This window comes from Lygodium microphyllum, chromosome 19, assembly GCF_053477565.2.
Source record: "Lygodium microphyllum isolate KBCC chromosome 19, Lygodium_microphyllum_v1.1.10, whole genome shotgun sequence".
NCBI lineage: Eukaryota > Viridiplantae > Streptophyta > Polypodiopsida > Schizaeales > Lygodiaceae > Lygodium > Lygodium microphyllum.
Window position 1 is genome coordinate 125,847,659 of NC_141153.1, and position 144,179 is coordinate 125,991,837.

General features: G+C 40.1%; 1 protein-coding gene across 1 annotated transcript; it reads right to left on the reverse strand.

Moving 5' to 3' along the window:
- Nucleotides 1-35,866: 35,866 nt before the first annotated feature.
- Nucleotides 35,867-38,564, reverse strand: LOC148020351 (polyphenol oxidase, chloroplastic-like). Its single transcript, XM_087700948.1, has 3 exons — nucleotides 37,374-38,564; nucleotides 36,926-37,114; nucleotides 35,867-36,830 (listed from the first exon to the last, which is right to left on the reverse strand). The coding sequence occupies exons 1-3, from the start codon at nucleotides 38,210-38,212 to the stop codon at nucleotides 36,140-36,142; spliced, it is 1,719 nt and encodes a 572-aa protein (XP_087557074.1). The 5' UTR covers nucleotides 38,213-38,564; the 3' UTR covers nucleotides 35,867-36,139.
- Between the last annotated feature and the right edge of the window lie 105,615 nt (nucleotides 38,565-144,179).

Below are 144,179 nucleotides of genomic sequence, written 5' to 3' on the forward strand. Positions count from 1 at the left end.
ATAAATGCAAAATGGTAGACACGCAAATAGACGGGCAGATAGATGCGCCCGTAAGAATTTCTCTATATTCAAAAATCGCATCTAAATGTGCGTCTATGAGGCCTTTTGTTGTAATGAGAGAGAGAGAGAGAGAGAGAGAGAGAGAGAGAGAGAGAGAGAGAGAGAGATGAGCTCTTGTGTCTCCTACAAAAAACAACCTTTGCAACAAAACAATAATAATAGTAAGAAATGATATCAACCCTACTAAAAAAAATAACAAATAAGAGAAAACACAAATAGAGATGGCACCTATGTTTTTCCCAAATTCAATAGCTGCAAGGAGAAGAAAGTGAAGAGGTTAGTAGAATGCTCAAAAGCCTAATTACTCTCACTAGAGAGCTCCAATAGAGATTAAAACTTACCAGAATGGAGAAGAAAGGGGAAATTAGTCTGATGCAAAACTTTTGGGTCAAGCTGATATCATGAGAGGAATTTTTTTTTTTGAAAATTTGTCAAAAAAGGGAGAGAAATATAATGCATGACAAAGGAAAATCAACATTCTACGATCTCAAGAATTTCATTGATGATGCAGTAAACACGTATCATGGGAATAAAACAAGAATTAGGGATCACATATGTGGAGATGGAAAATTTGCTCATACATTTTAGAAGGATAACTTGATGAAAATGAAGGGAATTATTGTGTCCCAATGTGCAATAAACATACTAAGCTCTTTGCTTCAAAATTTTAACTATCAAGTACATTATAACTCCGAATGTGGCTTTTCTAATACTTTTAAAATCTACGATCCATATAGGCTCCTCAACTACTAGAATATCCTGGTTCTCTCAACTTCAAAGAAGAGGCTCGTTCTTCAATTGTATGCAAGCATTTTTTAAAGATCCCCTCCAATCTCCCCTTAGTGTTTGAGATGGCTTCTTCTTTTTTCACCACCTTCTATAATGTCCTTGAGGTGAGAGAAACTCAAATTTTGTGTACTATTCATTCACCTCTTTTTTTAAAATCCCCCACTATTCCTTTTTTAATAAAAAACCCCAAGATTTAAAGAGAGAAGATTCACCTGCCATGCATGTTAACATCTAGCCTTCCTATTGGCCAATCTAAAAGGTCCACATGTTAAACTATATTATTTTTAAGGGCCCCATTTTAGGTCTAAATTTTTCCTAGTGTAAGTGGTGTATCACTTCTAATATGGTAGCATATCACTTCTAAGATGGTGCATATCACTTCAAGGTGGTGCATATCACTTCTACTACTTCAAGGTGGTGCATATCACTTCTAAGATGGTAGCATACCACAAACAAAAGACTTGTCACTAGTAACTAATAGTAAGCCACTTGTAAATATTTACTACCTAAACTCCTATGGTTTTAGGACACCTATTTATGCTCACCACTTGTTTGTGGAGGCATATCCTTTGTGGATATCACTTTCACTTTTTGTGCAATTATGAAGAACAAACAAGCAAAATGGGTAACTTGCAAGTTAAAAGTAGTCAATCAACACTATTAAATGATGATCACCAAGTCCTAGTCTTTGCAAACCATTCTCTAATTGTTGCTTTTTAATTCTAAGTCATAGATAACTCTCAAAAATTTGTTTCTTGTCACTTACTAGTGGTGGGATAAGTCACAATACTTACTAATAATTCATCTCTCCGTAGCAATTGGTTGCTCACCAATTCGAAGTACAACCACTTGAAAGATTTTTCTATTTCACTAGGGAGTGGGTTGCCACCACTTGTATATGCTCGATCATATTATTTTCCTTATTTGTTACATCTTTCCATTGATTGGTGAGCACTTTCTTATGACTAAATCACAAATTCAAAACAAAAATGTGCTTGCTTTATTGGTAATACTCGATATTTGAACACCATTGTAAAGTGATCATTATGCACTTTTACTTATTGGTAAGTATTGAAATGTAATATTTGACACTCAAATGTGCTTGCTCTTAAGTGCCCCACCAATCTCAAGTATCATAGATTGCTATTTTTTAACAATACACCCTATCATTTCCCAACCTTTTGGAAGTGTTGCCTACCTCTTTATGTTGTCAACATCATTTTCAAGTACCATGACACTACTTTTAATGTTACCTCATGAATCTCTTCTAGTACCAAACCACTCAATACTGGTATTGGAATGTTTTTTAGCAGTGCTTCTATACTTTTTATGTTATTTTAGTTTAATTCATTAGAGATGCTGATTACTTTGTGTTGGTAATGCAAAACTAAATATTACTAATGTTATTACTAAACAATACTATGCTTATATAGTGAAGTTGAACTCTATATTAGATTCTAAGAAAAGTGTAAAAATATCTAGATTTCTCAATATTGTTTTGAGTTCATGAAATTGTTCTTTGTGTGTAAATTGATGGGTCACTAGATGTGTTGTATTGCGCATGTATAGATGATTTTGCTTAAAGAATTTGTAAGTCATATGTGAACTCAAAGTTTCAATTGTCATGATTCTTGTTGTACATGCAACTACTCTTTAGGAGTTGTCGTGATGGGGTTATCAACAAGGGATGTCTTACATCCAAGAGGAAAAGTAATAATATCACTTCTTGTTGGGAGTGTATCCTCTATCCTATCCCATTTTATCAAAGTTTACATCATCACAAATGCTTAATAGGAATGTGTATGTAACAACTCCGAAATAAAAATACCCATTCCGCATATGAATTCCCTCTTGGGAAGGGGTCATAGGGATAATATTTTTTGAATTGGATAAATGACAAAAAAATTTGTTGTTATTCCCCTTACTCCCCCCCAGCCGACTGTCGAGCTGGAGGGGGAGGGGAATAGAAGGAGTGATTAAGCTCCTCGATGGAGCTTGCAGGAGAGAAGTGGGCATGCATGATGCCACACAGGAGAGGGAGGATCCCCTCCCCTTACCTATATTAATTGGGGGGTGCAGGCAAAGAGGAGGGACACCCCCCGTATGCCGTCCCAAGACGCCGATTCCATCATCCTCCTAGCCGCCGTCAATGTCCACGTGGCTCTGCAACTTTTCAGAAGCCTTGGAAGCTTCTTAGAAACTTCTAAGGATTGGGCCTCCTAAGCTCCCTTTTCTGTGGCTTAAGACTATCTCCCCCCCACGAATTCCCTCCTAAGGCCTCCATAAGCCCTTTTTCTCCCCCCCCCCCCCCCAAAATTTTCCTTGAAGGGCCTTTAAGTGGTCTTTAAGCCCCTTTTTTTTCCCCCCCTCATATGGACTATTAAAGCTTTTTTTACCCCCCCCCCCCCCCCCCCGCCCCAAACACACAATCCCCTATATCCAAAGCCCTTAAATCCTTTTGTGTGGTTCTCTCCCAAAGCCCCTACATCGTTCTTATACCCCTGCCCTTCGGAACTTTTCCACCCAATTTTGTGTGAATTCCACCTAATACCCTTGCCGAGACGGACAAGATCATAACTCTGTGCCCAAGGAGAGAAAGCTGAATCCGCAATGGCTCCTAAGAAAGCCCGAGGCGCAACCGTAGGAGGATCGTCTCCTAGCATCCATGTGGACATCTCACAACAAGTCCAGGTTTTCCTTCCTAATTTTTATTTTTCGTCGTTATAACTCAATTGGGCATAGCTGATTTTTTTTAATGCTTTAGTTAATTTAGAAAAATTAGCTCACGACGGAGGAATTCGGTCATTAGTATTTTCAATAAAACGAACAAAATAAAGTGAGCAGAAAATTGATATGCATTTCTAGCAAGTATTTTTATGCATTGCAATGAACTGAACTTAGATTAATGTCCACATTTACAAAACGGAATTAAGATAGTGCACTCCATTTAGATATGGAAGTATAGATTGCATGCCGCATTATTAGGACATATCTTCTTCACAATAAGTCATTATGGAAAGTGCTAAGAATCCATAGGAAAGTGCAAGTCATGAAATGATTCTTATGTTGAATAACTTTAGTAAATTGGTATAAATATCATTTTTCAACTGCATAATTATTAGAAAAGGTTGCATGTTTTAGCACGAATCTTGTTCGTGAGTTATAGGATGATTAATTGGAATCAGGCTATAACCTAACCTATGCTTGATCTTAAACCGGAAAGTTAGGATCTGAAAATCAACTTACTCATAGAAAATAAGTCATGTGGTTATAGAAATAATAGAGTAATTATCTTCAATAGTAGATAGGTTAAATTGGCATAAACCTAAACACCTAAACCCGCGGCGTACTTGTTTTAGAAAGAGTTAATTCAATTCCAAAGACCTAACTAGGATTTAATACATGACCTAATCGCACGTATTGCTAAAATTGAACTCCTATACCCTAAATACTTGCCCACATTCATGGAATGTAGGGACAGTAGAACATTCTTGCGAGAAGTGATTTAGGGTTTGTCCCTAAGAATCTTTCGCTAAAAAGATGGAACTTGGAGCCCTAGGACTGACAATGTCAACCTAAAGTAATCAGGAACAGATTGGTTCGTGACTCCATTCGAAGGGTAAATAGTCCCATAGCTTGATGCGACACTTGTGCAACAAGTAGTAGAGTCGCACGATCTTGTGAATTGATCGCAAGGAAATGGCCAAATTCCTCGGAGTGAGGTTGGCAGATTCTTACACAAGTTATCTTGCAAGAGGATGAATAATCATCCTAACATAGTATCTTTCTTGGGTAAAGATAATTGCTTGAAAGCAAAAGATCGACCAATAAATTGGGATAACATATGAACTTAAGGTATTGACCAAGTCGGGTTAATAGGGTATGGCCCTAATCTGAGGATATAGGGGACCTTGCCAAGTCGCAAGTAATCCCGAATCGAGTGCTGGATGCATTTGGAAGGAAGGGTTCACTCCTTAGCAGTTGGCCAACAATAACGACCAATGGAAATGATTGTGCTTGTTACAGATTTATGAGCATTGTTTTGCTTTGTTTGATCAAAGAATTAAAAGATAAATGGATATCTAATGCTTTAGGTTAAAGGCCTAAAGGGAGAGGCAGCTTCAGTTATCCCCAACTGCCTGCTTGACCCTAACCAAGGGGGTTGTTAACCGCCCCGGGAAGGTGGACTGAACCCGCCACTAGAGGGCTCTCCATTGAGTGCTACTTGGATCAGGAGGATGCTTGGGTGCCAGGGGGCTCTGGCCGTAAATCCCTTGCCTTTCGGGCCCTGCACAAGAGGTTAACGTGACTCAGGATTGGATCTCGAGGCCCGCATACTAGTCTATGGGCGAAAACTTGGATTAGTGATCCCTATGGATTGCTAGATAGCCTTCGGGCGGATTGTGGATAAGCTTACAGGCTGGACTTTATGTATTTTAAAGATAAATATGATAACCTGTTAACAAGGAACTTATTTGACATTTCTTTTCTATGTCAAGTGATATGATTACGTGAAGAAACCAGTGCCTAACAGGTTAATTAAGGAAGATGATTGATACATGTCCAACTAAATGTGTTAGGTAATTAAATAACTAAAACAACATGAGGAAAGTGCGGTGGATGTGACCATAGGTCCGTCCTACAGATGGGTGGTTGCGGTTGGCCTGGAACTTTTCTCAAATCACGATGGACAGAGCCAAAAGATCATCAACGAACACGAACAACAAGATCATTGACCTAGAGCTATAACTGATGCCGATTTACGTTGTTTTAGGGGAACGGAATGGGACTATGCCTTATGCCAGAGAGGTTGAGCTTCGCATCCCTCTCGTTTCCCATTCTCTTGAACCAAGTGCAGTGTGAATCCGCTTCGAACCTAGCGTTTCTGCGTAAAGTAATTCGCTTGGGTTCGACGCTAGTTGCTGTTAAGAAATGACCAATAGGGAAAACCCTAATTCAGATCGGTCCTAAGTGGGAACGGCCGGAATACTTTCGCTACGTGGCAGACACGGAAAGTCCTAGATCGCAAACCCCGCAACATTCCATGGGAGTGTCGGGCGGAGCTTTCTAGACATCCTTTCCGATGGACTGCTAAGATGTATCCTGAAGATAACAAGTGGACACGTTACAGTTGGTATCAGAGCGAACCAACGAAGGATTTGTTGTTATGAATTCTTAATAAGATAAAGTAAAGCAAATGCTGTTGTCCAAACATTTCCTTACTTTCAAGGATGTCTTGCAGAATTACGAAGCGTGGAACAAGTTCTTAGTGTTCCGAGTCATATTTATGACTGCGATGCATTCCCTTGATTATCGACAAAGGGTTGAGATGATGAACATCCTAGAGTGAATCTATAATCCATCGCCTTTGTACATGGAACGAAGATGGAGGGGTGCCTCAGGAATCTACTATATAGCTGCCCACCGGTTTGCTTACCTACAAACCAACCTAAAGAGGATCAAGTGGTTGGAAGACCTGAAAGTTGTGAAGCTGTTCATTTTTGTGGAAGCTCACGTAAACTCAACTTTACATATTCAAGGTCGAAGGGTTGAGATGAACTCATATGTATATGAGGAAGTAACCCGTGTAATCCCCGCCGACAGGATTAAAGTGTTGGGACGCCATGAGAAGAATGGGTTCCAAAGGAAAGGATACCCTGAACTTCTAATGACTTACCGATTCCTAAAGATCCATGACCCGAAACCATACAATTATACAGTTCCTGTAGATAAATGTAATACAACATTATTCTCCCCAAACTAAATGTAAACAGTTGGCTTATCATCCCAAGACACATTGTATTCCGAAAGGGCTATGCCCATATAAATACAATAGGAATTCCTTTTATCAATGTTTGTTTGTGTATGAGAATTGATGAAAGTTAAGTAGTTAGATTTCTTGATTGATAGCGCAAATAGAAATGAAATATAAATGGTAACGATTATCGATTAATATCTAGGCACAACCCCAGGTACAGAATCCTAGTTCGCCTCCTACATCAAGTACTGCTGTAACCTAGGAGAAGAAGGTTCTTCTCAAGTAGATTAAGCGACCTGAATTTGACGGGAGAGGCAAATCCGTCCAAGAAAATGCTGAAATTTGGATTGAATCCATGGAGGATTACTTTGAAGCAGCCAGTACTGCAACTGCCAATCAGGCTATGCTCGCCAAGCTGAAGCTCACCGGCAAAGCCAGGCTTTGGTGGAAGCAATGGTGCAGGGATCAAGGGATCGCGGAAGGATCCGTTACCCGGGAGAAGCTGAAGAAAGCCGTGCATGGAAGATACTTACCACCTGTGTATCACACATAGAAAATGAATGAGTTCTACGAGCTAAAATAGCTAGGACTCACTCTTGACACTTATTACTCCAAATTTTTCTCACTTCTTAAGTATGCGCCACAAATGGACATGACACAGCAGGTGTCAAAATTTTGTGCTGGTTTAAATCCACCAGTAAATACCCGTCTCGAATTTATACATCCATCAAATCTTCAGGACGCACTCATTCAAGCTGCCCCTATAATTTAAGAGGTGCAGGCTAGACCAAGTGGTAATAAAACTTGGTCTTACAATGACCCGAACAGAGGAGCATTGAGGCCTCAAATGAAGAGAGTTCAAGGTCATAATCAAGGACAAAGAAAGAAGGCAAGGATTGATAATGTCAACAACTTTGTTCCTACTCAAAGTAATGACCGAAACCTCCGTTGTTTCCACTGCAACAAGCCCGATCACTTCAAGAGGCAATGTCCCAAACTTGGAGGAGGACATCGCCAAGAGCCTTTCCAAGAAACGGGCCGTGGTCAAGGAGCTGCTACCCAAGGTAGAGGAAGAACCGCATGTGTTGCCAGTAGACAAATGTGCGAAGAAGAAGAAGACCCGACCATGGAAGCAGAGCCGCTCTTCACAAGAAAGGGCCGAATCGCTAGTTCTCGGTGATTCAGACACCGTCGGACTATCAAGGTAAAAGTTTCAAGACCTTGATTGATTGTGGTAGTATACATTCCTTTATCTCACCAGCTTGTGCAAAAAGACTAGGAATAGCCATAGTAGAAGCACCTATCTTGTTTGTGGAATTGGCAAATGGTCGAGAGGTTACTTGTACTAGGCAAACTGCTAAGGTGAAATTCTTTCTAGGAGGAAAGGAGACTTCGGTCAAATTCAGAGTCATGAATTTAGGTATCCATGAGTGTCTACTCGGAATGGATTTGCTGAAGCCTAACGACACCCACATTCATTATGGGAAGGGCCAAGTTTCCTTTCAAAACTCTGAAAGGAAATTAGTCACAACTCAAGGTGAGGTTGGAAATCCAAAAATTCAATTGGCCAAGACATCTCGGATCATAAAAGGAGTCAGAAAAGGACTACCTGTCTACTTGATTAAGCTCAATAAGTTAGATCAGAAGCAGGAATCTAGTGAAGGACCTTCTTGGCTAAAGGAATATGCGGACGTATTTCCTAAAGAGTTGATAGAACTCCTGCCTCAAAGAGAAGTGGATCATGAGATCAAGCTAGTACCAGGAGCTGTGCCAATTGCAAAGAGACCTTATAGAATGTCTATACCGGAAGCAATTGAGCTGAAGGAACAACTCAAGCAACTGCTAGATCAGGGCTACATCCTAGCAATTCACCATGGGGAGCTCTAGTACTATTCCAGAAAAAGAAAGATGGAAAGCTTCGACTATGTATTGATTACAGAGGGCTGAATCAATCAACTGTCAAGAACAAGTACTCTATTCCTAGAATAGATAAGCTTCTTGATCGTCTTCAGGGTGCAAAGATATTCTCCAAGATTTATTTTAGGTTAGGTTACTATCAGATAAGGATCAAGGAAGAAGATATCCCAAAGACGGCCTTCAACACAAGATATGGGCACTTTGAGTTCCTAGTTATGTCCTTCGGGCTTACGAATGCACCAACCACCTTCAACAGGTTAATGCAGGATATTTTTAGGCCATATCTTGATGACTTCGTGCTCGTCTTTTTCGATGACACTTTAGTCTATTCCAAACAAGAGGAAGATCATGAATCCCAACTTTTGATTGTCCTTGAGACAATGAGGTCATATAATCTATATACTAAGATGAAGAAGTGTGCATTTTTCAAACGTCAGATTGAATATCTGGGATTCATAGTATTAGAGGAAGGAATCTCAGTGGACCTAGCCAAGGTCAGAGATGTGCTAGAATGGCCAATACCAACATCTGTCAAAGAAATACACAACTTTTTGGGATTGATAGGATGGTATAGGGTCTTCATCAAAAACTATGCTTTGATTGCAGCACCTCTGACGAACTTACTGAAGAAGCAAACTTCCATTGCATGGTCAACTCCCGAACAAACTAGCTTCGATAGGTTGAAGCAAAGTTTGGTATCAGTGCCTATCCTAAATCTTCCAGACCTCAATAAGGAGTTTGAGGTAGTAACTGATGCTAGCGCACTTGCCTTAGGATGTGTACTCATGCAGGAAGGTCACCCTGTAGCATACTCTTCAAGGAAATTGAAGAGTCATGAGGAGAATTATGCTACGCATGATCTGGAATTGCTAGCTATCATCCACGCTCTAAAGCTTTGGAGACACTACCTATTGGGTAACAAGTTTACACTAGTAACTGACCATAAGAGTCTCAAGTGGATCTTTACCTAGAATCAGCTCAACATGAGGCAACGCCGATGGATTGAAGTGCTAGAAGAGTACGACTTTGAAATCAAGTACCAACCAGGGAAAGAGAATGTAGTTTTCGATTCGCTCAGTCGCAAGGCATTCCTTAATTTCCTAATCTTGCAGAATCCATCAACAGCTAGATCTCTAGCTACAAAAGTATCTATGCCAAACAATCCAATACTTGAGTTAGCTAGAGAGGAAGCATGCCATGATCCAGCCTACCAAACGATGCTAAGGGAAATCTCTATCAAGGATCAGGATCAAAAGCTGTAGGCTAAGTATCATGAATTCTCTATCAACAATGGACTTATCTACTATAGAATGAGGCTATGTATACCAACAAGCCAGTCACTTAAGCAGAAGATATTGTGGGAAGCTCATGATTCCCCTTTCTCAAGACATCTTGGCTATGCCAAGACTCTCAATGCAATTAGAAAGAGCTACCATTGGGAGAGGCTTAAAGGTGACGTTCTCAAATATGTCACCGAGTGTTTGTCTTGTCAACATATCAAAGCCGAACATGTCAAGATGCCAGGGAAGCTGCAACCGCTTGACATTTCCCAAATGAAATGGGAATTCATCAGTATGGACTTTGTTGTTGGCCTACCCCAAGTTCAGGGAGGATACAACTCCATCATGGTTGTGGTTGACATGCTAACTAAGGTTGCACACCTTATTCCAGTAAAGACAAACTATAAAGCCTCAGACATTGCAAGATTGTTTATCAAGGAGATATTCAAGCTACATGGGCTACCAAGAAGAATCATTAGTGATCGTGATTCTCTCTTCACCTCACACTTTTGGAGAGCTATCTTCGAAGCCATTGGGACTCAACTCTATTTTAGCACAGCTTACCATCCCCAAACAGATGGCCAAACAAAGCGAGTAAATCAAGTCATCAAGGATATGCTTAGGGCATACTGCTATCATGAGCCGAAAAGGTGGATTCAATACTTGCCTTTGGTTGAATTTGCCTACAATACTTCTTACCAACAAAGCATTCAAATGACCCCTTTCCAAGTATTGTACGGTCATGATTGTCAAAGCCCCCTAAACTTCTCAGATCCAACCTTGAGGGTTGAAGCTTCAAGGCAGATGTTGGAAGAGATGGATGACCAAATAAAGTCAATAAGACAGGACATCCAAGCTGCCAAGGATAGACAGAAGGCATACATGGATTTGAAGCATCAAGATAGAGTCTTTGAAGAAGGAGACATGGTCTTCATTCGTGTATGCCATAAGAAGAGTTCCCTATCCTTAGGAGATTGCAAGAAGCTAAGTCCAAGGTATTGTGGACAGTACAAGATCCTCAAGTACCTAGGATCTAATGCTTATAAACTGCAACTCCCTGAGAACCTAAAGGTTCATAATGTATTCCATATCAACCTATTGAAGAAGTATGTACCTAATATTAACCATGTACTTGATGACCAACAAGTTGTAATGCCTAGTCAAGGAGTCCTTGAACTAAGGCCTGATAGGATCTTAGATGTTAGGGAGAGACAACTGAGATCCAGAACCTTGAGAGAATGCCTCGTCTAGTGGAAAGATTATCCCGAAGAGGATGCCACTTGGATAGATGAAGGCACTCTCAACCATCAATATCCCCAGCTTATCTCGAGATGAGGACATCTCGATTCCACCAAGGGGGAGAGAATGTAACAACTCCGAAATAAAAATACCCATTCCGCATATGAAATCCCTCTTGGGGAGGGGTCATAGGGATAATATTTTTTGAATTGGATAAATGACAAAAAAAATTTGTTGTTATTCCCCTTACCCCCCCCAGCCGACTGTTGAGCTGGAGGGGGAGGGGAATAGAACAAGTGATTAAGCTCCTCAATGGAGCTTGCACGAGAGAATTGGGCATGCGTGATGCCATGCAGGGGAGGGAGGATCCCCCTCCCCTTACCTATATAAATTGGGGGATGCAAGTAGAGAGGAGGACAAAGGCGCTGCCACGAAAGCCTAAAGGGGTGCCGCTACTCTATTGCCGCCGAGCTGAGAGGGAGAGGGTGGTTGTGAGAGGGAGAAGATTGCTACACTAGGCCTGAGGGACAGAAGTCGTGATGGAGAGAATGACGTCCTACTGGCCGTCAGAGGGAGGGGACGAGGAGTTGGGCTGCTGTGCAGCCAGAGGAAGTCGTCGCGAGACTACGAGAGGGAGAGGAGGAGATTTCTGCGCTGTTGCCTGAAGCTTGTACGCCATCCCAAGACGCCGATTCCATCATCCTCCTGGCCGCTGTCAATGTCCACGTGGCTCTGCAACTTTTCAGAAGCCTTGGAAGCTTCTTAGAAGCTTCCAAGGATTGGGCCTCCTAAGGCCCCTTTCCTGTGGCTTAAGACTACCCCCCTACGAATTCCCTCCTAAGGCCTCCATAAGGCCTTTTTCTCCCCCCCTCCCAAATTTTTCCTTGAAGGGCCTTTAAGTGGTCTTTAAGCCCCTTTTTTTCCCCCCCCTCATATGGACTATTAAAACCTTTCCCCCCCCACACCAAAGTCCTCCCAAGGGCTTATAGCCCCTTTTTTCCCCATACCATAAATCCTCCTAAGGGCTCTTTTAGCCTCTTTTCCCCCCACACACAATCCCCTATATCCAAAGCCCTTAAATCCTTTCATGTGGTTCTCTCCCAAAGCCCCTATCATCGTTCTTATACCCCTGCCCTTCGAAACTTTCCACCCAATTTCGTGCGAATTCCACCTAATACCCTTGCCGAGATGGACAAGATCGTAACTCTGTGCCCAAGAAGAGAAAGCTGAATCCGCAATGGCTCCTAAGAAAGCCCAAGGCGCAACCGCAGGAGGATCGTCTCCTAGCATCCACGTGGACATCTCACCAAAGTCCAGGTTTTCCTTCCTAATTTTTATTGTTCGTCGTTATAACTCAATTGGGCATAGATGATTTTTTTTAATGCTTTAGTTAATTTAGAAAAATTAGCTCACGACGGAGGAATTCAATCATTAGTATTTTCATTAAAATGAACAAAATAAAGTGAGCAGAAAATTGATATGCATTTCTAGCAAGTAGTTTTATGCATTGCAATGAACTGAACTTAGATTAATGTCCACATTTACAAAACGGAATTAAGATAGTACACTCCATTTAGGTATGGAAGTATAGATTGCATGCCGCATTATTAGGACATATCTTCTTTGCAATAAGTCATTATGGAAAGTGCTAAGAATCCATAGGAAAGTGCAAGGCATGAAATGATTCTTATGTTGAATAACTCTAGTCAATTGGTATAAATATCATTTTTCAACTGCATAATTATTAGAAAAGGCTACATGTTTTAGCATGAATCTTGTTCGTGAGTTATAGGATGATTAATTGGAATCAGGCTATAACCTAACCTATGCTTGATCTTAAACCGGAAAGTTAGGATTTGAAAATCAACTTACTCATAGAAAATAATTCATGTGGTTATGGAAATGATAGCGTAATTATCTTCAAAAGTAGATAGGTTAAATTGGCATAAACCTAAACACCTAAACCCGTGGCGTACTCGTTTTAGAAAGAGTTAATTCAATTCCAAAGAACTAACTAGGATTTAATACATGACATAGTCGCACGTATTGCTAAAACTGAACTCCTATACCCTAAATACTTGCCCACATTCACGGAATGTAGGGACAATAGGACATTCTTGCGAGAAGTGATCTAGGGTTTTTCCCTAAGAATCTTTCGCTAAAAATATAGAACTTGGAGCTCTAGGACTGACAATGTCAACCTAAAGTAATCAGGAACAGATTGGTTCATGACTCCATTCGAAGGGTAAATAGTCCCATAGCTTGATGCGACACTTGTGCAACAAGTAGTAGAGTCGCACGATCTTGTGAATTGATCGCAAGGAAATGGCCAAATTCCTGAGACTGAGGTTGGCAGATTCTTATGCAAGTTATCTTGCAAGAGGATGAATAATCATCCTAACATAGTATCTTTCTTGGGTAAAGATAATTGCTTGAAAGCAAAAGACTGACCAATAAATTGGGATAACATATGAACTTAAGGTTGTTAGAAGTCAAGCTCTCCCCTCTGTCCGTCTTTATGTATGACCGACATCTGTGACAACTAGTGTGTAGCTGTCTGCATGTGACTACATTGAATAAATCGGTTTAGCTAGTCGGTGACCTGACTAGAGTTAGTCAATAAGTTAGTCAATCTAGTTACACTTACACGAGGTTACTCTTTGTAGTGTGGGTATTACTCTAGTGTTGAATAATGAAAGAGAAGAAGAAGAAGCTGATGGTTCTCTGTTAGCTCCATCCTTGTCTCTCTCTCCCCTCTTTCAAACATGGTATCAGAGCGGGACTTGGTGGACTCCGTGAAGTTGGAGGAAGTGAAGAGGACCTGACTTAGGTTTTTCCCTGCATTAAACAAGCTGCCATTGTGGGCTGCAGGTGAGGATTTGTTCATTGCATACTCCAGGGTGAAGATCAGTGCTTGTGCCTTGTTGGGAGCCTTGAGGAGGCCAAGAAGACCACATCAGAGTGTGTATCACTCACTACCATCATCATAATCTTCAAAAGCGTGCTGAAATCCAGGTTTGTAGGCAGCGTGAACTGCGCCTGTTTGCTGTCATCATTTGTTGGGCTACACTTCATCAAATGCTAGTGTCTTTGGTCATCAAATGCTTGGTTATGTCATGTATGAAGTGATTTGAGATTGCAAGAAGCAAATGCTTGACCTTGAGCTTTGACATGAGCTGAGATCAGAGTGGGCAAATTTGAAAAAAAAGGCATGCACTGCTATATACACAGCATACATGGTATATGCAACACATTCAAGAGCTTTGGAAGCTCTTTGACAAGCCCAGAAGCACTCTTGGAGCATAGGTATGTGCTGGAGGTCATATGTACCTGTTGTGATCCACTACAAGCTGATTTTGGTAACTAAAATACTCAGATGTGGAGCATTTCAGACAGTCTGAAAATTGTCATTTAACATGGACAGCAAGCATTTGTTCTTTACTGAAGCATAGTGTGACATTTGGTGACATCTATGAGATGTATGTACTGACATATGTATGTCAGAATGTTCATGGGTTGAGAAAAGCATTAAGTGCTACTGAATGCTGAAATTTTTGGAGCTGAAGCAAATGCAATCTTGTTTTTTTTTTGTTGAATACAAATTGCAGAAGTAATGTATGACTTCGCTCATTAGAGACAGACAATCTATGGTCACTACATAGTCATGCATTGACCTTGTCATACTAGAGAAAATGTATGGTTTGGTTTGAAGATACTTTGAAGCGGTTTGAAGATGGTTATGTTGTTTTGTGGTTGACTGCAACCTGCAAACAAAACTGTTGACACTTGTACTTGCTGATTATGCACTGTTTCGTGCTTCTATGCTCATGTCTGGAGTGACATATGTACTTGCAGTCATCTGAGAAGACTTGGGACATATATGACATGTGTGCATGTTGTTTTTGGCATTGAAAGTGTTGCTGTTAATCACAGTTTACAGGTTTAGATTGCATGTTTTTGGACCTTGGCAGTGGATTTGCAGGAGTTCAATCTGAAGCAAGTACACGGCATATGTATTGACAGTTATTTCTACGAGCTGGACCACTTGATTGTGGACTATTTTGGGCTGATACTAGGCTGAAATCTACTAGTTTTTTACTGCAATTAATTGCAGAAATTTGTCATCAACTGTAGTGGACTGAACTTAGTCAGTCAGACTTATTGACTTGCAGGAAGTCAGGCATTTGACATATAGTCTGTTGCATCATGGCTAATGCACATGGGACTGATAATATCATGCAAATAGTTGGAGAAAAGCTAGACAACAAAAACTTTGCATTATGGAAATTCAGAATGAAATTTTTTTTGGTTGGCAGAGGATATTGGGACTTATGCACAGGAGATGAAGCAGCTCCTGAATTGCCTGAAGCAAATGCAACAAATGAATAGAAGAGAGCTCACAGGTTATGGACTGAAAGAGCATGTAAGGTACTGCATTGGTTTTCACTATGTATATCCGATGCTATGGCTATTCAAATCAGTGGGGCTGTGAGTCTCTGAAGGATGCTTGGGATATAATGATGAGAAATTATGGAACCATGACACATGCACGGAAGATCCAGTTGAAACAATAGTTCAATAATATGTCTAGAAATGGCAGGAGCATCCAGGTGTATACCACGGAGATCAAGACCATAGCTGATCAGTTAGATACCATTGGTTCAAGGGTATCAGAAGATGATATGATTGTTGTTGCACTGAATGGTTTAGGGAAAGAATACAAAGCATTTGACACTTCCATCTCAGCTAGAGCAAATCCCCCTAATTGGGAAAAACTGGTTGTATTGTTGCTGCATGAGGAGGTCAAACTTGGCCTAAATACAGGTTCTAGTGCCTCTCAGAGCAGAGACACTGTGTTATACTCTAGCTAGCATGGCAGAGGAGGCAGAGACCGTGGTTCATATCGAGGTCGTGGTGACACTCGTAATGCCTATGGACAGCAACAGCAGCAGGGAAATTGGCATGGTGCCAATACACAGGGCCAGCGAGGATCTGGTGGTTTTAGAGGCAGGGGGAGATCACCTCGAGGAAGAGGAGGTGGATTTGGATCTTGGCAGTCTTTTGATCAGTCCAACAGGGACAAAGATTGTCATTATTGTGGCAAGTATGGGCACATAGCGAAGGAATGTTACAAAAAGCAGAATGACATGAAGGCAAAAGGGAAACAGCATGGGCATTATACATCCTCTAGTGGTGGTCAGGATGATCAGGTTGATAGACTCTTTGCCATGCAACATGTGTCCAAGACTGCGTCAAGGCTGAACAGAGATGACAGGTGGTACACTGACTCTAGTGTGTCAAACCACATGACTCCGCATGGAGAGTGGTTTGATGAGATGGTTGCAGGTACACATGGTCATGTATGTACTGGGGATGACACCCAACATGACATAAAGCATAAAGGGATTGTTCCATTGATGATGCCTGATGGCAAGAAGAAAGGCTTGCATGATGTCTTACATGTACCGACCATAATGAAGAATTTTGTTGTCTGTGGGTCAAATGGCAGAACAGAATCTGCAAGTGAGGTTTAACAAGGATGGATGTTTCATTGAGGAATATGGAAATGGCTGCAAGCTAATTGCCAAGGGCAGAAGGGATGGCAGGATGTTTACTTTGGAAGCGACCATTCTTGAACTTAAAGGAGCTATGTTTTCTCATGATGAGAGTGCCATCAGAGATGTAGAGATTTGGCACAAGAGAATTGGACATGTAAATGTATAGAAGCTAAAATCCATACAGCAGAAGGTAGTCGTACTTGGATTACCGAAATTCAAGTATAATGACTTTGGGCATGTGTGTCCTGCATGTCAGTTTGGGAAGTAGACACAATTTTCTTTCATGAGACATGTACAAAACAGCACTAGGCCTTTGCAATTGGTGCACTCTGATATCTGGGGACCGTTGCATAATGTGTCTTTTGGAGGTGCACAGTACTATGTCTCATTTATTGATGATTTCAGCAGGTATACTTGGCTGTACATTTTGAAGCATAAAGATGAGGTGTTTGAAGTCTTTAGAGACTTTAAAAAACATGCTGAAAATGAACTTGGCTGCTACATATCATGCTTGAGATCACATGGAGGAGGTGAATATGTATCCAAAGAATTTGACAGATATCTTGCCAAGTATGGGATGAGAAGGCAGCTCACATGTAGCTATACACTGCAGTAGAACGGTGTTGTAGAATGTAAGAACAGAGTCTTAATGGAGTCAGCAAGAGCTATGCTAAATGAGAAGTGTTTGCCTAATGCCTATTGGGCTAAAGCAGTAATGACTATAGTTTATGTGCTGAATCGCACTCCTACAGCAGGAATACATGCAGTCACCCCTTATGAGAAACTGTATGGTCATAGACCTGACATCACGCACTTGACAATCTTTGGATGTATTGCGTATGTGTATATACCGGATGAGAAGAGGAAGCAATTGAATCCTAAGGCAGTGAAGAGTGTATTTTTGGAATATGCACAGGGACGGAAAGCATACAAGTGTTATGTACCTTCTACGCATGAGACACTCATCAGCAGAGATGTAGTCTTTGATGAGTTAGCATCGTGGTATGGGAATCCGGTTGTGGTGCCTATTGATGGAGCACCTAGTATAAATCATGCTGAAAATACTCATGCAGAGAGTACTTCTATGAGTGGTCAGATAGCAGATGTATCTTCCGCAGTGAGTCCTTGGTCAGGACGCTTACGGAACCGTAATTCTATGTCCATTGACACGGACATGTCAGTGAGGGGGAGAAATGACAAGGGAAAAGGAAAAGAAAAGGTCTTTGAGGATGTGACAGGACCACTCACAGCAAGCTATGAGTCATCGAGCAATGACAGCTTAGACAGCGAACTGGGGATTCCGTCTGTTATGACGCCAGGTGCTAGGCACAGTCGTTATGTGCCGCCTCATGAGAGGCAAGCTTAGAGTGAGCCACAGCTCAAGAGATCAGAGAGAATCGGGAGACCTGTTGACAAGTTTACGTACATTGGTTATGCTGCAAAGCACTATGCTTACATGACAAAAGTGATGGAGATCAAAGAACCAGGTACTTATGCTGAAGCAGTAAAGGATGAAAATTGGTGCAATGCTATGGACGAAGAGATGAATGCCTTGGCTAAAAATCAGACTTGGGATCAAATGCCACTGCCTAATGGGAAAAAGACCATTCGCTGCAAATGGGTCTATAAAATCAAATGTAAGTCTGATGGCAGTGTGGAAAGATACAAAGCCAGGCTGGTTGTTAAAGGATATGCTCAACAGTATGGATTGGATTATGATGTAACATTCATCCCGGTTGCAAAGATGGCAACCATACGTATAGTAATTGCCTTGGCTGCTGCAAAAGGCTGGAATTTGCAGCAGATGGATGTCAAGAATGCATTCCTCAATGGTGATTTAGCAGAGGATGTATATATGGTTTAGCCGGAAGGGTATGAGCACCCTGATTTTCAGCATTATGTGTGTAGGCTGAAAAAGGCACTGTATGGGCTGAAGTAGGCTCCGAGAGCCTGGCATGCTAGGATCAACAGCTACTTGCAGAGCCTTGGATTTGTTGTTGGCAAGGCTGATCACAGCCTGTTCACAAAGAAGAGTGACAGTGGCTTGGTAGTGCTAGTCATATATGTTGATGACCTGATAATTATTGGAGATGATGACATGGGAATTCAGCATGCAATGAAGATGCTGAAATCTGAATTTGACATGAAAGATCTAGGAGATCTGAAGTATTTCTTGGGTATTGAGGTTGTACTAGCTGAAAATGGTTTATGGCTGATGCAGAAGCAATATGCCATGGAAATTCTTAAGAAGTATGGCATGGCTGAATGCAAACCACTAGATACACCTCTGGATCAGAATATAAAGCTAGACATGAACACTGGGGCTGAAGTTGAAGATGTGACTATGTATAGGCAGATGGTTGGCAGTCTGATTTACTTAACCATCACTAGGCTTGACTTGAGCTATGCTATAGGGCTGATAAGCCACTTTATACAGAAGCCGAGGAAGCCGCACTTGGATGCAGTTAGATGCATCATGAGGTATGTTAAGTCCACTGTAGACTATGGGTTGTTCTATGTCAGAGATAAGCCCTTGACACTAATTGGATACACAGATGCAGATTGGGCAGGATGCTCATTTGACAGACGGTCTACAAGTGGCTATGCTTTTGGCTTTGGTAGCGGCATGACCAATTGGAGCAGCAAGAAGCAGCCTACAGTTGCTTTATCCAGTACTGAGGCTGAGTACAGGGGAGCTGCATTGGCAGCACGTGAGATTGCATGGCTGCTCAAGCTTATGGCTGACTTGGATATACAAATTGATGCTCCAGTGACACTGTTATGCGACAATCTCAGTAGTGTACTCCTGGCCATGAATCCAGTTTACCATGCCAGGAAAAAACACATAGAGGTACACTACCACTTCATTCGAGAGATGGTTCTTGTAGGAAAGGTTGATCTCATGCATGTGAGGACTAATGAGCAAGTTGCAGATATCTTTACCAAGTCTCTAGGTAAAGATAAGTTTTGTGGTTTTAGACAGCTACTTGGTGTGCAAATGCTGTCTCGAGCTTGAGGGGGAGTGTTAGAAGTCAAGCTCTCCCGTCTGTCCGTCTTTATGTATGACCGACATCTGTGATAGCTAGCGTGCAGCTGTTTGCATGTGACTACATTGAATAAGTCGGTTTAGCTCGTCGATGACCTGTCACTGACTAGAGTTAGTCAGTGAGTTAGTCAGTCTAGTTACACTTACACGAGGTTACTCTTTGTAGTGTGGGTATTACTCTAGTGTTGAATAATGAAAGAGAAGAAGAAGAACCTGATGGTTCTCTGTTAGCTCCATCCCTGTCTCTCTCTCCCCTCTTTCAAACAAAGATATTGACCAAGTCGGGTTAATAGGGTATGGCCCTAATCCGAGGATATAGGGGACCTTGCCAAGTCACAAGTAATCCCGGATCGAGTGCTGGATGCATTCAAAAGGAAGGATTCACTCCTTAGCAGTTGGCCAACAATAACGACCAATGGAAATGATTGTGCTTGTTACACTACAAGGATTTAAACCTATAGCGAGGGCGGGTAGGGATGCAGGTAGCGGTGTTGCTATTTGCGTCACATAGCGACGCCCTACAGGGAAAAAAAACAGGCCAAAACCAAGCGTGGGTTTATTTTGCGTATTTTTGTCTACTGTTTTGAGAGCGAGAGCGAGAGAGAGAGCGACCATCATGAGAGAGGGAGAGGAAGAAGCCTTGCCATCGCCGCCGTCATTCGCAAAGGAGAGGAGGAGCCTTCATCGTGAAGAGGAGCCACCAAACCCTCGCCATATCTCATCGGTGAGTCTATTCTCTCCTTCTTTTGCTTGTTTAGGGTTTAATTCTCTTTCTCTTCCGCTTGTTTAGGAGAGGAAATGAAAGAGAAAGAGAGGGAGAGAGAGAGAAAGAGAAAGAGAAAGAGAAAGAGAAAGAGAAAGAGAAAGAGAAAGAGAGGGAGAGGGAGAGGGAGAGGGAGAGGGAGAGGGAGGAAATGAGAGAGGGAGAGAAAGAGAGGGAGAGGGAGAGGGAGAGGGAGGGAGAGGGAGAGTGCATTCTCTCTCTCCCTCTCCCTTTTGCTTTTATAATTTGTGTATATATATTGAGAGAGGGAGAGGAAATGAGAGAGAAAGACTAGAGGGAGAGGGAGAGGGAGAGGGAGGAAATGGAAGAGGCCAGAGGGGGATGAAATGAGAGAAGGAGAGAAAGAGAAAGAGAAAGAGAAAGAGAGGGAGAGGGAGAGGGAGAGGGAGAGGGAGAGGGAGAGGGAGGGAAACGAGAGAGGGAGAGAAAGAGAAAGAGAGGGAGAGGAAGAGGAAGAGGGATGGGGATGGGGAGGAAATGAGAGAGGGAGAGGGAGGGAGAGTGCATTCTCTCTCTCCCTCTCCCTTTTACTTTTATAATTCGTGTATATATATTGAGAGAGGGAGAGGAAATGAGAGAGAAAGAGAGGGAGAGGGAGGGAGAGGGGGAGGAAGGGAGAGTAAGAGGGAGGAAATGGAAGAGGGAGGGGGATAAAATGAGAGAACGAGAGAGAGGGAGAGTGTATTCTCTCTCTTATTTATTTAATTTTTGTATAATTTGTATATAATATAAGAGGGAGAAGAAATGAGGGAGAGGGAGAGGGAAAAAGAGAGTGAAATTAAAGAGAGGGAGAGGGAGGAAATGGGAGAGGGAGGGGGAGGAAATGAGAGAGAAAGAGAGGAAGAGAGAGAGGGAATGAGAGAGGGAGAGTGTATTCTCTCTCTTATTTATTTATTTTTTGTATAATTTGTATGTAATGAGCGAGGGAGAAGAAATGAGGGAGAGGGAGAGGGAGAAAGAGAGGGAAATTAAAGAGGGGGAGAGGGAGGGGGAGAGAAAATGAGAGAGGGAGGTGAAGCAAGGGAGAGAAAATGAGAGAGGGAGAGGGAGAGGGAGAGGGAGAGGGAGAGGAAATGAGAGAGGGAGAGGAGAGAAAAAAAAGGAGAGAATGAGAGGAGAGAGAAAAAGAGATAAGATGTTAAACATAATAGGCAAATAGAGCAAGAGAGGGTATGGGTGAGGGTGAGAGCGAGGGAGGGAGAGGAAATAAGGGAGAGGAAGAGAGAAAAAAATGAGAGAGGGAGAGGAGAGAGAAAAAGATAAAAAATTATTAAAAATAATAGAGAAAGAGAAAAAGAGAGGGTCAAGGTGAAGAAGGGACACGAAATGAGAGAGGGAGAGAAAGAGAGAAAGGTAAATGAGAGAGCGAGAGGAGAGAGAAGAAAAAATGAGAGAGAAAGAGGAGAGAGAAAAAGAGAGAAGGTAACATTAAACCTAATAGGGAAGAGAGATAGAAAGAGAGGGTGAGGGCGAGAGAGGGAGAGGAAGAGAGAAAACGAAATGAGAGAGGGAGAGGAGAGAGAAAAAATGTGAGAGAGAGAGAGGAGAGAGAAAAAGAGACAAAAACCATTAAACCTAATAGGGAAAGAGAGAAAGAGAGGGTGAGGGCGAGGGAGGGAGAGGAAATGAGAGAGGGAGAGGAGAGAGAAAAAGGAATGAGAGAGGGAGGAGAGAGAAAAAGGAATGAGAGAGGGCAAGGGAGGGAGAGGAATGAGAGAAAAAGAGAGGGAGGGAGAGGAATGAGAGAGAGAGGAGAGAGAAAAGAAAATGAGAGAGGGAGAGGAGAGAGAAAAAGGAATGAGAGAGAGAGAGGAGAGAGAAAATGGAATGAGAGAGGGCAAGGGAGGGAGAGGAATGAGAGAGAGAGGAGAGAGAAAAAGAGAGAGGGAGGGAGAGGAATGAGAGGGAGAGTAGAGAGAGAAAAGGAAATGAGAGAGAGAGAGGAGAGAAAAAGAGAAATATCATTATACCTAATAGGGAAAGAGAGAAAGAGAGGGTGAGGGCGAGGGAGGGAGAGGAAATGAGAGAGGGAGAGGAGAGAGAAAAAGGAAATGAGAGAGGGAGAGGAGAGAGAAAAAGGAATGAGAGAGGGCAAGGGAGGGAGAGGAATGAGAGAGAGAGAAGAGAAAAAAAGAGAGAGGGAAGGAGAGGGAGAGGAGAGAGAAAAGGAAATGAGAGAGGGAGAGGAGAGAGAAAAAGGAATGAGAGAGATAGGAGAGAGAAAAGGGAATAAGAGAGAGAGAGAGAGAAAGAAAAGAATGATAACAAAAACAAATTGTTTGTTGTAACGTAGACAAGATGGAAAACGAAGAAGGTTCTGTTGTTCAAGATCATGAGGTGTATCTTAATTAGCGTGTCCCATGTCCTTGCTCTCAATGCAAGTTGGCAATTAGACGAAAATGCCGATTGTCTATAGAACACGTATGACGATTTGGCGAGTTTCAATCTGAGATCATTGATCAGGCGATTGCGGATTTTCAGCAAACGGTAATTTGTAGTTAATATCAATCATGCATTGTACGCGCAAGCTAATTGAATACCATATATAATAAGATTGGGTCTTGCTGGCAAATTTTCTATCCAGGGAGGTGATGTCTCGTCCCAAGGGGGAGTGCACTGGGCGTGCGATGGATGGAGTGCAAGAGCCAATCCACCACTCGCAAGGCCAATCTATACCGTCAATGCCAGATGAGACAGCAACCTTCCAGACCTACCTACAATCTTGGAGCCTGAGATGGACACAATGATCGATGCATTGATTTCCATGGATATCGAGACTTCTGATCGGCTTAGAGAGGAAGCATCCATACCATTATATGATGGGTGCCGAGTATCTCGACTGAAGATACTGCTTGCACTCTTAAGTGTGCAAGCAAAATACGAGTGGAGCGATACGAGTGTGACCGAGTTATTCAGATACCTTGTACATACGCTTCATTGATTTTTTTTTCGACACTATTATTACAAACATTTGTGCTTTTTCAAGATGTTTTATGATTTTTTTCAGGTTATTGAAATATCATATATTACCACCTACAAATACCATGCATCAGTCTCATGATGATGCACGACATGTTTTACGGAAGCTTGGCATGGACTACAATAACATCCATGCATGTATCAACGATTGCTGTCTGTTTCGAGGAGAATATGAGACTATGGAGATATGTCCAAAGTGTGGTGCTCATAGGTATCGACAGGACTTGCAAGGGCAAACCATCCCTCAAAAAGTTCTTAGACACTTTCGCTTATCCCCTGCATAAACCACATGTTTCATACATCCAACATGGTGAGCTTGACAACGTGGTATGCGCAGAATAGGTCCACGGATGGAGTTCAACGAATATCAACAGATTCGCGCGCATGGAGCCACATGGACTCTACCTTCCAGGCTTTGCCCGAGAGCCAAGGAATCTTCGGCTCGATCTTGCAATGAATGGTGTGAACCCATTCGGTCTGCGCTCAACTTCTTACAATGTGTGGCCTATAGTCCTTGTCAACTACAATGTCCCTCCATGGCTTTCTACGAAGAAAGGATGTCTCATCCTTAGCTTGCTCGTCCCAGGCCACTACAAAGTAAAAAATATGGGCGTGTATCTTCGTCCATTAGTCAACGAGCTTAAGATTTTGTGGGAGGAGGGGGTCACTATGCAAGATATGAGCAAGTGCGATGGTCGGTCATCCAATATTCGAGCCATTCTCATGTGGACGATGCATGACTTTCTGGGATTGGGAGAGTGCTCAGGTGAGCAGGCCTCCATTCTCGCTGGTAATATCTATATTTTATCTCGTTCAATCAAGTATTCACTAGGTCATGGTGTTGGAACAAGTCCGGTTACCTCAGGTTATCATGCATGTCCATTGTGCGGGCCACAGTTAGACTCCCGAAGGTCACGAACCATGAAGAAGATGGTTTATCAAGGACACGCTGCTTTCTTGCCAGAGGATCATGAACTCAGCGAAGGTTTCCTTAGACGATCTCCAACACATATGAATGCCGTAAGCTGGTACAAGCTGAAAATGGTCCACACGAAATCACATCCAAATGGAATGTGGCAGTTCTCAGTTTTCTACGAGTTGCCATATTGGATCCACTTACAGGTCAACCACTTGTTGGATCCCATGCATATTTTCAATAATGTGGGCAGCTTATTATGGGACCACATCACAGGAAAGAGAGACACTATAGGGGCACAAATAGATTTGAAGGAGGTAGGTAAGATGAAGGCGCTTTGGCCGTAGTCGAGTGCTCATGGTCGCGTGCAGCTTCCTCGCGCTCCTTCGGTTTGGTCCACTAAAGAAGAGTGCATTGTGAAGCAAGTAATCAAGTCTATCAGCTCTCTGACGGGTATGATGTGTTCTCTCAGGTCCGCATTTTCTAAAAACGACTAATTATCAGGGCTAAAATCCCATGACTAGCATAAGATATGTCAGGTTTGTACTACGAATGGATTGTAATTAGCGTGGGAATTTTGCTATTTGAAATGTAGCCATTATTCATAATGTTTTCTCATTTGTGGCACTTTGTACTACCGATCGCGATCGCAGGATGTCTTACTCCAGAAATACGTGGGGCCATTTACAAGTTGTCGACTTTGGTGCAATGGATCTCCCAGAAGGAGATTAAGACGTCCTCTATTGAATTCGCAAGGCGGGGAGTAGTGGAGACAGTCTGTCTCTTTGAGAAATACCTGCCCACCAGCATGCTCACGATACAAATCCACCTTCTTGTGTATCTTGTGGGGATGAAGTGGAGATTGCTAGACCTGTCCATACGTGATGGATGTTCTTCTTGGAGCGCTTCATGAAAACCCTGAAAGGCTTTATGCAACAACGAGCTCGGCCAGAAGGTAGCATGGCCGAAGGTTGGTTGGTGTCTGAGGCGCTAGTGCATATTTCACAATGGCTACCAACGGTGGAACCAGATAATGAAATGGTATGGTCGCTGAAGGACAATGATAGACTGACTGGAGACGTGGTGGTCGGAAATGGGGTAGAAAAAAGAATGGATGCCTCAATGGAAGAGAAGGTGAATCGCTTTTGTATGTTGCACCATGCCTCTATGGAGATGTGGCTCGCCAAGTACGAGATCGCTAGACAAGATCAAGAGGAAGCACGAGCTGAATTCTGACGTAGTACGCGTCATCGACCGATTCGATATCTCGAAGGCATGGAGGAGATGCCGTGGTTTATGTCAACGCAATGCTTGCATGGAGCTTTGACCACAGCGTCTCACGAATGGATAGAGATCTCAATGGAGGAGTTGGAATTCTCGAGGGGATGTAGTCCAAAGGTGATGGGGCGTTTAGAATCTATCGTATCTAAATTTTATATGCGACATCTAATTTGAGTGTTTCAATGTACAGTACAAAATATATAGTGCAGTGTGGTCATGCGGATGGCATTTTCGCGTGGAGCATATTGACAAAATGCGCTCCACAATGGATTGTGGTATCATGGCAAGGTTCGAGCAAGAGAGTCTGTGACGAGCAATAGATCCAAACATGGTTGTGGATGAGATGGAGTATTTTGGGAACTTGCAAAGTATTGTTACGGTGGATTGCCGTAGCTTCTCTGTGATACTATTCGATATACAGTGGTTCAAAGTGGTACTTGGAGGAGCTGGAGCAACAGTTCGACGAGGTCCATCTGGATTTCTCGAAATAGATTCCGAAAAAAAATGGACGGATTTGCGTGACACCTTTGTGTTGCTGGCCCATTGTGAACAAGTGCATGGATTCATTTGCTTGCTAATTATATTACGACATGGTTTATGTCACAATGGTTTGAACTCTCTTGTATGTGTTTGTGAACAGATAATCTTCTATCCAAACCCCCGACAACCTCGACGGTGGTATGTTATACCTTCAACTCCCCGAAGTGCGAGAGTATATGATCAAAGCGATGTTGTGAGCATAGATGAAGATAATATGCAAATAGAGGGGTCGATATTGCAAGGGGTGGAGGCCGTCGAAAGCTTGGAGCCAGCATAGGCTAACAATGATGGAAATACAGGAGTCCAAGAATTCTTTGAGAACGAGGCGAACTCATTCTTTTGTGGTGACATGTCTATCGACCTTCCAGTGTATGTGGAGTTGTGTCAGGAGATTAATATGGAACCATAGGATACTTTATACTTGGAGCATCCACTTACTCTATTCGTTGACCAATCGCTTATAAGGGTATATAAGATATGCATTTTAAGTGAGATTTTTTTAAAATGATTTATATTAGTGTGCTTTGTATTATTTAAATTAATTATTCTAACATCATTTTTTGTCTGTGCAGGTGACATATTCAGGATGAGTCGAGGGATGAGTGATGAGGAGTTATAAGACATCTTCGCACGCATGTCTCCAGACCAGATTGCCAGATTCAGAGAGATGGCAGACCAGGAGTTGTCTCGATCTTCGTCAGGGCACTTTGCTAGATCTGTTTCAGCGTGATTGGATACTTCAGCTTCCAGCAGACGATCTCGATGCTCACGACTTGGGCCAGAGGGAGGGAGTGCATCGGGATCAGGGGGATGCTGCAGAGATACAGAGGCAGTGAGCCCGCAGTTGATACGGGATACAGATGTGACTCCTCGCTCTCGTGGCTCAGGTGGATGCTGTGGAGACACAGACGTGGTGTCTCCATCTCATCGTTCAGCTGGAGCTGCGTCACCTCCAGGATTTATCACACCTGTGGAGACGTCTACTCCAGTTACTTCAGCTTTTGCGCAGCCGTCAGCAAGCACCCCTGTGGGTGCCACTCCGAGAGATATTACCCCCGTCGGTACACTGGATGCATAGGGGTCTCCTGGATATGCCCAGGAGCGTGGACGCAGATAGGAGAGGACCCATCTTAGCCAGACTCTTGGGGGTTATGGATATCTAGTCGATAGTAGGTCAGGAGCCATCATCATGAATGATGAGGGGAGGAAGGTGATGGCTCGCATGAGAGAGTTGTACCAACAAGTTTTTCGGCACGTCTTGGATTATTGGAAGAACATATCAGAGGGGAGCAAGGACTACATAGTACCATCCTTCCACGAGGAGTTTGCGGTGCCAACCGCAATAGATAGATTTGTCAAGATTGTGGGAGAGAAGAAAGGAGTCTCACTTGTAGCTTTCTCACTTACACAATGGGAGAATACACACAAAGGCGGAGGCTCAAAACAGTTTTTCTCTTCTTAGTTGTGTAAGCCAAAAGAACTCTAGTACAGAGAAATAGAAGAATCCTATATATGGGTCTCAAACCAAACTCAACTAGCTAAGGTGGCATACTAACTGAGCCATGAACTAGAGTAGATAAGGATACCTGTCATCTAGCTATTATTCATGGGTGGTGTACCAACCGCATCTGCAGCTAACAAGTCGGTGACATAAATGCACAATGGTCACCCTGGCATATCACGAGTGGAGCTCGATATCTCAATACTCCCCCTCGAGCTCAATCCCAATTCCTGCACACCAAGCAGGTCTCTGAACTTGCGCAGCTTCTCTGTGCCCAATGCCTTCGTGAGTATGTCAGCTACCTGATCCTGTGTGGTGACATAAACTAGATCAATAAGACCTATTAAAACCCTCTCCCGCACATAGTAATAATGCACCCTAATGTGCTTTGTTCTAGCATGATAGACTGGGTTATTTGCCAAGTGTATACTGCTCATGTTGTCATAATAAATGACAACTGGCCTATCTGTAGGCTTATGCATATCATAAAGTAGCTTATGCGACCAAGCTACCTCACATGCAGCCATTGCTGCACCCCTGTACTCAGCCTCTGTGCTCGACAAGGAATTTGTAGGCTATTTCTTGCTGCTCCAAGTGACTGCAGCACTCCCAAAAGAGAACACATATCCACTAGTAAATCGTCTATCCGAAATGCTACCAGCCCAAATAGCATCAGTGTATCCATGCAACTATATCTAAACCCCAGTCTCATAAAATAGTCCATACTGCAATGTGGACTTCACATACCTGAGTATGCGTCTAGCCGCATCCAAATGCGGTTTCCTTGGAGCCTGCATAAACTGACTTACCAATCCAACAATATAGCTCAAATCCGGCCTGGTAATAGTCATATAAATCAAGCTTCCTACTATGTGTCTGTACATAGTAGGGTCTTCCAGAAGCTCACCTGCATTTGCGCTCAGCTTCACATTCTACTCCAAAGGAACTGAAATAGGCTTACAGCCTGTCATCCCATATTTGGACAGCATGTCCAATCCATACTGCATCTGTAAGAGCCGTATCCCACTTGGTGATCTAATCACCTCAATGCCCAAGAAATAACGCAACTCTCCCAAATTCTTCATCTCAAACTTCTGCTTCAATAGCATTTTCACATGAAGGATATCTTCATCACTATCACCTGTCATAATCAAATCATCAACATAAATGACAAGTAGCATAATATCTTTCTCTGTTTTTCTCACATAAAGTGAGAAATCTGCCTTGGAAATCTAAAAGCCAATAGTGACAAGATACTGTCCTATCTTGTCAGACCATGCTCTAGGTGCTTGCTTCAAGCCATGCAAGGCTTCCTTTAACCTGCAAACAAACTTAGGATGAACAGCATGCACATAACCTGGTGGCTGCTCCATATAGACCTCTTCTTGCAAATCACCATGCACGAATGCATTCTTTACATCCATCTGATGTAAAGACCATCCCTTTGATGTAGCCATAGCAATGATTGCTCTTACGATTGCCATCCTTGCAACCGGACTAAATGTTTCTTCATAATCAATACCATATGTTTGTACATACCCTTGACTACTAATCTTGCCTTGTATCTATTCACAGAACCATCTGCATTGTGTTTCACCTTATAAACCCACTTACAACCAATTGAATTATTATCTTTAGGCAAAGGTACCAATTCCCATGTAGCATTTGCTTCCAAGGCATCCATTTCTTCATCCATGGCTTTCTCCCATTTTTCTTTTTCCATGGCTTGCTCAAAAGAAGTGGGTTCTGGTTCCTGTATGACTTTGACCATATAGGCATGGTGAATGGCTGTAAATCCATCATATTTCAGCCTATCCACAGGATACCTAGCTTTGGTAGACCTGTGCAAAGTAGGTTCACTCCCAGGTGCTCTCAAAACATCCCTGGTCTTCCTTGCTCCAGGCGTAACAATAGAAGGAATACCCAACTCATCATCAATGCTCTGTTTTGAGCCACTGGATTCACCATCCACATAAGAGTGACCTACATTCACATCAAACATGGGCTAATCTACCTTCTCTTTTCCTTTTTGTGAAACTTGCATACCACTATTTGCATTGTTTTGAGGAGATTCTCCTGATCTCAATCTGCCTGTCCATGGCGAAGAATGTGAGCCATTGCTAGAGGACACTCCAGGTCCACTAATATTTTGTGACTGCTGCGGTGAATTCTAAGCAGCATTACCATTTTGTGTATCTACATCATTAATCACATTTACTAGTTTATACCAGCTACTCATCTCATCAAAAGCAACATCTCTGCTCACTGTAAACTTACGAGTAGAAGGATTATAGCATCTATACCCTTTCTGCTGGAGAGAGTAACCAATAAAGATGCACTTCTCAGCTTTTGAATTCAACTTGGATCTTAACTCATCTGGCACATGAACATAGGCAATGCAACCAAAAATCTTCAAATGAGAAATATCTGGTTTCCTACCAGTATACCTTTCCTCTGGAGTCATTCCATGTATTGCTGCAGTGGGAGTCATGTTCATTTTGTAGACTGCTGTAGCAACTGCTTCAGCCCAGTAAAACTCTGGCAAGTCTTTTTCATTGAGCATGGCACGTGATACCTCTCCAATATGCTTGTTTTTCCTTTTTGGAATTCCATTTTTTAATGGGGTATGACTGCATAAATATTGCTGCTTTCCTGCAGGAACCTTGCAAACTCATTTGAGAGGTACTCTCCCCCTCCATCTAACCTTAGACATTTTATTTGCAGGCCTGTTTCTTTTTCAACCATAGCTTTAAGAGTTTTGAAATGCCCAAAAACTTCACTTTTCTTTTTCATAAAATACACCCAAACTTTTCTACTAGTCATCAATAAAAGTGACAAAATAATGACAACCTCCGATAGATGCAGCTTTAGTAGTCCACAAATCAGAGTGGATTAATTCCAATGGCTTCTTACTCTCTTGAACATGTCTAGGAAATGGTTTCCTTGCCTGTTTTCCAAATATACAAGCTTCACATACCTTATGCATTTCTGCAACCTTGATTTTAGGAAATCCTACAACAATATTTTGGGCTTGCATTGATTTAAGTCGCTGTACATTAACATGACCAATGCGTTTATGCCAGATATCAATATCTGCAACTACACTGGTCCCATGTGCAAACATTGCTGCACTCAATTCAGGCATGTCTGCATCCAACGTAAACATTCTGCCATTCTTCTCTCATCTTTCTTGTCCGTAGTCACAATGAGATATTTGAATGCATTATTGTATGGTGGATTGATATGTTGTTTCTTTTTCTGCACAGTCCGTTCGATACTCCTTTGCGGCGGGACGAGCTTTCGAAGGACAAGGATACATAGCTCGCCCTTGGATCCCTGGAGCTCACATACCTTTATTTTTGAGCCACCTGATCTATGTAGACATTTTCTATGTATTAGTGATATCCTGTCATGATTATACCAATCACTTTTTATGCGATCATGTATTTATTTCATGTATCACTTTTATGATTTCAGTATACATTGGTTTTGTTTGCAAGTGCATTGTACACAGTAGTGTAAAAACTATTTTGTATGGCTCTCATAAAGCACACAGTGCTATATGTGGTAGGGAAGCTTGTCCCTGTTACCGTCGCTATTAGCGTCGCAAATTTTACTGCTCGTGTCGCTATTAGCGTCGTTATGCACGTCGCAAACCATTGCTATCAGTGTCAGTATTGGTGTCGCTATCAGAGTTGCATTCGCTATCAGCGTCGGTATTGGCATCGCTATCAGCGTCGCAAATATCGATGTTGATAGCGACGCCAATACCGACTATTCTATGGCATTGCCAATTACGACGCTTTTTGCGACGATGGGGGTAAATTTTGTTGTTTGCATTTTCGTTGCTTTAAACATCTGTATAAGGCCTATATCTTGTAGTATTACAGATTTAAGAGCACTATTTTGCTTTGTTTGATCAAAGAATTAAAGGATAAATGGATATCTAATACTTCAGGTTGAAGGCTTGAAGGGAGAGGCAACTTCAATTACCCCCGACTGCCTGCCTGACTGTAACCAAGGGGGTTGTTAACCGCACCGGGAAGGTGGACCGAACCCACCGTGAGAGGTCTCTCTGTTGAGCGCTACTTGGAGCACGAGGATGCTTGGGAGCCAGGGGGGCTCTGGCTGTAAATCCCTCGCCTTCCGGGCCTTGCACAAGAGGCTAACGTGACTCGGGATTGGATCTCAAGGCCCGCATACTAGTCTACGAATAGAAACTTAGATTAGTGATGCTTGTGGATTGTTGGATAGTCTTCGGGTGGATTGTGGATTAGCCTACGGGCTGGACTTTATGTATTTCAAAGATAAATATGATAACCTATTAACAAGGAACTTGTTTGACATTGCTTTTCTATGTCAAGTGATATGATTATGTGAAGGAACCAGTGTCTAACAGGTTAATTAAGAAAGCTGATTGATACATGTTCAACTAAATGTATTAGGTAATTAAATAACTTAAAAAACCTGAGGAAAGTACGGTGGATGTGGCCACAGGTCCGTCCTACGAATGGGTGGTCCTGGTTGGTCGGGAACTTTTCTCAAATCACGATGGACAGCCAGAAGATCGTCAACGAACACGAACAACAAGAGTGTTGACCTAGAGTTATAACTGATCCCGATTTACGCTGTTTTAAAGGAATGGAATGGGACTATGCCTTATGGCAGAGAGGTTGAGCTTCGCATCCCTCTCGTTTCCCATTCTCCTTGAACCAAGTGCAACGTGAATCCGCTTCGAACCTAGCGTTTTTGCGTAAAGTAGTTCACTCGGGTTCGACATTAGTTGCTATTAAGAAATGACCAATAGGGAAAACCTTAATTCAGGTCGGTCCTAAGTGGGAACGGCCAGAATACTTCCGCTACGTGGCAGATACGGAAAGCCCTAGATCGCAAACCCCGCAACATTCCATGGGAGTGCCGGGCGGAGCTTTCTAGACATCCTTTCCGATGGACTGCTAAGACATGTCCTAAAGATAACAAGTGGACACGTTACAGTTTAATGGATGTGATGTAAGTAAAGTTTAGTTTGGTTCAAGAGAAGATCTCAAGCGGAGTGCAAGTATTTATCAACAGTCTTTCAAAATATACAAAGTAATGGTGGATCAAAAAACAAAGGTAGGAAGAGCACTGTGAAAGACTTTATCTAAAAGAAAATACTACATGCAAAACTTTTGTAACTGTACAGAGACCACTTGAATAAGTATATCATTGACATTTTTCTATTCATGTGGCAAGTCCAATAATTCAAGGACTGCATTTCTTTGTTTTCAAAGGAGGTGATTATCTCCATTGTAGACTTTGCAAACAGCTAATCGTTCAATGAGCTAAACTAGATCTGCTCAATGCATTAGTATACTAAAGAGGGTACTACTTTTGTCTTAATTAATTATTTCTACATCACATTGCCAAGTGCAATAAAGAAGAATGTGCACTTTTTTATCTAAGATAATAAACAACATGACACCTTGTTTGTGCAGAATGCTTTTCTCCTACATGCTTAGTGATGAGAGATTCGGGGGTCAACTTTAAAAAGCACTGGGTCTACTCAAATGGTGTAGCTTCACAACAACCCAAAGTAAAATGATTATTTTACTTTGTTGCTAGAGATTGGGGTCTTACTGGCATGGAAATGGCTTAGATTTTTTTTTGCTCAAAATATGGGAAGGGAAAACATAAATGGGTTTAGGTAGTCATCAAAAGGACCCTAACTCGTGAGTAGCTAAAGTAAAATAGTGTCCTCTTGATTTCTGCTTTTGAAGTTGTTACTTTCTTGAGAATACACCTTAGTATAGGAGCAAATGCTATATATGGCAAGCAAAAGAGAGAAGTTAGTAGGGTGTTCTAGGAGGTCAAGCTTGGCAATGTTTAACTGTCTCAGAAATGAGACTACAAACCATTAAGGGCTTAAGAGAGAAGTTAGCACGGTCTTTTGGGAGGTCAAGCTTGGCGATGTTTAGTAGTCCCATTAATGGGACTATAAACTATTGAAGGGCAATGTACTATGTGACAAGGTATTTTGAGACCAATAGTTGTGCATTATGAACAAGATGGTTGTCAAGCTTTTTTTTTCAGAGTAGCCAATGGAGAATGTGCAAAAACAAATCACATGTAGAGATGTGGCTATACCACACCTTGGAGATAGTTACTAGGGATTCAGAGGAAGGTGGATTTAGAGTAGCCAATGGAGAAAGGTGGAGATAGTTACTTGTATATTTTGAGGTGTGTTGAAGCCACTAGGCACCTTGCAATTAAGGAGAAGATTGATGCATGGAGAGAAAAGATAGAGGCTGAGAGTTTTATGTTGACTAGTTATTGGTATAAATTTGACCAAAGAACCCACAATACCAAATTCCAAATCTGAAATGAGGACTACCAGCTGTTACTACAGAGAAGATAGTGCTCGAATCCCCATTTGAGTGAGACCATCCAACTCTGTCTAGAATTCAACCACAAAGGAATATGCTGGGATAATGGCAAATCCATGATGTCCATTCAAAACAATAAACAAACATCCTGGACACTCTTTTATCAATGTAACAAAAGATGGAATCTAAATTGGAACCAATTCCAATGGGCATACATATTCCACATTATATGCTCCAAAAGCATATAATATAAGCTCTCCACTCTAATGTTGCCCATCCTATTGAAAGCTCTCTAGACTAATAGCAGATCCTATGAGCTAGAAATAGGAGATGGAATATGTTCAAATGCAAGAAGATCCTGAAACAATCCCTCACTTATTCTTCAGTTGTGAAATCAATGCAAATGCCCTTTTTTTTAATGTAGGTTATAATAGGCCCCTACCATCCAACCATTAATGTGGAACTAGCTAAGCAGTATTTATCTTTGGCTAAGAAGTCTATCAACATGTATATATTGATTCTATTTACAATACTAAAACAAAACTCTTGATGCAGGTTTCTTCGAATTGGGGGAAAATAGAGTAAGACATTCCAAAAATTTTGAAGAAGAAGAAAGGGAAAAAGGCTGATGAATAAGAAATTCAAGACCTAGAAATCAAAAAGTTCATCATCCCCACCAAAACTGTAAGACTCATAATGGAGAAGAGAGAAGCTATGTTCACTCAACTCTTTGAGCAACCAAGACAAGAAATGCAATATAATTTTTGTCAACATACCCTCAATGTCAATGTCAAATAATATCTTGCTATTGTTGTAAAAACGATTGTTCAAATATTACATATGCTATTGACCATCACTATGTCTATGTGAGTCACGAGGTATTCACTAGTAGTAATAAGGAGATGTCACCTGCCTGCAAGAAATATATGAAAATACCCCTTATCTACCCCCTATTTATGGGACCTTACCTTATAAAATATACCTTCCTTCCCTTAAATAACCCCCCTCCCTTAGACTCACGTGGTACCATATGGTAAACCCTAATGGACCCCCCCTGAATGTGAGTAAGCCTAAGGATAGACTACTTGGAAAAAGGTCCAACTTTTATAATTTTATATCTTTACGTTTAAAAAATACATATTTTTCTATTCTCTCATAAAAAGAGTGTGTTAGGATTTCTCTTCCTCGTAGATGATAGTGTACTTGTAGCACATGTCGTGATAGGGTCAAGACTTTCAATAGATAACACAACTATGATTGTAGGAATATGACATGCTATAACATAGTCGAACTTATCTATACAATACAGTTCAAATGATTACATCAATCATTAACAAAGTTTGAAGTAAATTCTATTACAAAAGTGTAATTTCTCTATATCAAGGTCAACGCATTTAAAACCTCAACTAGTGTTGCTTTTAAACTATAGAGAAATTGCAATAAAGGCCACACTTAAAAGTATGTATTTCCAAAAGTAATTCACATTTTATGTTGTGCTTAAGCAATAAGCATTCTTCACCTACAATCACCAATACTATGGTTAATTGATTATATTGGCTAAATCAATAATATTTATGCAGTATAGTAAAGGACATAAAACGTATATGGCATGCATGCATGGTGGGAATAAAAAGCACATTGCATGGATTTCAATGGAGAAACATTTCCTAATTAACACACATTTGTAAGTGTGAAACTCATGCCTTGTTTGATACGCATTTGCACAAAAGAGAGGATTTATTGCGAGAGTAGATTATAGTCACTAAATCTGTTTGACAAAACATGCGAGGTTTAACACTCGTATATCAAGATGGTTGAAGCCTCTCACGAAAGTTTTTAAAACTCAAGATATATGAATGGGCGAAATTTTTACTCAAGATATGAATAAGCGAGATTTGACACTCTCAGGAGTCACGTACGAAGCATGTGTTTAAAGTTACGGGTAACTTTTCGACGAAGGTTTGTCAAGATCAGGATATGGATGGATCATGAGCCAAAAATGATTTTCTAGATAAGTATGATGTATTTATTTGAGGTTTTGAGCAACTTTTCTCAGTAGAAATAGAGCGTTTTGAATTTGAACGCATAAAATCTTAAATGAAAATTGAAAACCTCTGGGGCAGGGATTATTGGTAAATGATCTCCATGCCCCGGATTTTGACGCCAACCGACTGGTGCACCTGCGCCTTGACGACGATCGTGACGACCACAAGCGGGTCATCCTGGATGCCGATGCGCCTGAGGTTATCGCCGATCTCCAGCCGGACATTGGTGAACAGGCGCTTCGCATGAGAGCGGGGCACCACATTGAAACTGCCAACGTACTCTGCCCCCGAGACATGAGTGTGCTGGTTGGCATCTGGCAAGTTGACAAACACCACCAGCTGCACAAAATGGTCTCTCATAAACTCGACCCCTTGTATAACCAGCACTTCGTCAAGGTCCACTTCCCGGCCTTGCTTGCCTGGCGCTGGTCTCGAAGGGAGCCGTAGCAGCGCAGTGAACCTGTCGCGTATATCAATACTTTCTTCAATATTGTGAGATGCCGCACCCACCTCCTGCACACCCATGGCTTTCGCAACGTGAGCTAAATTGCCGGTTGTGGAAGGCTGAGGTTGAAAATGCAGCCATAGCTCATCGCCTTTCCTTACATCCTTGTAGATGACACCCAATTTCTGAGTGTCGAGCGCGTCGCGCACCTTGACACGCACTAGGTCTGCGTTCTCGTCGTAGAAGATGAACTCGGCATCCAAGAAATCAGGGTCACTTGGGGATTGGCGGATGCCACCGGGGATAGAGCGCCATACCTCCCACAACCTGTCCACGTGAAGATGAACTCGGCATCCAAGAAATCAGGGTCACTTGGGGATTGGCGGATGCCACCGGGGATAGAGCGCCATACCTCCCACAACCTGTCCACGTTACTGTGGTGGGCGTAGAAGATGGGATCCCTAGCAGCTGTGCTGAAGGTGCCCATGTCTTGGATAAGCTCCTGAGTGGGATCTCCCGTCCAGAAATGAACGGAGTTGTGGATCCCGCTCTCGATCTGGCTGCTCAAGGGTGCCTCTAGGACAGTGGAGTTGGAGACGTCGGTGCCAATCCTATACAACACATGAATAGAGAACACCAAATGAGTAAAAAACAGCTAACTCACTATAATAGAGAGCACGATATATATCTATATCATGATGTTAGTCTAACCTAAGTCCTCATGGTCAACTGTTCCGGCCCAGTAGAAACCAAACGGATCAGCTATATGTTACAGCCAGTTATCGTCTATATGCTGATGAGCAGATTTTCTACGTGAATTGCATGAGGAAACAAATTGGACATTAGACAGAGTTGGCAGTTAGAATCTACCTGTATGCGCCTCCGAAGAAAAGACTAGGTCGGCACGCGGTAACCACCGCCTGGTACATGGAATTGAGATTCTCCTGCACGATTAGCGAGTTGTCAGTCGTGTTAGAAAGAGTGTTGAGCCGGACCAGAGCGGGTGGTGCATGGGCTCCGTTGCGCTTGGGGTCGTAGAGAGGCGAAGACGCATCAAGAGCAAACATAGCCGGCATCACGTTGCCGCCTGCCCCGGACTGCCCCTCCGGCAGCTGGTTGTCCCAGTTCCAGTAAACCAGGGCAAAGCCTGGGTCTCCCACGAGGCTCCCCAGGATGCGCTCGTGGAAGTAGAGGTACCAGCGATGCCAGGCCAAGAAGAGCCAGGAGAAATGGATCTGGAGGGTGATGTTGGTCCCGGGCTGCATGTAGGCGCCGCTGCAGAAGGCGCAGTGGACATTCGCCTGGGCGGCCATGCTGCGCGGGTCGTCGGCTTGCAGGGCCCGCATTCTCTCGTAGGCCTTGTTGTACTTGGAGATGTAGGCCTCGTCCACAGTGTGGGCCGGCCTCCGGATGCGCCGTTGCAAAGGCGCGTATTTGGCAAAACTGAAGTCCACCACGCTATCGATGCCCTTGGGTGGCAGCGGCAGGCAGCAGTTGAAGAACAGCCTGACGGGTTGCCCCGCCGGGGACGTGTCGACCGCCACCTGGCATCGGGTGAGGTCAGGAGCGCCGATGGGAGCGGAAGCCACCTGGCCCATGATTAGTACGAGCGGGGTTGCTATCCTGAGGAGAAGAAGAGCTGCTGAGACCTTACAAGGAACTAGTCTAGAACCAGTCATCCCAAAGTACTGCGGGTTGCTCATCATCATAAGCTGAAGCACGTTAATACGGTCTTGTCGAGATCCTAAAAATAATGGATTATTTCCGAGTGTGTTTCTGTGCGCTTATGAGAGACAGAGGAATATGCTCTAATGGCTCTTCAGATACTCGAATCATTTTGCAAACTCTTATATTGATCTCAATGTGAGAGAGAGAGAGAGAGAGAGAGAGAGAGAGAGAGAGCCGTGTGTGCCTGTATGTGCGTGCGCGGGCGATGGCTGATCACATTGTGTTGATGATGAGTGGCAATCACCCGTGCGCCTTGATTTATAGCAGTTGTACGCAAGATAACTGTCCGTCGTGCAGCAGCCTGCTTGTTGCTATGAGTCCATCGACCTCATCCTGGACCCTCAACGTGGTTATAATATATATAGCTTGTGAGCCAACTCACGGTCTTCTTCAGTTGTGAGGGGGGAAATAATATGGGGCAAAATATGAAATCATAAGTCAGCATTTGTATCCCATCAACGGGCTATAATACATGAGCTCTTGACTGATCAGCGGTTGGCTCTTGGCTCACTTGCGTGAGGGTGTTACTTGTGCAGGCAGTTATAGCCTAGAGTCCATTCGTGCAAACCCTTCCCGATGCCTCCGAAATTTCGCTCGTCTTCAACCTCTACACTATATTGATCAAATAGCGACCGTGGATAACAAGTGGTATAATTCCAGAGAAGTTGCGTGAACTGTTCACCATAAGCTCCGTTGATGTTTGTTAAACACTTCGTATTCGATTAGAAATCTAGTGCTTATCAATACATGACAACCCTTTTAATATTCAATAAAAGACCTTTCATATAGATAAAGTGTCACATAGCTCCCATTCTTAATGAAATTTCCCCTTCCTTTGGACGATGCTCCCAGAAGCAATAGGTTATGCACAAATTAAGGTGATATTCACAAAACACGGTCAACAATTTAGGCCTACCAAAGGCAAGCCGTCGTGCCTGAACATTTAAGGCCTACCAAAGTCAAGCCATTGTGTTTGTTTTGTTTAGCAACTCCTAGATCTACCACATGTGGGCATTTTCTTTCAATATGCAACTAAGATTTCAAGTGACATCCCCAGCACATCATCTCTCTCTCTCTCGTTTGTTTTTATATCTAGACATTATTCTCTCACATCATCTCTCTTTAGATCTCATGTTTCTTTCTCATGTATGGAAATAGATTTTGTATCTTTATGTTTGTGTGCATCTTCACCAACATTTATGCATCATTGCCTTAGCATTTCATGTTCTTTGATAATCCTATTGCAATCAACAAACCAACTAGAGATATTAAGCTTTGGTTGATATTGAACAACTATGATGTATCCATTTTCTCTATCTTTAGAATTTTTAGTAGACACATTGAAGTTAGCCTAATTTGCATTAAACAACTTTGTGTTTCTCCATATGTTGAATTTTAAAATGATTCATGCTCGAAGGGTTCATTATATGTAAACCCTCTTTATCACATGTGTTTTAAGGTTGATTTTCTAGACTATTTAATGTCATGTATGTGGGTGGTGGCTAGTGGGTCATTCAAATCACTTGGATGGTGACTTAAGGGCCACTATAACACAATCTGGGTGTAGAAGAGTATTGTAGATATGATTTTATAGGCACATCTATAATCGCATTTATATGCCCATTTATACATGCATCCAATCTTGATTTCAATATCCCTACGAATATGCTTCAAATAATGATATGAAATTTAAACCCATGAATAATTCATTCTAGTTTTTAATGTTCCATAGAGAGAAAGAAGGTGGGGAAGACTAGAGTGATAGACATGACACAAGAGCATATATGTGAGATTTATGATGTTGGAGAGCTATTGTGGAGAAAAGGTAAATTTTATTCCTTTACTCCTCAAGGCGAGAAATGTTATTCACACTTTCTTCTTAGTAACAAGGTAAGACTTCTTCCTCTTCATGTGAAGAACATAAAGGGCTAATATATTTTTGGATCTTCTTCTTCTAAAAAATGGAACCTTTCAAGCTCGAGGATGTGTTGTTTTTAGAGATTTTCTTTTCCTCAACAATAAGATAAAATTTATTATTATTCTTCTTCTTCTTTTCTTTGCAAAAAATAAAAATTCCTCATCCCTTTTTCAATGTTACTTTTCTCAAGAAGACATCCATGTAACAAAGGAAGAACTATTCACGATAAGGAAAGCATAACTCCACTCCAAACAAAAATATATATACCCCCCTTCCTGCTTTTTAAAACATTTATTCTTTAAGAATTGTATCCAATTTTTTGTCCTTTGATACTCTACAACCTTGTGGTCCTTCTAGTAGTGCTTTATGTAGATCATTTGCATTTACGGGTGTTTGTAACAACATGACCAAAATGCAATAGTGATATTGATAAACATGCTTGTAAATATGTTAGAATTGTAATATTTTTCTTTGATATTCTACAACCTTTTGGTTCTTGCTATAGTGCTCTATGTAGATCATTCTAGATCATTGCATGTATAGGTGCTTATAACAACACAACTAAAATGCAATAGCCACATTTATGAGCATGCTTATAAATATGTTAGGATTTTAAATGTTAATCTAGGTATTATAATCTTATTGATCTTAGTGTAGGTTCTTATGCAAAGCCTTCATTGGAAACAATGATTTAATATTCAAATGATAACACAAAAATTTTAGATAATCATAAAGCATTAATTAACATTATCAACTAGATAAAGTTGAGTTTTCTAAAAATCTTATCTATCAACATTTTCTATGAGCTAGAAGTATTCTAGGTTAGAAAAATGGTATTGCAAATTCAGATTTTTTATTCCATATGACATATTTAGTAAAGCTTTCTATACTATTAGTGTAGGTGTTCTATTATGCTTCTTTTCTTACAATATGTCTCTATAGTTAAAAACATATTTAATAATGTAGCTAAATTATAGACATTTGTGCTCATAAACATTTTTATGTGATTATAGATTCAATGAAGGAAAAACCATTTATACAAAGGCACATGGTGGTACGAAGTCTTTACACGGTGTCATGGCGCTACGTGCACACCATGTAAAAAAATCTAGAGTGTGGCTTCCTTTTAGATTTAGAGAGCCAATGCCACTTTAGGCATTAGTGTTAGTGTCCATGGTTCAAAATATTAGATTTTTTTGACAAGTTTTTAGCAAATTTTTGATATTCTAGATATTATCTCTTGTAAAAAACCATAAAACTATAGACAACTTCTAGATTAGGATGACATGTAAAAGAAAGCATGTAGCTTTCAGCCAATTTGAGAGGATTTTATGTCAAAAGAAATCGTGCGATGTGCGATCGCTGTTTTCAAATAGTGAACACCATTCCGAAGGGGGAGATGAAGAATGAGTGATCTAGCAAAATTCTGGCTAGGTGTGTTGGTATTTCACCCCCGTTTCGGAGCCAATGGAAGCATCAGTTTGGTGATCTGAGTAGCATAGAGGAATGTATTATTTTATACACGTTTTTGTCTATTAGAGTTATATCTTCTCATAATGCTGAAAGAAACTGGCAGGCTTCATCTCTATTAGTATTCTTCTTCATTTTCTATTTCTTTTTTGGAGTATTATTCTACGTCTTTAATTTCTTCGAACCCCTTCTCTTCCGTCTACTCCTCTTCCTAAATCTACCTTCACCCTGCTGTGTCTTATCTTCAAGAACTTGGCTTGAAACCTTCAACCCTTCTTTTATCTCTACCATCTCCGGAGTCTAAGCTCTTGAACCCCCATACATTCTTCTTTTGCCAAATCCTTGTGGTGACCTTCAACCCTACATGCTGTGACAACGGTTGTCTAGGAACAAAATTAGTACTTGAAATAGTTTGAGTATCCAATATTAAGTTTCAATAACTTAATAAGAACTTTGAGGTGAATTTAAGTATGTGCAAGGACTTATCTTGAGTGGTATGTTGAGATATCGAGCTCCACTCGTGATATGCCAGGGTGACCATTGTGCATTTATGTCACCGACTGGTTAGCTGTAGATGCGGTTGGTACACCGCCCATGAATAATAGCTAGATGATAGCTATCCTTATCTACTCTAGTTCATGGCTCAGTTAGTATACCACCTTCGTTAGTTGAGTTTGGTTTGAGATCCATATATAGGGTTCTTCTATTTCTATGTACTAGAGTTCTTTTTTTGGCTTAGACAACTAAGAAGAGGAAAACTGTTTTCAGTCTCCACTTGTGTGTATTTTCCCCCATTGTGCAAGCAAGAAAGCTACAAGTGAAACTCCTTCCGTCTCTCCCACAGTCTTGACATGGTATCAGAGCCTTGTTCGTGGTGAGGAGCTCAAGAAAGCAAACCAAGTTCGCGGTGTTCTGGTAAGAGGACCAGTGCTGCTTTCATTTTTCTATTTTAGGAGCGAGTCTCTGCAGGTGGCACAGCCGAAAAGTGTAAGAGTGCATTGTCTCAGATTGAGACGCCCTTCGCAATGTAGCAAGACGGCAGTATATACTGCGGGCAAGGGCTTTAGCCCTTGGTTGCCTTGTTTTTCTGATTTGAGACCATTTCGAGGCCTATTTTGGAGGCGGAAGTTTTTTCGCAAGCACTCAGGAAAAGGCCCTATTTTTTATTGTGCGACCACTATTCTACATGTCGGTGAAAAGTTACCGTAGAAATTACATTGTATGCTTGTGCGTAGAGACATTGGGAGGTACAGAATCATCCTTGTTGCCTGTTGATGCAAAATCGTCACTAGAAAGTGACTGTGTGGTCAAATACCACTTTCGTCAGTTTTGCAGATTTGCCATTGTGAGGCTGAAGCTGTGTTTTTTACAGTGATAGAATTTTTTGCAGTGTTCTGTAATGGCGTCTGATTCTCTTTCACAGATTGTCACTGAAAAGCTTAACAATAACAACTTCCAAGCATGGAAGTTTAGAATGACGAATTTCCTTATGGGAAAAGGATATTGGGAACTCATTGCAGGAAATGAAGAAGAATCAGTTCTTCCTGATGTTCCCAATCAAAAACAAATGCAGGCATTTAAAGGATGGCATGAGAGAGCCAGAAAAGTTATGTACTGGCTATCTATCAGTATTTCAGACTCTATGATTGTGCATATTCAAGATGCAAGTACGCCAAAGGAGGCATGGGATACTTTGTCAAAAATATATAGCACAAATATGCAAGCTAGGAAAATGCAGCTCAAGCAAGAGTTGCACAATGTGCAAAGAGAAAGTATGAACATCAATGACTACCACATGAAGGTAAAGAAGATTGCAGATGCACTTGCTTCCATTGGGTCGCCAGTGGAAGATGATGACTTAGTTTCTGTGACCTTGAATGGTCTAGGAAAGAATTATGCACAGTTTCAAACATTTATTTCCGTTCGTGAAAGATTTTCTGATTTTGAGGAGTTGATTGCTCTTCTAATTTCTGAGGAGCAAAGAAATGGTGGTGCATCTTCTTCAGGAGGAACTTCAAAAGAAACTGTCTTCTACTCAAATGCTGGAAGAGGTAGAGGCAGAGGTAGAGGAGGCCGATCTGGAGGCCGTGGTAGAAATCAGAATATGCAGCAAACTCAAGAAAACCAGTCCTATGGAGGAGGACGTGGTAACTCTAGAGGCAGAGGGAGCCAAAGAGGTCGTGCTGGATGGCAAAGAGGCCAAAATGCAAACAACAATGTTGAATGCTACTATTGTGGTAAAATGGGTCACATGGCTAAAGACTGCTATAAAAAGCAAAATGACATCATGAATGGAAAATTGCAATAAGGGAATTATGCATCTTCTAGTAGACAGGGTGATGACAGAAATGAGCATTTGTTTATGGTACAGCACATGAACAATTCTGTGACAAGTGCAGAAGAAAGCAACGAAGTGTGGTACGTTGACTCAGGTGCGTCAAACCACATGACAGGTCATGCAGAATGGATGTAAAATGGAAGGAAAATAAAAAAACCTGGATTTGTGGAGACTGGTGATGATACTGCACATCCTATTGTGCAGATTGAAAAAATTCCTTTGTCTATGCAGGATGGGAAAAAGAAATACCTATCGGATGTATTTCATGTCCCGAATATCACCAAGAACCTTGTTTCTGTTGGTTAAATGGTTGAGTAGGGCTTGCAGGTCAGATTTAATTCTCATGGATGCTTTGTTGAGGATATGAAAAATAAAGGTCGCTTGATAGCAAAAGGGAAGAAGAAGGGTAGAATGTTTACATTGGATGCAGACATGCCTGAATTGAGTGCAGCAATGTTTGCACATGGGACAGTTGTAGTTGCAGATATTGATATCTGGCATAAACGCATTGGTCATGTTAATGTACAACGACTTAAATCAATGCAAGCCCAAAATATTGTTGTAGGATTGCCTAAATTCAAGGTTGCAGAAATGCATAAGATATGTGAAGCCTGTGAGTTTGGAAAACAAGCAAGGAAACCATTTCCTAGACATGTTCAAGAGAGTAAGAAGCCATTGGAATTAATTCACTCTGATGTGTGGACCACTAAAGCTGCATCTATTGGAGGCTGTCATTATTTTGTCACTTTTATTGATGACTATAGCAGAAAAGTTTGGGTGTATTTTATGAAAAACAAAAGTGAAGTGTTTGGGCATTTCAAAACTCTTAAAGCTATGGTTGAAAAAGAAACAGGCCTGCAAATAAAATGCCTAAGGTCAAATGGAGGAGGAGAGTACCTCTCAAATGGGTTTGCAAGGTTTCTACAGGAGCATGGCATAAAGCAGCAATATTCATGCAGTCATACCCTACAACAAAATGGAATTGCAGAAAGGAAAAACAGGCATATTGGATAGGTATCTCGTGCCATGCTCAACGAAAAAGACCTGCCAGATTTTTATTGGGCTGAAGCAGTTGCTATAGCAGTCTACATAATGAACAGGACTCCCACTGCAGCAATACATGGCATGACTCCATTTGAGAGGTATACTGGTAGGAAACCAGATATTTCTCATTTGAAAATTTTTTGTTGCATTGCCTATATTCATGTGCCAGATGAGTTGAGATCCAAGTTGGATCCAAAAGCTGAGAAGTGCATCTTTATTGGTTACTCTCTGTAGCAAAAAGGGTATAGGTGCTGTAACCCTTCTACTCATAAGTTTACAGTGAGCAGAGATGTTGTTTTTTATGAGATGAGTAGCTGGTATAAACCAGTAAATGTGATTGATAATGTAGATGCACAAAATGGTAATGCTGCACAGAATTCACAGCAGCAGTCACAAGATATTAGTGGACCTGGAGTGTCCTCTAGCAGTGGTTCACATTCTTTGCCATGGACAGGCAGATTGAGATCAGGATAATCTTCTCAAAGCAACGCAGATAGTGGTATGCAGGTATCATGAAAAGGAAAAGAGAAGGTAGATCAGCCCATGTTTGATGTGAATGCAGGTCACTCTTATGTGGATGGTGAATCTAGTGGCTCAGAACAGAGCATTGATGATGAGTTGGGTATTCCTTCTGTTGTTACACCTGGAGTAAGGAAGACCAGGGATGTTTTGAGAGCATCTGGAAGTGAGCCTACTTTGCGCAGGTCTACTAGAGCTAGGTATCCTGTGGATAGGCTGAAATATGATGGATTTATAGCCATTCACTATGCATATATAGTCAAAGTGATACAGGAACCAAAACCCACTTCTTTTGAGCAAGCCATGGGAAAAGGAAAATGGGAGAAAGCCATGGATGAAGAAATCGATGCTTTGGAAGCAAATGCTACATGGGAATTGGTACCTTTGCCTAAAGATAAGAATGCAATTGGTTGTAAGTGGGTTTATAAGGTGAAGCACAATGCAGATTGTTCTGTGAACAGATACAAGGCAAGATTAGTAATCAAGGGTTATGCACAAACATATGGCATTGATTATGAAGAAACATTGAGTTCGGTTGCAAGGATGGCAACCGTAAGAGCAGTCATTGCTATGGCTGCATCAAAGGGATGGTCTTTACATCAGATGGATGTAAAGAATGCCTTCTTGCATGGTGATTTGCAAGAAGAGGTCTATATGGAGCAGCCACCAGGTTATGTGCATGCTATTCATCCTGAGTTTGTTTGCAGGTTGAAGAAAGCCTTGCATGGCTTGAAGCAAGTGCCTAGAGCATGGTCTGAGAAGATAGGACAGTATCTTGTCACTATTGGCTTTCAGATTTCCAAGGCAAATTTCTCACTTAATGTAAGAAAAACAAAGGTATTATGCTGCTTGTCATTTATGTTGATGATTTGATTATCACAGGTGATAGTGATGAAGATATCCTTCATGTGAAAATGCTATTGAACCAGAAGTTTGAGATGAAGGATTTGGGAGAGCTGTGTTATTTCTTGGGCATTGAGGTGATTAGATCACCAAGTGGGATATGGCTCTTGCAAAGGCAGTATGGATTGGACATGCTGTCCAAATATGGGATGACAAGCTGTAAGCCTATTTTAGTTCCTTTGGAGCAGAATGTGAAGTTGAGCGCAGATAGAGGTGAGCTTCTTGAAGACCCTACTATGTACAGATGCATAGTAGGAAGTTTGATTTATATGACTATTACCAGGCCAGATTTAAGCTATGTTGTTGGATTGGTAAGTCAATTTATGCAGGCTCCAAGGAAACCGCATTTGGATGTGGCTAGACGCATACTTAGGTATGTGAAGTCCACATTGTAGTATGGACTATTTTATGAGACTGGGATTCAGATACAGTTGCATAGATACACTGATGCTGATTGGGCTGGTAGTATTTCTGATAGACGATCTACCAGTGGATATGTGTTCTCTTTTGGAAGTGCTGCAGTCACTTGGAGCAGCAAGAAACAACCTACAATTTCCTTGTCAAGCACAGAGGCTGAGTACAGGGGTGCAGCAATGGCTGCATGTGAGGTAGCTTGGTTGCATAAGCTACTTTATGATATACATCAGTCTACAGATGGGCCAGTTGTCATTTATTGTGACAACATGAGTAGTATACACTTGGCAAATAACCCAGTCTATCATGCTAGAACAAAGCACATTGAGGTGCATTATCACTATGTGCGAGAGAGAGTTTTACTAGGTCTTATTGCTCTAGTTTATGTCAGCACAGAGGATCAGGTAGCTGACATATTCACGAAGGCATTGGGCGCAGAGAAGCTGCGCAAGTTCAGAGACCTACTTGGTATGCAGGAATTGGGATTGAGCTCGAGGGGGAGTGTTGAGATATCGAGTTCCACTCGTGATATGCCAGGGTGACCGTTGTGCATTTATGTCACCGACTTGTTAGCTGTAGATGCGGTTGGTACACCGCCCATGAATAATAGCTAGATGATAGCTATCCTTATCTACTCTAGTTCGTGGCTCAGTTAGCATGCCACCTTAGTTAGTTGAGTTTGGTTTGAGACCCATATATAGGGTTCTTCTATCTATGTACTAGAGTTCTTTTTTTGGCTTACACAACTAAGAAGAGGAAAACTATTTTCAGCCTCCACTTGTGTGTATTTTCCCCCATTGTGCAAGCAAGAAAGCTACAAGTGAGACTCCTTCCATCTCTCCCACAATCTTGACATGGTACAAGTCATTTAAGCTAAAAAATATCAAAAAGTAATGTTCTTACAAAATAATAGCATTGAGGACTACTCTCAGAGGAATTTCATAACTCTGTCCATATTAGCTTTTCAAACATGTTTGTTTGACTCGATTTTTTGAGTGCCTAGATGATCCTATTTGGAGTGAGTTTGACAACATTATAGCAAAAAAAAGTTAAAGCCACACACATGACTTGCACAAAAGAAACCAAATTCTAAAAAACAAATAGATTAAATATGGAGCAACTTGATTGTGGTTGTTGGATGCATGTGGAAAGATTGATCTGAGAGTCTTTGGATTGCTCTATAAACTACTTTGTTTAGAGATTTTAGGATATTCACTTACTTGCTCACTAAGCTCTACCGTGATTCAAGGTGATTCTATTATATGTTATGCTCTCAATTGAGGGGTTTTTATGGAAAGATCTATGGATTTTTCTTTCTTACCACTATAGGTTATTGAAGGTAGGTATTCTAGGCTAAAATGATGGAAGGGAGGAACATGTTATTTAACAGATACATACTACTCTAGCTCTCGTCTGATTTAAGTATGTCTAAAGCCTTACTTTGGGTGAAAATTCCATTATCGTGACCTTGGATTGATGTATTGGAGTGAATCAAATTGCATTTTCTCTACTATCATCTTAGATTTACTTTTGAAAATGGATTGTATATGGTGTATTGAATCATGTTGAAATTACATAGCACAACAGACAAAACTTGAGCGAGTAGAGAACACACATAAAATACAAGAAGATTAGAGACTGCTTTAATTTTAAACGAACTGATACACAAAAGGCCCTATCCACCCATGCACTCCCATTGTGAAGCTTATATGGTGATTTAGATAGATAATAGATAAGAGCTTAAGGGTGGCTAGAAGAACTTCTAATGAGTGAAATATAGATTGATGATGGCTTTGAAGGGGTCTTCCTTTTATAGCTTGGGAAGATAGTCTAGTTGGCTTTGTTCGGCCATATTACGAACATTCTCTAGTTAGCAAGGAATTCTAAGGAATATTTCATTTATTGTCGCGGGCCCCAGGACTTGTGCCACAACCCCTAGAGGGGTCACTAGCCTTGCTAAGACCCCGACCAAGGGCTGCTGAAGACCCCAAAAAAGGGACTCCTAATAAATCCCACACCCCACAACTCGACGCATTGTGTATTAGCATAACTACTCTATCTAACCTAAAGGCTAGATCTAAAAAGGTCACCCTTTTACCATTTGGTCACATAGACCTCATCTAATATACAAATCAAGACTCAACCAATGTCCATGCTCACACATGGCTTCTGCTTATAATGGGGCCTTACAACTTAGAGCACCATGGATCATTGGTGTCATCTTACGAGGGTGGGGCATTGAGTGTATTTTATAAATCCGAGCCAAAGTGCAAACACAATAAATAGAAATTGTAGTTAGGATCTTGACTATTCTTTGTGTTCCTATTATTTATTATTATCTTCTTTCTTTGTGGATTCTCTTGCTGTCCTTCTACGAGCTCTTCTTGCTAAAACCTCAATAGTTTAGAATAAGCATATATAATCTCTTGACATCTTTGGTAAACCTAACGTGATCCTTTAAGTTTGGAACAAAAAAAGAACCTATCAAATACCTTTAAGATGGAGGTGGATTCATAATCATTTTCAAATGTTTAATAATCACCTTCTCCTAATGGAGCTTACTCAAATACCCACCTTTGAGTTAATTTCCTATTCTATAAAAGGAAAGTTTTGTAAGCCCCCCCATATGAGGAGAATCTATGATGGGCAATGGGCATTAGTAAGGTTATTAGTTGAGACAATGGAAGGGGTTAAAGTTCAAGTGGTTATGGGATGGTCTATGTGGCCTTGCATGTTCGGTCAAGTGAAAAAGAGATAATGAGATATATACCTAATCCATGGGCGCAAATGGTATACAGAATACTCTTTGGTAGATTTTTTAAACTGTTTGATGTCATATATGTGGGTGGTAGCTAGTGGGTCATTCCAATAGCTTCAATGGTGACTTATGACCCACTAGAATACAATGTGGATGTAGAAGAGTATTGTAGATATGTTTTTATAACCATATCTATAATTTCATTCATAGGTGGACTTATATGTGTATCCAATCTTCATCTGAATATGCTTATAAATATGCTTCAAATAATTATATGAAATTCAAAACCATGAATCATTTATTCTATTTTTTAATGTGCTACTGAGAGAGAAGGTGGAAGAAGAGTTGAGTGATAGGTAAGACACACGAGCGTATATTTGAGATCTATAATGTTGGAGAGCTATCATGGAGAGAAGGTAAATTTCTTATTATTATTATTGTTCTTCTTCTTCTTTTCCTTGTCAAGATTGTTGCAGTCGAAAATAGGCTTGACAAATGCTCTTTCACTCTAAGCTCGCTGTCAAACCTCACCTAACCGACCTCCACGGCCCTAGGCCTTAAGAAACTAGCTATAGCTAGAAGAATTCTTTCTAAACACTAAATACTATGTTATAGTCCAATCAACTAACTGCCTACCCCAAACTTCAAGCATAAATGCCTAATATAAGCTGTCTAAACATAGTAGCTCACAAAGCTGTCATTTATCAAGAAGCTTCAATTGTAGTTTGACCACTATGCATGTTATTCTTCATGAAACCATACAATAGTACACAATTGAAGGGACCACATCACACATAATGGCCATGTTCTATAGTAGCTCACAGAGCTGTCATTTATCAAGAAGCCTCAATAGTACTTTGACAACTATGCATGTTATTGTTCATGAAACCATCCACATTTCACTTTAGAAATTTGTACACATATAAATCAACTCCACAAAACTACCACGTATGGTACCTGGTTGTTCTAAAGTCAAATGTGTTGCGACCATCATTTAATCATGATGACTTACTCATGCTCAAGGTGCATGGAGTGACATATTATCTTTCAACCTTCACCAACTTCCCACTTATGGGATGAGAAAGGTTGTAGGTGTCCATGAACTCTGCTCCTCTTCTAAGAAATCATGGCCCTCATTACAGTTTTTTGCATAAAAAACATAAAGTTATATACATGTCAATAAACAATTCATCTTACATCTAATAACCTGTTTATATACCATTAGACCTTGGATGAAAGAAGCAAACTACACTAATCAATGACATGAATCTAGGTGTAAGCCATTAGGCATCATACCTCCTTTATCTAGAATACTCTAGGCAATTTGGATCTAAACCATGATCAACACTAGCCCTACTCAATAGATCTCAATGTAAGAGCATGATTTTGATACCTTGCACATACTACTCAAGAATATTCAATATCATGCAAAATGCATGTATAATTATCTCTTCCACATATGCTTGACTTCTGATGATGCTATTATGTGTTTGCTAGTAGTAGAGCAACACAAGAATCTCTTTTCTACACTTGTTGTTACCACAATTTGTGTGAAAGAAATGGACCTTTCCTCAGATCCCTTCAATACCAACAATTCTTTGCAACTAGTGAATGCTATTGAAGCAACCAACAAAAGAAAAAATACCAAACATATATGATTTCCTCTTCCATTTTGTAGCTCCATTATCATGATTGCCATGGATTCTCCTCATATTCCTAGTTGCATGCAACACAATTGTACCAAGCTCATATATTACAATGCCATTTATTGCCATGCTAGAGATAATTCAGAAGTAGCAAGTTTCTGTAGTTCTAGTTTCCAATCCCTTTTGATGATTAATCCATTGAAGTTAAACATAAAATAAACAAGAGAATATTGTTGTTAATAAGAAACCTCAACTAGGATGAGTTGTTATGCATACCAGTATGTCTACATTGTCATGAAAGTTTTTTCTACCTAACTAGGCCATTCGCTACTTTTAGGTAGGTACCAATTTCCACTCACAAACTGACAAGTCCCAACTGATAATATAGATGTGTCTCAATGTCAAATTGAGTATCATGCTAGTCTTTTGACTGTAGGGGTAAAACGTGGGAGATGTGGTGGTGTTCTACACTATCATTAGTTGTTGTATACCCTATATCATTTGGTTGTCTTAAAAGCATTAGAGAGGTTTCTCTACTTGTGGACCCACCAGAAATAGCACAATGAAGGGCGGTGCTTCCATCACTTTCACACTTCTAATAAATGTTACCTCCCATAAAAGCATACAAATGGAGGACATACTTCATAGACCATTTGCAAGGCATCTTCCAAACATACCCATAATATTTAAGTCAGCTCCAAATGTGAATAATAGTTTGACACTCTCCATTGCATTCAATGACCCACCAACAAAGGGTTGTCCAAAAGACACTCATTCTCATGGGAGAAACCTGAGGGACCCAAAATTTATACTCTATGCTAATTATGAAGTTGAGGTAGAAACAATGGCTAAAGTAGATGCCAAACATAGCAATTCCTCGGCAACAAACGATGCAAAGGATAAATAGAGCAGTGTAGAGATGAGTGGCTACAAAGAGATGACAACACAATTACAACAAGAGTGGGATCAAAATTGAAATGCAATATTCTAAAGGACTAGATGAGGAAACATAGTACCAACACGCTCTTGGAAATAGCGTCCAAAGGCTATAAAGAAGGTGTATGATATTCTAATCATGAAAACAATTTTCCATTAACCCCTATCCACAAATTTCAACATGTATCTCTTCACTTTTATCAAGTACTCCTATGTTGCAATGGAAGAAAAACCCACTGCAATGGAAGAAAAACAAATAACAATATGATAAATGATTGATCTTACTCTCACCACGGTAGGATCATACCCATCATTGTCAGAGAGCGCATAGTCTTCTCGACTCTTGCCATCATATGCAAAGTCCACCTGTGCATTTGTACATGTACCAAGTTCGATAGCCTGTGTGTAGCCCATTGCCTACAACTACAAAAAGTATAATCTCTCTCTTAATTGAAGCACTGATCCTTACAAAAAAACCATGTTATACTTAATACAATTATGTAAATGGAGGCACCTCACCTATCTGACACAAAAGGTGCTCCATCCTTCGCCTTAGTTTCCTACTCAACATCCTCCAAACCTTGTTCATCATTGACTGAAAAAACAAACATACAACATAAATGTAACACAAATGTAGACTAGACCCTGACCTTAACAAATTTTAGAAACATAAATGTACTTGCAATAAAGGACATAGCTATATCATTGTTATTATTAAGATGTAAGAGATTGCAGACATCCACATCATTTGTGTTTACTCAAATCTCGATAATGTTCAAAATTCACAAGTTCCTCTATCTCTTTCTTTTGATTGATGTTATGTTTGAATAGAAGCGACATGGTTGTGCACCTTGTTGAGCCGAACAATGATCAAGCTTGGCAAGCCTTTTGCCATGGCCAGATATAGACAAACGATCACTCGGTATTGAAACCCTCCACACCATGGAATCAATAGATTGCAGTCACATATAGGCACATACTGCAACGGCATAGTTTAACACAATCATCCAAGCTCACATAGGTGTACTAGAGTTCAAACCCTTCCACCCAAAGAAAGGCTTGCTAATTTGTAACATTTGATCTATTATAGGTGCCGATATATAACACACCAAACTCTACTGTTATCTCACCTTCAGCTCTGATCTGAGCCAATCGTTAACATTGGGATAACCGTTATAATAGCTAGCGGCTTTTGCGCCCATCGCCCCTGCTGCAATGTTTATACTTTAGCACATTGCAAGAGCAATATAGGCATTACCAAAAATTCATCCAGTTGTAGTACATTAAGCCCTTATAAACATGTACATACTATAGAACTACTCATCAGCTAAAACTATAAGCATTGTTGCTGAAGCATACATCAATTGCAAAATATTCAGATCATTGTAGCTAAAGTGGTCAATCTCCAATCCAAATGAATCATTGAAATCAAGAATGCCAATGCAAGCTCTTCTCTCTCTCTCTCTCTCTCTCTCTCTCTCTCTCTCTCTCTCTCTCTCTCTCTCTCTCTCTCTCTCTATGCACACTAGTTAGGTCCTCCTTTCTTCATCTTTTTCTTCCTCTTCTCGAGTCTCTCTTTCTTTCTCCCACCAAGATGAACGTTGGGAAGGCTAGCTGGCATTAATAACATTCTGTCTTTTTTTGGGGTGCTTGATCAATGGCCTCAAGGATTAATTACTTTGGGTGGTGAGTGATTACTTTAGGTAATTATTTCTCGATTGCAATTAATATAGGAAAAATAAAAAAAGATATTCTAAATTTATTAATCCTATAAATTAAGGTATATCCTATAAATATGCATTTTCTTACTATATATTATTGGCTAAGGCTAAACCTTGAAAATCCTTATAGCTTAAAACCCTAATCCCCAAATTTGAATAGTGCCTAATTGAAATTTATGTATAGTAGGGTTCTTCCTTATTCCTAAAGAAATCGATGTTTATGCTACTTATCAAACATATTAATCACCTTGATCTATTTGTTCTAAAATTATGGGAGTCTCTTGTACTCACCTGATTGAGATTGATTTTCTTCTTGATATTATTTGTATATTGTAGCTGGTATATTAGATTTCTCCCTTTTTGAATAACAAGTTTGGACTCAAAATAAGTCAAGTTATCATGCCATTCGAAGCTAGGAGTTAGTCACAACTTATGAAAAGGCAATGACATTGATTTGCAAAGATAGCATTTGCAAGAGTGTCAATATCTCAACATGAAATTGATGTGTAATAGAGAAAAAAGATTGAAGTATTGACCTTTGATGCATAACAAATGACTAGCCATACTGTAACACAATGACAATCACTACCCATTCTTGTCTTTTTCCCATCATTTCATCTCAACTTCCTTGCCATAATATATTCTCACCAATAGAATCACTATTCTTCTCCAAGTGATTGAAATAGGTAGCCAATCATTTATCTACACACTACAAGAATGAGCAACTTGTAGGGTATGAATATGTACCATGTTATGTCTTTTTTATTGGGATAAGGCATAAACAAGCAAACATCCACAAGGGGATGCACCTCCCCTCCAAGGGAGTGAGCAAGAATCATGTTGGCATGGATTCTATGTGAAGATAGCTTAGTTCACAAGACCAATCAACATCAAACTTTAATTGTGCTAGGTCTCTCCTCCTCAATAACAAAGCAACTCAATGCAAGTGGGCAAACGACCCACTCATGACCACACCATGTGCATACTTCCAACATTAGGTCCAAGTGTCAAACAAAGTGATGCACCTACCAACATATGAGCCCACAACTGTTAGATATGATCAATGCCCCACCCTCATTAGGTGCTACCAATGATCCAAGTTGCTCAAAGTTGTAAGGCCCCCATTATGAGGAGAAGCCAAATGTGAGCCTGGACATTGGTTGAGTCCTGACTTGTATATCAGATGAGGTCTATGTGATCGGATGGCAAAAAGGTGACTGTTGTGGGTCTAATCTTTGGGTTAGATGGAGTGGTTAAGCTGGTAGCAACTCGAGGCCGATTGCATCAAGTTGCGGTGTAAGGGAGTTAAAAGGGGCCCCTATTGTGGGGTTCGGGGGCCGCGGAAGCGGCCCCCGATGGTAAAGGGAATATTCCCTGGCCGACTAGTGGAGGCTCATATGGTAGGTCGGTCAGCAGGCCGACCTAACGACCTTCACGGGCTATAAAAGCTAAACCCCTTCGCAACCATCTCTCACTCATCTTTCACCCAGTCAGAGTTGTTGTTCCAGCTAGCCTTAAGCTCTTCACCTATCTTCTGTCTAGATCGCCATCTAAGCTTCACACAGTGGAAGCGCACGGGTGGACAGAGCCATCTTTGTATCAATTTTTTGGAGTTAAAGAATTTACTGATTCTCCTCTTATCTATTGTGTACTCTCTATCTCTTTCTCAGATTTTTTTCGATGCGCCGTGTAATATTTTACATGGTATCAGAGCCCAGGGGGCTCTAGAGATCGGAGAGTGTGCAAGAGGCAAAGGCTTCAACAGCAAAGAGAAACTATGTCGACTTCCGGAAGCGGTTCTGGCGCATCAAGAAGTGGTGCAAGAGGTGGTGTTGCTGTACTGGCTATTCAAACACTAAGGATTCGTCCACCAACCTTCAGTGAAGGCAAGTTAGATGGTACAAACTACACCTTGTGAAAGTTCAAAATTACAACTATCCTTGATTCTTATGAGCTTCTGGAGATTGTGCTGGGGACTGACATAGAACCACAGCCTACCCCCGACCCATCAAATCCTCGTGTGATGATTCCTCCGAATGCAGATCTTCTACGAGCTTGGAAACGAAGGAATGCAGATGCATTGTGTGCCTTAGTTACAAGCTGTTCTGATAGTGTTTTGACTTTGATTCAGCATACAACCAAAGCGTCAAAGACTTGGAATGTACTAAGGAGTTAGTATGAAACACAAAACCAAACAAGGATTCAAAACTTGGAGAATCAACTAGCAACGGAGAAGTTTGCTGAAGGAGAGACGGTTGAAGCATTCATCACTCGGATTAAGAATCTGCGCGACCAGATGGCTGGCGCTGGGATACAAAAGACTAGCGAAGAGCTAGCTCGGAGGTGTCTTCGAATTTGTCCACAAAATTTTGATGGACTAGTAACTGCCCTTAATACTCAGGTGAGACCTCAAGCTTTGACTTTTGAGGAGTTTTGTGCATTATTAATGGAAGAGGAGTTGAGGCTGAGAGCCCGAGAAGGAAGCAACAATGGAGATGCTGCATCCTCTGCCAATGCAAAAGGCAAAGGTGTTTCCTCCACCAAAAATGATGGTGACAAAAAGAAGAAGGGCGGCAAGAAGAAGTTTCAAGGAGAGTGCTTCTACTGCAAGAAGAAAGGACATGCAATTGCAGATTGTCGTGTCAAGAAGGCAGATGAAAAGAATGGTACCCTTAAAAGTAAAGGGAAAGAGACAGCCAATACGGCTGAAGCAGAGTTGGAATTATTCATGGCGACCATTGAGGAAGTGTGCTCCTTGGTGCAAGAAGAATCTACCACTGACTCATGGGTGTTGGATAGTGGGGCCTCCCGTCACATGACCAACAAGAAAGGTCTATACAGTTCTATGCAGCCTCTACAAGAATCCATCACTATGACGGTTGGAAATGATGCTAAATGCCCTGCTACAGGCATAGGTACTATTTCTTTTGTTGCTGCAAATGGTGAAGTCAAAAAGCTTTCAAATGTGTTGTATGTTCCCAAAATTAGGAGAAATCTCTTATCAGTTGCTGCCATAACTGATCTTGGTCATGAAGTGAGGTTCAAGAAGACAGGTGCAGAAATTCTTGATAGTGCTGGCACAAGTGTTGGCAAAGGAGAAAGAAGGAACAACCTGTATGAGCTAAGTGCTCTTACAGCCACCGCTGGAGTGGGCACAAGTAAGCTTTGGCATGAAAGGTTTGGACACATCCGATTTGCAGTGTTGAAGGAGATGCAAAAGCAAGGTATGGTTGCTTACCTACCTACAATAACTGAATTGAAGGAACCATGTGAAGCTTGTATGATGGGCAAGAAACAGAGAAAGGCATTTCCACAAGAAAGCAAGAATAGAGCCCAGGCTCCTCTAGAGTTGGTGCATGCTGACTTGTGTGGTAAGATGCCTACACAGGCCATGGGGGGATCTTCTTATTTTATGTTGATTGTCGACGACTACAGTAGGAAGATGTGGGTGTACTTCCTTCATGATAAGGCTCAAGCTTTTGGTAAGTTTAAAGAATGGCTAAAACTTGTTGAGAATGAAACAGGCAAAAGTGTGAAGAAATTTAGAACAGATGGTGGTGGTGAGTTCAACTCAAAGGAGTTTGAAGGCTTTTGCAAGAGCAAAGAGATCAAGTGTCAATTGATGACGCCTCACACACCTCAGCAAAATGGTGTTGTGGAACACAGGAATCGCACCATTGTGGAGATGGCAAGATGCATGCTAAAGGGGAAGGGATAGCCTAACCATTTTTGGGCTGAAGCTGTTAATACTGCAATCTACATTCTAAATCGGAGCTACACAAAGAACCTATCTATCCACTGCATGGTACCAATGGATAGATAGGTTCTTTTTAAACCTAAACTTCAAAAGATGTGCCTCAGATGCTAACTTGTATGTTTACAGAGATGGTAAAAAGTCTGTAGTGATTGTCCTATATGTGGACTACCTTCTTATTACAGGTGACTATGAAGATATGATCAACCAAACTCGAAAGGCTTTGAGTTCTGAGTTTGAAATGACAGACTTAGGCTTGCTGCACTATTGTTTGGGGATTGAAGTCCCAAGAAAGATCTTCATTTCTCAGAAGAAGTATGCATGGGAGATCTTGAAGGCATTTGGCATGACCGAGTGCAAGGAGATAGCTACACCTATGGAGGTGAATGCAAAGTTATCCGTCGAGGATACATCAGCACTAGCAGACATTGGGAGGTATAGGAGGTTGGTCGGCAGTTTGATCTACTTGTGTAACACCAGACCAGATATCAGTTTTGTTGTTGGTGTTTTAAGCAGGTTCTCAAACAAACCTCATGAGAATCATTGGAAGGCTGGGATGCGGGTGCTTAGATACTTGAAGGAAACTCTTGACTATGGTATCACATACAGTTTCGGAACTTCTCTTGTGGGGAGCTGTGACTCAGATTGGGAAAGAGACATTGATTCCAAGAAGTCAGTTTCTGGTTATTGTTTCTCTTTGGGTTCAGGAATTTTCTCTTGGATTAGTAAGAAGCAACCAACAGTGGCATTGTCTTCTACCAAAGCAGAGTACAAGGCAGCTTGTTTTGCTGCATGTGAAGCCATATGGTTGAGAAGGATTCTATGGCATATGGGAGTGCAGGATGAAGAACCAACTGTGCTGAGATGTGACAATCAGAGTTGCATCGCCATTGCCAAAAATCCAATGTTTCATGTACGCACCAAACATATAGAGATCCAGTATCACTATGTGCGTGATTTGATGGAGGATGGGATAGTGGAACTCGTCTACTGTCCAATAGAGGAGAATGGAGCAGATATCTTCACCAAAGCACTTACAAAGGATCTGCTTCAAGTTCATCTTCAGAAGACTCGGCATTGGGCCGAGGAGATAGTTCACCTATGGGTGGACATTGAGGGGGGGTGTTAGATATGATCAATGCCCCACCCTCATTAGGTGCTATCAATGATCCATGGTGCTCAAAGTTGTAAGGCCCCCATTATGAGGAGGAGCCAAATGTGAGCCCGGACATTGGTTGAGTCCTGACTTGTATATCAAATGAGGTCATGTGACTGGATGGCAAAAAGGTGACTGTTGTGGGTCTAATCTTTGGGTTAGATGGAGTGGTTAAGCTGGTAGCAACTCGAGGTGCATTGCATCGAGTTGCGGTATAAGGGAGTTAAAAGGGGCCCCTGGCTGGGGGGTCCTAGGGGGGCCAACGGCCCTCCTGGCGGGGGTCCGCGGGCGCTGCCCCCGGCCAGATTGTAAAGGGAATATTCATTGGAATATTCCCTGGCCGACTAGTGGAGGCTCATATGGTAGGTCGATCAGCAGGCCGACCTAACGACCTTCACAAGCTATAAAAGCTAAACCCCTTCGCAGCCATCTCTCACTCATCTTTCACCCTGTTAGAGTTGTTGTTCCAGCTAGCCTTAAGCTCTTCACCTATCTTCTGTCTAGATTTCCATCTAAGCTTTACACAGTGGAAGTGCACGGGTGGATAGAGCCATCTTTGTATCAGTTGTTTGGAGTTAAAGAATTTACTGATTCTCCTCTTATCTATTGTGTACTCTCTATCTCTTTCTCAGATTCTGTTCGCTGCACCGTGTCATATTTTACAACAACCTCATAAGTATGATCCCAAGTTTGTGCCACTTACCATCACCATTGGGAGCATTTTGTTTCATACTTTCTTTCACTAGCATGTGATTTCACTTGGAAAAAACTTTCAATGTGATGATGTGAAGGACATAACAATGCAAGTCATGGAAAGGGCCTTGGAATTCTTAATTACGAAAGGCTAGAATTGGATAGCAAGAAGATGACATGAATGAAAATAGAAACTTTATTTCTATATGACTATCTAGAAACAAGAGTAGCATGACCAGAATGACTCTTTGCAATTATCTTATTTGGAGTAAATTTTGGAAAATTTTTGACATGATGATATGGTAATGATAATTTGGTAATGGTGGTGTGGCAATGATGATGAGGCAAGACACTTGATCATATGCCAATAGTTATGTGTGGTAAATTTTGATTAAAGTTATAATTTGCATTGTAGGATACTATAATATAAATTTGAGCCAAATTTTGTGCAACCCAATCAATTAGTCACAAATGGCGTTCGAGAAAAAGTAGGAACATGCAAAGCCAAATAAGGGGAACCAACTGGGGTACAAATTGCAGTTAAACATTGAAATTGTAATTGATCTAAAAAAGGTCATTGAATTAAGAAGCACATCTTGAATAGCAAAGTGAAATTCACTTTGCAAGAGATTCTTGGCATTGAAAAGTTTTAGAAAGTGAGGGAACCTTGGTGATCATCAACATGGATTAAGACAAAGTCTATGATATGGTTTAGTGGGATCTTTTCACTATAGTGATGGCTAGACTAGGAATGGGGAGATAATTTTACCATATGGTGAATGTACTCTTCAAGAATGTAGCCACAAAAGTGGAGTTGACTGGATACATAGCCCACCCTTTTTAATTTAAGGAGATCACTCAAACAAGGATGCACCTATTCTCTTCAACATAGTTGGTGATCCACTACTTAATATGGTGGATAACAAAGTGTAGAGAGGACTAATCCATGGTCTCCCTCTAGTAATAACTCCCAAATTTGCACCCAACTTTGTTTTTATGATAATTCAAATCTACTTTTGGCTTATAGGGCTAGTTTGGGGCTAACAATTATGAGTACTATGTAGTTTGAGGCATAAAAATCAGTAAACTTTAAACAAATATTCTTTATCTAGGTTTGGAAGATACATGTGATTAGATTTCTCAATGTAATCAAGGCAAGATAATTTTTTTGGTATCTAGAGTTCCCTCTAGAGTTGGACATATTGATTACATGTTAAGAAAGACAGAGAATATATTAAACACATTTTGTGCATTGTCTCTAAGCATTCAATAGCGGTAGAAAATATACTTCCACCTTTCTTGATGTTTTTAATATTAGTAACTCCATTCTCTAAGGTGCAATGACAAAAAGATGAGAAGCTACTACAAAGAATTTTGTGGATCTTCATACCAAGTAGTAGGTGGAATTCAATTTCTAGAAAGTGATAACCACAATAAGGAATTGTGGAGGATTAGGGCTGTAGAAATGTCAAGAAAAATCAAGTCAAAGGCCAAAAGTTTTATCTTAAAATTGCTTTCAGTGGGCTACCATGATTAAAATTGCTTTCAGTTTCATCGGCTAAGAATGATGTAAGGAAAACCATGGGCTACCATGATTAAAAACATGTGAGAGAAAGCAAAGATATATGTGGAAAATGGATATCACTTACCCATAAGGCACAATTACACGTGGAAAAGCGGACAAACCTTACATGGGTGAAAATGGACAACAATTACTTAGGAGGATGGTGCTTGCCAATGGGAAAATCTAGCTCACAATATCTATCACAAGAAGTACTCATTGACCAATGGAGATAAGTTGTGTCCAAGGTTCAATGAAATTTTGGAAAGGAGAGTTATATGAGAGGCAAAGTGTTTCTACAAAGTGTCAAGATGTTTCCCCAATATTATGATGTGAACATCCCCCCCATCACCTAGGACCTCAAAATGGAAATAAGGAAACAATGAAATGGTTGGATATCTAGAACACTAAAATATAGAGAGTACTTGATTTTGAGGAAATAACATGTAATTTTTAGCTCAATAAAGAAGAGCAAGAGCGCTTGATAGCACTCCTCTAAATCAAGAAGGCAAAGTTATTACTATTGTGGAAGATATGTGGTGCTCTATCATCCATACAAGGGGAAAATCACCATGCAAAACAAGTAAGAAATAGAACTTATAGAAGAGAAGGACATGTGGCTACCCATATCAAAGAAGCATGGAAGACATGTTACCCATATACCATTGTTGACACTTCGAGAAGAAAACTACTAAGAACTTAAAAGGCTACACCAAGTGTTGATCTTAATGCTATGGAAAATAGGTGCTAAAAAGATACCTACTAAGGTTAAGATTTCCAAATTCATGAAAGTCAATGATTGATGACTCCTCTGTATTGTACACAGTGAGATAGTCACCCATCACTTTTGGCACTATGTGGGGGCAAGGATATTGTGGGAAAGAGTGAGAGAATCCTCAGGAGTCCACCTTATAGAACATGTAAGGTACCACATGAGTTCAAAAGAAAAGGTATTGTATTTAGTAAAATTCATAGGATCGTATTTATTTAAAAAAAATTAGAATTTGATAAATTTTCATAAGTTCTGTAAAGCAAAAGGGATCATTTTAAGGCCTTATAGCATATAAAGAAAATATATTTCTTAATATCCTTTAAACACACGTTATATAGATTATTTCTTATAGGTGAAATCCATAGGGAAAGAATGCACCCATCTTGTTGGGCTAAATAATTCCATTAGGATGCACATAGCTTTGTTTGGTTGATAAAGGATCCCTAGATGAGGAGTCCTTAAGGCTTTTGAAAGTAGTAAGGGCCATTTTTCTAAAAATCATTTGGACCATTAGGAACAAGGTTTTCATAAAGAATGAAAATAAAATTCAAATAGATATTATGTTTAAAAATATAAATAATGTTATGGCTCTACTTAGGGCACTTTGAAAAAATGACCAAGTCTTCAAGGTTTCCTTTAATCACCTAGCTAAGAGTTGAAGCATTTTGGCTTAGCCACGTCACCAATTTTATGTTTGTAAATATTCAATATAAATTCTATTTCATACAAAAAATAACAAATTATATGAATCTATCTTAGTCTAAATGCAGTATAGTTAAGGAAGGCACTACAAGGATTTGAGCTAGTAGTGACGCCGATTAGCGACGGCAGATAGCGGCGTTGCTAATAACATCGCTATAGCGACGCTTCACAGGGAAAAAAAGCGGACCGAAACCGAGCGCGATTTTCATTTCGCATTTGCGGCTTGTGTGTTTTGAGAGCGAGAGCGAGGGAGAGAGCGACCGTCGTGAGAGAAGGAGAGGAAGAAGACTTGCCGCTGCCGCCGCCGCCATTGTTCACGAAGGAGAGGATGAGCCTTCTTCGCAAAGAGGAGCCGCCCCATGCTCGCCATATCTCATCAGTGAGTCTCCCTCTCTCTTTCTTTTGCTTGTTTAAGGTTTAAATCACTTTCTCTTTTACTTGTTTAGGAGAGGAAATGAGAGAGAGAGAGAGAGAGAGGGAGAGGGAGAGAAAGAGAAAGAGAGGGAGAGGGAGAGGGAGAGGGAGGAAATGAGAGAGGGAGAGAAAGAGAAAGAGAGGGAGAGGGAGAGGGAGGGAGAGTGCATTCTCTCTCTCCCTCTCCCTTTTGCTTGTTTAATGTTTAAATCACTTTATTTTTTGCTTATTTAGGAGAGGAAATGAGAGAGAAAGAGAGAAAGAGAGGGAGAGAAAGAGAGGGAGAGGGAGAGGGAGGGGAAGGAAATGAGAGAGGGAGAGAAAGAGAAAGAGAGGGAGAGGGAGAGGGAGAGGGAGGGAGAGTGCATTCTCTCTCTCCCTCTCCCTTTTGCTTGTTTAATGTTTGAATCACTTTCTTTTTTGCTTGTTTAGGAGAGGAAATGAGAGAAAAGAGAGAAAGAGAGGGAGAGGGAGGGGAAGGAAATGAGAGAGGGAGAGAAAGAGAAAGAGAGTGGGAGGGAGAGGGAGATGGAGGGAGAGTGCATTCTCTCTCTCCCTCTCCCTTTTGCTTATTAAAGGTTTAAATCACTTTCTTTTTTGCTTGTTTAGGAGAGGAAATGAGAGAAAGAGAGGGAGAGGGAGAGGGAGAGAGAGGGAGAGAGAGAGAAAGAGAGGGAGAGGGAGAGGGAGAGGGAGAGGGAGGAAATGAAAAAGGGAGAGAAAGAGAAAGAGAGGGAGAGGGAGAGGGAGGGAGAGTGCATTCTCTCTCTCCCTCTCCCTTTTGCTTTTGGAGAATGTTAAGATATATTGTGAGAGGGAGAGGAAATGCGAGAGAAAGAGAAAGAGAGGGAGGGAGAGGGAGAGAAAGAGAAAGATAACATATATTGGAATGATAGCATATCCATGATTATGATAATGGTATCCACTTTACTTTTTTTATGGGTACCATTACATCGACTCCTTAAGAGAGCTAAAAATTAGTCATACACTTTATAAAGTCTAATTAGTAGATTTAAGATGCACGATAATAGACTTATCGATAATGGTATGCAATGTGCTTTGCCATGGGCCACGTACATTGGTGACTCTTTAAGATGGCTTAAAATTGGTCATGTCCTTCATAATGTCCAAGTAGGGGATCTAATTGTGATATGCATAATTCATTGTTTTTGTATTAACTTTATAGGCATAAAAAATTAGAAATCATGCCAAGTCAATGGAAGGACTAAAAGAAAATGATACCCTAGCTAATGGTCATTACGGTACTTCATCAAAATAAACCCAAAAGTATTGTTATAGAAGAAGAATCCCTTAAATTGAGTATAGGATATTTTCTCTCAGGTCTTATGACTATGAGTAGAATTGATTGAAATAAATTTTATTACTATAGTTGATAAATTTCATAGATGGCATTAATTTTAACATGCGATCCTAGGACAAAAAAATCACATTTCTAAGATGTTTTTTGTTGAGACTGATTTATTATTAGACTAAGAGATCCTCAATGATGCTCATAAATGGATTACTTATACTCAAAGCTCTCTAGTGCAGTTTTTTACAATAACGAATAATTATCTATCGGGACAAACAAATCCTTGAGCATGATACAGAGCCGAGATATAACATCAATAAATCTCTCAACTACTATATACAATGCAAGATTTATGGTCAACTTGCAACTTGACATACATCTCCATAAAGCTATCCATTTAAGCCTCGTTTGCTGTAATGTAGATAAGATGGAAAATGAAGAACGTCTTATTGTTCAAGATCGTGAGACGTATCTTAATTAGCGTGTCCCATGTCCTTGCTCTCAATGCAAGTTGGCAATTAGACGAAAACGCCGATTGTCTATAGAATACGTACGACGATTTGGCGAGTTTCAATCTGAGATCATTGATCAGGCGATTGCGGATTTTCAGCAAACGGTAATTTGAAGTTAATATTAATCATGCATTGTACTCGCAAGCTAATTGAAAACCATACACAATAAGATTGGGTCTTGTTGGCAAATTTTCTATCCAGGGGGGTGATGTCTCGACCCAAGGGGGAGTGCACCCTTTGCGGCCAATTAGAAGAGTTGGTGCACGTGCGATGGATGGATTGTAGGAGCCAATCCACCACTTGCAAGGCCCATCTATACCGTCAATGGCAGACGAGACAGACAACCTTCCCGACCGACCTACAATCTTGGAGCGTGAGATGGAGGCAATGATCAATGCATTGATTCCCATGGATGTCGAGACATCTGACCCGCTTAGAGAGGAAGAATCCATACCATTATATGATGGGTGCCGAGTATCTCGGTTGAAGACATTGCTTGCACTCTTAAGTGTGCAAGCAAAATACGAGTGGAGCGATACGAGTGTGACCAAGTTATTCAGGTACCTTGCACATAGGCTTCATTGTTTTTTTTTTTGACACTATTATTGCAAACATTTGTGCTTTTTCAAGGTGTTTTATGATTTTTTTCAGGTTATTGAAATATCATATATTACCACCTGCAAATACCATGCCTGAGTCTCGTGATGATGCACGACATGTTTTACGGAAGCTTGGCATGGACTACAATAACATCCATGCATGTATCAACGATTGTATACTATTTCGAGATGAATACGAGACTATGGAGACATGTCCAAAGTGTGGTGCTCACAGGTATCGACAGGACTTGCAAGGGCAAACCATCCCTCAAAAAGTTCTCAGACACTTTCCGCTCATCCCCTACATAAACCACATGTTTCGCACGTCCGGCATGGCAAGCTTGACAACGTAGCATGTGCAGAATAGGTCCACGGATGGAGTTCAATGAATATTAGCGGATTCACGCGCATGGAGCCACATTGACTCTACCTTCCCAGGCTTTGCCCGAGAGCCAAGGAATATTTGGCTCGGTCTTGCAATGGATGGTGTGAACCCATTCGGTCTACGCTCAACTTCTTATAGTGTGTGGCCTATAGTCCTTGTCAACTACAATATCCCTCCATGGCTTTCTATGAAGAAAGGACATCTCATCCTTAGCTTACTCGTCCCCAGCCGCTACAAAGTCAAAAATATGGACATGTATCTTCGTCCATTAGTTGATGAACTTAAGATTTTGTGAGAGAAGGGGGTCACCGTGCAAGATATGAGCATGCGCGATGGTCAGTGGTCAGTGGTCAGCCAATATTTGAGCCATTCTCATGTGGACGATGCATGACTTTTCGGGATTCGGAGAGTGCTCAAGTGAACAGTCCTCCGTTCTCATTGGTAATCTATATTTTATCTCGTTCAAGCAAGTATTCACTGGGTCATGGTGTTGGAATATGTCTAGTTACCTCAGGTTATCATGCATATCCATTGTGCGGGCCACAGTTAGACTCCCGAAGGTCACAAACCATGAAGAAGATGGTATATCAAGGACACGTTGCTTTCTTGCCAGAGGATCATGAACTTAGGGAAGGTTTTCTTGGATGACCTCCAACACGTATGAACGCCGCAAGCTGGTACGAGCTGAAAATGGTCCACGCACAATCACATCCAAACGGAATGCGGTGATTCTTAGTTTTCTATGAGTTGCCATATTGGACCCATTTACAGGTCAAACACTTGTTGGATCCCATGCATATTTTCATGAATGTGGGCAGCTTGCTATGGGACCACATCACAGGAAAGAGAGACACTATAGGGGCATGAATGGATTTGAAGAAGGTAGGTAAGATGGAGGCGCTTTGGCCCCGCAGTCGAGTGGTGATAGTCACGTGCAGCTACCTCACACTCCTTGGGTTTTGTCCACTAAAGAAGAGTGCATTGTGAAGCAAGTAGTCAAGTCTATCCGCAGTTTGTACTACCGATCACGATCGCAGGATGTCTTACTCCAGAAATACGTAATGCTTTCTCATTTGTGGCAGTTTGTACTACCGATCACGATTGCAGGATGTCTTACTCCAGAAATACGTGGGGTCATTTATAGGTTGTCCACTTTGGTACAATGGATCTCACAAAAGGAGATTAAGACGTCCTCTATTGAATCCACGAGGCAGGGAGCAGTCGAGACGGTCTGTATCTTTGAGAAATACCTGCCCACCAACATGCTCACGATACAAATCCACCTTCTTGTGCATCTTGTAGATGAAGTGGAGATTGCTAGACCAGTCCATACGTGATGGATGTTCTTCTTGGAGCGCTTCATGAAAACCCTGAAAGGCTTTGTGCGACAATGAGCTCGGCCAGAAGGTAGCATGGCTGAGGGTTGGTTGGTGTCTGAGGTGCTAGTGCATATTTCACAATGGCTACCAAAGGTGGATCCAGACAACGAAATGCTATGGTCACTGAAGGATAATGATAGACAGATTGGAGATGTGGTGGTTGGAAATGGGGTAGAAAAAAGAATGGATGCCTCAATGGAGGAGAAGGTGAATCGCTTTTATATGTTGCACCATGCCTCTATGGAAACATGGCTCTCCAAGTACTAGATCGCTAGGCAAGATCGAGAGGAAGTGGGAGCTGAATTTCGATGTAGTATGCGTCATCGACCGATTCGATATCCTGAGGGCATGGAGGAGATGCCGTGGTTCATGTCAACGCAATGGTTGCATGGATCTTTGACCGTAGCGTCTCGCGAAGGGACAGAGGTCTCAATGGAGGAGTTGTCAAGATTGTGGGAGAGAAGGAAGGAGTCTCACTTGAAGCTTTCTTGCTTGCACAATGGGGGAAGACACACAAGGGTGGAGGCTGAAAACAGTTTTCCTCTTCTTAGTTGTGTAAGCCAAAAGAACTCAAGTACAAAAAAATAGAAGAACCCTATATATGGGTCTCAAACCAAACTCAACTAACTAAGGTGGCATACTAACTGAGCCACGAACTAGAGTAGATAAGGATAGCTATCATGTAGCTATTATTCATGGGCAGTGTACCAACCGCGTCTGCAACTGACAAGTCGGTGACATAAATACACAACGGTCACCCTGGCGTATCACGAGTGGAGCTCGATATCTCAACACTCCCCCTCGAGCTCAATCCCAATTCCTGCACACCAAGCAGGTCTCTGAACTTGCGCAGCTTCTCTGCGCCCAATGCCTTCGTGAATATGTCAGCTACCTGATCCTCTGTGCTGACATAAACTAGATCAATAAGACCTAGTAAAACCCTCTCTCGCACATAGTGATAATGCACCTCAATGTGCTTTGTTCTAGCATGATAGACTGGGTTATTTGCCAAGTGTATACTACTCATGTTGTCACAATAAATGACAACTGGTCCATCTGTAGACTGATGCATATCATAAAGTAGCTTATGCAACCAAGCTACCTCACATGCAGCCATTGTTGTACCCCTGTACTCAGCCTCTGTGCTCGACAAGGCAACTGTAGGCTGTTTCTTGCTGCTCCAAGTGACTGCAGCACTCCCAAAAGAGAACACATATCCACTGGTAGATCGTCTATCAGAAATACTACCAGCCCAATCAGCATCAATGTATCCATGCAACTGTATCTGAACCCCAGTCTCATAAAATAGTCCATACTGCAATGTGGACTTCACATACCTGAGTATGCATCTAGCCGCATCCAAATGTGGTTTCCTTGGATCCTGCATAAACTTACTTACCAATCCAACAGCATAGCTCAAATCTCGCCTGGTAATAGTCATATAAATCAAACTTCCTACTATGCGTCTGTACATAGTAGGGTCTTCTAGAAGCTCACCTGCATCTGTGCTCAGCTTCACATTCTGCTCCAAAGGAACTGAAATAGGCTTACAGCCTGTCATCCCATATTTGGACAGCATGTCCAATCCATACTGCCTCTGCAAGAGCTGTATCCCACTTGGTGATCTAATCACCTCAATGCCCAAGAAATAATGCAGCTCTCCCAAATCCTTCATCTCAAACTTCTGCTTCAATAGCATTTTCACATGAAGGATATCTTCATCACTGTCACCTGTCATAATCAAATCATCAACATAAATGACAAGTAGCATAATACCTTTCTCTATTTTTCTCACATAAAGTGAGAAATCGGCCTTGGAAATCTGAAAGCCAATAGTGACAAGATACTGTCCTATCTTGTCAGACCGTGCTCTAGGTGCTTGCTTTAAGCCATACAAGGCTTTCCTCAACCTGCAAACAAACTCAGGATGAACAGCATGCACATAACCTGGTGGCTGCTCCATATAGACCTCTTCTTGCAAATCACCATGCAAGAAGGCATTCTTTACATCCCTCTGATGTAAAGACCATCCCTTTGATACAGCCATTGCAATGACTGCTCTTACGGTTGCCATCCTTGCAACCGGACTGAATGTTTCTTCATAGTCAATGCCATATGTTTGTGCATACCCCTTGACTACTAATCTTGCCTTGTATCTATTCACAGAACCATCTGCATTGTGCTTCACCTTATAAACCCACTTACAGCTAATTGCATTTTTACCTTTAGGCAAAGGTACCAATTCCCATGTAGCATTTGCTTCCAAGGCATCCATTTCTTCATCCATGGCTTTCTCCCATTTTTCTTTTCCCATGGCTTCCTTAAAAGAAGTGGGTTATGGTTCCTGTATCACTTTAACCATATATGCATAGTGAATGGCTGTAAATCCATCATATTTCAGCCTATCCACAGGATACCTAGCTCTCGTAGACCTGCGCAAAGTAGGTTCACTCCCAGGTGCTCTCAAAACATCCCTGGTCTTCCTTACTCCAGGTGTAACAATAGAAGGAATACCCAACTCATCATCAATGCTCTGTTCTGAGCCACTGGATTCACCATCCACATAAGAGTGACCTGCATTCGCATCAAACATGGGCTGATCAACCTTCTCTTTTCCTTTTCGTGATACCTGCATACCACTATCTGCATTACTTTGAGAAGATTCTCTTAATCTCAATCTGCCTGTCCATGGCGTAGAATGTGAACCACTACTAGAGGACGCTCCAAGTCCACTAATATTTTGTGACTGTTGCTGTGAATTTTGTATAGCATTACCATTTTGTGCATCTACATCATCAATCACATTTACTGGTTTATACCAGCTACTCATCTCATCAAAAACAACATCTCTGCTCACTGTAAACGTACGAGTAGAAGGGTTATAGTATCTATACCCTTTTTGCTGCAGAGAGTAACCAATAAAGATGCACTTCTCAGCTTTTGGATCCAACTTGGATCTCAACTCATCTGGCACATGTACATAGGCAATGCAACCAAAAATTTTCAAATGAGAAATATCTGGTTTCCTACCAGTATACCTCTCCTCTGGAGTCATTCCATGTATTGCTGCAGTGAGAGTCCTGTTCATTATGTAGACTGCTGTAGCAACTGCTTCAGCCCAATAAAAATCTGGCAAGTCTTTTTCATTGAGCATGGCACGAGATACCTCTCCAATATGCCTATTTTTTCTTTCTGCAATTCCATTTTGTTGTGGGGTATGACTACATGAATATTGCTGCTTTATGCCATGCTCCTGCAGGAACCTTGCAAACTCATTTGAGAGGTACTCTCCCCCTCCATCTGACCTTAGGCATTTTATCTGCAAGCCTGTTTCTTTTTCAACCATAGCTTTAAGAGTCTTGAAATGCCCAAAAACTTCACTTTTCTTTTTCATAAAATACACCCAAACTTTTCTGCTATAGTCATCAATAAAACTGACAAAATAATGACAGCCTCCAAGAGATGTAGCTTTAGTTGTCCACACATCAGAGTGGATTAATTCCAATGGCTTCTTACTCTCTTGAACATGTCTAGGAAATGGTTTCCTTGCCTGTTTTCCAAACTGACAAGCTTCACATACCTTATGCATTTCTACAACCTTGAATTTCGGCAAACCTGCAACAATATTTTGGGCCTGCATTGATTTAAGTCGCTGTACATTAACATGACCAATGCATTTATGCCAGATATCAATATCTGCAACTACACCGGTCCCATGTGCAAACATTGCTGCACTCAATTCAGACATGTTTGCATCCAATGTAAACATTCTGCCCTTCTTCTTTCCTTTTGCTATCAAGCGACCTTTATTTTTCATATCCTCAACAAAGCATCCATGAGGATTAAATCTGACTTGCAAGCCCTGCTCAACCATTTGACCAACTGAAATCAGATTCTTGGTGATATTCGGGACATGAAATACATTGGACAGGTATTTCTTTTTCCCATCCTGCATAGACAAAGGAATTTTTCCAATCTGCACAATAGGATGTGCAGTATCATCACCAGTCTCCACAAATCCTAGTTTTTCCATTTTCCTTGCATCCTCCATCCATTCTGCATGACCTGTCATATGGTTTGATGCACCTGAGTCAACATACCATACATCGTTGCTTTCTTCTGCACTTGTCACAGAATTGTTCATGTGCTGCACCATAAACAGATGCTCATTTCTGTCATCACCCTGTCTACTAGAGGATGCATAATTTCCTTGTTGCAGTTTTCCATTCATGATGTCATTCTGCTTTTTATAGCAGTCTTTAGCCATATGACCCATTTTACCACAATAGTAGCATTCAACATTACTGTTTGCATTTTGGCCTCTTTGCCATCCACCAGGACCTCTTTGGCTCCCCCTGCCTCTAGAGTTACCACGTCCTCCTCCATAGGACTGGTTTTCTTGAGTTTGCTGCATATTCTGATTTCTACCACGGCCTCCATATCGGCCTCCTCTACCTCTGCCTCTATCTCTTCCAGCATTTGAGTAGAAGACAGCTTCTTTTGAAGTTCCTCCTAAAGAAGATACACCACCATTTCTTTGCTCCTCAGAAATTAGAAGAGCAATCAGCTCCTCAAAATCAGGAAATCTTTCACGAACTGAAATGGATGTCCGAAACTGTGCATAATCCTTTCCTAGACCATTCAAGGTCACAGAAACTAAATCATCATCTTCCACTGGTGACCCAATGGAAGCAAGTGCATCTGCAATCTTCTTCACCTTCATGTGGTAGTCGTTGATGCTCATATTTTCTCTTTGCACATTGTGCAACTCTTGCTTGAGCTGCATTTTCCTGGCTTACGTATTTGTGCTATACATTTTTGACAAAGTATCCCATGCCTCCTTGGCGTACTTGCATTCTGAATATGCACAATCATAGAGTCTGAAATGCTGATAGATAGCCAATACATAACTTTCCTAGCTCTCTCATGCCATGCTTTAAATGCCTGCATTTGCTGTTGATTGGGAACATCAGGCAGAACTGGTTCTTCTTCATTTCCTGCAACAAATTCCCAATATCCTTTTTCCATAAGGAAATTCGTCATTCTAAACTTCCATGCTTGGAAGTTGTTCTTGTCAAGCTTTTCAGTGACAATCTATGAAAGAGAATCAGATGCCATTACAGAACACTGCAAAAAATTCTGTCACTGCAAAAAACACAGCTTCACCCTCACAAGGAAAAATCTGCAAAACTGGCGAAAGTGGTATTTTACCACACAGTCACTTCCTAGTGACGATTTTGCATCAACAGGCAACAGGGATGATTCTGCAACTCCCAATATCTCTGCGCACAAGCATACGATGCAATTTCTACAGTAACTTTTCACTGACCTGTAGAACAGTGGCTGCACAGCATAAAACTGGGCCTTTTCCTGAGTGTGCAGAAAACTTCCGCCTCCAAAACAGGCTCCGAAATGGCCTCAAATCAAAAAAACAAGGTCGTCGTGGGCTAAAGCCCTCACCTGCAGCATATATTGCCCTCTTGCTTCACCGCGAAGGGCGTCTCAACCTGAGACAATGCACTCCTGCACTTTCCGGCTGTGCTACCTGCAAAGATCTGCTCCCAAAACAGAAAATGAAAGCAACACTGCTCCTCTTACTAGAATACCGCGAGCTTGGCTTGCTTTCTTGAGCTCCTTACCACGAACAAGGCTCTGATACCATGTCAAGATTGTGGGAGAGAAGGAAGGAGTCTCGCTTGAAGCTTTCTTGCTTGCACAATGGGGGAAGACACAAGGGTGGAGGCTGAAAACAGTTTTCCTCTTCTTAGTTGTGTAAGCCAAAAGAACTCAAGTACAAAGAAATAGAAGAACCCTATATATGGGTCTCAAACCAAACTCAACTAACTAAGGTGGCATACTAACTGAGCCATGAACTAGAGTAGATAAGGATAGCTATCATGTAGCTATTATTCATGGGCGGTGTACCAACCGCGTTTGCAACTGACAAGTCGGTGACATAAATACACAACGGTCACCCTGGCGTATCACGAGTGGAGCTCGATATCTCAACAGGAGTGGGAATTCTCGAGGGGATGTAGTCCAAAGGTGATGCGGGGTTTAGGGTTTGTCGTATCTAAATTTTACATGCGACATCTATTTTGAGTGTTTCAATGTATAGTACAAAATATATAGTACAGCGTGGTCTTACAGAGGACATTTTCGCGTGGAGCGTATTGAAAAAATGCGCTCCACAATGGACTGTGGTATCATGGCAAGGTTCGAGCAAGAGAGCCGGCGACAAGCAACAGATCCAAACATGGTTGTGGATGAGATGGAGTATTTTGGAAACTTGCAAAGTATTGTTACAGTGGATTACCATAGCTTCTCTATGATACTATTCGATGTGTAGTGGTTCAAAGTGGTACTTGGAGGAGCTGGAGCAACAGTTTGACGAGGTCCATCTAGATTTCTCGAAATAGATTCCGCAAAAAAATAGACGGATTTGCGCGACACCTTTGTGTTGCCGGCCCATTGTGAACAAGTGCATGGACTCATTTGTTTGCTAATTGTATTATGACATGGTTTATATCATAATGGTTTAAACTCTCTTGTACATGTTTGTGAATAGGTAATCTTCTATCCAAACCCTTGACAACCTCGATGGTGGTATGTTATACCTTCAACTCCCGAAGTGCGAGAGTATATGATCAAAGTTATGTTCCGAGCATAAACGAAGATAATATGCAAATAGAGGGGTCGATATTGCAAGGGGTGGAGGCCACTGAAAGCTTGGAGCCAGCATCGGCTAAGAATGATGGAAATATAAGAGTCCAAGAATTCTTTGAGAACGAGGTGGACTTATCCTTTTGTGGTGACATGTCTATCGACCTTCAAGTGTATGTGGAGTTGTGTCAGGAGATTGACATGGGACCATAGGATACTTCATACTTGGAGTATCCACTTACTCAATTCGTTGACCAATCACTTATAAGGATACATAAGATATGCATTTTAAGTGAGATATTTTTTTTAAAGGATTTATATTATTGTGCTTTGTATAATTTAAATTTATTATTCTAACATCATTTTTTGTCTCTACAGGTTGCATTTTCAGGATGAGTCGAGGGATGAGAGATGAGGAGTTACAGGATATCTTCACATGCATGTCTCGAGAACACATCGCGAGATTCAGAGATATGGCAGACCAGGAGTTGTCTTGGTCTTCGTCACAGCGCTCTGCTAGATCTACTTCAGCGCGATCGGATGCTTCAACTTTGAGTAGACGAGCTCAATGCTCCAGACTTGGGCCAGAGGGAGGGAGTGCTTCGGGGTCAGGGGGATGCTGCAGAGATACGGATGTAGTGAGCCTGTGGTCAACACGGGATACAGGTGCGACCCCTCACTCTCGTGGCCCGCCCTTCCAGGAACCGTGGCTCAAGCTCAGGTGGATTTGTGGAGGCACGGACGCAGTATCTCAGTCTCGTTGTTCAACTGGAGTTGCGTCACCTCAGGGATTTGTCACACCTATGGGGACGTCTATTCCAATTACTCCGGCTTTTGCTCAGCCGTCAGCAGGTGGCACCCCTATGGATGCCACTCCGAGAGATATTACCCCGGTCGGTACACCGGATGCACAGTGGTCTCCTGGATATACCCAAGAGCATGGACGTAGATGGGAGAGGATCCATTTTAGGCAGACTCCAGGGGGATATGGATATCTAGTCAATGATAGGTTAGGAGCCATCATCATGAATGATGAGAGTAGGAGGGTGATGGCTCGCATGAGAGAGTTGTGCCAACAAGTTTTTCGACACGTCTTAGATCATTGGAAGAACATACCGGAGGGGAGCAAGGACTACATAGTAGCATCCTTGCATGAGGAGTTTCTGGTTCCAGCCTCAGTAGATAAATTTTCTATGGGCTGGATGATGGATTGCATGCATGCATATATGTCACACAGACGATCTGACGCATGCAAGGCAATTAAGAGTGGGGCTGCAAAGCCCGAGTGGTTAGATGCGGATGATTGGCGGCGGCTGAGGGAGGAGGCTACAGATTCTACAGGACGTTGGAGTCAGCATCGCAAGGCAGCGAGGGCATGACTCGAGGCCAGAGTTGTCCATCATCTTGGGAGTGACGACCACAGGACATATTTGGAGGACTTTGTAAGTTTTTCTTTTGTTTTGCTTTTTTTTTTCTTTTGCAATATCCTTTGTACTGACAATCATGTTTCTAACAGTTAGCATTTTGTTTTCTTTGCAGCACTCCATTACAAATCGCGATCCGACCGGCCTTGAGACTCAATATACAGAGAGGCACGGTCCCACTTCATTGATCGACCGATTCTATAGACATGGCAGCCCTGTAAGTCACTCATCTTTATTGTCCGTGGTTACCATGTTTAATTAGAATGCATTATTGTATGGTGGACTGATGTGTTGTTTCTTTTTTTGCAAAGTCCGTTCGATGCTCCTTTGCGGCAGGACGAGCTTTCGAAGCTACAAATTTTTTTTTCCCATGTTACCGTCGCTATTAGCGTTGCAAATTTTACTGCTCGTGTCGCTATTGGCGTTGTTATTTTCGTTGCAAATTAATCCAACACTGATACAGACGCCAATACCGACGCTGATACTGACTGTTCTATGCCGTCGCCAATAACGACGCTTTTTGCGACGACGGGGGAAAATTTTGTTATTTGCATTTTCGTCGCTTTTAATGTTGGTATAAGGCCTATATCTTGTCTTGTTTAGGGCTTTTCCACTTCGTTTTTTGGCTATCCGAGACCATTGCAAGTCCCTATTTTAGACCCATAAGGTTGCACATAGTAAACTCACGGTACACTCTAATTTTAGCTGTGTCGATCAAAGGTGGATGCATATGTTACAGATTTCTGATCTGTAATTTTTGAGGTTTTTAGTGAAAAGAAAATATGAGTTTTTTATGCAAACGCATTGCAGATTACATATACTATTGAGCAATCATTGAAAAGTATTACTTTGTATATTGGTGTAAACTTATTGTGCAAGGTTGCAAAAGACGTTGTTTTGTATCAATTTTGTCATAACTGCAAAAAACAATAGAAAACCCATCTTTAGAACCTCCTGGGGGGGGTCACTCATAAATATATGTAAATATAATGTGAGTTCAAAATAAGGGGTTTTTAAAACACAATTTTTTACATACAGAAGGGTGTCATATAACGGGATTACTTACAAATTGAATAGAAAAGGGTTGTGTTTTATTCAAGAAAAACTCATAGATTAGGATATTTATAAATAGGCCATGAAGCCACATTATATAGAGAGTATATATATAGTGAACCCCCCGAGAGAACCTCGATAAGAAAAAATTACCCATCATGGAAGTTCCTTGTGATAAACTTCCTTATTAGAAAAGGCCTCTTTGAGTTTGTTTTAGGTGAAGAAAAAGGGCTAGAGTTTAGTGATCCTACGACTATAGACGAATGAAAGGCATGGAAAGAATGGAATGCAAAAGACCAAAAGGTGATATATTGGCTATTTGAAGTCATTGATAACACTATGCTATGGTATATTTGAAATGTAGAAAGCTACATGGAGTATGGACCATGTTTGAAAATATATTTTCTGTGAATACAAGGACAGAAAAGATTTAGCTCAATACTTTGAAGAAAGAAAATTTGTTTATCAATGAGTATGTTTTGAAGCTAAGGAGCATTGCACATGCTTTGGCAACAATTGATGTAATGCCTAATGATGATGATTTGGTATCATCTACTTTGGATGGCCTTAATAATGAAAAGGCTTGGAAATTATTTGTTACTTTTGTGTATGTATGGAAGCCATTTCTAGATTTTAATGAGTCGGTATCTCTCTTGATCAATGTATAGGGTGAATCATCAAATAAAAGTAGTAAACAAGGCAAAGAATTTTACTCTAGCTCAGAAAGAGAACGTGGCAGATCCTCTTTGAGAGGTCATGATCTAGGATGTACTAGTGACAACCAGTAAGATATATTAAATTAGCAATTTCATGATAAGTAAGTCTTAAGCTATGGCTTAGAGGTAGGGGGATATCTAGAGTAAGAAGTGAATGTTTGAACAAAGGTTCTAGTAGTTTTGGTATTTTTTATCATTATTGTGAAAAAATAGATTATATTGTAGCCTAGTATTATACCAAGAAGGATGATATCTATACTTATAAATTGTAACAAGCAAACTATGCACCATGGTTACAATAGAATGGAGAAAAAAATGAGTGTCCATTTGTTAAGCAGCATATGACGAATGTTGTTATAGGAAAGGAGACACATGATGGTCTATGGTATGTTGATTTAGGTGCATTTAATCATATAACCAGCCATGTTGAATGGTTTAGAGAGATGCATGATTTACAAAATCTAGGTTATGTATGGATGGGTTATAATTCATACCACCCAATTTCACATCTTCGAAAAATTTCCTTATCCTTACACATGATTGTTAGACAACGAGTCTATTAGATGTATTACATGTTGGCATCTATCACAAAGAAATCAGTGTTTGTTGGTCGTAGAGAAAGGATTGTAGGTTGGATTAATGCAAAAGTATGTTTTATTAAAGATTTTAATGATAAGTACAAGTTGGTTGCAAAAGGAAGTAGAGTTAGCCACACGTTTACTTTACATGGTGGAATTCCCGCTATGAATGATGTTATAAATGCATAAGGAAATGAGTGATTTCACAAACATTGAAATATGGCACAAATGTATTGGACATGAAAATATACAAATGCTAAAATTAATATAGTCCAAAGGGTGGGTTATTGGGTTTCTTACTATTAGAGTTGCAAATTTTCATAAAGTGTGTGAAGCATGTTAGTTTGGTAAGCAAGAAATATATCCTTTTTCATATGATATAGATATAAGCATGCATATACTTGATGTTCTGCATAGAGATGGTTAGAGATATACACACAATATATCTCTTGTTGCCAACAAATATTTTTTGTCGTGTTTATTGATGATTTTTTAAGAAATTGGTGGGTATACTTTATGAAGGAAAATAATGATGTGTTTGAGCACTCCAATACTTTCAAGGTTGTTGTTCAAATAAAAGCATGCTAGAAAGTTAAGTGCTTGAGGACAAATGGAGTGCAAGAGTAACTCTCTAATGAGTTCAATGACTTCTTGAGGTCTCATAGGATAAAGATACAGTTTACTTGCAAATATATTCCAAACTTGTATTTTTGGATGAAGAAGTTGAGAAATTATTGTCAACAAGCTTTATACACCTAGCAGAACATTTTGATTGGATAAATACCATTGTCATAGCATCAAAGAAGATAAGTGGGTAGAAAATTTATGTGAATTGTAAGCCATTGAATGCTAGTACCAAATGCAATCACTACCCCTTTCCTTTTATTGATGAAATGCTTGATTATGTTGTTGCAGGATATGAAAGATATAGTGTCTACGCGATGGATATTTGGGTTATTTTCAAATACCCATAGCTCGAGAAGATCAAAGAAACACTACATTTATAAGTAATGGGGATGCTTTACTTATACGATTTTGCAGTTCAAGCTAACAAATGGACCATCATGATATTAGGAAAGAGTAAATATTGTTCTAACACCTTATTTTTGTAAGTTTGTTACAAACTTCATTGATGATTTGTATGTACATACCACAAGGTTGAAACACTTCAAAAAATTAGATAAAACTATTGAAAGAATGGATGACCATGGATACCACTTGCATCCTAAAATTTGTAAAATTGCTTAGTTTAGGGTCAAATTTCTTGGACATGTGGTTTCACAAAATGGTATAGAACATAACCCTAAAAACCTAATAGATTTGGTAACTTTAGCTTCACCTATGAACATAAAAGTGTTTATGGTAGTCGCACACAAGGTAGGGTACCTTTGTTATTTTATTCCATTGGTTTCACAATCATTGTATCCTCTTCAAATGATGGCTAAAAAGGATCCTTTGTGATGGTCTCTATAGAAGTTAAGGAGGTGTTTCATCAAGTGAAAGAGACACTTGCTTATGCTTCTAGTGTTCAAGCTCTAAATTGGGGAAAATATTTTTATATAAATCCATCAATTGGGGAGAATGCCATTGGACCATTACTTATGCAGCAAGGAATGAGTTCTAAGTACATGAGACTTGTTTATTATGCATGCCGAGTGAAATTACAAGTTGAAAGATCTTTTTCAAAAATAGATTTTTTAATTCTAAAAAGTTTTTTGATAAGAAAATAAACCATCAAATTGAATGCCAAGAATAATACTGAAGTTGAATATGCCACATTCTTAGCTAGAATCGAGGCAACATTAGGATTGGGAGATTGAGAATAAAAGGGGATGCTCTTCTTGTTAAACAATTTTGGATGTTTGGAAAATTAAGAACCCTAAGTTAAAAGGAATGTGTGATAAGATAAAAAGAAATCTAACATAAATTGAAGCTTGGAGTTTGGAACACATTTCTAACAAAGAAAATCAAGAAGCTCATAATGCCACACAAGCTTCAATTTGTGAATCACTTGCACTAAAGGTAGATCATCCTTTATACCAAGGGAGAAAAACCTTAGAATTGGAAGAAAACATCTTGCGAATAATAAGAGTACCAACCAAAGTTCCACAAAAAAAGAAATATGGATTCAAGAGAAAAGTAAGTAAAAACTCATAGATGACATACCTCTTACCAAAGAGGGAGACTTGATCCTTTGGAGAATGCCTTGGAGAGAAGAGATTTATCAGATTATTTGGAGTAGTCATGAGGGAGCCTTTGGGGGACATTATGGATACAAAGTCACATTGCAGAAAATCTTAACCTTAGGATATATGTAGCCTAATATTCATAAAGATGTTAAACATTGGTGTTTGTCTTGCCATGAATCTCAAAGAATGAATGTCAAAGAATGGAAAAAAGAACTCTAAAGCCAAAATTAAGAAGAACAATCCTTGCATATGACATCTCTGAAAAATGGGGTGTAGATGCCATAGGACCTTTCCCATACACATGTAAAGGAAAAAAATTTATCCTAATTATTGTTATTTATCTTTCATAATGGGCAGAAGAAAAAATTATTAAAAATATTTGAGCAATTGATGTAGGAAAAATTCATTTATGAAAATATCTATTGCGAATTTGGTACTCCACTTGAAATATTATCTGATAGTGCTCCAGGTTTTAACAGTGATGTAATTGATTCTCTTTGTGCTAATATGCAAATTACAAGGCATTTCCCTTCCCTTTATTACCCACAATGCAATGAACTAAAATAGAGATTCAATGGTGAGTTGATTCGAATGCTTTCAAAGATAACCAAAAAACATTCAAACACATGGGATTTGGAACTACAAGGAGCTTTACGAGCCTACAACATCTTAAAAAGAGAAAGAAGAGGTTTCTCACCTTTTAGGTTGGTTTATGGTAAGGAAGCTCTCCTACCCATCGAAGTTCAAATACCTTCTCTAAAAGTTATTGGAAAATGGAGTGATGATAGAGAAAAAGATTCATGGAAAGAGAGGTTAATTAAATTGCAAATGGTCCAAATAGATAGGCAATAAGCTTGGATTTTAAGATATGATTTAAAGAATCGAAGAAAAAAATATAAAAATTGATGAGCTCATTTTAAGATATAATAGCATGTTGGACAAAACCTTTCAAAGGAAGTTTCATACAAGGTGAGAAGGCCAATTCAAGGTAAATGAAGTCTTTCAAAATGGAACATATCGTTTAGAAATCTTGAATGGAAAATTTCATCAACAAAGGGTAAATGGATTTCTTTTTTTGAAAAATGTATCAAGGTTGATGAGAATAAGTTTGGAAAATTTCACTAACCATTCGTAGAAAGAAACAGATGACAAGGAAGAAGACTCGTTGGATAACATAGCAACACTCTATGAAGGCCACTTATTGCATGAATGCTTGCAGGCTAGGGGAAGGACTAAAAGATGTCAATATTTTTGGAAGACATGCAAATTCCCTTGGATTGGAAGAAAGAAGGAAGACATCATATAGATTTACGTAAGTATTTCATAATTATTATCTTTCTACAAATTAAGTTTATTTTTGAGTTTGCTTGGAATAAGAAACACATTTATTCTAGTGTTATTTTCTTGAAGAAATTTTATGTCAAGAGGTTTGGCTAGATGAGTACCTTTTGTAGTTATGCATAAAGAGGTCTTACACATGAGGAAAGCAATAATCAAGTATGTGGTTTTTTTCTCACTCTTTACTCTTGGGTAAGTTACTCATGAATATATGTGTGCATCACATGGGTTCAATATAAGGTATTTTTAAGATACCATTTTTATACATTTATTACATATAGAAGGGTGTAATATATTGGGTTTATTTACAAATTGAATAGATCAGGGTTATGTTTTATTCAGAAAAACTCACAGATAAGGATATTTATAGGCCTTGAACACACATGATGTACTGGATATACATATAGTAACTTCCCTGAGTCCTTACACCACTTGGGAATTGGATCACAAGCACTAATATATACACATCTTGCTCCGACATGCACTACGGTTTTGTACACCCCTTTTCTAAAAAACTTCCATGCTAGGAAAGAAGAAGCACTAAAAGCACCATCAATGGCACTATACAGCATGAGACTTGCTACAACAATATCTACCAAAATTTTGATGCATGAGCACTTGATAGTTACACCTTTCATTGAGAAAACACCTTTTTCCATTGCACATTGGGATGATCATTCACGCTGTCATATTGCTGCGTATTCGAGGTGTGAAAACCACCCAAAAGTTGTGTGTGTGATTTGATACTTTGTACATACTTAGTTGTTATGTTTGCTCTTTCATCATACTATGCGGGAAATATAGTGAAGAGGAGTTTGGTGGAAGAGGAACTTATCCGTAATGCTGTGGTTGACATGTACGCTAAATGTGACATGCGTGTAGAAGAACATGGAGTTTTTGATAGATTGCTAACTCGAGTTGCAATCTCATGGGTAGCACTTATGTCAGGATATGCTAATTATGGTTTTGACGGAGGTTTTAAAATGTTTTGGAGAGATGCAACAAGGGAGCGTACCTTTAGATGCTCTCATATTTATTTGCTGTTTGAAATCTTGTGGGGCTTTAGGAGCCTTAAAAAAACAGGCTATAAAGAGGAGCTGGAACATGGGGCCAGGTAACATTGCACCCATCATGTGGGTGCTCATCTGACTCGACCTGTGTTGTGTAGCATAATAATCTGGACAAGGTATAGTCAACCTGCCTTGCCTTCCACCGCGCAACCATGTCTTCAGATCTTCAACAACCACTTGTCCGCCCAAAGAGGAAGATTACTATTGTTGACTACCTGGTCAAGTTCCGATGGATCCTAGTGATCTTTGTGGTCCTACCCATCTGATTCGCACACCGAGAGTGGGAAGAGGCACAACCCCAGAAAAACAGGCCGCTTTCATAAGCTTTTCTGGGAGGGAAGCCAGTTTGGGGACGGAGGAAGATCAGAGAGAAAAAATAAAGACGAGGAGAACAGGGGAAATCAGAGATAATACCAAGAGTCCTGTTTATAGATGGGGGCATATGCTGGATATCGAGTGCTTTTCGATTCGTGCAATGTCCTGATGGAGAACTCCAGAAGCGAAAAGAAGGGTCCATGTTGTGACTCTGCACGAGATTGATGTAATCAATAGCAGAAGTCAAGGATTCTTGGCTTTGTTCACTGGTGACACTGGTGAAATACGTTCTGAAGTACGAGAGCAGATTGACAGCAAAGTTGCGGAATGGGGGAGAAGCTTTGGGGTGATTGTCGTCTGGTCTGAAGTTTAGGGGGGAAAAAACCGATCATTATTGTATTGATGAGATGCAGATTGCATTCTGATGCAGATTGCGTTCTGATGCAGATTGCGTTTGTTGATACTTTCATGGTGGGTGAGCTCAATGTGCCAGGTGCAAGAACGGCTTGAATTTCAAGAATCCAATTCCGAATCTGAGTACGCCAAACGCTCATCTGTGCTTGAAGCAGAATTTCGATAGTGCCCGGACCCTGAGTCTTCTAGTTCCTGAGTGGCAAAGCACACGATCTTACACTCTCATCATGATAATGCGCACAGCAAGGGCCATAAACCCCATCTCTCTCCTCAATATGAAGATCGGCTAGAAGAGGCCGAGCTGGAAGTTGAAAGGGTGAGAAAGCTTAGTGTAGGTAACAGAAAAGTATCGTCTTATAAGTACTCTGCTCCCTCGATTCAATGTACCATCAAAAAGGAGTTGAACAGTATTTATTCAGAATCTGAATCTCCCTGAGAAGCATATCAGACCAGCGGGATAATTGGAGGGTGACTTAGGCTGAAGGAGAATGACACTGGGTTGCTTTTGCATAGCCTATTAAAGAATGCTCCATGGCGGCTCTGTTCTCTTCCCGCCAGCACCTGCCGTATCATCCGATGAGTGTGTTTGTTTTGCTGCTACAAATTGATCTCAAATGCTCAATGTAACCTTGCTTTGAACTGGGCGCAATAGTATAGACGTTGACAACTGAGCTTGAAATTTATTGATACAGAGCAGTTTCAAAGGCTACGGGATGTCAAACAGCTTGGCATGTGCCATATGGTTTTTCCAGGTGCAGTGCATACTAGATTTGAACATTCACTTAGTGTATACTGGCTAGCTGGGCAGGATGTGCAATGTCTTTCTCAATATCAGGGAGACGAACTTGGGATTGAGCGCTCAGACATAGTTACAGTAAGGCTAGCAGGCCTTCTGCATGATGTGGGGCATGGCCCTTTCAGTCATGTTTTTGAGAACGAGTTTCTGCCACGTGTATTACCTGGGGTGTAAAGTGGAGTCATGAGAATATGTCTCGTCCAATGGTGGAGTATATTGTGGACCAACATAATATTGACATTCTTGCTGGTGGATCTTTCTTATCAAAAATAACAAAAAACATACTGGGATTGATTGCATTGAAGTACCCTGGAATCCTGTATTGAGCTTTACAAATGGTGAAGAGCTTTTGCATTTTCAAAAGATTGCATCTATACCTGGTAAAGGGCTGCTAGCTCAACTGGTCACTGTTATAATAGTGACAACAGCTTTGTACAAAGGTTCTGGACTAAATGCCGGTAGAATCAGAGGATGATGCCTGACTATCAATATCAGAAAATTTTTGATAATATGCATGTATTTTTTTAAATCGACTTTAGTTTAATTCTATGATTCTATTTCCTTGATACCTTGATTCAAACACAAAGCTTGAAGACAGATTGATTATGCATATGTTCAACTCCTATGAACTGAAATCAACCAGACATTGAAGGATGAATTCTATGCTTAGCTGAAACTTGCTTTTGATCTTATCATTGCTGCATAGATGAGGTCTCAATGAAAGTTTGACGAATCTATTATTGTACACAGATTCTTTCATCTTTGCATCTTTGCTGATCTTCTATCCTGAAATTAGTCAAGGTCCTCTGTGGTTGCGACTTTGCTTTCGAAACCCTTCGACATCTTTGGTGAACCCGACGTGAAAGCGTCGCAGAAATTTCAGGATGGGAGATACTTCAGCCTCTCTTTCAGCCTCTTCTACAATTCCAGCTGCATCCTCTACTTCAGCTCCATCAATGATTGCTGCGTCAAGTACTTCAACAGATGATCTAAAGCAGATTTTGCAGAATATGTCCATGTATATGCAGCTCCAAAATCAGCAGACACAATTGTATATGCAGCAGCAGCAACAATTGCATCAACAGCAGTTGTCTCAACAAAGGCAACTCTATTCGGAGCAGGAGAATGCAAACAGCGCGACTAAGGCTATTGAAGCAGTTGAGAATGAGAAGAAGCTATTTGATGGCCGTAATGTTTCAATATATTTGAAGACATATGAGATCAAGATGGGGTTTTTTGGAGTTCCAATTGGACTTATGAGTAAGTACTTCCTTCGTCTTGTCACATCCGCCTTAAGGGCGAAAGTGACTGATATTTTTATTCAAAATACACATTGGCAAGATTTTAAGAAGGCCTTGAAAGAAGAATATTTCCTTGAGGACTTTGGTATGGCTACTCGGCGGTCATTCCGAGAGTGGGTCTACATGCCAAACAAAGGTCTAGCTGCTTCAGAGTTGATTCGAGAATTTGAAAAGAGGTATAGTCAGCTTGATGCCATTGAACAAAGAGCATTGGATGTTGAAAAAGTTGAGCTTTTCTTGCAAGCTGCAGATCCTGCTCTTCAAGAAGAATTGAGTGAGCTTCTTGAGGATCGCACAAAGCCTAGGGGTCTTAAAACGGATTGGCAGGATGCCCAGGATGCAGTCTCGACTTTGACCAAGAGGAGGATATGGAAGACTCGCCTACAGAATGGTTCCATGACACCTACACCATCATCTGCTCCTATGCCTGCTTCTATCCCTGTTATTTCTTCTCCTCCTTAGCCAGTTTCTTGGCCTATGCCAGTGCCTACTGTTTCCACTGCACCTATTCCTCCTGTTCCACGACTGATGCCTACACCTTTTGCTCCAAAACCATCCGCTCCATCGGTGCCTACCTCTCTTGATGACATAATCAAAGGCATAACAGATTTGACACTGGAGTCAGTTAAAGCGGAGTTGGTGGGAAAATTGAAAGAATAGTTTGCTTCGACTACGCCTACTACTTCTTCTAGTGCTCCTACTGCACCTAGGAGTGCTCCTAGTGCACCTAGGAGAGATCGGAGATGTATTTGGTGCGATAGTACAGACCATCAGCATTGCAGGGATTGTGAATCTTTTCAGGATGCAAGGAGGAAGAATTTGGTATATTGGGGACAAGATGGTAAGATTTGGTTGACTGAGACAGGAGCTCCACTTGCTACCAACTTTGGTAAAGGTGGAATGAAGAAGTTAGTGGATAACATGGCTGCGCGTACTTCTTATGTGACAGTTAGAGGTGATGCTTTTGCATATGGAGTCCAGATTGAGAAGGGATCAGAGACTCAGTCAGCACTATGGACTTATGCTATGGAGACTGCAAACAAGGGAAAAATTCAGCAAACTGTTTTCACTAGTGCAAGCTCTAGCATCAGATCAGAGATAGGTTGGGATTCGCCTGTTGACAGGTACTCTATTTGATGCCAGGAGGCATATTCCACGGTGAATTCCGTGAGGTTTTACGGTGGATTCCGTAAACTTAGATTACCGGGGCTCATACACAAAGTGGATTCTTTGTGCGAGAAGTTGATGGGGACGCCTGTCCTTTTCGGGCGTTTCATTAATTTAGTGTGTACATGGGTGATTCCATAGCGGGTGATTCCGCAAAATGCATATTAAATTAATAAACGTTTATGAGTTTAGAGTGCGCACTCGTAATAAATTGAGGTTAGGATTTATTTCTAACCAGTTGATTTATTTATGTAGCTGAAGACTGCTAGGTATTCACTTTTGTCGGTTTAATTGTATTATTTTACTAACGATTGTGAATGCTTCAATTGATGTGTAGAGATAGCAGCAGTGGTGGAGGAAAGCATTGGAGTCTAGCAAGTATTCGACCTTTGGATTATATTTTGATAGGCGCCATGCCTATATTTTGTCATGTCTATTGAGACATCGATTATTTATTATTATTTTGTATGCGCCTATACGCACGGATATGTTATTTCTATTTGGACATTGTGTTGGGCATGCAAGATTCCATGGGCACTGTCCATTAGCTTTATTTTCTATTTTTATAGAAAGCAAACTCCAAAGCTAAAAGCTTGTCATATTTTTGTAAATTGGGCTATTATTGAGCATGAAGATGGAAATATACATAAAATACATGCTTTGTGAAGCGCTCACACAAGGCATGGGGGGAGATTGAACCCAATCGGTCTCTTGCTCTTGTCGTTCATGCTTTTACATTGTTTTTTGTGCAAAAAGGTAGAGTTCATTATTCTTGGGGACCTTTCGGGATTCACTACGTGAGCATATTGCGACCGATCTGCGCACCAGTGTTATCAGACCGGAGCTGAGATCAAGAGCTTCCAATCGCTACCCATCTCGAGCGAAGGCGGAGCTCCAGGAACGATCGGGCTCTACAGTCAATCTCATCGCGAACCGTCAATACAGGCAGACTTCTGGCGATCAAGAACCCCTGTTTCTACTCTCAGATCGCGAAGGACCAAGCTGTATAGGCGGAGGACCACGCATTCATCTCCTTCATCAAGTCTTCAAAAACCAGTGAGCAAACTCCATAAACCAACTTTTTCAAAGCTTAATTGTTAAGCTTATAAGCTTTAAAAGAAGCTTGAAGCTTCAAATTTCTTACCGTGGTACAAGAGGAGATCTCCGCGTTTTTCGCCATGAAGAAAAAACGCTCCCCCCCCACGAATTGTGTCGTGCTACCTCTCTTAAGCTTAAGCTTAAGCTATTAAGCTTAAGACTCTAAGCTTCTGCAAGTCACACAAGACAATCAAATTCATAAACTTCAGGTCCTGCACTTCCGAAGTCAAGTCCTGCAAGTCGACTGGAATCAAGTTCTGCAAGTTCATTAAGTTCTGCAAGTCTGCAACTCTGCAAGTCGGCTAAGTCTGCAACTCTGCAAGTCAGACTAGTCAACTGGAGTCAAAACTGACTAGTGCTCAAAACTCCTAGAAGGGTTGTTCCTGCGTAGAAACTCTGAACTGCAAAGTTGTTCGTGGCAAGGTATTCTACCTATCCGCAAGTCCGCTGAAGTATTTTCAGCATATGAAGAAGGAAATATTGCAGATTTTTTGAAAATTGAGAAAGAAATACCCAAAAATACATAGCCTTGTAACCTCGAATTTGAGCTACGCTCATCCCGCTAACTTGATTTTGAGTGAGAAAGGTCTTCTGAGTTTTACAAGATGACGGAACCACATATGGATGATCCTATGACTGAAGACAACCTACCTGAGTCTACCATGGAACAAAAGCTGGATCTAATCATGCTGCAATTGGAAGAAGAACGAAGGGCTAGGCAAGCATTGCAAGCGCAATTGACAAAATTACAAAGAGCGTCTACCGACAAAGAAGAACCTCAAGCTGAAGATTTGATTCGACGTACCATCGACGCCACTCTTGAAGCTCAAACTATTCGCAAGGAATCAAAGATAAGTAAATGAAGTTTTAAATTTCGCACTTTCAATGGCATACGAGAAGGAAAGACTATTTTATCATTCATTAGCCAGTTTGATGACTATTTCCATGAGGAAACCTATCCAGAAAAAGATAAAATCAAGTGTGTTACTAATCATTTGGTAGACAAAGCATCACTTTGGTGGACTGTAGTACGCAAGAGCATAGAATTTCCTGCTACTTGGGAAGATTTCAAGAAGAAGTTCATGCAGAATTTTCTTCCACCGCAATTTCATGAGAAGGCTATCAAGCAATTGGATCTACTTCAACAACGGGATCGTGAGCCTATACCACAGTATACATAGCGTTTTTGGAATGCACTCCTACAGCTATGCATGCTTGAAGACGTACCAAAGACGACACATAAGCGGAAGTATATGTCTGGGCTTCTTGGACATTACTACGCTGAAGTGAACATTTTCAAGCCTGCTACCCTTGAAGACGCCATCTCACTAGCTCATGACACTGAAGATAAGTTACGTGGTAGAGACAGACAACCACAGCAATTCCAAGCCAATGGTAATTATGGATCTAAACAATTCAATTCCAATTTTAGAAAGTTTAATCCAGGTCGTTTCTCTTCACCATCTTTCCGCAAGAATTGGGCTAAACCACCTGCATCACCATCCAATGTCAATCCAAATCCTAAGCCTATTCCACAAGCAAATCCAAATGTACCCAGACTTCCAGCCATTGCAAATAATGTAACCAAAACCAAGCCAATAGTATGCTATAAATGTCACCAGCCTGGACATCTCGCAGCCAATTGTCATTCAAAGAAGCCACCAGCTCATATCAACTATCTTGGAGCCATGGACGAAGACGAGCATGAGGATATGCCTGATTTCACTAAAGATGACGATGACACTACTAATACTTCTGACACTTTACCAGGTATGCCTACTCCACATTCATTATTGACTATGGAATGTTTGGTGCATGGAAAGGAAAGGACTATCTTGCATGATGACAGTAGTACTCATGACTTTATTTCAGCCAAATTGGTAAAGGCATTGAAATTACAGACTGTACCTACGCATTATCGCATAAAAGCTGCATTTTTAGGCACTAGGTATAATGGTACACAAGAAGTTCAAAATTTAGAGATTCAAATTGGTTCATACACTGAAAGAAGAAATTTCTTAGTTGTTCCATTACAGTCGAGTGACATTATTTTAGGAATGCCTTGGCGACACCAGCATAATCCAGATATAGATTATTCCACACACACAATGAATATTAATTTTCAAGGAAAATCTATTACATTATATGGTATGCATGTATCTAATGTTTTTCCACTGCTTTTGCATACTCAAGCAAAACGTGCATTACACAAGAGTACTAAATCATATCTCATTTGGGTGAATGAATTGCAAGTAAAGGAAAATCATATGCACCCTAGGCATAAGGAATTTCTTGCATATTTTAAGGACTGTTTTGCCGAAGACCTACCACCAAATTTACCACCTTCACGTCTAGAAGACCATAAGATTGATTTAATACCTAGCACACAACCACCTTGCAAAGCACCATATAGGCACAATCAGATTGAGCAAAAAGAAATCCAGAGTCAAGTTGAGGAATTACTAAATAGAGATTTAATTCGACCTAGTAGTTCTCCATTCGGTGCACCTGTACTCTTAGTCAAGAAAAAGAATAATACCTATCGTATGTGTATTGACTACCGAGCTTTAAATAAGATCACTATAAAGAATAGGTATCCTATACCTAGAGTTGATGACCTTATGGACAAACTGCAAGGATCTTCTATATTTAGTAAAATTGACCTTAAGTCCGGATATCATCAGGTGAGGCTAGATAAATCTGACATATTTAAGACTGCATTTAGAACACAGTTTGGCCATTACGAATTCTTAGTCATGCCATTCGGATTGACTAATGCACCTGCCACTTTCAGTAGAATGATGAACCGTATCTTTTTGAAATATCAGTACTATGTGATTGTTTTCTTTGATGATATTTTGGTGTTTAGTCAAAATGAGAAAGAGCATTATGAGCATTTGTCATTAGTTTTTCAATTACTGAAAGAAAATCAATTGTTTGCAAATCCTGAAAAGAGTGAATTCTTTAAGATAGAAATTGAGTATTTAGGTCATATTGTATCATCTCAAGGAATTAAAGTTGATCCTAAGAAAATTGATGCAATATTGCATTGGCATGTTCCTAAAAACATGCATGAATTATGCTCATTCCTTGGTCTTGCTAGTTTCTATAGGAAGTTTGTACGTAATTTTTCATTACTTGCTTTACCATTAACCAAACTTCTAAAGAAAGGAATTGTTTATCAATGGACCGAAAACCAGCAGAAATCCTTTGATCTACTGAAACGTACATTAACCAATGCCCCTATTCTACAGTTTCCTGACTTTAATAGACCATTATTTCTAGTTATGACCGATGCTAGCGGATCAGGAATAGGAGCCGTATTAATGCAAGACAATCATCCTATAGCATATTCTAGTTGTAAGCTGAAACCCTCTGAGCTGAAATATTCCACTTATGACAAAGAACTATTAGCAGTTGTACAAGCATTAAGACAGTGGAAACACTACTTAATGGGTTCAGAATTCATGATAAAGACCGACCAGCAAAGCATTAGACATTTACTTAGCCAACCCCAAATTTCTAACCGTCATATCAAATGGGCTTCCTTTATTCAAAGTTTTCATCCTATCATTCAATACCAACCTGGAAAAGAAAATGTAGTTGCTGATGCATTGAGTAGAAGACCTGCAATTCATAATATTTCTGTCATATCTTTTGATTCTTTGATTGCTATGAAAGATACATATCACCAGGATATTACTTTTCATTCTGATTGGCATAAACTAGTTCAAAATAATTTCATTCTTGTTGATTCATTGTCATATAATGATGGATTTATGTTTTATGAAAAGAGACTGTGTGTTACTATTCCATTCCGATCTTTTGTTTTGAATTAAATTCATTGTCCCCCATATCAAGGTCATAGAGGTATCATATCTACATTACGTATGTTAACTGAAGATTTTTATTGGCCGCATATGGATGCAGATGTATCTAATTTTGTTTCTGAATGTTTGATTTGTCAAAGAGTAAAAAGACATCATGGTAAACAGTATGGACTACTAATGCCTTTATTATTCCATCTAAACCTTGGGAACAAATTTCTATGGATTTCATTACTAGTTTACCAAATACTAAATCTAACCATAACATGATTTGGACAATTGTAGATAGATTTAGTAAGCAAGCATATTTCATTCCATGTAAGAAAACTTTAACATCATCACAAGCAGCACAATTATTTTTGAAAACTGTTTTTACTAACCATGGATCGCTAAAAGTTATCATTTCAGATCGTGATTCTAGATTTTGTAACAATTTTTGGATTACTCTGTTTGCTAATCTAGGCACAAAGATTGATTTTTCATCTGCATTTCATCCAGAAACAAATGGATAAACAGAAGCCACAAACAACACCATTTTAGATCTTTTACGTGCATATACTATCTCTAAACCTCAGATATGGGACACTCATTTGCATTTATCACAGTTTGCATATAACAATACACCCCACACATCTACAAAGAAAGCACCTTTTGAAGTCATTTATGGCTATAGATTATCTACACCTGTTGCATCTTTGTCTATTGGGTATGATGCCCGGAGGCATATTCCACGGTGAATTCCGTGAGGTTTTACGGTGGATTCCGTAAACTTAGATTACCGGGGCTCATACACAAAGTGGATTCTTTGTGCGAGAAGTTGATGGGGATGCCTGTCCTTTTCGGGTGTTTCATTAATTTAGTGTGTACTTGGGTGATTCCATAGCGGGTGATTCCGTAAAATGCATATTAAATTAATAAACGTTTATGAGTTTAGAGTGCGCACTCGTAATAAATTAAGGTTAGGATTTATTTCTAACCAGTTGATTTATTTATGTAGCTAAAGACTATTAGGTATTCACTTTTGTCGGTTTAATTGTATTATTTTACTAACGATTGTGAATGCTTCAGTTGATGTGTAGAGATAGCAACAGTGGCGGAGGAAAGCATTGGAGTCTAGCGAGTATTCGACCTTTGGATTATATTTTGATAGGCGCCACACCTATATTTTGTCATGTCTATTGAGACATCGATTATTTATTATTATTTTGTATGCGCCTATGCGCATGGATATGTTATTTCTATTTGGACATTGTGTTGGGCGTGCCAGATTCCATAGGCACCGTCCATTAGCTTTATTTCCTATTTTTGTAGAAAGCAAACTCAAAAGCTAAAAGCTTGTCATATTTTTGTAAATTGGGCTATTATTGAGCATGAAGATGGAAATATACATAAAATACATGCTTTGTGAAGCGCTCACACAAGGCATGGGGGGAGATTGAACCCAATTGGTCTCTTACTCTTGTCGTTCATGCTTTTACATTGTTTTTTGTGCAAAAAGGTAGAGTTCATTGTTCTTGGGGACCTTCCGGGATTCACTACGTGAGCATACTGCGACCGATCTGCGCACCACTATTTATGCTTATTTGGCTAAGTCTCATGGAGCAGATGTACTTGTTGAGGAGAAGCGTAAGAGGGATGAAGAAAATCCAAGTGCAGCTAAAAAGACTAGAGGGGGTGAGTTTGTTACTCCACCTACTGCAAGACCATTTTCAAGACCAGGGCCAGATCGACAGATGGAAGATGCTCAAAAGAGAGAAAAGAGGCAAGAGCCTAGAGAGAGAAAACAGCCAGGGTTTAGATTGATGTCCGATATTGAGACATCTACGGACATGAAGAAAATCTTTAATGACAAGATACTTGGCAGTGAGGTGACTTTCACTATTTCTGAGGTTTTGGGCATCTCGAAAAGAGAGTTTCAGGATCAGTTTCAGAAGGTCTTGAAGAGGAAAAGACATGCATTGTCTACCACTGATACACAAGGAGTTTTGATTGGGGAGTTGGATGAGGATGAGGATGAGGTTATGGTTGAGAATGCTTTTGTTTTTCCGCAGGTAGAGAAGAGGGTTCAGCCTATGCATTATGCTGAAATTGATGAGCCTATCTTGATACCGCGTAGTCACTTTTCGTGGAGCCATTGGGCTAGGGCAACTACAGAGACGATGGTAAAGATTGGAGAGAAACAGGTGCCTTATGTTGCATTGGTGGATCATGGTTCAGAGATTAATCTCATAGTTCGTGGAGTTTATGAGAGTAACAGATGGCCTATGGATGTAGAGCATGGGTGGCGTATGAGAGCCGCCAATAACACTGCAGGTGATTTGTATGCTGCATGTCCCAGTGTCAGGGTTTCTATCGGTGATGTAGAGGAGGATTTCCATTTCTTTGTGCAGGATTCATGCTCTTATTCTATAATTCTTGGACAGCCATTCATCACAGATATGCGCATGGAAACAAAGGTAATGGATGATGGATCTGCTTATGCACGGATTCGCAGTAAAGATGGTATGAGAGCAGTTCAGTTTATGACTGTGTGTGTGAACCATGTTAGAAACAGGGATACTCTCAGAGATGCACCTTTGCCCACTGTGAGGGATTCGGGTTTTCATTAGATACCGCCGTTTCGCGAGACGACGGTGGTACAAAGCAGAGGAGATTGGAGTTCTCGCCTCCTGGCAGCAGTGTTTTCTCCTCTCATTTTGTTGGGATTTTAGCAAACAGTTCGATGAGCTATCAGAAGACTTCTAAGTTGCCTAGAGCTGCCAGGCAGTACATATGTAGGAAGGAGAAAAATTTGAAAAACGCTAGAATTTTGGAGGATAATGAGCACATAGATGGGATGTATGACAGTATGATTTGTGCAGATACGATGGAAGAGATGGAAGATATGCTGAAAACTGATATGCTGAATTGTCACAGTAATGTGTTAGTGCAGTCCCTGGACATGTTTCATGAAATTGCAGATTTTGTGTCACAGATTGAGTCAGAGGCTGAGGTGGCTCAGCAAAAAGTGTTGAGTGCTGAAGAAATTTAGCAAACAGAGTTTCCAGCTGGTTATGATCAGCTTTCAGAGACACAGAGGGCTGAAAACTTTCAGCCAATAGAGTTTACTGCTGAAATATTTTAGCATCCAGAGTTTAGGGCTGTTTCTATGCAGTCCATAGAGCAAAGGGCTGAGGATATTCAGCCATTGGAGTGTAGAATTGCTGATTTACAGCAAGATTTGAGTAATGCAGAAGAGCATAATGAAGCCAGGGCTGACACGAAATACAAAACTGTGGATAAGAAGGTGAAGCCGGTAGCTATACCGCTTCCACCTGACAGTGATCAGCAAATAGAGAGGGCTGCTAAACAGCCAATTTTGAGGAATCCGGAGCATATTGGTCATAAATTTTCAGTAGAGACTATTGCTGAATTGAAAATTGGAAATGGTGATTTCTTGCTACCCATAGAGAAGCAATGCTTTCAGGAGATGCCTGAGCGACATGGAAGGAGATTTGCTTTTTTCCCACATGAGATTGGATGTGTGAATCTTGATATTGTTGCTCCTATGGTCATTTTTACTATTTCTCATATTCCATGGAATCTCCGACCTATTCTAGTGCCTAAAGCACACCTGCCAAAGCTGATTGATTTATTGAATGAGAAAATCAGGATGGGAATTCTTGAGCCATCATCTGCACCATACTCAAACAGGTGGTTTACGGTTCCAAAGAAAAATTGTACTCTCCGATTTATACAGGACATGAAGCCAGTAAACAGAGTTACTATCAAGAATGTTGGTATAGGTCCAGTTGTGGATGAGTTTGCAGAAGCATTTGCTGGACGTGCCATCTATTCTTTAGGTGATTTGTATTCGGGATATGATCAGTTTCAACTGGCTTTGGAAAGCAGGGACATAACCACCATGAGAACTCCTATTGGGCTTGTCAGGATGTGTACCTTGCCTCAAGGTGCCACTAATTCTGTTGCGCATATGATGAATGCCATGCATAAGGTCCTTCGAGATTACATACCTTAGCTTACTATGCCTTTCTTGGATGATATGCCCATTAAGGGGTGTGCAGAAGAAGAGAAAAATGAGAGTCTAAATGAGCAGGGATGCAGATACTTTGTGGCTGATCATATTTTAGCATGTGAGAAGATTTTGGCCAGGTTAGAAGAAGTGAACTTGACACTTTCAAGGCAAAAATCTGTTTTTGGAGTGAATGAGGTTGTCATTGTTGGACATATGTGTGGATATTATGGCAGGAAACCTTCACCTCATAAGGTGAATGCTATAGGCAAGATTGTGGAGTATTGTTCTACCACTTCAGAGGTACGAAGATTCATTGGAGCTTGTGTGTTTTATATGATTTGGATACCTCATTTTGCACACATAGCAGATTGTTTATATCAGCTGCTTCGAAAGGGGCAGAAATTCTATTGGGATGAGAGCCACACTAGAGCCATGCGGAAATTGAAGAAGTTATTGTAGAATGCTCCTACTCTCAGGAAAGCGGATTATAATTGTGAAAGGCCTATTGTATTGACAGTTGACACTAGTCCAATTGGCATAGGTTGGGCTGTGGGTCAAGATGATGCAGATGGAAATAGGTATGCTATTCGGTTTGGGGCGAAAGTCCTAAACGAGAGACAGAGGAGATATCCGCAAATCAAGAGGGAGTTACTGGGGATTGTTACGGCTCTCAAATGTGACAAGGAGTACTTTATTGGAGCTTCAGTTGTAGTAGAGACAGATTGCTTACCATTGATTAGTATGATTACGAGTTGCTCTACTCCGAATATAGCTATGTTGAGATGGATTGTATACATCAAGTCATTAAATCCAGAATTTAAACACATAGCAGGGAAGGATAATCCAGTGGCAGATATGTTGTCTAGAGCCAGATATGATGATGAGGAGACTCTACTTGCAGAAGAGGATGATGCAGAAATTTCAGTCACTATGGTTGATCATGTTTGTCATGTCTATGATATTGTGGCTTTTATAGAAGAACTCTATGTTGGAGATTGGTTGCAGATTGGCAGGTACCTTCGTACACTAAGCAAAAGAGATGAATGGACAGATGAAGAGTTCAAGAAGATCACAAGGAAAGCCTATGGTTATTTTCTCAAGGACGGATTTCTTTGGAAGCATCCGAAGAAAAGAGGTGGATTACCTTTGCGGGTTGTCTGCGATAGAGAGACACAGTTACAGGTGATGAGGGAGTTTCATGAGAGTCCTTGGGCTGGTCATAGAGGAGTGTGGGCTACTTATGAGAAAATCAAGGAGAAATATTGGTGGAAAGGCATGTATAGAGATGTTTCTCACTTTGTTGAGACTTGCAGGGATTGTCAGATGTATTCAGCAGTGCGTCATCGAGATGAGCTTCATCCGACCTATCCGCTATGCATTCATTATAAGTGGTTAGTTGATTTGGTTACTATGCCTATGGGTCTATGGCAGATGAGATACATTGTTTTGGCTAGAGAGGATCTTACCAATCATGTTAGGGGCAGATCTTTGAGAACGAAGACCACTAGTGCAGTGTGTAAGTTTTTATTGGAGGAAATTTTTTGCAGGTATGGTTGTGTGGGTAAGATCACTATGGATCGTGGTGAATTGGATGCAGATGAAGCTAGGGATTTTTTCTCTTAGCTAGGAATCAAGTTGGCTCTAACTACAGCATATAATCCAGAGGGAAATGGGAAGAGTGAAAGAGGGCATCCGCCGATAGTGAAAGCATTAGCCAAAGCATGCAGAGGATGGATTGGAGAATGGCCGAGACTTCTACCATTTGCTTTGTGGGCTGATCGTACGACTCATAGTGTTACCACAGGATATATGCCTGTAGAGTTTATGTATGGTCAGAAACCTATTATGCCGACTGAGACTTGTGCTTTGACTTGGTCAGTTTTACCTTGGCAGGAGGATTTGACGAGAGAGGAGCTCTTAGCTCTTCGGATTCGACAGTTCAAGAGGAGACCAGAGGATATTCAGCTAGCTATTGACAGGTTAAAGGTTGCTAGACTAAGAAATAAGGACAGGTTTGACAGCAGGCATCGCTTGCAACCTAGAGCAATAGAAGAGGGAGATTGGGTATTGGTCTTTGATAGCAACCTTGAAAATCAGCATACTGCACTTCGGAAGATGGTGAAAAGATGGTTTGGGCCGTACATAGTCAGACATGTTTTTGATAATGCAACATATGAATTGACAGAATTGGATGGGACAGTGCTTAGAGTGCCTATTGCTGGAAAAAGAATCAATATTTTCAAGAAAAGAGATAATGAAGATTATGCATTGGAAGAATTTGCAAGAGAAGAGCAACGAGAAGAAACTCCAATGGAAGAGACAGATGATATGACAGATAATCTTGTTGATATACCGGAAATGCATAATGAAGAGATTGATCTATGTGGATCTTGATGATAACGATCATGGGTAGTTGGCCCATCCGGAGGATGCCCAGGATTAGGGGGGGTGGATGTCGTATTGCTGCGCATTCGAGGTGTGAAAACCACCCAAAAGTTGTGTGTGTGATTTGATACTTTGTACATACTTAGTCGTTATGTTTGCTCTTTCATTCTATGTCGAAAATATAGTGAAGAGGAGTTTGGTGCAAGAGGAACTTATCCGTAATGCTCTGGTTGACATGTACGCTAAATGTGACATGCGTGTAGAAGAACATGGAGTTTTTGATAGATTGGTAACTCGAGTTGCAATCTCATGGGCAGCACTTATGTCAGGATATGCTAATTATGGTTTTGATGAGGAAGTTTTAAAATGTTTTGGAGAGATGCAACAAGGGAGCGTACCTTTAGATGCTCTCATATTTATTTGTTGTCTGAAATCTTGTGGGGCTTTAGGAGCCTTAAAAAAACAGGCTGTAAAGAGGAGCTGGAACATGGGGCCAGGTAACATTGCACCCATCATGTGGGTGCTCGTCTGACTCGACCTGTGTTGTGTAGCATAATAATCTGGTCAAGGTATAGTCAACCTGCCTTGCCTTCCACCGCGCAACCATGTCTTCAGATCTTCAACAACCACTTGTCCGCCCAACGAGAAAGATTACTATTGTTGACTACCTGGTCAAGTTTCGATGGATCCTAGTGATCTTTGTGGTCCTACCCATCTGATTCGCACACCGAGAGCGGGAAGGGACACAACCCCATAAAAACAGGCCGCTTTCAGAAGCTTTTCTGGGAGGGAAGCCGATTTGGGGGCGGAGGAAGATCAGAGAGAAAAAATAAAGACGAGGAGAACAGGGGAAAGCAGAGATAATACTAGGAGTCCTGTTTATAGATGGGGGCATATGCTGGATATCGAGTGCTTTTCGGTTTGTGCAATGTCCTGATGGAGAACTCCAGAAGCGAAAAGAAGGGTCCATGTTGTGACTCTGCACGAGATTGATGTAATCAATAGCAGAAGTCAAGGATTCTTGGCTTTGTTCACTGGTGACACTGGTGAAATACGTTCTGAAGTACGAGAGCAGATTGACAGCAAAGTTGCGGAATGGGGAAGAAGTTTTGGGGTGATTGTCGTCTGGTCTGAAGTTTAGGGGGGAAAAAACCGATCATTATTGTATTGATGAGATGCAGATTGCGTTCTGATGCAGATTGCGTTCGTTGATACTTTCATGGCGGGTGAACTCAATGTGCCAGGTGCAAGAACGGCTTGAATTTCAAGAATCCAATTCCGAATCTGAGTACGCCAGACGCTCGTCTGTGCTTGAAGCAGAATTGCGATAGTGCCCGGACCCTAAGTCTTCCAGTTCCTGAGTGGCAGAGCACAAGATCTTACACTCTCATCATGATAATGCGCACAGCAAGGGCCGTAAACCCCATCTCTCTCCTCAACATGAAGATCAGCTAGAAGAGGCTGAGCTGGAAGTTGAAAGGGTGAGAAGGCTTAGTGTAGGTAACAAAAAAGTATCGTCTTAAAAGTACTCTGCTCCCTCGATTCAATGTACCATCAAAAAGGAGTTGAACAGTATTTATTCGGAATCTGAATCTCCCTGAGAAGCATATCAGACCAGCGGGATAATTGGAGGGTGACTTAGGCTGAAGGAGAATGACACTGGGTTGCTTTTGCACAGCCTATTAAAGAATGCTCCATGGCGGCTCTGTTCTCTTCCCGCCAGCTCCTGCCGTACCATCCGATGAGTGTGTTTGTTTTGCTGCTACAAATTGATCTCAAATGCTCAATGTAACCTTGCTTTGAACTGGGCGCAATAGTATAGACGTTGATAACTGAGCTTGAAGTTTATTGATACAGAGCAGTTTCAAAGGCTACGGGATGTCAAACAGCTTGGCATGTGCCATATGGTTTTTCCAGGTGCAGTGCATACTAGATTTGAACATTCACTTAGTGTATACTGGCTAGCTGGGCAGGATGTGCAACATCTTTCTCAATATCAGGGAGACGAACTTGGGATTGAGCGCTCAGACATAGTTACAGTAAGGCTAGCAGGCCTTCTACATGATGTGGGGCATGGCCCTTTCAGTCATGTTTTTGAGAACGAGTTTCTGCCACGTGTATTACCTGGGGTGTAAAGTGGAGTCATGAGAATATGTCTCGTGCAATGGTGGAGTATATTGTGGACCAACATAATATTGACATTGTTGCTGGTGGATCTTTCTCATCAAAAATAACAAAAAACATGCTGGGATTGATTGCATTGAAGTACCTTGGAATCCTGTATTGAGCTTTACAAATGGTGAAGAGCTTTTGCATTTTCAAAAGACTGCAACTATACCTAGAAAAGGGCTGCTAGCTCAACTGGTCACTGTTATAATAGTGACAACAGCTTTGTACAAAGGTTCTGGACTGAATACTGGCAGAATCAGAGGATGATGCCTGACTATCAATATCAGAAAATTTTTGATAGTATGCATGTATTTTTTTAAATCGACTTAGTACAATTCTATGAATCTATTTCCTTGATACCTTGATTCAAACACAAAGCTTGAAGACAGATTGATTATGCATATGTTCAACTCCTATGAACTGAAATCAACCAGACATTGAAGGATGAATTCTATGCTTAGCTGAAACTTGCTTTTGATCTTATCATTGCTGCATAGATGAGGTCTCAACGAAAGTTTGACGGATCTATTATTGTACACAGATTCTTTCATCTTTGCATCTTTGCTAATCTTCTATCCTGAAATTAGTCAAGGTCCTCTGTGGTTGCGACTTTGCTTTCGAAACCCTTTGACAACGCATTAGGAAGCAAGGGGTGAGAGGTAAGGAGGATGATATAGAGAGGGCCTTGAATAGCATTAAAAGGGGATTAATGAAAATGCATATAATTTCTTTTCCAAAGATGTATCACCTTTTAAGCATGAGTGATTGGGCACATTGTTCATTCATTGCAAATCATGTTTTTTTAAAGAAGCACAAGAGGGTAGTAAAGGACTTCACCAATTGTGAGATGGGGTCTCATCATGGCTCATCATATATGGCCATTATTGTTAGAGTGAAATTGTGAGAGGAAATTAGGTGTTGAGGGGAATCTTTGAGAGGTGAGATGAGAGAGAAATTGTTAAATTTTACTTGCATTTACGCACATATCACAAATACCATGAAGGGGATAGGTGCATTATTTTTATCAAAGCATAAAGATTTTGTATCTTATCATGGAGCGGTGAATTGCACGCATTGTTTTTGGAATTGCACTATCTTAACAAGGGTATGTATGAGAAAAATATTTCTCTATCAAGTATGATTTTTCTAAGGGATATTGTTGCATGAAAATCTACAACACAATTTTAGAAGACACAAGGAAAAAATAGCCCAATAAGACCTTAGAGAAACCAACATTAGAAAAAGAAGGATTGAGGCTCATCTCACATGGTGGAGACCTCATCAAGCGAACACATTTCTTGAATAACTCATGGAGTATAAAACACTTAAAGGTTTTCCATCCATCCCCATTGTGCAAGGAAAGGTGTAACATTTTTCTAAAGACTCTTGTCCCTTGAAAATATCTTTATATAGAAGAGTTTTGCCCATATTCTTGGATACATTTGCTCTTTTCAAAAAAAGCTTTGTGGCTTGATTCTTATCCAAAAACCTTATGAGGTTCTTAATAAGAACATGGTGAAATGTTTTATCATGTGCAATATCCCTTGAATCTTTTTGAAGGGTTTTTAGAATGTTGAGTGGAAGAAAGAAACAAATATAAAAAAAGATGAATGAAAAATGGGAGTCGTTTGATTATCTTTGAGAAAAGAGGAAGTTCCATGAATGACATTTGACTAATATGCAATAAGGGGAAGAAAACAAATGGTTATAAATGAAAAGTGAGAAAAGTGAGAAAAGAAGGATTGATCATGGCGAATAATTGAGAAAGAGAGGAGGCATCTTGATTTAATAGGAAGAGGGATTCTATCAATGCCTTGAGAAGGGAGAATATTTCTTGTGCACAAAACATAAAACTAATTGAGTTGTATTTATAACACTTGCATCCAATAGATCTTTTTCTTTGAGCTATTGTAAATATCGCTAAGCATACAATAAACTAAAATTATTTCAAAATACCATTTGCCAAATGTTGTTTCTTTTGGCGAATGTATTCATGATTGGCCCTTCCAAAAAAACTTCTTCTTAATGCAAGGGAAAGACTAGTACTTGGGGAAGTTACTATATGTACATTCTCTACATCACATGTGTTCAAGGCCTATTTATAAATATCCTGATTTGTGAATTTTTTGGGAATAAAACATAAAACATTTCTATTCAATCGATAAATAACACCTTTATATTGCACCCTTTTGTATGTAAAAAATGTATAAAAATGGTATTTTTAAAATATCTTTTTTTGAACCCATGTGATGCACACATATATTTATAAGTAACTTACCTAAGGGCTATTGATGCTCAAAATTTTCTTGTAACAATGTGCATGTTGAGGTTTACAATGAAAGATTTGTAAATTCTTAAAGTTTTACAACATTTCATATTGTTAACATGACATTACATTTTTCAGTCATGTTGTAATGTTTTTCCAAGAGGATCTAAGAGACAATTCACATATACATAAAAATTGAATGGCGTGTCTTTTTTCAAAGAAAAGTATAATGCATTTATGAATCTCGTATGAGAAAAACCCTTGTATTTTTTTGAATCACTCATGTTTGTGCTTTTCCAAAAGTATAAGAAATCTCTTGGTGGTGTCACAATAAATTGCATGGTTAGTTATTTGGTATCAAGCATTTTTTGTTCCAAGAATCTTGTGTATTAAAAAGAAGAAAGAAGTTAACCCACTTCAAGGAAGGAAAGTTGCTGACATTTTCAATCTCTTTGAAAGCTCATTTATATATGTGTTCAATTTTTTGGCAAATTGGACATTTTAAGAGTATTTCTATTGATATTCTTTCTAGTGAGAAAATAATAATTTGCAATTGAATGGATTGTTGAGAGGAAGTTGAGACTTTTGATTTTCTATGTGAGTTGTATATTAGAGTGAGATGAAGGATGAACCTGAGCTATGAGAGGCTAGGGAGTTTGAAAGTTTCAAAAAACTTCTTCCTTTCATGAATCCGAAGTCAAGCACCGATTCCAATTACCAATCCTGCCTTTCTTTCTTGTTGGGTCTTGGGTGTGGTGTTCTCATCTCACCTAAAATATAACATTGCAACCAAGGAACGTCCAAAATAAGGCAAAAGAAAAACATTGAAAACTTACCAAGATGCAAGAAAAGCATAATAGATAAACTACATGTGATTTTGAAATTTAAAAATGTTGGAATTTTTTTTGTACAAGAGTATTGAGCTCACTCGTAGGTAATTTTTAACAATTCATCTCAGTCAAGCTATTTGGTAAACAAGTAAAAGAATGCTAATGGTGTATGCTAGTGAGAGAAGGATGATCTAGGCACATGTAAAAGGAGGGTGCCCAAAAATTCATGCCATGTATAAAAACTGGAATGTGAATGGGTAAGCTCATTCTTGTCATGTGCAATCTTGTCAATCTTTTCTTACTTCTTGTTTGTGAGAGAGAGAGAGAGAGAGAGCTTGAGAGAGAGAGTGTGTGTGTGTGCGAGATAGAGTAAGGGACCTATTGAAGAAGCTCCTATGCCCTCTTCTTCTTCTTTGTGAGAGCTTGTGCAATGATTAAGGCAACGGAGATGGAGCTCATTTACAGTAATTGTTGCAAGGTTTGTGGAGCCATTTATGAGCCTTTCACAAATAGACTACAATAAGAAGGTGAATTGGTGAGTTTGCTACACTTGTGTGGAGAATTGCAATGGTGAGGTGAGAGGTAGCCATAGCCACATTGCTATGCTTGAAACAATAAGCGGTCCATCAGTCAAGTGGCCTAGCTTGTGAGAGTGATGATACTTATTCTCAAGTTTAAAGAGATCCACTCAATGGCTTTATGGAACTCTTATAATTATCATCATTGATTAGTGCATGGTAGTTTCTTAGATACAAGAGATTTTGAACCTATTTTGGGCCACTCTCAATATTAGCACTTGGTTTGCTCTATCCAATCACCAAGTTTGTTAATGCCTAGTTTGGCTAAATTTAGAATTCTTTTACCCTAGGTTCATGGTTGCTCTATCTGAATCTATCATGTGCTTTTGAAAGTTCTTGACCTCATGTCACTAGTTAACATGACATTGTGATATTTTTTGTGATCATTCTTTGTATTGACACATATACTTTTGATTTATAAAAGGAGTTTCTCAATGGTGTTGCAAACTAGATATACTACTATAATGATGCTAAAAATGCCTAGACCCTATCAAAATTAGATGTTGTGCTAGTGGCACTTTAATGACCCTATGAAATGTAGATTTAGTTGGTACTAGCACTTTAATGAAAGTTATGTCCACTTGACTAATTTGAAATCAATAAGTGAAAATGAACACTTGATTACTATCAAGGTACTTAGGATAAGAAACTTTAACTCACATTTGTCACTTGTATAACATGGCAGCTCACCAATCGATTCGGGGGGGAGGGCATGGGGATTTTATGTGTATGCATGTAAATGTTAAAAATGTTTTATAAAACATAAATTTGAAGTTAGATACCTTTTGAAATGAATGAGCTTTAACAAAATGTGTTTTGTCCTAATGTAAATTTTACAATTTATCTTAGGGAAGGTCAATAGTTCAATTCTTTTCTCTAGGGCTCATCATTTTCTACTTTCGGTATGATCATTTTTTTCCCAAATTTTTCTAAAAGGCACTAGTAAACATTATCGATTCCTTCCAATCAGCTAATTTGAATGACATGGTAGACTACAAGGTACTTATCCACATCCCTAGCAACCCACTCCACTATAGCAAGAGCAATCATGTTGTGCACCCACTTGAGTAAAGGGAACATCAAATAGTGCTTAAGAAAACTCTAGTTGTCATCTCATTAGTTGAGTGAAAACTAGCAAGAAAAGAAACTAGTTGTGAGCTTGCGACAATAGGAAAAACAGGGTACACTATCACACAAAAGAGCATTCTCTTCTTCTTCTTTTTTGAGAGAGAGAGAGCCTTTTTCTTCAATATTCTAAAATAAACTCTTCTTTATTAAGGCTAAGTGGACCACTTAATTGGAGTTAACAGCAGGCATATAGACATTGAGATAGATAAATACCCTCATATAGCTATAGTCAACAAACCCAGTCACTTACACGTCTAAGTTTCATTCACACATGCACACACATACACACACATACTTCGTTGCATACACAACCATCACATATAATTGTAGCTTAAGCACACCACTATGAATACCATGCAGGCATACACATCTGTAGGTTCCTATATGCTATATACCATTGGAAAATATCTTCACTAGTATCATCCTTCTTAGTTGCATAGGTCATAAATATTTGTGATCTTACATTTTTGGTTCCACATGCAATGCTACTTTAAAACTTATTGCAAAAGGAAACATGCACTACTTTGACAAATGACAAGAAATTTTTGCAAGCAACATAAGACTTGAGTGATCATTGGAAGCTTATGCAAATGGATGAAGACTTCATCATTGAGGCTCGTCGACTTGCTAATAATTTGGAGAAGCATATAATTGTAGGAGTCAATCCATTGTACATGTGGATCTACTAAAAATGCACAATAATGCCAGAAAATTTTTGCAAAGGAAGAAAAAAGCTTTTTCAAACAAATTTGGGAAGGTTAACCTAATCCAACCATGTTCTGAGTCAGTATTCACCCACTACAATTTGTTACATAAGGAACTTTAAACCACTTCCTATATAGCAAATCCATATTCTAACATGTAAGAATGTAATTCAAATTAGTAATAATACGAAATAACTAGGAAGTTTTGGCTTGAGATTCTTCTAACTAGTGATGCCATTTTTCTACTTACTATCTAGAAAATCAAAGCCCTATGTGAAAATATGCTATAGTGACCTCTTGTAGAACTGGCAAGAACTATGCACTAGTTGAATATCCTTTTCAAGAGGTCTATCCCTTAATGCATTTCCAACTTAACTAACATGTCCCAAAAGCATTCCTACGATGTATTGGAGGCACAAAGATTGTTCCACATCATGTAGCTTGCATTCTCCACATACTTGCATAATCTATGTGATCATGCCTATACAACATGCATGGATCTAGCCATATATGGTTATATACTTGGCTATTTTCTAACATGGCTATGAGCATACAAAGAAGATATCAAGATATACTGGGAGGTTATTTTTGCTAGACATCTTTGCTAGTCATAGATCATGCTCCCTCACAATACCTCCTCATCTATAAACCTACAACTACCCATCCATAATAAGTTTGCAATTATCCCTCCATACACGCTTGTGATTATGCATCAACAATGCTACAAGTTTTCCATGCCATATCCTTATCAAAATAAAACTTAAAAAAGTAGTTAGATTTTTCAACTTAGAAGTTTAAAAATTAGACTTCCTCATCTTGGGAGTTCACACACACACACACACACACACACACACACACACACACACACACACACACACACATTGGAGCCCCAAGAGGAACACTAAGAAAACAAGGAAAAATACTACAAGAAAATCTATCTTGTCACACCAACAAGCATGAATAACACTATATTAGGGAATTTGAGAATTTCCATGCACTTTTGGGAACCCCTATTACCTTTTTTATTTGACCACCTGGTCAAATTTTGTTATTTTAAGGTGGAGTCTACCCTAAATGCTATATAAGCTACCTTCCCAAATCCCACTTTCAAATATGGATCAAGATTTAGTCATGTGGTCAAATATTTATCACTTATTTGAAATTGAGACTTGGGAAATTCCCAAATTCTCTAATATGGTGTTATGTTATTTATTCTCTAGAAACCATAGGAAGGAAAGGAAACACCACAAACAAAGGTACTTTGTATGTAGGATCATATATTAATGAATCTCCCATGGATTTATCACAATAAAACTTCAACATGTTCTTCATATTTTTCAAAGGAACCATCAAATAATCAAATGAACACAGAGCAATGCTCAACTTTGAATGGAATTCATGACATAGTATTCATATTTCATAGTCTTCACGGTTTTTTTCTCAATCTCTCTCATGTAGATACAATGTTTCTTCATAGAAATTGACCATCTCTGTCACGCATACTCTCTCAATAGTTCATGTGAATAACAAAAAATGTTTGCGGCTTACAATTATGAGTACTATGTAGTTTGAGGCATAAAAATCAGTAAACTTTAAACAATTATTCTTTATCTAGGTTTGGAAGATACATGTAATTAGATTTCTCAATGTAATCAAGGCAAGATAAGTTTTTTGGTATCTAGAGTTCCCTCTAGAGTTGGGCATATTGATTAGATGTTAAGAAAGATAGAGAATATATTAAACACATTTTGTGCATTGTCTTTAAGCATTCAATAGTGGTAGAAAAGATACTTCCACCTTTCTTGATGCTTTTAATATTAGTAACTCCATTCTCTAAGGTGCAATGAAAAAAATATGAGAAGCTACTACAAAGGATTTTGTGGATCTTCGTACCAAGTAGTAGGTGAAATTCAATTTCTAGAAAGTGATAACCACAGTAAGGAATTGCGGAGGATTAGGGCTGTAGAAATGTGAAGAGAAATCAAGTCAAAGGCCAAATGTTTTATCTTAAAATTGCTTTACAAGCTCAGTAAGGAAAACCATGGGCTATCATGATTAAAAACATGCGAGAGAAAGCAAAGATATATGTGAAAAATGGATATCACTTACCCATAAGGCAAAATTACACGTGGAAAAGTGGACAAAACTTACATGGGTGAAAATGGACAACAATTACTTAGGAGGATGGTGCTTGCCAATGGGAAAATCTAGCTTGCAATATCTATCACAAGAAGTACTCATTGACCAATGGAGATAAGTTGTGTCCAAGGTTCAATGAAATTTTGGAAAGGAGAGTTATATGAGAGGCAAAGTGTTTCTACAAAGTGTCAGGATGTTTTCCCAATCTTATGTTGTGAACATCCCCCCATCACCTAGGACCTCAAAATGGAAACAAGGAAACAATGAAATGGTTGGATATCTAGAACACTAACATATAGAGAGTACTTGAGTTTGAGGAAATAACATGTCCTTTTTAGCTCAATAAAGAAGAGCAAGAGTGCTTGATAGCACTCCTCTAAATCAGGAAGGCAAAGTGCTTGCTAGACACAAAGGTTTTTGTGGAAGATATGTGGTGCTCTATCATGAATACAAGGGGAAAATCACCATGCAAAACAAGCAAGAAATAGGACTTATAGAAGAGAAGGACATGTGGCTGCCCATATCAAAGAAGCATGGAAGACATGTTACCCATATACCATTGTTGACACTTCGAGAAGAAAACTACTAAGAACTTAAAAGGCTATACCAAGTGTTGATCTTAATGATATGGAAAATAGGTGCTAAAAAGATACCTACTAAGGTTAAGATTTCCAAATTCATTAAAGTCAATGATTGATGACTCCTCTGTATTGTACACAGTGAGATAGTCACCCATCACTTTTGGCACTATATGGGGGCAAGAAGATTGTGGGAAAGAGTGAGAGAATCCTTAGGAGTCCACCATATAGAACATGTAAGGTACCACATGAATTGAAAAGAAAAGGTATTGTATTTAGTAAAATTCATAGGATCGTATTTATAAAATGGTTTTTTAATTACAATTTGAAAAAATTTCATAAGTTTTGTAAGGTAAAAGGGATCATTTTAAGGCCTTATAGCATATAAAGAAAATGTATTTCTTAATATCCTTTAAACACACGTTATATAGATTATTTCTTATAGGTGAACTCCCCAAGGAGAGAATGCACCCATCTTGTTGGGCTGAATAATACCATTAGGATGCACATAGCTTTGTTTGGTTGATAAAGGATCCCTAGATGAGGAGTCCTTAAGGCTTTTCAAAGTAGTAAGGGCCATTGTTCTAAAAATCATTTGGACCATTAGGAACAAGGTTTTCATAAAGAATGAAAATAAAATTCCAATAGATATTATGTTTAAAAATATAAAGTAATGCTCTAGCTCTACTTAGGGCACTTTGGAAAAATGACCAAGTCTTCAGGGTTTCCTTTAATCACCTAGCTAAGAGTTGAAGCATTTTGGCTTAGCCACGTCACCAATTTTATGTTTGTAAATATTCAATATAAATTCTATTTCATACTAAAGATAACAAATTATATGAATTTATCTTAGCCTAAACTCAGTATAATTATGGAAGATAAGGAGTCTTTTACACTAACTCTTCTTAAGAACTAAAGTAGACAATTCAAAACATTTTCTATAGTATCAAAAAGGAACCAAATTCAATTGAGTAATAGCAATAAAATAACTTACAACTAATCCTCACTAGAAACTTTCTAATAATTCAATTTCATCGAGTCCATATCAGAGACAACATATTGTTTCCTCCTACTAATCAAACTATCATGCCTACTAATGTTTATATGTATTGAGCTACTCAAATGCTAGCTAATAGTTAGTTATTAGTTAGTTATATGTTACCTTCAGGTGACTTGTTTCACCATTGAAATAAACTTTTGAATGAGTAAGGAGAAGAAATTCTCAAATTTACAAAGCAAAAACAAGAAGCATTATTACACTAGATGGGCATGAAATGAACAAAATAGAGTTATTTTTAGCATAGGATTGAGATACTAGCTTGAGGCCACCCATTCATTTAATATGGAGTCCATTTCCAATGAGTTTTCAAGTAGTTAATTCGAGGAAAACAAGTCCACAATTTCATCTAGATATGACTTTTTAACTAGGAGTGGAGAGGGCATGTGCGTGTGTGCATGCATGTATACATGTGTATATGTGTGTACTTGGGATAGATGGTTGTTAGTCACCTTCATATGGTTGATTCCAACTTTTAAAAAATTACAATTTTATTTATAAGCTAGATATTCAATACCTAGAGCAATGATTGAATTTTGTATGTTCTCCTATATAGAGAATTTTGAGAGAATGTAGGCAATTCTTCATATGTACATATAATTCCCTACTATTAGAAGTGGGGAATGGCATTCTTACATTCTCTTAGGTAGGGAATTTTGAGAGAGCATAGGAATTCACTACAATGATCTATAATTCCCTACTATTAGAAGTGGGGAATCAAATTATCCTACTCTCTTATATAGGGGATTGTGAAAGAATGTAGGAAATTCTCTCTTTTGATGTGTAATTCCCTACTAGTAGATGTGGGGAATTCGATTCCCTAGTTGTATGTAGGAAATACGTGGATACATATATAGGAAATATCAGTGAATTTCCTACATTTCATAAAATTTCCTATATAGGGAATATTAAAAGTTCATTGTGTTATGCTTAGATGGCTTATATGTTGTTTAGCAGGTGTGAGGTGTCATGTGGGATCCAAGGCCACTAATGCTTGAGATAGCTACTAACACACTTGAGAACTCCTTCATAGACTCTAGCAATGTACCACAAACATTTATTTCATACTACTCTAACCTCTCCCTTCCTCACTCCCATCCCCCTTCTCTAATAGAAACATACTTTACATATAGAAAGGGAGGAGAGAGAAATATTAGAAAACTAGTATTCTTAATCCTTCACTGCTTTTAAGATTGGTATTATAGTAGGGGAGAGAATGAAGAGGGGGATTCATTTCCCACATCCCTCTGTGACAAATGATGTAGATTTTGCGTGCAATAATACAAAGAAGCTTCAAAATATGGCGCCATTTTTCTTGTATGCCTCTCTCTCTCTCTCTCTCTCTCTCTCTCTCTCTCTCTCTCTCTCTCTCTCTCTCTCTCTCTCTCTCTCTCTCTCTCTCTCTCTCTCTCTCTCTCTCCCCATAATTTCTTCTCCCAAAAATTACATACATTAATATGCCTCTTTTCCTTCATCCCATGCCTCCTAAAAATTGGTCCACCTCTTCAAATATTGACCATTTTTTGGCCTCCTTGGATAACCACACTGTGTTCCTCCATAACTTAATTTCTCTTGGCATAAAATTCCACCTCAAATTTTGTTAGGTTATTGGATGATATAGAGAAAAGTCAAGATGGATTTTTGATTTCCTCAATTTCATGGGACAATAGGTGAAGATGCACAAAGGTTTATTGAGAAACTTGAGTGGTGGTTGCACACTCAAAGAACTATAGACCCACCACCAAAGCTTAAAATCCTAAAACTTCAATTTTTGGGCAAAATTAAAAATTGGGCAAAAATCTATGAGAGGCATCTAGATAAACAATAGCTACCCCAAGCTTTATATTTTGAGACAACTAAACAAGTAATCTTACTTAGATTTAGACGAGTAGAGAGTTTCCAAGAGCTTTGGAAGAGAATTGAACATTCTCACTTAAGAGAAGACTAAGATATTGAGGATTTTGCATTTGAGTATGAGAGATTGTGGGATTTGTGGAGTACATCCTTGAGTAAAGGGGAAAGAGCACCTGTTATGTTGAAGATTAAATTTTTTTTGAATAAATTCATGGGGTAGTAAAGGCCAAACTTAAATTAAAGGAACCAAACACATTTGAGGAGGCAGTAAGGATTGCCATTGAGAAAGAGAGGAAGTTGAGGGAAATGCAAGAGACACCAAGAGACGGAGTACCAACAAGAGGAAGCTAGAGAAAAATTTTGGGGATCATATGAACAAACATTTCAAACAGCACCTAATCAGGGAATATAATTATCTCCTAAGGTCATTGAACAATGAACAGAAAGGTTTAATAGAATGACATTGAAAACTTTGAGAGGTAGAGGCCTATTGGGAGAGAAAAGGGAGGACCGATTGAGCCAATGCATTAAGGGTATGAATGTTGAGATATTGAGCTCCACTCGTGATATGCCAGGGTGATCATTGTGCATTTATGTCACTGACTTGTCAGTTGCAGATGCAGTTGGTACACCGCCCATGAATAATAGATAGATGACAGCTATCCTTATCTACTCTAGTTCGTGGCTCAGTTAGTATGCCACCTTAGTTAGTTGAGTTTGGTTTGAGAACCATATATAGGGTTCTTCTATTTCTATGTACTGGAGTTCTTTTTGGCTTACACAACTAAGAAGAGGAAAACTGTTTTCAGCCTCCACCCTTGTGTGTATTCCCCCATTGTGCAAGTAAGAAAGCTACAAGTGAGACTCCTTTCTTCTCTCCCACAATCTTGACATGGTATCAGAGCCTTGTTGGTGGTAAGGAGCTCAAGAAAGCAAGCCAAGTTCGCGGTGTTCTGGTAAGAGGACCAGTGTTGCTTTCATTTTTCTATTTTGGGAGGAAGTCTCTGCAGGTAGCACAGCCGGAAAGTGCAAGAGTGCATTGTCTCAGATTGAGACGCCCTTCGCGGTGTAGCAAGAGGACAGTATATGCTACGGGATAGGGCTTTAGCCCCTGGTTGCTCTGTTTTTTTTATTTGAGGCCATTTCGGGGCCTGTTTTGGAGGCGGAAGTTTTCTGCAGGCACTCAGGAAAAGGCCCTATTTTATGCTCTACGACCACTGTTCTACAGGTCGGTGAAAAGTTACCACATAAATTGCATCGTATGCTTGTGTGCAGAGACATTGGGAGTTACAAAATCATCCTTGTTTCTAGTTTATGCAAAATCGTCACTAGGAAGTGATTGTGTGGTCAAATACCACTTTTGCCAGTTTTGCAAATTTGCCCTTGTGAGGGTAAAGCTGTGTTTTTTGCAGTGACAAAATTTTTTGCAGTGTTCTATAATGGCATCTGATTCTCTTTCACAGATTGTAACTAAAAAGCTTGACAAGAACAACTTCCAAGCATGGAAGTTTAGAATGACGAATTTCCTTATGGGAAAAGGATATTGGGAATTTGTTGCAGGAAATGAAGAAGAACCAGTTCTTCTTGATGTTCCCAATCAACAGCAAATGCAGGCATTTAAAGCATGGCATGAGAGAGCCAGGAAAGTTATGTACTGGCTATCTATGAGTATTTCAGACTCTATGATTGTGCATATTCAGGATGTAAGTACGCCAAAGGAGGCATGGGATACTTTGTCAAAAATGTATAGCACAAATACGCAAGCCAGGAAAATGCAGCTCAAGCAAGAGTTGCATATTGTGCAAAGAGAAAGTATGAGCATCAATGACTACCACATGAAGGTGAAGAAGATTGTAGATGCACTTGCTTCCATTGGGTCGCTAGTGGAAGATGATGATTTAGTTTCTGTGACCTTGAATGGTCTAGGAAAGGATCCATGCACAGTTTTGGACATCCATTTCAGTTCGTGAAAGATTTCCTGATTTTGAGGAGTTGATTGCTCTTCTAATTTCTGAGGAGCAGAGAAATGGTGGTGCATCTTCTTCAAGAGAAACTTCAAAAGAAATTGTCTTCTACTCAAATGCTGGAAGAGGTAGAGGCCGATCTGGAGGCCGTGGTAGAAATCAGAATATGCAACAAACTTAAGAAAACCAGTACTATGGAGGAGGACGTGGTAACTCTAGAGGCAAGGGGAGCCAAAGAGGTCGTGGTGGATGGCAAAGAGACCAAAATACAAACAGCAATGTTGAATGCTACTACTGTGGTAAAATGGGTCATATGGCTAAAGACTGCTATAAAAAGCAGAATGACATCATGAATGGGAAATTGCAACAAGGAAATTATGCATCTTCTAGTAGACAGGGTGATGACAGAAATGAGCATTTGTTTATGGTGCAGCACATGAACAATTCTGTGACAAGTGCAGAAGAAAGCAACGAAGTGTGGTATGTTGACTCAGGTGCATCAAACCACATGACAGGTCATGCAGAATGGATGCAGGATGCAAGAAAAATGGAAAAACCAAGATTTATGGAGATTGGTGATGATACTGCACATCCTATTGTGTATATTGGAAAAATTCATTTGTCTATGCAGGATGGGAAAAAGAAATACCTGTCAGATGTATTTCATATCCCGAATATCACCAAGAATCTGGTTTTTGTTGGTCAAATGGTTGAGCAGGGCTTGCAGGTCAGATTTAATCCTCACGGATGCTTTGTTGAGGATATGAAAAATAAAGGTTGCTTGATAGCAAAAGGAAAGAAGAAGGACAGAATGTTTACATTGGATGTAGACATGCCTGAATTGAGTGCAGCAATATTTGCACATGGGACCGGTGTAGTTGCAGATATTGATATCTGGCATAAATGCATTGGTCATGTTAATGTACAACGACTTAAATCAATGCAAGCCCAAAATATTGTTGTAGGATTGCCTAAATTCAAGGTTGTAGAAATGCATAAGATATGTGAAGCCTGTGAGTTTGGAAAACAAGCAAGGAAACCATTTCCTAGACATGTTCAAGAGAGTAAGAAGCCATTGGAATTAATTCACTCTGATGTGTGGACCACTAAAGCTGCATCTATTGGAGGCTGTCATTATTTTGTCACTTTTATTGATGACTATAGCAGAAAAGTTTGGGTGTATTTTATGAAAAAGAAAAGTGAAGTTTTTGGGCATTTCAAAACTCTTAAAGCTATGGTTGAAAAAGAAACAGGCCTCCAAATAAAATGCCTAAGGTCAGATGGAGGGGGAGAGTACCTCTCAAATGAGTTTGCAAGGTTCCTGCAGGAGCATGGCATAAAGCAGCAATATTCATGCAGTCATACCCCACAACAAAATGGAATTGCAGAAAGGAAAAACAGGCATATTGGAGAGGTATCTCGTGCCATGCTCAATGAAAAAGACCTGCCAGATTTTTATTGGGCTAAGGCAGTTGCTACAGCAATCTACATAATGAACAGGACTCCCACTGCAGCAATACATGGGATGACTCCAGAGGAGAGGTATACTGGTAGGAAACCAGATATTTCTCATTTGAGAATTTTTTGTTGCATTTCCTATGTTCATGTGCCAGATGAGTTGAGATCCAAGTTGGATCCAAAAGCTGAGAAGTGCATCTTTATTGGTTACTCTTTGCAGTAGAAAGGGTATAGATGCTATAACCCTTCTACTCGTAAGTTTACAGTGAGCAGAGATGTTATTTTTGATGAGATGAGTAGCTAGTATAAACTAGTAAATGTGATTGATAATGTAGATACACAAAATGGTAATGCTACACAGAATTCACAGCAGCAGTCACAAGATATTAGTGGACCTGGAGCATCCTCTAGTAGTGGTTCACATTCTTTGCCATGGACAGGCAGATTGAGATCAGGAGAATCTTTTCAAAGCAATGCAGATAGTGGTATGCAGGTATCACGAAAAGGAAAAGAGAAGGTAGATCAGCCCATGTTTGATGTGAATGCAGGTCACTCTTATGTGGATGGTGAATCCAGTGGCTCAGAACAGAAAATTGATGATGAGTTGGGTATTCCTTCTATTGTTACACCTGGAGTAAGGAAGACCAGGGATGTTTTGAGAGCACCTGGAAGTGAGTCTACTTTGCGTAGGTCTACCAGAGCTAGGTATCCTATGGATAGGCTGAAGTATGATGGATTTATAGCCATTCACTATGCATATATAGTCAAAGTGATACATGAACCAGAACCCACTTCTTTTGAGCAAGCCATGGGAAAAGAAAAATGGGAGAAAGCCATGGATGAAGAAATGGATGCCTTGGAAGCAAATGCTACATGGGAGTTGGTACCTTTGCCTAAAGATAAGAATGCAATTGGCCGTAAGTGGGTTTATAAGGTGAAGCACAACGCAGATGGTTCTGTGAACAGATACAAGGCAAGATTAGTAGTCAAGGGGTATGCACAAACATATGGCATTGACTATGAAGAAACATTCAGTCCGGTTGCAAGGATGGCAACCGTAAGAGCAATCATTGCTATGACTGCATCAAAGGGATGGTCTTTACATTAGATGGATGTAAAGAATGCCTTCTTGCATGGTGATTTGCAAGAAGAGGTCTATATGGAGCAGCCACCAGGTTATGTGCATGCTGTTCATCCTGAGTTTATTTGCAGGTTGAAGAAAGCATTGTATGGCTTGAAGCAAGCACCTAGAGCATGGTCTGACAAGATAGGACAGTATCTTGTCACTATTGGCTTTCAGATTTCCAAGGCACATTTCTCACTTTATGTGAGAAAAACAGAGAAAGGTATTATGCTGCTTGTCATTTATGTTGATGACTTGATTATCACAAGTAATAGTGATGAAGATATCCTTCATGTGAAAATGCTATTGAAGCAAAAGTTTGAGATGAAGGATTTGGGAGAGCTGCGTTATTTCTTGGGCATTGAGGTGATTAGATCACCAAGTGGGATATGGCTCTTGCAAAGGCAGTATGGATTGGACATGTTGTCCAAATATGGGATGACAGGCTGTAAGCCTATTTCAGTTCCTTTGGAGCAGAATGTGAAGTTGAGCGCAGATGTAGGTGAGCTTCTCGAAGACCCTACTATGTACAGACGCATAGTAGGAAGTTTGATTTATATGACTATTGCCAAGCTAGATTTGAGCTATGCTGTTGGATTGGTAAGTCAATTTATGCAGGCTCCAAGGAAACCACATTTGGATGCGGCTAGACACATACTCAGATATGTGAAGTCCACATTGCAGTATGGACTATTTTATGAGATTGGGGTTTAGATACAGTTGCATGGATACACTGATGCTGATTGGGCTGGTAGTATTTCTGATAGACGATCTACCAGTGGATATGTGTTCTCTTTTGGAAGTGCTGCAATCACTTGGAGCAGCAAGAAACAGCCTACAGTTTCCTTGTCGAGCACAGAGGGTGAGTACAGGGGTGCAGCAATGGCTGCATGTGAGGTAGCTTGGTTGCATAAGCTACTTTATGATATGCATCAGCCTACAGATGGGCCAATTGTCATTTATTGTGACAACATGAGTAGTATACACTTGGCAAATAACCCAATCTATCATGCTAGAACAAAGCACATTGAGGTGCATTATCACTATGTGCGGGAGAGGGTTTTACTAGGTCTTATTGATCTAGTTTATGTCACCACAGAGGATCAAGTAGCTGACATATTCACGAAGGCATTGGGCGCAAAGAAGCTGCGCAAGTTCAGAGACCTACTTGGTGTGCAGGAATTGGGATTGAGCTCGAGGGGGAGTGTTGAGATATCGAGCTCCACTCGTGATATGCCAGGGTGACCGTTGTGCATTTATGTCACCGACTTGTCAGTTGCAGATGCGGTTCGTACACCGCCCATTAATAATAGCTAGATGACAGCTATCCTTATCTACTCTAGTTCGTGGCTCAGTTAGTATGCACCTTAGCTAGTTGAGTTTGGTTTGAGACCCATATATAGGGTTCTTCTATTTCTATGTACTGGAGTTCTTTTTGGCTTACACAACTAAGAAGAGGAAAATTGTTTCAGCCTCCACCCTTGTGTGTATTCCCCCATTGTGCAAGCAAGAAAGCTACAAGTGAGACTCCTTTCTTCTCTCCCACAATCTTGACAATGAAGGGATAGGTAGAGGAGGAAACAAAAATGAGAATGAAATAATGTTTCAATTGCCTAAGCATTTTTCCAATAGAAAAAATGACATTGTTACCAAAATCAAAGACCCTTCCACAATTCAAGGTGCAAAACCAACTTTTGAACAAATAGGAAAACAAGTGATCAGTTGCATCATGGTTGATCAAAAAAATGAGAGAAAAAAAAACTTGAGTGAAGTAAAAGTTTAAAAGGAGGATGAAAAGATAGAAGATGCGAATGCCATGCCTACCATAAAAAGGAGAGAAAAGAATATACCTGAGACTAGGGGAGAAGGTGAGAAGCGAGCAAAGAAAGAAAAGAAAAATGAAAAGGGGAAGATAGAGCAAACCAAACAAAGGGCTTCTAGGAGACACTATCATGCCATTGACATTCCTTTGGAAGAGGGTGAAGAAAATTATGATTTAAGAAGAGACATAATGGAGGGAAAGTTGATATCACATTTGCTCGATGAATGGAATTATGTCCAAAATGTGTGGCATGTTGAGATGACAAGCTCAACATGTGTGGACATTGATGATGGACAATCTAGTTAGATGGGTCCACACTCTACAGTTAGTATGTCACTGGTCATTATGACTCTTACATGGCCATTGACTTATCCCTTGTTATATTTGGGTGGTTACACCTATCTAGAACTTGGCATAGTGATAGTGTTAGTTGATTAGTATAGTCTGTTATGCATTGTTTGACTTAGTAGGAAAATTTTTATATATTTTATCTTATCTATACTTTTTGGACATTGAAAAGTGTGTAAAAGAATAAGAAGAAACTAGCAACAAAACATTTTGGCCTCCATGTCTCTTTGTGTTTTATTGAATGAGCTTCTCCTTGTGTGTATTGTGTGTATTTGGCACAATAGCTTGAGCAAGACCCCCCACCTATGATTCCTATGGTATAAAAGCTTCACCATAGATAGAGGTTAGTATTGGAGGTTGAAGTAAAATAATAGAAACAAGGATTCAAGCAAGGAGGAAATGGGTAAGAAGCTTTCCCATTCTCCCATTCTTTCTCCCAGATAGCACACATGGAGGCAGGATAGAGTAAAAATCTCAGATTGTTATGAGATTTGGTGTGTAAGAATAGTATTTTATATTTTGTAGATAATACCTTTAGGGCTTTTCCACTTCATTTTTTGGCGTCCGAGACCATTTCAAGTCCATATTTTAGACCGGCAAGGTTGCACATAGTAAACTCACGGTACACTCTAATTTTAGCTGTGTCGATCAAAGGTGGATGCATATGTTATAGATTTCTAATTTGTAATTTTTGAGGTTTTTAGTGAAAAGAAACTATGAGTTTTTTATGAAAACGCATTGCAAATTACATATACTATTGAGCAATCATTGAAAAGTATTGCTTTGTATATTGGTCCAAACTTATTCTGCAAGGTTGCAAAAGACTTACTTGTTTTTTTGTATCAATTTTGTCATAACCACAAAAAACTGTAGAAAATCCATCTTTAGAACCTCGATAAGAAAAAATTACCTATCATGGAAGTTCCTTGTGATAAACTTCCTTATTAGAAAAGGCCTCTTTGAGTTTGTTTTAGGTGAAGAAAAAGGGCTAGAGTTTAGTGACCCTACGATTATAGACGAATGAAAGGCATGGAAAGAATGGAATGCAAAAGACCAAAATGTGATATATTGGCTATTTGAAGTCATTGATAACATTATGCTACGGTATATTTGAAATGCAGAAAGCTACATGGAGTATGGACCATGTTTGAAAATATATTTTTTGTGAATACAATGACAGAAAAGATTTAGCTCAATACTTTGAAGAAAGGAAAATTGTTTGTCAATAAGTATGTTTTGAAGCTAAGGAGAATTGCACATCAACAATTGATATAATGGCTAATGATGATGATTTGGTATCATCTACTTTGAATGGCCTTAATAATGAAAAGGCTTGGAAATCATTTGTTACTTTTGTGTATGTATGGAAGCCATTTCTAGATTTTAATGAGTCGGTATCTCTCTTGATCAATGTACAGGGTGAATCATCAAATAAAAGTAGTAAACAAGGAAAATAATTTTACTCTAGTTCAAAAAGAGAACATGGGAGGTCCTCTTTGAGAGGTCATGATCTAAGATGTGCTAGTGAAAACCAATAAGATATATTAAATTAGCAATTTCATGATAAGTAAGTCTTAAGCTATGGCTTAGAGGTAGGGGGATATCTAGAGTAAGGAGTGAATGTTTGAACAAAGGTTCTAGAAGTATTGATATTTTTTATCATTATTGTGGAAAAATAGATTATATTGTAGCCTAGTATTATACTAAGAAGGATGATATCTATACTTATTAATTGTAACAAGAAAACTATGTGCCATCGTTACAATAGAATGGAGAAAAAAATGAGTGTCCATTTGTTAAGCAGCATATGATGAATGTTGTTATAGGAAAGGAGACGCATGATGGTTTATGGTATGTTGATTTAGGTGCATTTAATCATATAACCAGCCATGTTGAATGGTTTAGAGAGATGCATGATTTACAAAATTTAGGTTATATATGGATGGGTTATAATTCATACCACCCAATTTTACATATTTGAAAAATTTCCTTGTCCTTACACATGATTGTCAGACAAAGAGTCTATCAGATGTATTACATATTGGCATCTATCACAAAGAAATCAGTGTTTGTTGGTCGTAAAGCAAGGATTGTAGGTTGGATTAATGCAAAAGTATGTTTTATTAAAGATTTTAATGATAAGTACAAGTTGGTTGCAAAAGGAAGTAGAGTTAGCCACACGTTTACTTTACATGGTGGAATTCCCGCTATGAATGATGTTATAAATGCGTAAGGCAAGGAGTGATTTTGCAAACATTGAAATATGGCACAAATGTATTGGACATGAAAATATACAAATGCTAAAATTAATATAGTCCAGAGGGTGGGTTATTGGGTTTCCTACTATTAGAGTTGAAAATTTTCATAAGGTGTGTGAAGCATGTTAGTTTGGTAAGCAAGAAAGATATCCTTTTTCATATGATATAGATATAAGCATGCATATACTTGATGTTCTGCATAGAGATGGTTGGGGACATACACACAAGATATCTCTTGTTGCCAACAAATATTTTTTGTCATGTTTATTGATGATTGTTTAAGAAATTGGTGGGTATATTTTATGAAGGAAAATAATGATGTGTTTGAGCACTTCAATACTTTCAAGGTTGTTGTTCAAAGAAAAGCATGCTCAAAAGTTAAGTGCTTGAGGATAGATGGAGCGGAAGAGTAACTCTCTAATGAGTTCAGTGACTTCTTGAGGTCTCATAGGATAAAGATACAGTTTACTTGCAAATATATTCCATAGAAAAATGGAGTTACAGAAAGAAAAAATGTACATTTTGTAGAAGTTTCACGAGCACTGATGGCTGAAATGAATTTACTTAAACATTTTTGCTTTAAAGCCATTCATACTACTATCTATATTATGAACAAAACTCCCACTATTGTAGTTCATGAAATGATATCTAAATGATACTTTACAAGTAAGAAGCCCAATGTGTTACACTTGAAAGTGTTTGGTTGTATTGTATATGTTCATATTCTAGATGAGTTGCAAAAGAATATTGATCCAAAGGTTGAAAAATGTATTTTCATTGAATAAACTTCAGAGCAAAAAGGTTATCACTGTTATAACCTTGTCATAGTTGACTTTAGAGTGAGTAGGAATGATATTTTTAATGAGATAAGCAATTGGTATGCATCCTAGTAGTGATGCATTGCATGATGATAATGATCATGATAGTCATGTTAAGAAAGAAAATCAAGATTCATGGAGCCTTAATAGACTAGAAACACCATCTAATACAAGAACTACAATTAGCCCTTGGTCTAGGAGACTAAAAAGTAGTTCCACATCTTTAGGTGTATCTACTTGTGTTGTAGGTAAAGACAATGGGTAAAAGAAAGTGTAAAATGGTAATGATGCATCTGTTAGTCATTTGTGGTTTGATGGAGATTCTAGTGGTTAAGAGAGTTTGGATGATGAGCTTGGTATTCCTTCAAACAAGACACCAAATGTACAGAGAGTACATGGTAATGTAAAGGCTCCATCGAGTAATCCAGTGTTACATAGGTCTAGGATGGTCAGATATCCTATTAAAATATTTGATTTTGAAGGTTGTGCAACTCACCATTATGCCTATATGGTAAAGGGAGTTGAGGACATTGAGCCTACTTTCTTTGAGTATGCTATTGGTCAAGCTCATTGGGATGCAACAATGGATGAGAACATGGTTGTATTAGAGGCCAATAAGAAGACTTGGGATTTAGTACCATTACCTAAGGGCAAGAAAGCTATTGGCTATAACTAGATCTACAAAAATAAGCATAATCTAGATGGTTATGTGAGCAATTATAAGGCTAGGATGATTACAAAAAAGACATTTGATCAAGTTGCCAAGTAGCAACTATTATAGGTGTCATTGCTTTGCTAGCAACTAGTTTTTAGCAAATGAATGTAAAGAATTCCTTCTTGTACATAGAATTGAAAGAAGAGGTATATATGGAGGATTTAGAGCATCCCACATATATGTAAGTTAAATGATGCACTTTATGAGCTAAAGCAAGCATCTAGAGCATGATCTGACAAGACCAAAGAGTATCTTGTTAGCATTGGCTTTTATGTTTCTAATATTGATCACTCACTTTATGTGAGAAAGGGAGATGTAGGTTTGGTCATCATAGTCATCTATATGGATGACTTGATTATTACACATGGCAATGATAGTGGAATTACTAAAGTTAATGACATTTTGAAGAATAAGTTTGAGATGAAGGATTTGTAGAAGCTGAGGTACTTTCTTGGTATTAAGATGATCAGATAGTGTATGGTTGTTCCAAAGGCAATATGGCTTGGACATGTTTTCCTAGTATGGTATGACATCATTTAACTCTCTTTTACGACTATTAAAGAAAAATGTTAAGTTGATTAGTAATATTGGAAATGAGACAAAAGACCCTACTATGGTAAGGAGGATAGTAGGGATATTGATTCATATGACTAGAGCTATGCTCTTGGTCTTGTCAATCTATTTATGTAAATGCCCAAAAAGCCTCATTTGGATATAGTTAGACACATATTGAGATATGTTAAGTCCACTTTATATTATTGACTTTTCTATGAGGTAGATAAGGATATACGAGTATTTGGATACATAGATGCGGATTCGACTGGCAAAGTATTAGGCTTTGCATTTTACACTTACACGACATTTCAGTTTCATCTAGAGAGTGTATTAATACATGCACAAACGGTTAATTGTTACCTATGATTTGTAGATAGATTAATTGATATTATAGTTTGTAGAATCATGATGGAAATAGTTGGAGGAGGTTACTTCATGAAAGGAGTAAAGAACGTGATGCACACTAGAGATTAGTAAAATAACTCAATATATTTATTGACAAATGCAACAATGGTTAGAAGTTTATTAATGATTAAAAAATGAAAGTCTATTTAAAGAATCTTATAAATCATCTCGTTAAATTATTGTTGCAATATAGTTGATTTGTCAACTACAGAGGCTAACTAGAATGGTGCTGGTGTGATAGCATTTGAGGTGGTATGGTTATAGAAGTTATTGGGTAGTTTTGATATACAAGTGGATGACCGAGTTGTCATTCATTGTGATAACATGAGTATTATACAAATGGCTAGAAATCCTATATTCCATGCTAGGACAAAACACATTGAGATACATTACCACTTTGTGAGAGAAAAAGTATTTGTAGGTGAGATCAACTTGGTATAGGTGAAAACATATGATCAAATAGCTAACATCTTCAAAAAGACATTAGGTGGAGACAAGCATTGAATGTTTCAAATCTTGCATGGAGTTATACACATACACTTGAGCTTGAGGGAGAGTATTGGAAGCTCAACACGTGCAGACATTGATGATGGACCGCTTGGTTACATAGGTCTGTATGTCTAGCTTAGCATGTCGCTGGTCATTATGACTCTTACATGGCCATTAACTTATCACTTATTATATTTAGATAGGTAAGCCTATCTACACTAGCATAGTTATAGTGCTAATCGATTAGTATTGTTATGCATTGTTTAGCTTAGTAGGCCACTTTCCTTTATGTTATATCTTATGACTACTTTTTCTACATTGAAAAGTATGTGAAAGAAGAGGAAGAAACCAGCAAAAAAACATTTTGTTCTCCATGTCTCTTTGTGTGTTGTTGAGTGAGCTTCTCTTTGTGCATATTGTGTATATTTAACGCAATAGCTTGAGCAAGTCCCCCCACCACATTATTCTTGGCATGGGAAACGAAAGAAACTTGTAAATGCAAAGTCTAGAGACAAGAAATAAGGAACCATTAAGTATTGAAGAATTTCCTAACATTTTTTCTATTGTAGATGCTTGGTATAAGAACCAAAATAAAGGTGAGGCCTATATCGACGATGGAGCACATGTAAGTATCATAACCCAAGCATGTGTTGAGCAATATGATTTGAAAATTTTAGTTGCTTTAGGTTTCAGGATCAAGTTAGCAAACCACTTAAGGGTAAAATATTTGAGTATTGTTTAAGATTTGGATGTAAATGTATATGGTATTCGATTTAAGATTAATTGTCATGTTGTACATGTAGGTCAGGTGTTTTTCCTTTGATAATGGGATAACCATGGCTTCGCAAAGCAAGAGCGGTGCAAGATTGCGGAAGAGGTATCCTCAACATTTATGATAGAAGAGGCATACCAAGGTAATTCAACATATCTCCAAGGAAGTAGTTGGAAGATCATGAAGAAGGAGATAATGAAGAAGTTAAAGACTATGAAGAAAGCTTTGAGGAAGATGATGAAGAGCAGGAAGATTCAATAAATGATTCTTATTTCAAGGTATCTTCTTTGTATGCAAAGCTTTTTCAGCAAGGTAAATATGAAAATTTGAAATTCTTTGATTGCATGTAAGAAAAAAAAATTGCATTTTTTAATTATGAGCAAGAAAACAATACATTGTGTAGAAAAGAGGTAGAAGAATTTGATAATAAAAAGAACTACATGGAGATTTTTTTAGAAAGAAAAAAAGAGTTTTTCTTTCTGTTGAAAGATGAAGCAACAACAATAGGGGAAATGATATCTAAAAGAGAAAAGAGTGAGAGTAAATATACGATCAAACTGGGGATGAGTTGCAAATGATAAATACATTTGAAGAGCAAATTGAATTTGGAGAGGATGAGGAAGGAAAGTGAGAAGAGTTGGAAGAACTCTTCAAAAAAGTTCCACAAACTTTTGAAAAAAGAGAATAAATGGAAACAATGTTAAATACTAACTTGTCTTTAATGAAAAAACAAAATACTTCAAAATATTTAATAAGTATCCAAACCTTTTCTTAACATCTTGCTGAGAAATTCGAGGCATGATAGGGGAAGAGCTGAAAATTAAGTTGAAAGAAGATTCTAAACCAATTTGTCAAAAGCTTAAGCCACTAACGCTTGAACAAACTTGTATTTTTGGATGAAGAAGTTGAAAATTTATTGTCAACAAGCTTTATACACCTAGCGGAATATTTTGATTGGATAAATATCATTGTCATAGCATCAAAGAAGATAAGTGGGTAGACAATTTGTGTGAATTGTAAGCCATTGAATGCTAGTACCAAATGTAATCACTACCCCTTTCCTTTTATTGATGAAATGCTTGATTATGTTGTTGCAGGATATGAAAGATATAGTGCCTACACGATGGATATTTGGGTTATTTTCAAATACTCATAGCTTGAGAAGATCAAAGAAACACTACATTTATAAGTCATGGGGATGCTTTACTTATACGATTTTGCAGTTCAAGTTAACAATGGACCATCATGATATTAGGAAAGAGTAAATATTGTTCTAACACTTTTTTTTGGTAAGTTTGTTAGAGATTTCATTGATTATTTGTGTGTACATACCACTAGGTTGAAACATTTTTAAAAATGAGATAAAATTATTGAAAGAATGGATGACCATGGATACCACTTACATCCTAAAATTTGTAAAATTGCTTAGTTTAAGGTTAAATTTCTTGGACATGTGGTTTCACAAAATGGTATAGAACGTAACCCTAAAAACCTAATAGATTTGGTAACTTTAGCTTCACCTATGAACATAAAAGTGCTTATGGTAGTCATACACAAGGTAGGGTACCTTTGTTATTTTATTCCATTGGTTTCACAATTATTGTATCCTCTTCAAATGATGGCTAAAAAGGATCCTTTGTGATGGTCTCTATAGAAGTTAAGGAGGTGTTCCATCAAGTGAAAGAGACACTTGCTTATGCTTCTAGTGTTCAAGCTCCAAATTGGGGAAAATATTTTTATGTAAATCCATCAGTTGGAGAGAATACCATTAGACCATTACTTATGCAGCAAGGAATGAGTTCTAAGAACATCAGACTTGTTTATTATGCAAGCCGAGTGAAATTACAAGTTGAAATATATATATTTTTCAAAAAAATATTTTTTAATTCTAAAAAGTTTTTTGATAAGAAAATAAACCATCAAATTGAATGCCAAGAATAATAATGAAGTTGAATATGCCACATTCTTAGCTAGAATCGAGACAACTGGAGCCCCAAGAGGAACACCAAGGAAAAGGGAATTCTCTTGCAAGAAAATCTATCTTGTAACATCAACAAGCTTGTTTATCATGTTTCATATGATCACAATGAAGAAAAGAACACCATGCACAACAAATCTTCATACAGCATCATGTAGATCTCCCACGGATTTGATAGAATCAATCATATTCTTCAATATCTTCACATAATCCATCAATAGAACAAAGAAATCAAAGGAATACACCATCTTTGAATGGAAATACATCACATAGTATTCATCTTCAATATCTTCATAGTCTTCTCTCTCAATCTCTCATATACAATCACTCTGTTTCAGTAGAATTGGCTATCTCTGACTCTCTCTCTCTCTCTCCATCAATAATACATCATATCCTCACTACAATCTCTCTAAAATAACTCTCAATAATCCCTCTTAGATCATGGATACCCCTCCCAAGAGGTATGTCTGATATAAAGAGTCACTAGAGCCACTACAGTGTCCTTTCATAGCTCACTACTATCACTTCACTCCAGTCTTCACTTGAGTCTTCAGCAGCTACTTCTTTCACTTCTTTCAGCTCTTTTGCACTTGTATTCACCTCTTTCCAAGGCTAGAAAACTTTCCCAAGCTACACTCTCCTCCATCAAAACACATACAAAAGCATACAGAACAGTCACAGAACAGTACTAGAACAGCTACAGTACAGAACAGAACAGAGACAGAAGCTCTACAGAAGGTTACAGAAGGTCATCAAAACCACATAACTCATTCTCAAACCATTCCATACTCTCACAAACCATTCAATAAGCTTTCACAATATCTCAATCTTCATCAATCAATACTCCATCCCTCTTTACAGAAGACAATCAGAACAAAACAGACCAAAACAAAACAAAACAGAAGGTATACAGAACCAATCAGAACCTATCAGAACATCACAGAACCACTAACAAACATCATGAACTTCCAAAACACAATCAATATCATCCAAAACACTCTCAAACCACTTCTAAACCAATCAATCATCTCATAAAATCAACCATTCACCTCTCAAAAACAACAAAAATCAGCCAAAAAACAAGTCATTTCAACACTCAACATATCCCCACACTTAATAAGGAAGCGTCCTCACGACCCAGGAAAAAGGGAATACAAGTTCATTTAAAAGCGCAACTTTGATCTTCAATATCTTCTCAAAAAGAATCCATCCACCACAACCCCAACTTATAACTTGTAGCTGAGATAAAAATACAAAGAAAGGAAAACCCTTTACACATTAACACCTCTTATCAAACTAAAAATCACAACAAATTTGTAAAGGATATAAGGATTTTCTTCTTCTCGACCCCATCACCACAATTCTCCAAAATGTAGCTCGTATACGAAATCCAATCCAATAGAAAACCACCACGCTCGTTTTACATAAATGAACTCACAACACAAACACGAATACACAGCACAACCATCTGAATGAATCCTCCAAAAAGAGAGATTTTCATTAAAAAGCATCCATCATACATTGGAAAGCTATCAATGAAGATGATCCCTCTTGAAAGATTGATGTTGTCGGAAACGATCCATAGACAAGGATTCATCTACAAAGGTTTTGGGAGGATTTTGAAAAAACTGAAGACAGCACATCCTTTCCAACAGGACCAGGTATCTGCTAGGCAAACAAAGGGCATGAAAATACAATATATCCAGCTGTTGGGAATCAATGCTCACATTGACATTCATACACAACTTTGGAATAGGCTTGGAATCATTATGAGAGTGCCTATGCATATACGCCAGGTACCAAGCAAAGTGAGCAGTTAATCTAACTGAAGGATCTGCAGACTGTGAATACTGCTGAGCAAAATGAACATAGTTCTGATAAGCTTGACTGGAAGCTGTCCATTCTCCTGGAATTACTGGCCAATTGATCTAAGGTCCTATAAGGGAATCATCCGAACTCCATCCCCATCTTCTGGAAATCTGATTATCAAACCCGTCACAGTCACTAACCAACTGAGGTGGTTGAGATATAGAAGTGTTAGGAGAGGGTAGTGGAATAAGGAAAAGTGGATGAAGTGAGGGATAGGAAAAATCATAAAATGAAGAAAAGTTTAAAGAAGGAGTGGCAGAAATTTGGAGGGAATCACTAAGGAAGGGTGTTAACTGATAAATAGGAAATGTGGAGGGTACATGAATGGAGGGAGAATGACAGGGTAGAGAAGGGAAAAATACCCTATCCTCAATAAAGGAACAGTATGTAAAAATGGAAATTTGAGGGAAAGATGAAGGTTGGAAAAGAAGGGGTAAAATAATTGTGGAATTAGATTGACAAAGGTTAAGATATCGATCATATTAGTGAGCCATTTGTTGGTAATATAGGAGGGTAGGAACTGATGCCAGGAGGCATATTCCACGGTGGATTCCGTGAGGTTTTACGGTGGATTCCGTGAGGTTTTACGGTGGATTCCGTGAGGTTTTACGGTGGATTCCGTAAACTTAGATGACCGGGGCTCATACACAAAGAGGATTCTTTGTGCAAGAAGTTGATGGGGACGCCTGTCCTTTTCGGGCGTTTCATTAATTTAGTGTGTACATGGGTGATTCCATAGCGGGTGATTCCGCAAAATGCATATTAAATTAATAAACGTTTATGAGTTTAGAGTGCGCACTCGTAATAAATTAAGGTTAGGATTTATTTCTAACCAGTTGATTTATTTATGTAGCTGAAGACTGCTAGGTATTCACTTTTGTCGGTTTAATTGTATTATTTTACTAACGATTGTGAATGCTTCAGTTGATGTGTAGAGATAGCAGCAGTGGCAGAGGAAAGCATTGGAGTCTAGCGAGTATTCGACCTTTGGATTATATTTTGATAGGCGCCACGCCTATATTTTGTTATGTCTATTGAGACATCGATTATTGATTATTATTTTGTATGCGCCTATGCACACGAATATGTTATTTGTATTTGGACATTGAGATTGGGCGTGCCAGACTCTATGGGCACCGTCCATTAGCTTTATTTCCTATTTTTGTAGAAAGCAAACTCAAAAGCTAAAAGCTTGTCATATTTTTGTAAATTTGGCTATTATTGAGCATGAAGATGGAAATATACATAAAATACATGCTTTGTGAAGCGCTCACACAAGGCGTGGGGGGAGATTGAACCCAATTGGTCTCTTGCTTCTTGTCGTTCATGCTTTTACATTGTTTTTTGTGCAAAAAGGTAGAGTTCATTGTTCTTGGGGACCTTTTGGGATTCACTATGTGAGCAAACTGCAACCGATCTGCGCACCAGTGGTATCAGAGCGGAGCTGAGATCAAGAGCTTCCAATCGCTACCCATCTCGACCGAAGGCGGAGCTCCAGGAACGATCGGGCTCTACAGTCAATCTCATCGTGAACCGTCGATACAGGCAGACTTTTGGCGATCAAGAACCCCTGTTTCTACTGTCAGATTGCGAAGGACCAGGCTGTACAGGCGGAGGACAACGCATCCATCTCCTTCATCAAGTCGTGGAAAAACCAGAGATAAGCTTTCTTCATATCCAAGTTAATTGCTTCAACAAGGCTTAAGATTAAGCTTAGAAGCTTTCAAGCTTCAAAATTTTTAGTCGTAGTATCTCAGGAGTCCTCCGCGTTTTTCGCGATGTCCACAAAACGGCCCCCCCCCCCCCCCACGAAATAAGTCGACGGCCACATTAAGCTTTTTAAGCTTAATCTCTTAAGTCAAAGCAAGGTTCTATAAGTCACATAGGGCAAGAAAGTCACCAAACTCCGGGTCCTGCGCATCAAAAGTCAAGTTCTGCAAGTCGATTGGAATCAAGTCCTACAAGTTCATCAAGTCGGCCTAAGTTCTGCAAGTCTGCAATTCTGCAAGTCGGCTAAGTCTGCAACTCTGCAAGTCAGACTAGTCAACTGGAGTCAGAACTGACTAGTGCTCAAAACTCCTAGAAGGCTTGTTCCTGCGCAAAAACTCTAAACTGGAAAGTTGTTCGTGGCAAAGTGTTCTACCTATCTACAGGTTCACTGAAGTATTTTCAGCAAACGAAGACGGAAATATTGCAGATTTTCTGAAAATTGAGAAAGAAATACCAAAAAATGCATAGCCTTGTAACCCCGAATTTGAGCTACGCTCATCCCGCTAACCTGATTTTGAGTGAGAAAGGTTTATTGAGTTTTACAGGATGACGACCCCACATATGGATGATCCTATGGCTGAAGACGACTTACCTGATCCTACCATGGAACAAAAGCTGGATCTAATCATGCTACAATTGGAAGAAGAACGAAGGGCTAGGCAAGCATTGCAAGCGCAATTTACAAAATTACAAAGAGCGTCCACCGACAAAGAACCTCAAGCTGAAGATTTGATTCGACGTACCATCGACGCCACTCTTGAAGCTCAAACCATTCGCAAGGAATCAATGATAAGTAAACGAAGTTTCAAATTTCGCACTTTCAATGGCATACGAGAAGGAAAGACTGTTTTATCTTTCATTAGCCAGTTTGATGACTATTTCCATGAGGAAACTTATCCAAAAAAAGACAAAATCAAGTGTGTTACTAATCATTTGGTAGACAGAGTATCACTTTGGTGGACTGTAGTACGCAAGAGCATAGTATGTCCTACTACTTGGGAAGATTTCAAGAAGAAGTTCATGCAGAATTTCCTTCCACCGCAATTTCATGAGAAGGCTATCAAGCAATGGGATTTACTTCAACAACGGGATCGTGAGCCTATTCCACAATATACAGAGCATTTTTGGAATGCACTCCTACAGCTACGCATGCTTGAAGACGTACCAGAGACGACACATAAGCGGAAGTATATGTCTGGACTTCTTAGACATTACTACGCTGAAGTGAACATGTTCAAGCCTGCTACCCTTGAAGACACCATCTCACTAGCTCACGACACTGAAGATAAGTTACGCGGTAGAGACAGATGACCACAGCAATTCCAAGCCAATGGTAATTATGGATCTAAACAATTCAATTCCAATTTTAGAAGGTTTAATCCAGGTCGTTTCTCATCACCATCTTTCCGCAAGAATTGGACTAAACCACTTGCATTACCATCCAATGTCAATCCAAATTCTAAGCCTATTCCACAAGCAAATCCAAATGTACCCAGACTTCTAGCCATTGCAAATAATGTAACCAAAGCCAAACCAATAGTATGCTATAAATGTCAGCAACCTGGGCATCTCGCAGCAAATTGTCATTCAAAGAAGCCACCATCACATATCAACTATCTTGGAGCCATGGACGAAGACGAGCATGAGGATATGCCTGATTTCACTGAAGATGAGGATGATACTACTACTACTTCTGACACTTTACCAGGTATGCCTACTACACATTAATTATTGACTATGAAATGTTTGGTGCATGGAAAGGAAAGAACTATTTTGCATGATGATGGTAGTACTCATGACTTTATTTCAGCAAAATTGGTCAAGGAATTGAAATTACAGACTGTACCTACGCATTATCGCATTAAAGCTGCATTTTTAGGCACTAGGTACAATGGCACACAAGAAGTTCAAGATTTAGAGATTCAAATTGGTTCATACATTGAAAGAGGAAATTTCTTAGTTGTCCCATTACAGTCAAGCGACATTGTTTTAGGAATGCCTTGGCGACACCAACATAATCCAAATATAGATTATTCCACACACACAATGAATATTAATTTTCAAGGAAAATCTATTACATTATATGGTATCCATGCATCTAGTATTTTTCCACTGCTTTCGCATACTCAAGCAAAACGTGCATTACGCAAGAGTACTAAATTCTATCTCATTTGGGTGAATGAATTGCACGCAAAGGAAAATCATATGCATCCTAGGCATAAGGAATTTCTTGCATATTTTAAGGACTGTTTTGCAGAAGACCTACCACCAGGTCTACCACCTTCACGTCCAGAAGACCATAAGATTGATTTAATCCCTGGCACACAACCGCCTTGCAAAGCACCATATAGGCACAATCAAATAGAACAAAAAGAAATCTAGAGTCAAGTTGAAGAATTACTAAATAGAGGTTTAATTCGACCTAGCAGTTCTCCATTCAGTGCACTTGTACTCTTAGTCAAGAAAAAGAATAATACTTATCGTATGTGTATTGACTACCGAGCTTTAAATAAGATCACTGTAAAGAATAGGTATCATATATCTAGAGTTGATGACCTTATGGACAAACTGCAAGGATCTTCTATATTTAGTAAAATTGACCTTAAGTCTGGATATCATCAGGTGAGGCTAGATAGATCTGACATATTTAAGACTGCATTCAGAACACAGTTTGGCCATTACGAATTCTTAGTCATGCCATTCGGATTGACTAATGCACCTGCCACTTTCAGTAGAATGATGAACCGTATCTTTCTGAAATATCAGTACTGTGTGATTGTTTTCTTTGATGATATTTTGGTGTTTAGTCAAAGTGAAAAAGAGCATTATGAGCATTTATCATTAGTTTTTCAATTACTGAAAGAAAATAAATTGTTTGCAAATCCTAAAAAGAGTGAATTCTTTAAGACAGAAATTGAGTATTTAGGTCATATTGTATCAAAAGAAGGAATTAAAGTTGATCCTAAGAAAATTGATGCAATATTGCATTGGCCTGTTCCTAAAAACGTGCATGAGTTACGCTCATTCCTTGGTCTTGCTAGTTTCTATAGGAAGTTTGTACGTAATTTTTCATTACTTGCTTTACCATTAACCAAACTTCTCAAGAAAGGAGGGTATGATGCCAGGAGGCATATTCCACGGTGGATTCCGTGAGGTTTTATGGTGGATTCCGTGAGGTTTTATGGTGGATTCCATAAACTTAGATGACCGGGGCTCATACACAAAGAGGATTCTTTGTGCGAGAAGTTGATGGGGACGCATGTCCTTTTTGGGCGTTTCATTAATTTAGTGTGTACATGGGTGATTCCATAGCGGGTGATTCCGCAAAATGCATATTAAATTAATAAACATTTATGAGTTTAGAGTGCGCACTCGTAATAAATTAAGGTTAGGATTTATTTCTAACCAGTTGATTTATTTATGTAGCTGAAGACTACTAGGTATTCACTTTTGTCGGTTTAATTGTATTATTTTACTAACGATTGTGAATGCTTCAGTTGATGTGTAGAGATAGCAGCAGTGGCAGAGGAAAGCATTGGAGTCTAGCGAGTATTCGACCTTTGGATTATATTTTGATAGGCGCCACGCCTATATTTTGTTATGTCTATTGAGACATCGATTATTGATTATTATTTTGTATGTGCCTATGCGCACGAATATGTTATTTTTATTTGGACATTGAGATTGGGCGTGCCAGACTCTATGGGCACCGTCCATTAGCTTTATTTCCTGTTTTTGTAGAAAGTAAACTCAAAAGCTAAAAGCTTGTCATATTTTTGTAAATTGGGCTATTATTGAGCATGAAGATGAAAATATACATAAAATACATGCTTTGTGAAGCGCTCACACAAGGCGTGGGGGGAGATTGAACCCAATTGGTCTCTTGCTTCTTATCGTTCATGCTTTTACATTGTTTTTTGTGCAAAAAGGTAGAGTTCATTGTTCTTGGGGACCTTTCGGGATTCACTACGTGAGCAAACTGCAACCGATCTGCGCACCAGGAACAGAAGGTCCTAAGAGAGATCGTCTATGATAGGCATCAAAGAAGGAAGAATCAAATGGATTATGTTTTGAAAGATAGGCTAAGAGATCTATCCTCAGTTGATTAGTACTCTGGGCAGAGATAGGAGCTGTGTTTTGTCTTTGATTTAGGACCACAGAATCAATCATGGGATGCCACAAATTATCATGACAATCAGCCACTTTGGAGGAGTAACTCTGAAACATGTCAGCTATGCACAACTCCAAATGGTTGACATACAAAACAGCCTGTAATACCACATCCCCCACATACCATGCCATATCCACTTCATCTGGAATTAACAAGTCTCCTCGTAGATACATGTATGACATCAACATGGTATCTGGCATCATAGAATCTTCAAACACCATCCTTACTACCTCTGTCAACAACTCAGCAGACCAAGCCCCACTCCAGCCATCCTCTAGAAGAGGTAAATCCATCGTGGAAAGCTTCATGTAGAAGACCAACTTCTGTAAGTGGTAATGGACAAAGAAAGAATGGTCTGGTAGAACATATTCTTGAAACTGCTCAAATGTAGACCATAACAAGTCCATTCTAGACTGTAATCTTTCCACTTTATCTTGAAAGAGAGGGCACAAAGTAGCCTGTCTCTGAAGAGCAGCCAAGTCCTGCTGTGAAAGGGAAGAAATCAAGGGAACATTAGGGCTTGGAGGAACAGAGCGGGATTTCACCAGTTGATCTTGCAACTGCTTGATTTGGGAGGCTTGGTTTGCCACTGTGTCATTAGCAATCTGTAAAGCTGAAATTTTGTCATCTAAGATAGCTTGGAACTCCTGCGCTGCTCCGGACATCCGCTCCTTCTCCTCTGAAAGGCTAGTAACCTGTGATTGAGCCTCTAGTAACTGGATCTTCAAAGAAGAGATCTCATCGCTTTGGGTGGCAACTAGTTGGGTTTGTTGTTCCATTTGCTTAAACAAATCTGCGAGGGTATCCTTAGCAGATGCTAACTCGGATGTTGCCTTATGTAACTGGTCTTTAGACTGCATGAGTTCTTCATAAAAAGACGCATACAGCTGTTGAACACAGGCTGTCATTGACAATTCAATGGAACTCTGAATATCTTTACAGAGGAAAGGAATTGCATCTCCTGAGACTAGACTGTTCAGGGAGGGAACTGAGATCTCCAATGATCCTTCTCGATGTGCTCTGAATAGGTTATTACAAGTGAGATACCCAGGGAGATCACTGCCAGAGGTAGCAGGGATGGACACTGAAGGATGTACGAAAGGAGCTTTATCCGCTACCCGCTTCAAGCGTTTGTGATGTATGACCAGGGGAGGTGGAGAATCATCATCCTCTATGTCAATAGGTTCTGACTCATCTGAAGGTGAAGGAGGAGGTACTGGATCTGATGGAGGAGGTGGAGGCACAGTCTTCTGTAAACCTGAATAGGTCAAGAAGGCAGACAAATATGATCCATATGTGACATTGGTAACATTACCCCTGGTGACTTTGACGAAATGTTGATCCATTTTAGTGAGGAGGTAAGTGCTCTAATCAATAGCAACTCCTTTCAACACCATCCTGGAAGCTGTAAAAAGCTCTTTGGACAAGTACTGGGATGGCGTTTTGGCAGGCATAAACCTGTCCTGGAGAAACTGACAGATCATCTTCCATACGGGATCAGTGATCATAGAAAAGGAAACTCCGGAAGAGTTGATCACCTTCTTAACATCCAGCATTTCCCTTGTCTGCTTTTGCAACAGCTTTAGAATCTCTTCATTAGAGAAAAGCTGATGAGTGGTAACAAAAGGTTCACCTTTGAAGGGAAGAGACAGAGCCTTCCCTAGGCCGCGAGGTTTCAAAGTCATAGAAATTCCCTAGACTAGGCCTCTCTTCTTGTTGTAGAAGGCCAGAAACTCATCACATAACGACGGATCCTCTAGAAGCAATGGAAAAGAAGTAGCCACAAAAGCAGCAAGTTCCACCTTCGTGAGAGGCTCAAAAGTAAGTAGGGAAGAGTAATCCCTACTAACTAAGGGGACGTACTGGATAGGGGGAGGAGTGTGAGAAGGCGCCATTCAGATGGTTACACACACACCACAAACACAGACAATCAAGGAGAATGCTTGCAAAGCAATAGACAAAAAAAACCAAGGATAAGAGAACAACCAACACAATAAAACGTGACTCGACCAACTAACCCCAAGCAAACCACATCCTAGAAAAAATTCGACATGACCTTGAGACAAATGCGACCGAAAGCTTCATGCTATGCATTAGACAAACACCCAGAACCCCGTATCAAGCAATAAAAGAAAAAACTGCATACCATACCCGTAACCGTAACAAAGACAGTAAACCAAAACAATACCACATCCGACACATATCAAGACTACATCGTTGATATAACTCTAAGGACTGCGCATACCCATCCCATGAAACGGTTCATTAAAAAGGGGAAGTAAGTGCAGTGAGGGGGGATTAATTTAATGAAGGGTTTATTGTAAGAAATTATTAAGAAATGGGTGAATTTTTATTAAGTGATAAACCTTAGCAAGAAAACGACGGTTCCTTATTATAAATTTAATTACCAATTATTAGGTGAAAACTGTATGTTAATTCGAACCCCGTATCAAGCAATAAAAGAAAAAATTGCATACCATACCCGTAACCGTAACAAAGACAGTAAACCAAAACAATACCACATCCGACACATATCAAGACTACATCGTTGATATAACTCTAAGGACTGTGCATACCCATCCCATGAAACGGTTCATTAAAAAGGGGAAGTAAGTGCAGTGAGGGGGGATTAATTTAATGAAGGGTTTATTGTAAGAAATTATTAAGAAATGGGTGAATTTTTATTAAGTGATAAACCTTAGCAAGAAAACGACGGTTCCTTATTATAAATTTAATTACCAATTATTAGGTGAAAACGGTATGTTAATTCGAATCCCGGACTGCGATACCCAGACGGGGTCTCTAAATGCAAGTTCATTGATTACAAATTAAGGTGATGTGGAGCGCTTTTTTGCCAGCGCGTGCTCTTGTGACGGCTGGTTCATTTTAATTAAAAATTAAAGTGCCTTTGTAGCGCATGTAGCGCGTGCTAAGTGAACGGCGGGTTTATTTTAATTAAAAAGTATGTGTATTTTGAGCGCGAATGCGCGTGGAAACTGTGAGTGAATAAAGAGTTCATTTTAACAATTAATGTGTGATTAAGGGGGAAATGAAAATAAATAAAGCACATAAAAGAAATACCTGGAAGGGGTGTGTATGGAATGCCTAAATGCGCACGGAAGAGTCCCCCAAAAGAAGTGAATCCAGTAAAAGAAAAGTAAAGACCACTGACGAAACAACAAAGAGAACACCTTAGTGGGATGGTTGATTTGAAATGAATTTTTAAGGTGTTATTGTGGGGGGGAGTGGGGTAATATTTTAGGTGTGTTTGTTTTGGTTTTATAGTGTGGTTTCGTTTATTTGTTTTTTCTTTTTTAAGTTGTTATTATTTATGGTTTTTTTTTGTTTTTTTTTTTGGTTGTGTTTTTTTTAAGAATAATAATAATAAAAGCAAGAGATATAGCACATGAATATGTGATGAAGGGAAAAAATGAAAATTCAGCCATGGAGGAAATATCCACAATTTAGGGTATGAAAATAAAATAGAGAGTTGTATGGTTAATTTCCGTTTGTTGGGTTTTGTTTTTTTGTTTTTTAACAACAAGGGTACCATGTATGATAATATTTTAAAGTGAAAAATAAACTTTAAAATAAAAAATGAAGGAAAAAGGGTCAAGAAGGATGAGGGGAATTTTCGAGAATTTGTTAGAATTTTTAAAGAATTTTTTACTATTTTTAAATGAAATTTCTACATTTGTTGGTAATTTGGGGGATAAATTGGAAAATATTTAATTTTCAGAAATTTTGGGGGTGGAAATTTCCAGCTGACAAATTTCCAAAAATTGGTAAAAAGCGAAGGGAATTTTTAGAATTTTTTTTGAATTTTTATGATGTGGAAATTAATTTAAAAATTAATTAAATCAGTTAAATCAGGAAAATCAGCTGAGTCCGGTAAGTAAGTTGAAAGTAAGTCAGCTAAGTCAAGGTAGTCTAGATAAGTCAGGTAAGTCAAATCTGGTCTAGTCAGGTTAGTCAGATGGAATTAGGTTAGTCTAGGTGAAGTTAGAGAAGTCAGATAAGGCAAGTTAGTGGAGACTAACCTAAAGGGGGTTAGTTAACCTAAGTAGGGTTAGGGTTAGGGTTAGGCACCTAACTAGGGGTAGGTAGAACTAACCTAACTAGGGTTAGTGAGAGGGGGTTAGGTTAAGTTAGTTAAACTAAGGTTAGGTTAGTGAACTAATGTTAAGTTAGTTAACTAACCTCAAATGTCAGTGAGGGAGGAGGAGGAGGGGGAAGAGGAGGACGGGGTGGCGCGGCCGGCGGGAGACAGGCGGGAGGGCGGCGTCGGTGGCGGCAGCGGCGACCGCGGGCGGCGCTCCTGCGAATGCAGCGGCCTCGGCGGACGTTTGACGGCGACTCGGCGTGTGGCGCGACTGGCAGGCGATGGGAAGGGGCGTCACTGGCGGGCGACGGGGAGGGCGTCACTGGCGGGCGACGGGGAGGGGCGTCACTGGCGGGCCGGCTGGAGGCGGCGGCGCCCGCGGACGACGGGGCGTGGCCAGGGAGGGAGGACAAGGACAGGAGGGGAGAGGAAGGAGGGGAAGGAGAGAGGAGGAAGGAGGAGAGAAGGAGAAGAAGAGGAGGGGGGAAGAAGGGAAAGAGGTAGGGAGGGGAGTGGAGATGGCAGGGAGGAAGGAGGAGGGAGGGAGGGGGGTACACGCAGGGAGAGGGAGAGGAAGGGGGGGAGGCGGTTAGGGTGGGGGTAATGGGAATGGGCAGGAGGAGGGCATGGGGTGGGTAGGGGTAGGGTTGGGGTGGGTAGGGGCCCATAGGGGGGGGTGCCCAAGGGGAAGGGTAGGGGTAGGGGTAGGGTTGGGGTGGGTAGGGGTAGGGTTGCGGTGGGTAGGGGTCCAAGAGGGACGCGTACCCCCGTCCTGCGCACGTGCGCGGGGCGGGGTAAAAAAATTTGCTGTGACGGGAGTGAATGGACGCCTGGATACGAGGACGAGGCACGCGGATGCGACCGGGGCGCGTTAAGACACGTAAAAGTGAAAACGAGCACGTTCAAGCGCGGGACGGCGCGTGAAAACACATAAAAATAAAGAAAAATTAATAACTCCCAATCCGGACGTCAAAACGAAATAGCGTAAAAACAAAAAGTGGGCAGGAGGACAGGGGGGAAACAAGAAAAATATGTGACGGAGGTTCCGGGAGGGGTAAAGGGCGGTCAAAGAACCAAAAAACGCAATTGAAAATTAATATCGGAAGATCCGTGCATAGGAACGAGGTGCAGAAAAAAGGAAAACTGTACAGAAAGATGTGCCTGACAATCCTATCACATCAAAACATAATTCCGACTAAGATAAGACGCGTTCACGTGGGAAAAACCCAAAAAACAAACCCGAAAATGGGATCGGAAATTAATATCGGACGAACCGTTCACCGGAATGACATGCAGAAAGAAGGAAAAATGTCCGCAGGAAGGAATGGCACAGGGTTGTCACGTTAAACTGCAGTTCCGGTGGAAGTAGGAGGGGTTCACATGCAAAAAACTCCAAAAATACACCCAAAAACTCATTTAAAAATTAATAAGTAAAAATCCGAAAGTCGAAAGAGGGGGGAGGAAAAAAGAAAAAGGTGGGGGAAGGCACAGGAGACATGGCCATTAAAGCAAATTGGAATTCTGATGCAAACAGGGCAGGTTCACAGGGAAAAATGTCAAAAAGACATATGAAAAAGTCGTAAAAAACAAGAAAATTAATATTGGACAAACTATGTATCGGAATGACACGGCGTAAAAAGGAAAAATATCAGGGGAAAAGTGGTTGTCAGGGCTATGATGTCAGATCATGGTTCCGAAGCAAGCAAAGCGTGTTCACATGGAAAACCAACTAATTTGCAAAAAATGCTTCAAAAATTAATAACTCAAAAACCGTGCACCGGAACAGGGGTAGGTAAAAAGGAAAAATGGTTAGTTCAAAAGAGGAAACAGGGCTATAAGGTTGGATTTGGACTTTGGTGAACATAGGGTGCATTCACATGGCAGGACCTCAAAATCAGGGAATGACGGAAAACTGCAAGGGAACAGTCCCAAGGGTGGGTGGAAAATGAACGCTTGGGTGGGAAGGGACCCCATCAAGGTAAAAGCAAGGCATGGCATAGAGGCATTAGCAGGTTGAGGCATATGCAAAAGGATGTGCAATGTAGACGCGCAGGGACGCGTCCCCACACTTAAGACCTTAACGGATAGGGTTAACCGAGCAACAGGGACCTAGGACCATGCCATAGACCATCCACTAACGTCCCCACACTTAAAACATGACCGTCACGAAGAAACCAAAGTGGGAGGGTTAGAAAAACTTGGCCCATTTCGTCAAGAAGCAAGGTTGAGTGTCGATGGCACGTCTAGTGTTGTAGTCGGCTTCTGGAGGTACCAAGGCATCTTCTCGGCACACGTCCGTCATGGAAGGGACCATGTGGCAACACCCAGGGAGGTAGCTAATGGAAGGAATCGCAGGAAATTTATCGATGATGAGGGATATTGTACTCAACTCACAGTCACTCAATTGGAATGAAAGAACAGTCACTCGCCCCATGACTAATATTACTAGAAGAAGAATGATTGAAACCCATATCTCATACCCGGTTGAGGAATCGACAAGGGGGAATGGTGCAGAATGAGTATGCCAGAGTGCACAGTTGATGGTGCATTAGTGCGTCCAACCCGTCTGGCATAAGTGCAAGGAGGAAGGCAAGGGAGCCTTATAGTGCAATGTACAGAACAGGATGGCGTGTCTTGTGATGACGGCAAAGACCCATCCCGTGGGTGCATAGGGAAATGGAAACATACCTGACTCCAAGGGTCGTAACATCCCTCAATCTCACCTCTCGGTAATTGATTGAAGAAACTCCAGTCACACTCAACCCACCCTCTGTCTCACGCTCTGTTGATAGTTACAGGAGGGCAGCCTTTTCCTAAAACCCATTGATATTACCCTCACAATCACTTGTGCAAAGGTTGTATGCCTTGTGCGCATTTGATGGTGCAACGGTGCATCCCGCCCTGTGCTGGCATACGGTGCGAGAAGGAAGGCCAGGGAGCCTTATAGTGCAGTGCACAGAAACAAATTGTGCTTTGTGCATTGAGAGGTCCATCCCGTGCGTGCAACACTTCATTCACACTTCTCACCTCTCATTTGATTTGGAGGGAAAAGACTGGTCTCTCGGCCCACCCTCTGTCTCACTCTCTGTTGATAGTTACAGAGGGCAACCATACTCACGTCCCCCATCCGGTTAGGATGAAAGCTCACATCACTCGATTGTTTGTCGATGAAGATCGCGTCATCAGTTGTTGAAGAGGCGTACCCAGGGAGGTAGCCATCAAATCGAACGTTGTGTTGGACAGAAATATGTCGTCTGCTAGAGGACAAGTAGACGCTTTGCAGAGAGACCCAGGACACAGCGTACCAAGGGAGGTAGCTTCGGAATTGGATCCTGGGGATATCAATTAATGAATCCGCTTTTTGGACTGCTGGGTGTTGCCACCTTTTCCACAGCCAGCTTCTCGCCCAAGGGTGTTTACCACCTTTTCTTGGAACGAGGCCTGCTATGACAGGGAATTGCTTCCTTTTCTCTCATAACAGATTTGTCTTTCTTATTATTATTATTATTATTTTGTCTTTTTTTAAAAATATTTTTTTTTCTTTCTGTTTTCCCCTATTCCCGAGGGTGTTTCCACCTTTTCTTGGAACGATAGGTCGGCATGACAGGGACCTAAGTCCTTTTCTCCCATGACCGATATGTATATTTGTCTTTTTTTTTTTTTTTGAATTGAGCAAGGGAACGGTAGAAAGACCACTTGTCAAAACCAACCTCGCCACTGTCGCTGGTGGAAAATAGAGGATAAGAGATCAAGGCTGGAAGGGGGGTTTGAGGGGACATAGGGTTGCGTCCACTTCATCAAGAGTGGCTGAAGAACAGCTATCAGAAGTAGCATCATAAGAAGTACAGCACTGCGCCAATGAGGGAAAAGATCAAGTGACCTTAATTGTCAAGATCCCCAAGGAGGGAAGTACTTCTTCAGGCGATATCCATTGATCAGAAAGGGATTATCAGAGGCATCAACGGTCTGCACTTGGATAGAGCCATTAGGGTTGACGGCAAGTACCTTATAGGGGCCCATCCACCGCTGTTGGAGCTTGCCAGGAAACTTTCCAAATTGTGAATCATAGGCTAGGACCAAATCACCTTCTTTGAACTCCTTGTGCTTGATGAAGCTATCATGGCAAGCCTTGCGTCGAGCTTGCGTGGCTTCCATGCACTGTAGAGCCATCCTACGAATTTCGTCCAAACATTCCAAGTGTAGGAGACGGCGTTGCAGTGAATCATCATCCCCCAAACGCTCTTTGATAGCCACTCTCAAAGAGGGTAATTCCAATTCAACAGGGAAAACAACTTCTGTACCATACACCAGCTGGAAGGGTGTCTGTCCTGTTGCTGCTTTATGGGAGGTTCTGTATGCCCAGAGGGCCTCTGTAAGTCGATCATCCCAATCACGACGATGTGCAGCAATCGTTCTTGTCAGAATCGAGCAGAGGATGCGATTGGTGACTTTGACTTGGCCGTTGGCTCTGGGGTAATAAGGAGTGGACTTGCGATGGCAGATCTTATACAACTCTGTCAACTCTTCCATGACTTTATTAAGGAAATGAGTGCCTCTGTCACTTACCAGCTCTAAGGGGCTACCAAAACGGGTGATGATATTCTCATACATGAACAGGACCACGCTGTTACCATCGTCCCGCTTTAGAGCTTTAGCTTCACACCACTTTGTAACATAATCCGTACATACGAGGATGTATCGGTTCTGCTTCCTTCTAGTAGGAGGATCGATTGAACCTACGAAGTCGATGCCCCACTTCTCAAACGGCTTTAGGGGAAGGATAGGTTGTAGTGGCATGGCACTTGTCTTCGTGGGTTTCCCCATTCTTCGACAAGCATCACATCTTTTACAGTAATCATAGGAATCCTTGTGGATGGTAGGCCACCAATAACCTGCTAGCAGAGCCTTCCTGGCTGTAGCTTCTCCTGCAAAGTGGCCTCCACATGGCTCATCATGGCAAGCCTTCAAAACAATCCCAATCTTATTTCCTGCAACACATCTTCGGAGCACTTCATCTTTGCCTTTCTTGTACAGTGCGCCACCTAGCAGGGTGTAGGGGGCTGATTCCAGCATAAGCTTCTTCCTTTCCTGACTAGAAATACCAAGAGGATACTGTTGGGTTGCCAATAGATTGGCAATGTCTGCATACTAGGGAGTTACATTTTCTACCAAGAAAAGGGAAGCATCAGGGAGGTCTGCGTCATCCTGCTCCTCGTCTGCAGTTTGTGGGATACGCGACAGATGATCAGCCAGAACATGGGAACGACCAAGCTTAGTAATCACCTCAAAGTCAAGCTCCTGGAATAAAAGGAGCCATCTCATCATTCGTCCTTTCACATATGCTTTGTTCATCAAGAAGGACAGGGCCTCATGATCCACCTAAAATTTAAAGTGGGTGGATAGGAGGTAATGGTGGAACTTCTCTAGGGCAAACACCATTGCCAAGCACTCAAGCTCTGTCACTGTATAGTTCCTTTCTCGATCAGTGACTTTTCGGCTTGCATAATAGATCGGTTGATCCAACTTCGAGGAGCCCTTCTGGCAAAGGATAGCACCTAAGCCTTCAATAGATGCATCTGTGTGTACATGGAACTCTTTCGTCCAATCAGGAGGTTGCAGAATGGGTGCCTCAATCAGACACTACTTCAGAGTGTGGAAGGCTTTGTCACATTCTTCTGTCCAAGTAAACTCTGCATCTTTCCTCAGAAGCTTGTGCAAGGAGGTTGCCATTGTTGCAAAATGAGCTATGAACCTTCTGTAGTAACCCACATGGCCTAGGAATCCCCTCAACTGTTTGAGGTTGGTGGGTGCGGTCAGAGCTGCGATCTTTTCAATCTTTGCAGGGTCTGTTGATATCCCTTGTGCAGAGACAATGTGGCCCAACAAAACTCCAGAAGAGACCCCAAAGATGCATTTGTCAGGGTTGAGGGAAATCCCATACTCCCGGCATCGGTCAAAGCATTGTTCCAAGTGCTCCCAATGTTCACGGATCAAACTATAGACACAGAAGTCATCCAAATATACTTCAATAAAGTCGTGTAGATGATTTTGAAATGCGGCCATCATGACTCGCTGGAAAGTAGCAGGGGCATTGCAGAGTCCAAATGGCATCACCCGATAAGCGTAGGTCCCCCATTCTGTGGTAAAGGTTGTTTTGGACTGGTCCTCTTCTGCTATCTGCACTTGGTTGTATCCGCTGAATCCATCCAAAAGGGAATAAAGCTCATGTCCTGCCATTGTGTCCAATAGTTGGTCTGTGAAAGGGATAGGAAAGTGATCCTTCTTCGTCTTAGAATTGAGCTTTCGGAAATCCACACATATTCGCAATTTTCCATTCTTCTTGGGTACAACCACGATGGGTGAAACCCATTCACTATTTGCCACTGGATAGATAAACTCGGCTTCTAGAAGCTTCAGCAGCTCCGCTTTCACCAATGTGGAATAATTCGGGTTCATTCGCCTCTGTCGTTGCCGTAGTGGCTTGGCATCAGGCTCCAAGTCAATATGATGTTGACATATTGTGGGATCAATCCCCTTTAGGTCTTTGTAAGACCACGCAAACACATCCAAATTTTCTTTCAACAAGTTGTACAAGGTTGGCAACTCCTCTTCTGGGAGGCTGCTACCCACCTTCAAGTGGCGTTCAATGCCTTCTGCATCCACAAAGGTTAGCTGCCTTTCACCTTCTACTTCACGGATGAAGGTCCCACGGACTGCTTCTGGATACAAATCCGACTCCTTCAAGGGAGTGGTGTCCTCTTCTGATGTCCCAC

Bases quoted from the DNA above. Each gene is read 5' to 3' on its own strand.
- LOC148020351 (XM_087700948.1), bottom strand. From the start codon at position 38,212: ATGATGATGAGCAACCCGCAGTACTTTGGGATGACTGGTTCTAGACTA. The intron at 37,115-37,373 runs GTAGATTCTAAC...TGTGTTGTATAG, and splicing joins TTCTTCGGAGGCGCATACAG to GATTGGCACCGACGTCTCCA. The intron at 36,831-36,925 runs GTTGTGGGAGGT...TCACGTGGACAG, and splicing joins CACCACAGTAACGTGGACAG to GTTGTGGGAGGTATGGCGCT.